The 144179-nt window shown below is 41.9% G+C and overlaps 2 protein-coding genes across 7 annotated transcripts; one reads left to right on the top strand and one right to left on the bottom strand.

The window, feature by feature from the left end:
- The first annotated feature begins 24270 nt into the window (after window positions 1–24270).
- SLC9A2 (solute carrier family 9 member A2) lies at window positions 24271–114212 on the top strand. Its single transcript, XM_070573376.1, has 12 exons — window positions 24271–24833; window positions 56765–57228; window positions 63785–64035; window positions 80547–80764; window positions 81252–81454; window positions 92091–92180; window positions 93131–93201; window positions 99127–99288; window positions 106597–106693; window positions 108604–108735; window positions 109967–110057; window positions 111676–114212. The coding sequence occupies exons 1-12, from the start codon at window positions 24539–24541 to the stop codon at window positions 112044–112046; spliced, it is 2445 nt and encodes an 814-aa protein (XP_070429477.1). The 5' UTR covers window positions 24271–24538; the 3' UTR covers window positions 112047–114212.
- A 5738-nt stretch (window positions 114213–119950) lies between these two features.
- MFSD9 (major facilitator superfamily domain containing 9) lies at window positions 119951–142416 on the bottom strand. 6 transcript variants are annotated; one of them, XM_070573379.1, is made up of 6 exons: window positions 142157–142416; window positions 137599–137686; window positions 136359–136402; window positions 130724–130931; window positions 127745–127897; window positions 119951–124831 (listed from the first exon to the last, which is right to left on the bottom strand). In XM_070573379.1, the coding sequence occupies exons 1-6, from the start codon at window positions 142331–142333 to the stop codon at window positions 124041–124043; spliced, it is 1461 nt and encodes a 486-aa protein (XP_070429480.1). In that variant the 5' UTR covers window positions 142334–142416; the 3' UTR covers window positions 119951–124040. The 6 variants fall into 6 exon arrangements, with proteins under 6 accessions (XP_070429480.1, XP_070429479.1, XP_070429483.1 ...); XM_070573378.1 differs by having other exon boundaries at window positions 127745–127954; window positions 142157–142415; XM_070573382.1 differs by having other exon boundaries at window positions 130724–130853; window positions 142157–142415.
- Between the last annotated feature and the right edge of the window lie 1763 nt (window positions 142417–144179).

The following is a 144179-nucleotide window of genomic DNA, read 5'->3' as shown; positions in this document are numbered from 1 at the left end:
TTTTAAAACTAAATTTTAGATGCTTAGGAAGAAAATGCTGTTATCAAAGCCATTTGATTTCCCTTTTGTTCTAGACGAATTGCTGCTCTCATGGTTAGTTTTCATATCAGGGAAAATAAACACAGCTACTGTAGTCATTTAATAAGTTATTCCATCAGTTTTAGTATGAAATAATTAAACATTGCATTTTCTCAATGCAGGTTCTCAAACACATGGTCAGGATGGGGGACATTTTCCCTTTCCCCACCTTCAACTCGATAAATATTCTTAACAGTAGTTTTAAAAATCTACTTGTAAAATTTTTCATCTATAATCATAAAATTTACTCCCAATACCTTAGAACTCAAAACTAATCCCAGATTTGACATTCAAGAACTTTATCAAATTCACAAAACAAAAATTTGGAATATAAAATTCCTTTCTGTTTACTCATCTGTTGAGAACCCGGTCAGTGGAAGGTGACGGCACTTTCAGGTTGATCGGCACCAAGTTCTTTACAAAGCTACAGGGAAATCAGTTATCAATATGGAGGGAAACAACACAAGTTATTCTGATTAAGTTTGTGTTGAAGCAGGTAGAAAACAAAGCAAGCTAATCTCTCAGGTCAGCAGTACCTCAGACAAGAAGGGAATTAGCAGCCTGATTAGGAGGCTGTAGAGCCCATGAAATTCTTGACCCCCTTTGGCTGGTTCTGATGTCTCAATCAGTTCACTTCTCTGAATCCCAGTTTCCAAATGACTAAGGTGGAGTTTCCTGTTAGTAAACATCAGGTATGCGATAAAATTTAATTTATATAGCTAAGATTATGTGCTTAAAGTTATTATGGATTTTGCAATAATCAATGTCTGCTTAAAGAATTTGACTATTTTTCTCTTACCAATTACTGCAGGTATTTCCTTCAGTAAAAGATAAGATGTTGCATATTCAGCTTACAAACATATGCAATGTAAAATTCCTCTTTTAAAAAAATTTAGTTGAGGGGCCAGCCCGTGGCGGAGTGGTTAAGTTCACACGCTCCACTTCGGCGGCCCAGGGTTTTGCTGGTTCGGATCCTGGGTGCAGACATGGCACTGCTCATTTGGCCACATTGAGGCGGAATCCCACATACCACAACTAGAAGGACCCACAACTAAAATATACAACTATGTACTTGGGGGATTTGGGGAGAAAAAGCAGAAAAAAAATTTAGTTGAAAAAGTAAAACGTATTTATGTTTTAAAAATGCTAAATAGAATTTACAATGAAAGGTCTCTTTCCTACTCTACACCTACAGTTCCCTTTCCAGAAGCAAAAGTGACTGATAGTTTCTTGGGGGTCCTTTAAGAAAATGTCTATGCATGTATATAAGTATTGATGTTATATATGCCTCCCTTTTATCCAATCTTTTGTTTTTAACATTTTTCCTTTAACAAATGTATGCATACTGTGCATGCAGTTTTCCAAGTTGCTTTTTTTTTTTTTTGCTGAGCGTGATTCTCCCTGATCTAACATCTGTTGCCAATCTTCCTCTTTTTGCTTGAGGAAGATTCACCCTGAGCTAACATCTGTGCCAATCCTCCTCTATTTTGCATGTGGGTCACCACCGCAGCATGGCTGCCAATGAGTGGTGTAGGTGCACCCCTGGGAACCGAGCCTGGGCTGCTAAAGTGGAGCATGCTGAACTTAACCACTAGGCCATGGGGCCAACCCCCCAACTTGCTTTTTAAATACTTCAGAAATTCCTTGAAGATCTTTTCATACCTACAAAAGTTTTTAAAAGGTATATATTGTTTTATTGTTTGGAGGTACACATAATTTACTTGACAATGTTTCTGTTGATGAACACAATGTAAATTGTTTCTCCTGCTTTATAAACAATGCTGCTGAGATCACCCTTGCAAATCCGTTTTGGAGGTATGTGTTAGGATAGGCAAAGTCCTAGAAAGTCAATTGTAGGGTCCAAGAGATTACAGTTTTAAGTTTGTCAGAAATTGCCAAATTTCCCCCTAAATAAATTCAATTTACCTGCCAACCCACAGAATAGGAGACTGCTTTCTATCACCCTTAGTAACAATCCTCACTATGGACGTTTTCATCTTTGCCAGTCTTATAGGTAAAAGAAACTACATCTCTGTATTGAATCAATTTGAAATTCATCAGTTAGAAATGAAGCTGTAGTTGACATTGTCCATTTTTGGCTGCCCAGCATCCATCCCCCAATGTCAGTCCTTTCTCACACCTCCCAGTCACCCAAGAATCACCCTGTGCAGGACTGTGCCATCCTGTGTCTTTGGCATAGGAGGTAGAGCCCAAATCTCTCTGTGGAAACTGTGAGGTCCAGATCCCCCTACTCGTCATCCAGCAAAGCAGGGGGTCCCAGGTGGGGGGACTATCCCTGGGACGGTCAGAACCTGTGGTGGATGCTGATTCTTGAGAGAGCGACCCAAGGGCAAGAGCACCAGTTGAAGCCACAGCCATCACAGTGGCAGCTACTGTGTGAGTGTCCGGAGCCTGCACTGTGACTTTGGCTGGGTTCTTCGCTTACATGCTCCTGAGCTCTGTGGCCGTGGTCTGGTTTGGAAAGTAAGCTGTTACTGCTCTGAGTCCCAGATATCTTTCCAATGCATTCACTTCCTCTTTGAGAAAAATCAGTGTATTCCTTCTGCTCACAACCAGGGACGCTGCCACAATTATATAGAGGTTCAGTATAATATTCCTCTAAAGAGTGAATCCTTTAAACACTGTCTTTCCAGTGCATGAAAATGATTTGATAATTGGTTATATTCAACTCCTCAGGAATTCATCTATGGTATCCAGCAAAGTAAATCTAGATTATAAGAGAAGAATTATTAGAGTGAACCCATCTAGAGGACAGTAATATCAGCTCTCATTAAGGACTGGGGAAATATTTTGACAAAAATATTACACTGTAGGGGCTGGCCCCGTGGCCGAGTGGTTAAGTTTGCGCGCTCTGCTGCAGGCGGCCCAGTGTTTCGTTGGTTCGAATCCTGGGCGCGGACATGGCACTGCTCATCAAACCACGCTGAGGCAGCATCCCACATGCCGCAACTAGAAGCACCCACAATGAAGAATATACAACTATGTACCGGGGGTCTTTGGGGAGAAAAAGGAAAAAATAAAATCTTAAAAAAAAAAAAATTACACTGTGGTATAAATTTGGAGGAGGACACACACACACACACACACACACAATGGTGTCCAAGGTTTAGAACATGGAACAGAATGATGAGAACTAAAGTTTGTTGATCTCTGGGTTCCAAGATTGGTAAAAATAAGGACTTGGGCCTCAATATAAATACTTTAATTTCAGTTTATTAACTAGTGTAGAGGTTCAAAATATGCTTTCCCAAAAACCCACTTTGGCATAAGGATTATTTTGAGTACAAGGCAAATGAGAATCAACAAAGGCAGAAAGAGGGCTTCTCAGATCCCCCTTTACCTGACAAAGCAGAAAGTTTTGAAAATGTGAACTGCCGTAAACCCCTCTCCTGGGGAAGTGTTAGAGCCGTGAAGAAGGGGGGAAGTCAGCGCTGAAATGGACTGGCAAACACACCTTGTTAAGACAGCCCTTATCTCCTCTTAGTTTCTCCTGTATATTCACCTACCCACAGTTTGCAGCCCGCAGAAGCCTAAAAACCTCTTTCTTTTTTCTTGTCACTTCCTTACAAATTTATCGGTTTTTGTTAAGATGCTATTTAAGTCCAAGTTCCTTGAGTTGCTCACCACTGAGTTTCTCCCGCATGTGTGCGCACTGTACACGTTAACAAATGCTGTTTTTCTCTTGTTAATCTGTTTTTTGTCAGTCTGATTTTCAGGCCCCAGCTGGAGAACCTAGGAGAGCAGAGGGAAATTATTTTTCCTGCTCTACACTAGCAAGTGAACAAGCAGAGTAAAGACTGTTTCAAGTAAAAATGTCCGCACATGAATCAGTAGATGGGGCTCCCGTGGTCTGGTGTTCTGCCAGGCGCAGCGCCCAGGGGTTTGCCGTTTACTCCTCAGAGCCCTGAAGGCTCGGAGTTGCATGTGTGCAGTGATGGGCGGGGAAGCATCGCGGCAGCCTGGCAGCCTCAAAGCTCGACCTAGCTCCTGCTACCTTGTCCTGCAGGGTCTGCTGTGCCACAATCGTAGTCTTCTGTGTCCTGCATGTGCCTCAGTGTTCTTCTTCGTGCAGCACCAGGTCTTCGGAAGATCTCGCTGTGGCTACCCCAGGACCATTTGTAGCATTCATCCATTTCACAGAGGCCATGTGTGAAAGCACTATTGCTTTTTGTTATTACTTTTTGTGTAGGGAGAGCACCTTCCCTTATCATATGGTTGTGACACAGAGCACTGCACCCCTGAAATATAGTTGGTTTTGGGTTTTTGAGTTTTTTTTTTTTTTTCACTGAGAAAGATTAGTCCTGAGCTAACATCTGTGCCAATCTTCCTCCACTTTATATGTGGGTTGCTGCCACAGCAGGGCCGCCAACGAGTGGTGTAGGTCTGCACCCGGGATCCAAACCTGTGAACCTGGGCTGCCAAAGAGGAGAGCACCAAACTTGACTGCTATACCATGGGACCAGCCCCTGAAATGTAGTTTTGAATTTTGATTCTTTTTTTTCTCTGTGTGTGTGTTTCTCTCTCTCTCTGTCTCCGTCTCTGTCTCTCTCTCATCTCACCCTACCCTCTTTGGCCATAAGGGACCATATTATTGATGTAGACATATAATTTACATACAGTAAAATCATAGATTTTGACTATTTAGTCTGAAGAGTTTTGTCAATTGTATACACCCCTTTAACCACCACCCACAGAAGATAGAAGACATTTCTAAAACCCCAGAAAATCCTCTCAAGCCCCTTTCTAGTCACTTCTGCTCCTCTTCCCCCAAAAACCTCTCTTTAATTTTTCTTACTTTAACTTCTACCATCTAGGTTTGTTTTGCCTATATTGAACTTCATATACATTGAATCATACCATTTGTGCCTTTTTTTTTTTTTTTTGCTTAATATAATGTCTTTGAAATTGACCCACATTGTTGTGTGGCAGTAGTTCCTTTCCTTTTATTGAGAAGAACTCCACTGCCTGAAGATACTACAGTGTGTTTATCCATTCACCTGTTGATGGGCATTTGGGTTGTTTCCAGTTTGAAGCAATTATGAATAAGGCTACTATAAACATTCTTCTCTAAGTCTTTCTTGTGAACACTTGGTCTTTACTTCTCTCGAGTAATACCTAGGAGTGAAATTTCTGTATCATGGGTAAGTTTAACTTTATGAGAAATTGCAAAGGAGTTCTCCAATGCGGTTGGACATTTCTAAACTTCTACCAGCAATAGATGAAAGCTCCAGTGCTTCACGTCCTCATTAACATTTGTTTTGTCAGGTTTCTTAATAATAGCCCCACCAGTGTGCATGAAATGTTATCTCACTGTGGTTTAGTTTGCATTTCCCTGATGGCTATGATGTTGAGTACCTTCTCTGTGCTTATTGGCTATTTGTATACCTTCTTTTGTGAAATGTTTATTCAAGAGTGGAGGGTTTTTTCCCATCTTATATTGGGTTGTTTGTCTTTTCTATTACTGCTTGCTGTGAGTTCTTTATGTATTCTGGATTCAACTCTTTAGTCCGATATATGTATTGTAAATATTTTTTCAAAAATTCCTTATTTTTTAGTGAACAATGGCAAGTATATAACAAAGCCATTCTCTTGTGTACCTACACCCAAACATTCAAGTGCCAGACATACCAAATAGTTATTACCACAAAAATTTGGTATAAAAAACTACCCCAAAACTCAATGGCTTAAAACAATAAGCACTTATATACCAGCCAAGGGTATAGATCAGTTGGCATCAGCTGACCTAGGCTGGGATGAAGCATCTTGGCTGGGGTAGCTCTGCTCCATGAGTCTCTCATTCCACTCCTGGAGTCGGTGGGTTAGCACAGCCAGATTCTTCACATGGTGATGGCTGAGGCCTTGCATGTGAAAGGACCAACATGCAAGGCCTCTTGAGTCTCAGACTGAGAACAACACAGTGCTATTTTCACATCAATCTATTGACTAAATTATGTCTCATGGTTGAGAGCAGAGTTAAGAGGTGGGGAAACATGCTCTGCCCACAATTACAGACCTTTGCAAAATTACTTGAAAAATGGCATAGATACAGGGAAGAGTGAAGAATGGAAATTAATGAAGTTTATTATAAGCATGTAAAAGTCAGAAGTTTGTAAATTCATTTTTAAAGAATTTATGGTAGAAAATAGACATTATGAATAATTTATAGAATATTTTACCCTCATTCATTGCCTTGCTGAGTGTTTGATTTCCCTCTCAACCCAATTTATTTCCATTTAGTCTTAACTAGTCCTAAAACAATTCACTCCTTTATGAAGTTATGAATTTATTTAATAATCAGAATATTTCCTATATGCCAGGTACTGTGTGCTAGGTTCTAGAAACATAGCAGTGAAAAAGACAGGCAGAGTTTCTGAAATTCAGACAGGATACAGGCACCTAAGTAGGAAATTTCAATTCCTTAGGATCCTATAGAAGCCACTGGAAGGGCAGTTTACCTAGGCTTATGGTATGAAGGAAGGTTTTACAAAGAAAATGATATCTAAGCTAAGCTTAATGAATAAATACGAGTTAAAAGGACAAAGGTGGAGAAGAGCTCACTGGCATGTGCAAGAGGTGTTGGAGGGCATGATGACAGAAGGTAAAGTAGTTAGATGTGGCACAGAGCTTGAGTGGGCAGATTACTATAGCACAGAATGGAGAGTGGATCACAGAAGTGGAGAAACAGGAGTCAGACAGGTTATCACAGTATCTAGGCTAGAGGTGATGGGAGAACAAACTGGGGTGGATTCAGTAAGGATGGAGCCATTGGAATGGATTCCAGTGATATTAGCGAGTTACAATGAGAAAAGTCTTGGAGGGGCTGGCCCCGTGGCGGAGTGGTTAAGTTCTCACACTCTGCTTCAGTGGCCCAGGGTTTCACTGGTTCAGATCCTGGGTGCAGACCTAGCACCGCTCATCAAGCCATGCTGAGGTGGTGTCCCAAATAGCAGAGCCAGAAGGACCTACAACTAGAATATATAACTATGTATTGGGGGGATTTGGGAAGAAGAAGAAGAAAAAAAAGAAGATTGGCAACAGATGTTAGCTCAGGTGCAAATAAAATACTTTAAAAAAATCTGTGTGTCTTTAAAAAAGGAGTCTTGGAGTTTGGTTTTCTGTAGGATGTAAGGGAAAGTAGGAAATAAAATATAATGCCAAAGTTTCTTGATCAATCAAATGACTGGTCTATCATTTAATGAAAAAGGATCAAAGGAAAAGGCTACATAGGATTGATAGGAAGAATAGATAATAAATTTTATTCTAAAAGTATTGAGTTAACTGGGGTTAAAAAATAAACCGAGGCATATTAAATATTTTAAGAGTTTGCTTGAGCAGAAATCAACTCAAATCGAGCAGCATCCAATGTAGCAGATAGAAAGGAGCTCCGAGGAGCTGTACAAAATGAAAGATTTCTACAGGCAGAACGGAGCAGGAACAGGGAAGTTACACTATGCATATACTATACTCTGTTAAGGGATGGCAGGAGTCTATCAGGTGGATTTTCTAATTAGTGTTGATCAGGTGATTCCTGATTGACTGGTTTAAGATTTCATTTCTGGGAGAGCCAAAACTGTAATCAAGTTAAGTCTTGGTTTGGTGATGTGGGGCTCACCATAAGCAACTCCATTTTAGGCCTGGCGTTTTTAACACCTGTGAAATATCCAGGAGGCATTGTCTTGCAGGTAGCAGTACCTACGAATCCGAAGTTCAGTAGAGAATTCAGGGCTGGTGGTAGAATTACATACCACAAGCAATGTCAGATTTGAACACCAAGGGAGAGGGTGAAAACACTCACGGAGAATATAAGAAGAGGGCAGGATGATGACGGCTACCAATCAACAGCTCAACAATTAAAGGGTGGACAGCTGAGGAGACCTTGCAGTCAAAGCCACGGGAGGAAGGCGACGGAGGAAGTGTGGATGCCCGCTTGTAGGGCGGGAGGGACTGAGCAGCAAAGAGCAAGGGAATAATCAGCCTAGTTATGTTTTCAGCAAGACCCAAGAGAATGAGAGTTGAAGCTCAGGTGGAAGAACAGCATTTAGATAGGAACTGAGGTCCTTGTCAGTAGGAAAAAAGATGGGGACAGAAGCAAATAAATGGTTCATCTGGTCTATGTGAGAGAGTTCTTGTTGATGGTTTTCCTTTTTTTAAAAAAAAAGGAAGGTAGAGTGTTATGGGGAGGAGGTGAAGTATCACTCTTGAAGAAAGTAGAGAAAGCTGAAAAAATCCGACAAAAACTGGAAAAGAAATCGAATTATTGTCCTGGCAGCATTAAGGGCCCCGGAGGAGTGGGATATTGTGAATTGATCGTGTCCCAAATCTTAACAGCTGTGCTGTTTTCCACCCACTTGTGGGCGCACCTACAGAGAAAGCAGACGTTTGGCTTGATCCAGGTAAGGGTTCTGCCAAGCGTGGTGCCTGCCAGAAGGACAATGGAGCAGGAGATTTGAGGATATTAGATTTATTTTGCTCAAAATCAACTCCTTATATGAAGAAGTTGGGAGCAATCTGAGGGCACTTTCTGACCAGCTGAAAATACAGTAAAGGGCCAGCCCGGTGGGTGACCGAGTAGTTAAGTTCGCGCGCTCTGCTTCAGCAGCCCAGGGTTTAGCAGTTTGGACCCTGGGCGTGGACATGGCACCACTCCTCAGGCCATGCTGAGGCGGCGTCCCACATAGCACAACCAGAGGCACTCACAACTAGAACATACAACTATGTACTGGGGGGCTTTGGAGAGAAGAAGAAGAAAAAAAAGAAGATTAGCAACAGATGTAAATTCAGGTGTTAATCTTTAAAAAAAAAAGAAAATACAGTAAAACCCTGGAGCACATTAGACTTGGATTGGATTATAAAGAAAAGGAAGCTCACCTCCTCGTTGAAAGGTGGAAAAGTTACGGGGATGGAGATAGATAGGTAGGTAGATAGGTAGATAGATAGATAGATAGATAGATAGATAGATAGATAGATGATGGAGTAAGCCAGATATCGATATATTCTCATCAGATAGAATCATTTAATTCTCTATACATGGCTCAGACTGAGGTGTGTGCATGTGTCTGTGTGCATGTGTGTGTGAAAGGAAAGAGAGAGGAGGAGCAAAAGGAAGAGGAAGAGGGAGGGGGAGGAAGATATACACTTACCTTGAGAAAAATCTATGAAAAGCACATAGCGCGGTCCCTACCTACTGTAAAGGATCGTTTTAGTTTCCTCACTCTCTTTTGAAAAACTATAAAGGGGAAGACAGAACACATAAACATACAGAATTGATGAAGAAATGAGTAATGTAAGAACCTGTATTATGCACTTAAATACAATTTGTGATACGGACCATACACAAAACTAGAGTCATCCAGGGGAGTGACTCCCTTTACTGGGGTGACCTTGGAGGTCAGGTCTCCATCAGAAAAACTTAATAGAAAAATGAGCTAATTATACAGGTAATTTAGGGGGGGAAAAGCATGATAATTGGCATACCATTTCTTTCCTTTTACTTGAATTCGTCCAGATGTAATTTTAAATTTTTCCACTTAGTGGACAGGCACCTGAAGTTTAAAAAATAGTAGGGACATCATTAAGTGAGTAAACAGAGAACAGGGGACAAAACTGGGTTGAGATTTCTGTCCGAATTCCGTCTCCTCCTTATCGACAACTGTAAGCTTCCTCTCACAGCTGACCTTTGTTCCTAAGCTCTACCACATGGGAACTGTGGCGCTTGGTCACTGCCGCCGCCTCTGCAGCTGTTTTCCCTCGGAGGGGCGGGCAGGGCTGTGGGAGGCTAGAAGACAGGGCATGAAGGACAGCAGGTGCTGCTGTCAGTAGAGGCCCTGCCTGGCTGCCCTGCTGAGAATCCGGGCCGCGGCTGAGCCAGGGGGGTGTGTGTGTGTGAGCGTGTGTGTGTACGTGTGGCTGTTACAAAATAAAGTTTCTTGGGTTTAGCTAGATTTTATTTCAGCTTCTGGGTGAGTCTATATTTTTGTGGAAAATCAACAAGAACTTTTCAGAAGTCTTTCTTTTCTGTCCATCAGGAGTATAGACCAGGCTGTTCCCGTATTCTTTGGGATGAGAAAAATCATTTGAGTTTCTCTTCTGTCCTTAGCTCTTTCCTCCTAAATCTCGTTTCCCCTGATAAAAATATATCATAATGACATTCCAGGAGTGTGGAATCTCATTATATCTAAACAACATCTGTGATTCTGTTTTATTCATGTAGAGTCTTTATTTAGACCACATATTCATACAGAGAATTTCCCAGTCAATCCCAGACAGACACCTGGAAATGTTTAAGGTACATTAGCCTTTTGCACCATCAAGCTACCAGGATCAGTAAGCTGAATGGGAAGAGACCAAGCTATGAGTCAGGAGGTCAGAATTCTTTACTTGGATATGGCACTGATTTTGATTGTCAGTGCATTTTTTTAGGACCGCATTCTCTTTCAGGTGTTGGAACGGAAAGATTGTGCATGCGTGTGTGTGTGTGTGTGTGTGTGTGTGTGTGTAATTTTCCCCCTGAAGAGGAAGACCCAGCTCTTTCTTTTTCAGTCTCTTCCTTTTCCAGTCAGTTACCCAGAGATTTGCTGATGAAAGCAGAGGACATGAAGATGCTATTCCCTCGGACTGGCATATGGACATTTCACTTCCTTGTTTTCTTACGATTTAGTACAGTGCAGACTGTCAACCCCACTCTTAGTATGACTAAAAAGGCATCTAAGCCCTGTCAGTTTCAGCGACTCATTTGGCTTCAGTTTATAAGCCTGGATCGTCTGGTTCACACTTTGATGTAGTAACTAAACATGAACATCTGGGAAAACAGTGTCCCAGGCCCGGGGGGACTTTCAGCCCCTTTGATGGCTATAGCGCACATATTCCAATAAGTTTTTGTTGAAAGTCCTTGCTGCTAACGTTTAATTGCAAGGACTATACAGGGTTCCTGGAACTCCTCAGCTTAGTAACCGTGTCAGAGTTTTCCAACAGTTGGAAATGAATCTGAGTAGACATGAATTTAATCTAGAACTCAAACCTGAATAGATCTGAATTTAAAACTAAATAGACCTGAAATTAAGTCGCGTAGAACTGAAATTGATTTCGTATTTACGTACTCAATAAGATTTAGCCTTTCTTGATGTCCAATGTTCCTATAGATTCAAAGGAAAATGGTAGATTGAGTACACGGTATAGACCAGTGCTTTGACCAATTGCCCCTCACCACCATTATTTTGATTTCCATCTGATTGCTTCCATAAGTGCCTAAGTAATTAGAAAAATACAAGTAAGATCACAATCACAATTAATTTTGAATGATTGACAATTTAAGTCCCTTGAATCCATAAAGATAAAGCATTCCATTTCCTAATCACACTTGTGAAGGAGTTATGTTTCCACCAGTTCAGACTGGCACCCCCTATGAAAGTGCAATGAGGCCTAGTCTAAATGTGTATTCTTATGGTTCCCTGGGATTCATATGGGACCCAAGTGTTATTGAACAATATCGATGGTCATTAAACAGTGCATTAGGTGATACAGAGAATCTTGGGGCTGGCAGGGACCTCCAGGGACCAAGTATGGGGGACACTTGTACCCTGTGCAGACCTACACTAGGTGCTTAAACACGCATTTTCACAATCAATCCTTGTAGCAGCTCTCTAAAGTAGACATTTTTACTCCGATTTCATAAAGAAATAAAGAAATCAAGGCCTGGGAAGCTGTAGAAATGGGCCCACATAAAGACCCACATAGGAATCAGGCACGTTCATGACAACTACTGTGTTTTCTTTGCCATTCCTTCATTTTTATGTGTGTCACTTTTTTTTCAACTAATTCTAGGATAAAAAAGATATTCACACTTGGAAAGTTAAAGAACAATTCAGACAAAAATATGATAAATATAAGTATAAAATTTATGTTGAATCATCAAAGGAATGGTCAAAGGTCACAATAATAAGCACTGATAAACAACCAAGTCTAATACTTGGTCAATTATTCCAGAAAAGGGACTATTTACAGAAGGATGAATTTATTGCCTCAGTGGAGTTCTCAGGGAGCCTCGCTGTGATGTCAAATTTCATTTCCAGGGCCAGTGAGCATGCATATTTGAGTCATTTATGTTGATGATACCATATTGCTTTTCATAAATGAATCACTCTTTGGGTGTTTATAGCCTGTTTGTGTAGTTTATTGGACACATACTTTTACAATCCACTAGAAAGGCATTATTATTATTGTTATCATTATTTCTAATACAGGAAACCATACATCTGCTACTTGGCCTAAGTTACAGTTATCTCTTCAAGGCTATTATAGTATTTTTCATAAAATTAAATCTATATTCTAACCTAGAAGAACATTAAATATATTAAACGCACATCACAAAATACACATTTGAAGGTGGTTTTAGGGAGTAAAACTTTCTTGACATTTGAAGCATAATTTGTGTGGAAGCCATGTTGTGTATCTTTGCAAACCATGTATCTGAATTACCTCAATTCTCTAAACCCAGAATGAGCAAAATTTCTCTCCCTGAGATTGTGGCATAAACAGGAAATATATGCTGTTTTCTAAAAACGTAAAAATTGAAGATGTAGATAGCATATTAATCAAATTAGAAGTAATGTGGAGTATGGTTTTGCCTTAATTTCCAATTCTCTTTCCAAAAGGGAACACATAGAACCCTTACATGAGATGGCAGGAAACATCCTTGTTCTGGTTTCCTATGGTCCTGATTTTATATTTATGAGGTTCATCCATTTTGTTTCTCCCTTTGACATAATAAATTTGAGATCTAATTTTTATATGTTTAATATTTAAAATCAAGGCTTTGACTCATCTGGAAAGATCTGTGAGGACCTACCCTACCACAGGCACCGTCCTGGCCTCTGAGACCCAGAAGGCACAGTCCTGGAACTCAGGCAGCCGATAAAGAGATGATTGCAATAGCAGATTCATTTTAGAAGGATTGGAGAGGTTGCATTTTGAATTGAAGATGTGTCATTTTCTGAAGGAAGCCTTGCAATAACTCTGTTGGAAAGGATAACATAGAGAGAGGGGCAAAGGTATTCACCTGAATTGTTGTGTGTAATTGCTTTTATACTTTTTGTTGAGGTTTTCTCATAAATTGACCCTTTCATTTCCTTTTAATTTACTCAATTGGCATCTTAAACCTAAACTTTAGTGTTGGCCCTCCTGAGGATAAGAAGAGAGAAGCCACCTGGTCCTTGGGGTGTAAGTGGAGCAGCGCTTGGCCGAGCCCCTGGTCTTGGATCAGCGAAGAGGACAGCTGTGACTGCAGAATCTTTGCTCACCTTCAGCCTCACTCGAGATGGCATTGGTCATTTGCCTCATAGTAGATTTGGACTGTGGGCAAACTCAATGACACACCAAGCAGTGTTGCTTTGAAGAACCTACTCTGTATGACATTGTAAACTCCTATTATTTTACTAATCATATGAAAAAGAACAGAAGGATGTTCTGGAAGACTCGTCATTTGCTTGAAGAAGACTGATCCCACCACTCCAGAAGTAGACCACTATAGTTCTTTGGCATTCCACAAAGTCACTTACACCGAAGGAGGGAAGCCATGACTGGGACAGTTAGAATTTGTGAGGACGTCCCCAGGGCTCCTGAGTAGAAAAAGCCAGTTTCAAGCCAGGAACTGCATATCATATGGCTCAATTTCCCCTTCTCATCTGTATACTTTACAAGGATGAGAAAAACATGTAAGAAAGACTGAAGGAGAGTTTAGACGAAACTGCAAGGAGCAAATATTTGACAGAACAATAAACAATCAAAAGGAATACTTTGAGAATTAAGGAAGAAGTGACCAGAGGGCAAATCAAGGGTTTTCACTGATTCTTTTCACTTGTTCAAACACTGACGGAGCATCCACAATGTGCGACCCTTCCACCAAACCCCACGGCCTCTGCTCTATGGGAGCTCCCACTTTAGAGAGGAGGCCCACACATCGATGGATGGGAATGTGCAAGTGTCATGGAGGAATACAGGAAAGAGAGCCATGGGTTAGCTTGTAAGCAACTAATTAAGGGCTGTATCATGCCTTCTGTAAGGATTTTTCTCTGTATAATATTCCTCAGAATTCCAGAATTGACAAAACTGTCTGTAAGTAATGTCTATGACCCAGAAGGAAGTAGGTTCCTAGAGCAATGTCGGGGTGATATCTTTTTAAACAGACTGGGTGAATTCTAGCTCAGATTAAACATGGGAAATTATTTGGAAATACTTTACTGAATTCAGCACTTTATGGTACTTAAATCTTGCTCTAAATTTGTATAGTTCTTAAAATATAAATGCTTATATTAGGGATAAGTTACTATTCAACACAAATAGCACATTTTACTCAAGTACAGAATTCTTAAGAAATCCCAGGCTGGGTCCCTGTGCAAAAGGCAATTGTGATTTACATCAGTTTATAGATTTGAGTTTCCAGGCCAGTATCTTATAGGCTGTTCATTTCTTTTTAGAGTCAGAAATCTCTTCAAACTTGAATCACCACGTAAGATTTATGCCAACCGATGAGAAAATGAGCTCCGTTAGTTAAAATACTTCATGTTGTACAATCCTGCTGTCTATCACAAAGTTAAAAAAATTCAGTTGAATAATCATTTGTTGAATGAATAAATCAATGGATGGACACATTTGACAAATTAATGACATCAACATTTTGCAGGCCTTTTGTCATAAACCGAAGTATTCATTAAAATAAACAAATTCATAAATAGATAAATTCAAATTTTAAACATTCCACTTTTTAATCCACCTTCTTATCTTTCCAGTTCACTTCCTCTAATGTCCCAACTGCATCACTCTTTGCCTCCACTGGCACCTGCAATCCATTGATCCTACCTGACTTGAATGACGTGACCCACCATTACACCATGCCCTTGCACAAGCACTCAACTTGCTCTTTCCTATATGCCTGATGAACCTACCATGTCGGTTAATCTGATCTCTGCCCACTGCATGCCTGCACCTGTACAAGAGTGGAGATACAGAAAACACACCATGGAGCTGACTTATCCCATTTTATATTCATGGTTATTAACCTCAAGTATGTTCTAATTCTGTTTGGAAGTCATAATTTATATGCCTAGTCATTCTCTCTTCCATTCTTCTTGACAAATATTTCATATTTTCATTTTTCTCCTCATATGTCCAGTGCCTCTTTCCCCATCCTCGCTCTCGCTGAAGAATTGAAGCGATTAGACCAGCATTTCGTAAGCCGCTCTCATCACAAATGCTCGCTGACCTGTATCTGTGCCCTTCTTCTCTTGCTGCTGTGGATAAACTCCTTGCTCCCAGCCAAGCCCAACCGCTGTCCCGGCACACTAGATACCATCCTCTCGTCTCACCAGGACAGTGCTTCAGCATTTCCCTTTTTTTCTGCTAAGTCATTCTTTTCCCATTTCACTGTATCATTCCCATCAATATGCAAATATGTTGTTATTAACCGAATCTTTACAGATTTTTCTTTTTTTGGCCCAGTGTTTCGCTCTGGCTCCTGTCCTATTTATTCCATCCCAATACAGTAAAATCCCTTGAAACAGATGTTGAAACTCACCACCTTCAACTTCTCTCTCTACTTCTCTCTTGAAACTGTCAGGATTTTACATCCACCGCTCTACAAAAATCATTCTTCTCAAGGTCCCTAAACCTCCATATTTATTTTTCAAAGGCCCTGTCCTCGTCCTTATCTTACTTGATGCATCAGTGGCATTTGATACAGTTAATCATGCTCCTGTCATGAAATACTCTCTTCCTTTGCCTTCCAGGATATAGCACCCACCTGGGTTTCCTTGTATTTTCTCAACGTTCATTCCCAATCTTTTTTTTTAACAGGTTCTTCATCAGCTCCCCCACCTCCAAGTGTTAGCGCGTCCTATGGTTCAGTCCTTGGACCTCACTTCTTTTCTCCTTCTACACTCTCTGCATAGGTGGTCTCAGTGCTACCATGGAAGAGGTGACCAGCTAACTGCCAAAGGCTACTGCACCCCTTCCTTAGTGACAGCTGTTGCTTAGGAAAAAACTGCCCAGCTAGAGATCATATTTCCAAGGTCTTCTCAGATCTATTTGTGACCACTAGTCTAGTTCTTGCCAACGGAATATGAGCAGAAATAATCTGTACTCCTCAAAATTTCCCGTGGGCATTATTTCTTTTTCCTCAGTACCAGTGGGGTGATGATACCAGTTGGCAACCTCAATTAGCCTAGGTCCCTGAATGACTTCATGTGAACCCCTCCTCCGAGCTTTCCCCATTCCCGACTGTGGTTTGGGCTTTAAAAGAAGGAGAAAATTCTATTAATTTAAGCCAGTAAGGTTTTAGGTTTGAGTTTCAGCTCTGTCACTTAGGGGCCTCTGTTTTTCTGTAATAACAACCAGTATTACCTTAATTAATACACCCATCTATTGGCTGATGACTCACAGATTTATGTATCTGTTCTAAGCCTCTCCCCTAAATCCTGAACCTAGATGTTCCACTGTCTTTGGCATCTCCACCTGGAGATTTAAGAGGCAGTCGAAGCTTAACATCTCCAAAAGTTCCTGAGAAACACCTCCCTAAACCAGCTCCTCCACAGCCTTCCCTGTCTGTGCTAAAGAAATGGAACTTTCTGAAGGCAAATCCATTCTTCCAGTGGCTCAGAGAAAAAAGCTTAAAGTTAATCTAGATTCTTCTTTTTCTCTGACTCTCCAAATCTGGTCTTTCAGGTAATAATGTTAGCTCTACCTTCAAAATACATCCAGAAGTCAAATATCTTCAGAATCCAACCACTTCTTACCACTCCTACTGCCAATACACTGAGTCAAACTAGCATCATCTGTTGTCCGGATTATTTTAAAAGCCTCCTAACCTGCATATCTGCTTTTGTCCTTGCTCCCCTAAAGTCCATTCTCAAGGCAAGAACTTGAGGAATCCTGCTAAAATGAAAGCCATATCCTCTCATTTGTTTCTGCTTAAACTTTTCAAAGACCTCCCACCCAAGTGTAAAGGCCAATGTCCTTGTCAGGGCCCCCAGAGCCCTCTGTGCAAAGGCACCTCTTTCCTCCCTATTCCCACAGCCACTCATAGATATTTCTCTTGTGGCTTCTATCACATTCGAGGCATGGCTATGTATGCACAGCCTAGAAGAGTGGAAGGGAACTTGTGCTCTAGTTTTAGCTCTGTCAGTTAGAGGCTGAAGAGCTTTTGATTACCTTTCTTAACTTTTCTGAGTTTCACATTTCTTATATCTAAACTGTGGGAAATAACACTCATCACGTAGAATTGTTGGTGACTAGTGAGTAAAAAAGACATACTGAAACCTCTAAATTCACGTTGACATCATAATTAACATCACCATCATCATTACCACCACCACCACCACCACCATCATCATCATCATCATCAGTACCATCATTCTTCACCATCATCATCATTATCACCACCGTCCATCATGATCATCACCATCGTCCATCATGATAATCACCATCGTCATCACCATCACTACCGTCACCATCACCACCATCACCATCATCACCACCACCACAATCATCATCCCCATTATCACCATCACTGTCATCATCATCATCAATGTTCTATAGTATTGTGTTTACGGTGTAGCCTCTGGGGTCAAATTACCTGTATTCAAAGCTTGATCACCTGTGTGACCTTGGGCAAGTTGCGTAACTTTTCTGTCTTTAGCTTCCCCATTTGTGAAATGGGCTGTATTAATAATATCTATAATTTTAAGGTATTATGAGTATTTAATGAGACAATAGATACAGTGTTTGAAAAAGAACCTTGTTCATTCCATGTGCTCAGTAAATGTGACCTATTGTTATTATTCTGTCTATTCTATCACACTATGTAGTTCTCAAGGGCAAGGTTCATATGGTCCATCTCTGTAACTCCTGCAAAAATGAATGCTTAGCACATTCTAGTTTAAACTAATGTTGTCTCTTCAAGATTTTTTCAGGTTTTAAGACTGATAAAAAGAATTATAGAAGCTCAGGACTGTAGGAAGCGTGGAGATTCAGAGGTATATATATTTTGCTCCTCCCCCTTGGGGAAGGCAACCATAGAAACAGTCCCCTGTGAGCAGTCTGGGCCAGAGTTCACACTGAAGCAGCTGATAAGATCTTCTCAGAGTGAACTCTTCTCAAATAAGGTCTCGCAAGCATGCTTTTTAGTCACCTTTGGACAGATAAATGGAAACTCAAAAGCTTTAAGGAATTACTCAAGAGCAAAAAGCAGTAGGTAGTGAATTAAGACGCTTGGAGGAAGACTGGTAGTTTAGACTCTGCTTTCTTTATTTCCAGCTTTGGTCAGATTTCTGTCTATTTCCGGTATTGTAGCAGTTGATTAAATTCAAGAATACTAAACAAAATCTACATTTGCAAAAGTACTCCTTGTTTTAAACTGTTTCTAGAAATGTCTTTGCCATGATCCTGAAGGGTAGCGGAATATGCCACCCCAAAATATGCCACTTTGGTGTATTGATGATTTTGAGCTGTAGGCACTTGAAAAACAGCAAATTCAGGGAGAGGCTGTCTCAGAACTCCCCTTCTCTGCCCAAAGACAGACCCTCCTAAGTACTCGACTCTCATAAATCTTCTCCCTGGAAGTTTCATCACCCGGGAAAGATGGACTCGTCACAGAACAGGAGACCAGAAGTTGGCACCAGACAAGCTGTGTCACAAACTATCATATCTCCCATCTATTCTTCTCAGGGCCCATTCATCTTTCCTAAAAGTCACTTACTCTTCCCTAAGAGGCTACAACCCCTCCCCTTCCCGACAAAGAGGATATTTCATCCTGAATTCTAAGCCGTCCCGGAGAGAGACTCATTTTCCCCTGGATATTTCCGAGGTATACATGAGGAATACATGTTAATAAACCTCTGTTTTCCTCTCGTTAACCTTTTATTACAGGGGTCTCAGCTACAAGGCCAGCCTTGGGGGTCTGGTGGTGAAGATTCAGCGCTCTCACCGCTGCGGCCTGGGTTCCTTTCCAGGTCAGGGAATCACACCACCTGTCTTTGGGTTGTCATACTGTGGTAGCTGCATGTTGCTATGATGTTGAAGGCTATGCCACTGGTATTTCAAACAGCAGCAGGGTCACCCATGGTGGACAGGTTTCAGCGGAACTTCCAGACTAAGACAGACTAGAAAGAAGGATCTGGCCAGCCACTTTCAAAAAGATTTGCCATGAAAATCCTGTGAATAGCAGCGGAGCATTGTCTGACACAGCACCGGAAGGTGAGAGGATGGAGCAAAAAGACCTGGCAGGACTCCGCTCTGCTATCTACAGGGTCCTAGGAGTTGGAACAGACTCGACGGCACTAACAACAACTCAGCTAGAAACTCAGAAGGGTAGAGGGAAAATTATTCTTCCTCCTCTACAATCACTTGAAATACTCTTGTTTATCGGGTCCCCAAAGTTACAAAGAGAATTTTAGTTGCAGGTGCCTACCAACCGTAGAAACTCTACAAACACTTGTTGAATTGCTGAATGAGTGTGCCTTGTATGTACTAAGGAGATACTGTTCAGAAGTTCCTAGGTGTTGTCTCTTTGCTTTCTCACTGTACTGCGCATCAGAATTCAGAGACAATGTGGCAGAGTTTAAAGGACAAGAGTCTCTCCTCCCACACGTGACATCACAATGCCTGAGGAGCGTGATGCAGGTGTGTGATGCAGGTGACCAGGAGAATGTAGGTGTGTGTCCCTTTTACGCAGATGTGTTGGATTCAAATTCTAGCTTCGTGAAGCCTTTTATAAAGAAATACAAAGTTTCTTATTCCAAGTCTCTTACCTTATGGAGGAAAACTGAGGCTCTGAAAAACTCAGTGGCTGAATATCTGAAGACAGTACCTTATTTTAAATATACTAGATTTCAATATTAAAAGTACCACTCTTATTTAGAAGCTTGAATTTGCAGAAAGTAGCTTTGCAGACAGCAAAACACTTCTCTGCTGAGATGAAACAAATATATCTGGCTAAAATGAGAGAAAAGCATTTAATTCCTTGCACGTCAATAAGACCTTCACAGCCTTGCCTGCTCCCTCACAGGGCTGCTCTCTAAGAACAGGGCTCCAGGTTTTTGCTGAGGACTAAATCTTTAAAAAAAAAATGAGGCTTATTTAGACTTTGAGACTTTCCAATATAATAATATAATCACCAAGTCAACAATACTATGAGTGCCGACTTTTCATAGGCAAGGATTTTGAACTGAAATATCATTACTATACAAAACTAAGTGTTAGTGGTTGTACAATGCAGATTTCAAAGAAGGGGGAGTTACAATATGAATATTTTTAAAAATAGTGTGAAATATCAGTTCTAACTATTTTCTATTACTAGGTACTCCCTTGAACATTAACCTAGTAACTAATGATGGAGCCATTTGCCCTCCCTATCTCCTGATCAAGTGCACACAGCCCACTGGATGCTAAGGGAGCCGCCGACGCTTGGAGAGGGTGCTGGCGCCGCCCTGTGGTGCAGGGGAGCCACTGCCACTTACGCACTGATGACTGCTCTCTGTCAGCCTCCAGGCTACATTTGCAAAATAGGGATAATACACTAAGCCTTCTGGAGTTGTTTGCTAGCAGGGTTAGATCCCTGCCTGCTCCTTCGCACACAAGTTCCTGGGGCTTCAACAGTCAACAAGGTCACTAAGATCCAAGCTCTGTGTGGCAAGAGATGCCAAGTCAAATCCCAGGTCGTCCCGAGCCTTCCAGGGCGGGAGGGAGATTTGAGACCAGGCTCGCGCTGGGCAATGATCCTAATCTCCTCTGCAGAGTTCATATTTTTATTTTTTAAGGTGCACTTCCTCTGAAGCTAAATTCCAAAACCTTTTGTGATTTTTAGTGACACCCGAGATCCTGTTCTGCCTGATGACTGGATGATTCAGGAGAGTTACTCCTGTGAGAGGATTCTATTACACACATTAAAATTCTAACAGACCACTTTAGATGAAAGGGAGAAGAGAAGATTTGCCAGTTTCTCTGAGAGGCTTCATGAGTTCCTAGTCAACACTTCTCCACTACTACCTGAAGCTCAGTCTCAAATCAGGCAGTTATTATGCAGGAAAATATTTAGAAATCCTGTCATGTGAATGGATTTCCACATCATTTGGATAGAAAGGAAAAAAGGAGATGTGAGATCTCAAATTTTGACTCAGGGACCATTGGAGGGAAGCATTTTGTGTGGAACTTCTCATAGATATCCTGCAACTGGTGCGACCATGAGAAAGGCCTGCAGCCCAGGTCCCCAAGGCAGGAGAGCTGTTAATCCCTGGTCAAAGCACACAGCCATTCATCCAACACACACTTGGTGCACACTCACTGTGCTCGAGGCTCAGTGCTAGGAATTAAGGATAAAAGAGTGAATCAGATTGTCCTCACCTTTGCGGAGCTTTCGGTGTAGCCAGAGAAAAGCAAAATGATTAAGTGCTAAGAAGAAAGGTATGGGAGACATCAAAGGGCGTAAAAGGGGACCCTAATTAGTCCAGACAGGCAGGGACCAGGTGAGGCTTCCTTGAGTTGGTCACCTTTGACTGAGACCCTAGGAGGAGTTAACAAGGTGAAAGGCGGAGAGGAGAAAAGGCTCCCCTGCACAGGGAACAGAATGTGCGAAGCACCGGAGGTGAGAGGGAGCCTGGAACATTGGTCAGAATAAATGGAGCACTGAGGAGGGGGGCAGGGTGTGTGTGTGTGTCTGTGTGAGTGTGTGTGTGAGTGAGGTAGTGGGTGGGGAAGGCAGAGGTCGTCAGGTAAGTCAGTGTAGGAATTTAGTCTTTCCAAATGGCCCTGAGAAGCCACTCCAGAATTTTAACTTCATAGAGACATGATCTTGCCTCCAGTCATTCCCCGGGACAGTAATGGGCGGTGTTGTCACTTTTAAAGCCTGAGCTCCTAGTCAGCCTGGGGTTTGATTTAACTCTTTCTTGTTTGCTTTAGGGGAAAGATGAAAAGAGTTTTTTAAACTAAGTCCTTCATCTTCCATTTATAAGAATAAACAAAAAAGAATTTTTCCATATCTAAGAAAAAGTTGATAGCCTCTAACTACAACAGCACAGATTTATAAAGTTAAAGTGACACTAGAGTCTGGACTCTCTACAGCCACTTGGGGAGAAAGGACCCAAAAACACAGATCTGTCATTCATCTTCTTGTTTATGATGCACTGTCAGTCTTAAAAGCCTTACATGACTCAAACTCCTAGAAATTACTGTCTGAATGGGCCCTTGTCCTACCATTATTTCACTAAACTTGCAGAACTGGCCTTATTCACTTACTGTAAATAAAACTTTATTCTGCTATGGCTTTGTGGACAATTCCTAAAATATTCTCTACTATTCTATTTAAAAGCACCTGAGAAAATAACCTGCAGTTTTTGGGCAACTAGTCCTGGGGTGGACAGTTGGATGGAACCAGTGTTAGCATGGACAGGCCTGACATGAATTCCTTCTGGACCCTTCTTTGACTTGTAAACGTGGGTACCTCTGTTTGCTGGTTCATTTTGAGGCATTTCTTGTCTATAATTCTTCACTTACGAAATGGGTACAAGAATGTCTGTCGATTTATTTGGATTCTTGTGATGATTAACAGAAAATACAAGTAAAGCGCCTTGCATGGAGCCTCTCATGTAGAAATACGCAATTAAAAAGAGCAGTTATTGTCCGCTGCTTCTTTCTCACAGGGAACGCTGAGCACATGCACATCCCTTTAGTGAACATTTCCAGGGAAGAGAGAAGGGGAGGTGGAGTTTTGGATGGCTCAATGGTTCTTTTTAAGAAGATACAGCACACTTGCATTCAATTCTCTTGCACTTTTGAAACGCTGATGCTGTATAAAATATTACCTGAGAGGCTCTGTGTCATCTCCCGGAATCCTTCTGCCATTTTACCCTGGACTTGTCCCTGCATTACTGTCAAGGTCCAAGATGACTGCTCCTGACGCTTCCATTCAGGTGGAGGATTTTTTTCCTGGACCCTCTGCTGACGTCTCATAGATTCCCTGTATTAGAACTTTGAAAAAAACACCTGCTTTGAATGTTGAACTGCCCGGTGTTTAATAGGGGGAGCCATCTTTTGATACATTAAAAATTTGAGAAAAGAAAAGGATTTTATTTCCGAAATATCGAAAGGAAAACTGTTTCGGTTGAGTGACAGCTGGTCTGCTATCATGTTCGTTTCAGTTTCTGGTGATAAAGATGCTGGGACAACAGGACGGCCACCGGGGAAGTACAGGACGCCCTTGTGAGGAGGCTGCGCTGGGAAGGCGAGGAGGTTGGCGCTGGAAGACCCAGCTTTTAGATCCAGGGAGAATCGCGCTTCCTCCCCTTGCCTCTCCTAACCACAAGCCGTCCTGTAATTAGCGGAGCAAGTCAATCCGAGCTAGGCAAATCACTGGTTTTCCACAAAATAATTATATTTCTGTTGCTGTCGGGCATGTACACCTCTAAGCCTGAAAACGGAGAAAGATGTTTTTCTTTTCCGTGACCGGGGGCAGGGAGAAGTAAAGTGGAAGCGACAGTGAGGACAATGAGCGAAACTGGCACAAGGTGGAAAAGAAAGGGTTCCGCGGGAGCGTGGGAACCCTGAGCTCTGCACAGGGAGTTTCAGCGCGCAGAGAGAATGCCTTGTACGCGATTTGATAACTCGGAGGGGGAACAAAATGAGGCTTTTCTCAATTTCTGTACCATCCACAGAGCTCAGTAGCGTGTCCCGACTGGGCTGGTGGCTCCCCCGCCCCGCGGCCCAGGCTTCTCCTCCCGACCCGAGCCCGCGGCGCCTCCCCGCTCGCCCGCAGACCGGGGTGTCCCCTCGCAGGAGCCTGCGGGGGAAAGGGCGCGACGCGTGGGGCGCGCCGGCCCCTTCACTGGATGGACGCCCGACGCTGCCTCCGGGGCGGGGACAGCTCGGGCCACCTTGCGCCCGGCCCGGCGAGTCCGCCCAGAACTCGCTGGCTCCGGGGGTGGCGGGTCTTGGCGCGCTGTGCTGGCAACAGGGAAGCGCGGCCGCCGCCCCCGCGGCCACCGGGGCTCCGCGCCGCCCGCGGGCCCGGGCAGGTGCGCGGGGCGCCGGCCCCGGCTCGCGCCGGGCCGCCCCGCCCCGGCCCGCCCCCGCCCGCCTGCGGGCCACCCGGGCCGGGCCTGCAGCGCGCCGGCGAGCCGCGCCCCGGGCATGGGCCGGCGGCCGGCGGCGGAGGGTGGCTGAGGGCGGCCGCGCGTCCGCGCAGTGGCCTCGAGTCGCCGTGCGCGCCCGGCCGGGCAGTGTGCCCGCTCGCAGCGCGGCCCGAGCCCCTCGGCTGCAGAGCCCCGGTTCCGCGGCGGCGGCGGGGGGCTGTCGCTGCCCCGCAGGGTGCGGGCCCGAGGGGCGGCGCTGCCCGGGGCGATGCGCTGAGCGCGCGGAGGGCAGAGCGCCCGACTCGTCGTCCGCGCCGGGAGCCGAGCCCATGGAGCCGGCAGGCACCGGGCGGAGCCTGAGGGCGCCACCGCCGCCGCCGCCGCTGCTGCTGCTGCTGCTCCTGCAGGTGGCGGGGCCGGTGGGCACCCTGGCTGAGACCCTGCTGGACGCGCCGAGAGCCATGGGCACCAGCTCCAGCCCGCCCAGCCCCGCGAGCGTGGTGGCTCCCGGAACGACGCCGTTCGAGGAGAGTCGATTACCCGTGTTCACCCTGGATTATCCCCACGTGCAGATCCCCTTCGAGATCACCCTGTGGATCCTGCTGGCCTCCCTGGCCAAGATAGGTGAGCCAGGTGGACCCGCGGGGTGGGGCGGGGGCCATCGGGAGGGGAGGCCCCGGACCATGTCCGGGTGGGCGAGTTGACCTCTGGTCGCGGACCAGGACAGGGGCAACAGATAGAGCAACTTCTTCTGGTCAAAAGGAACCTCTGGAGGATCAGTTTCCTGCTTTCGTTCTTAAGCGGGCATTGGCCTTGAAATTGCCCCTAGGTGTTAGCCCATAGGAACTTAGCGATTTGCTGCTTATTTCTGCCTCAGATGCCAAGTGAGACAGCCCTCTGCCACAGTCGAGGCCTGTTTATTGAGGGAGGAGGCGAGTAGGCTGAAGTTGATTGATCTCACCCACGGGGAGAGAGGCGCAGGCGAGCTCCTAGGCTAAAATGGTCAAAGCCCTGGATGCTGGAGGAGAGAGATGCGCCTTGGCAGTGGCACAGACCCTGGCGCGCCCCTGACTCATGAGGTGCGTGGAAGAGGACCAGGGACACCTGAGTGCCTGCAGCTGCGTCAGGAACGCCCTGTGTCCTCCTTCCTTTGGGCTGAGGCTGTCCCTCTCCAGGAAGCATTTTCTTAGGTGACTGAGGCCAGTGAGGCAAAATGCATTTTAAAAAATAAGTAACCCACTTTCAGTCCACCTTTAATGAGTTAACTCTCCTTTGGAAAGCAGAAGCCTCAGAATGTATTTTCTCATCTTCATTTTTCCCCCCACATAAACTTGTGTTATGATCATAGTGCTTTACATTATTTTTACTTTGTATCTCAAATACTTTTTAATCTTAAAATATGTCAACTACTGTTGTAAGGATTCAAAAAAGATATTAGGTCAAAAGAATTTTTGCATTATTACATACGTTTTATACATTTGCCGAGTGAAAGGCCCTGAGTTCTAAGGTGAGGCAGGTCTCCATAAAGGATGAGAAGACACATTGCCTGTCATCCTCGAGCTTGTTGCTTGGTGGGAGAGAGGGCATCCACGCCAGTGATCCATCATAATACAGGAAAGTGCCCGGTAGGGTGAGCAGTTTGGGAAGGATAATGCAGTAGTGTAGGGAGGCAGGAATCATTTCCTCATGCAGAGGCAGCATTTCAGCTGCGTTTTCAAGGATGACCAGGATATGGTCAGTTGGAGATGAAAGGCAACAACATTCCAGAGAGGAATAAACAGAAGCATAAATTGGGAGGGAAGCACAAAGCAGGTACAGGGATGGTTTAAAGGGTGGAAGTTGTGGGAGCTTCGCCTGAAGCGAACCTTCAATGTCAGATTGAATTAATTAGATTCTGTTAATGGTGACCAAAGGAGGCACATGCTATTTAATGATTTTGCAGTCGGTAATTGCCTGGCTTTGACATGGTTCTTCTCGTTGAGTGTTAAGTCCCCCTGAAAAGTGGAATCAAGGGACTTGGACTTCCCCTTCTACCAAGCAGATGCGCACATTTGCATAAACTCAGGTGCCATCTCCTCCTATGGTCCTCACAACCATCCTGCCACATGGGCACTCCCGCTTGGTAGAGGTGGAAATGGAAACTCAGAGAGTTTACAGGAGTTGCCCAGGGACACACAAAGTGGGGAGCCAAATGCAGGCTCTCTTCACTCCCTTTCTCTCCCGGAGTGAGTGCCTGCTGGTGGGTGCTTTTGTGCCCTGTTTCCATTACTGCTTCTTTATTGCCATTTCTATTCAATTACAACTCTTTCTTCTGTTCTTCACTTCTGATTATTTTAATCTGATTAATTACACTAATAACAGCCGCTGGTAGGCACTTAAGTTCATTATCTCTAATTTTCACAACCATCCCAGGTAGGGATGGTTACCGCGTTTCATATAGGAGGAAACTGAGAGATGGGGAGGCTCGCTTGCTGGGGTGTGGGAGCCAGAATTCCACCCAGGTCTGGCCGATGTCTCATCTTCATGTCTCTCTTGGATGCTTGTTTTGTTGTGAAGATTAAATGAGGGTAGATATGTGTAACATTCTTAGAACAGTGCTGGGCATTACTGATTTGCCCACTGGCAGTTTTCTTACCCAGTTGTATTTATCTTCCCTGGCACTTGCTGTTCTTCCCATCTGTCTGCCTCCCCCAAGTTCTGAACTTCTTTGGCTACTCTTCCCTCTTTCTTTCCTGCATCTAGGGTGGCACAGAGACAGAAACACAGACAGACATCCATGTCCCCTGGCCAGAAGGGTCTGAGCAGAGAGGGGTCTGAGTGGAGACTGCCATGGGTGGGGTGAAGGGTATAGTTCTGAGAGCAGAAAGTGTAGTTTTAAAGACCCAAAACTGGTATTTGGGGTCTTCTAGGTTCTTCCTGAATATAGTCCAACCCTGTCCTGCTGTAGCTCTGTTCCTCAGGAGCCCGGAAATGCCCAGAGATCCCCCACACCCTGGCTCCCAGGCCCTAAACTTTCTATTTGGCTTTGGCAAGACTTTCCTGGTACCATGGGACACTTTTATAGCCCATTAAACAGTCGTCTAGTTATTCAAATTCTATTTTAACTTTTGCACTGGAAAAACTGTTATTTTGGGGTTGCTTGTAGGACTTAATTTGCTCATATTTAAGTAGGATGCTAAATTGAGCTGTGCAGGGGGACGTGAGGCTATGAGGCAGCAGAAGGGTTAACTCCTGCAAAATGCCATGGTTTCTGTTTGGGACACTTTTATGCCGTGTACCTAGTGTACCTGAACTTACCTCCCCCCGGAGAACATGGAGAAACATTGCTAGTGATTAATTTAACAAGGACAGCACATTGCCCCAAATGGAGGTCCCTAATAACATTTCTAGGAGATTTAAATCATGCTTGATGGTGAATTCAGAATGATTTTCTAGATTGAAGCACAATATAATCCTAGAAATATTACAGTCAGAAGTGGGAAAATACATTTTTGGCCAAGTGTTGAATGATTCAACTTAACTTTTCATTCTTTTAGCTGATTATCAAGGAGTATCGACATCCTAATTATTTGGTCAAAAAGAAAGGTCTGAAGTTTTAAATTTTCCTAAAATGATGGTGACAACAACAATGATGTTGTGTATGTGTATGTGAAGTAGGTGAAATAAATAACAGAACGTAGCCAATTTAAATTTGGGCAAGAAAGATCTCCCAATTTGTTTTTCACTGAGATCCTCATACGCGTGAACTCTTGTTCTTTCATTTTGATTCTTTGTATTTTGAGTGACTTGACTTTTTTTGGAGTTGTAAATGCATGCTTTGCTTGGTAAATCCTGTACACAGGGATGGAGTTCTACAGCCTGCAATAATAGGTAGCAGAAGAATTCAGAAGAGAAGAATTTGCTGGAGTGTTCTAAGATGGCCTCTTCTGATTTCCTTGGCCATGAAGCTGGTCAGTGGGATTCGTCCTAAACTGGGTGGACTTGGGCATGCGCTCTGTTTCTGTTCAAGGTTCAGGGACACAGCACCGGTCTCCTGGTGTTTAAAGTGACAGAACTCCCTTCTTTGTCCTGAGTGGCTCCCCAGACCCCCCCCCTCACTTATCTTGTGGTCTTGTGGAGCTGGCCCATGTGCCTTGCCTTCCAGGTGTCAGCGCTCACCCTGCCCTCTTCATTTCCCTTGCCTTCAAACTTGGGGTTGGGATGCAGGATTTTTCACTTCCCTCCATCTGTTGTCTTGAAATTAGATAACTTGTACTATTATTTTAAGGGAAAGACAGAAAGCAATTTTGTTCATGAAGCCTTCTCCTCTGGGCTCCGGGTTATCTTGAATGTGAAATAGGAAACCAGAGAGTTTCTTTGGTTAATATCTTCCTGAATTAGCAAGATATTGATCTCTGGAAAAACCTATCCTTGTCCTTGATCTGTTTCTCTTTGTCATGTTTGGTTTTCCTGGAGCATATTCACCAGCTAGTTAGTCAGTGAATGAGGCTTATGATCTTCCCTGTTGTTTGAACCACATCTCTCTTCAAACACACTTCGAAAGCCAAGTCTTCTTAATGGCGTGTGTTTGTTCCTAATACAGCTAAAAGAGTTCTGATTCCTTCCTGGCTCAAAGCCTCCATCTCTTCCCATTGGGCTAACCATACATTTTCTCTTTTCTGTCTGAAACATGACTTCAACAGCTTTCTCGTATTCTTTCTAAGGACCATTTCGGATGCCTTCTAGAATTTTATCACTGTATCACAGAAATATGTTCGTACCTTTAAAAATAATAGCAGATAATTTTTCACCAAAAAAATGTTACTCTTTGTATCAACTTTACCAATGATAATAATATTTATCTTTAATGGGATGCTTTATTTCTTACCGAGTTCTTTCACAAGTCTTGAAGACCTAAAAAGTATACAAAGAACCTTTTGTATGAGCTTGTTTGTTCCTTGTGGGGTTGTAAAAACTCACCTGTAAAACCAAATGAATTTGATGGTTTGTATGTGGATAGATTTTCACCAATGATTCAATTGCTTTAAAATTTATGGTTCCATTTGGCATATCCATATCTTCTTAGGTCATTTTGGTATTTGTATTTTTGCTATTCTAGAAAGTCATTATTTCATTTGAATTTTTAAACTTATGGGAAGAAAGTTGTTTTTTATGATTTTAAAAATCTCTACTTTGTCTGTATTTATACTCTACTTTTTTATCCTAATATTGTTATTTTTGCCTTTCCTTACCTTGATCAAAATTCTCAGAAATTTATCCATTTTATACTTTTTCAAAGAATTTGATTTTGGTTGGATTCTAATTTATCACTTTCTGCTCTCTATTATTTGCTCAATCCTACTTTATTTGAGTGTATTCTATTATTTTTTAAATTCTTGAATAGAAAGCTTAGCTCATTAATTATTGAATTTACTTGTTTTCTAATATGTTGATTCCCACTTTACAAGGGTCATTAATCCCTGAAAAAACACTTATAGTTGAAAACATAATTAATATTATTTTCAGTTATTTCTGTGGTAAATATTTTTATGAAATCCTGAGCTCCAAAATTGGCATGCTCTTATGCTAAAATAACATTAGTCTTATTAAAATGGACAAAATTATTTCAATAATGTAGTTATCATAACTCCTAATAAGTCATTTTCCTTTCATAAATTTCTCCAAAATATGGTTAGTTACTTGTTCTTGTTGAATTCAAAGCTATGATAAACTGACACTTAAACCTATGTTACAAACAAAACATATTCATGATACTCTAGGTTTATGTAAATTCACATTTATTGCGAATTATAATAATACCAATAAAGAGAAAGGCAAGGACTAAAGACTAAAGAATTCAGGGAGATGATGCAAATGAAATTATACTTTCCTAATAGATTGCGTGAAATCATTTTTGCTATTAACTAGCAAACCATCTGTATTCTGAAAGGAGAATTTAACACAACATATCAGTGATAAACTGGAAAGATGACTGCTTAGTGTATCTCATCAAGGTGCTCAGCCACCAACTTAATGTTTATACCATCCAATTTGGTCTTTATGAAATCAAAGGAATGTCTCATGAGCTGAAATAGGAATATCAAATCAAACTCTTTTTGAAGATGAATTCCCATGATCCAAATGGGTACATCGTAGAGGAATGACAATATATGTATTTAAGGCCAGAAATGTATATTTCTGTTCTCCTTTAGTTGCATTGCATAATTTTGATACATAGAGTTTTCACTGTTCAGTTCTCAGTATTTTTAAATTCCCTTGTGATTTTTTATTCTAGCCCAATAATTATTTAGAATTGTAGTTTTTGGTTAATAAACATATGGAGATGCAGTTACTTTTTAATCTATCCATATTTTATTACATGTTGGTTAGATAGGCCTGATATTGATTTTTTATATTTATTGGGATGTCCTCTGTGGCTTGATATGTGGCCACTTTTTAACTGCATTTTCCATGCTTGCTTGAAAAAGATTGTGTATTCCCTGTTTATAGGGTGCAGGATTTTATGCAGGCACCTGTTCACATATACAGACACACACATACACAGACTAGCTCAAATTTCTAATTATGGTGGTCAAATCTTTAATTGCGTTACCAAATTTTTAGGCTACTTTATCTGTTAGGTTCTGGGGTACATTAAAATCAACCTCTAAGATTGTAAGTTAATAACTGTTATAACTTTGTCAATTTTTGCTTTATATATTTTGATGTTATGTTATTAGGTACAAACTAATTCAATATTGTTATATCTTCTGAGTAAATTCTTCCTTTAATTTATTAAGTTACTAACTTATCTATTTTCAGTAATTTTCTTCTGGCTCAGTCTATTTTTTCTTTTATTACTGTTGCTGTTCAAAATAAAACTGGCTTTTGCACATATGTTTTTTCCTTCTCTATGTCTTTCCACATATGTGTTTTCCAGACGTATCTTTTCTTATACCATTACTATAAAATCAACTGGATACTATTCCTTTAGATGTATCTCATTAAGTCACATATAGCTGGATTTTGTATCTTTAATTTAAATTTTCAAATGTCTGTAGTTTAAAAAGAAGTGTAATTACGTTTATTGTGAGTAACGATGTATTTACATTTACTTTGTTCTCTGTTTACTGTGCTTTGCTTGGTGTCTTTAGTTTTGTTTTCTTGCCGTATGTTGGCTTAGTCAATTGTTTTCTTCATTTATGTTTTCTACATTATTATACAATCTGTTTCTATCCCTTTTGTGGTTACTTTTCAATTTTAATATGATTACCTAATTTAACAGGAGCCAGGACAGACTGCTTTGGCTCACATCCCAGGTACATTTTCCTACATATTTTGCAGTTGTATAATTTTTGGTATGTAACTTAAACTCTCTGGGCTCATTTGCCCTGTTGGTAAAATAGGGATAATAAAAGTACCAAGTCGTAGGTTGTTGTGAAAATTAAATTAGTTAATATATGTAAAATGTTAAAATAATTTCCTGGAACATAGTAAACATAATATTTGTTATTTTTATTATTGTTTTATTTTTTTCCTGAATAATACTTAAACTTTAAAAAAAGTTAACTGCTATCTGCCTGTTTCAGAATTCTAATTTTTGCCTTGTAATTTAGACCTGGTTTATATTTAATTTCCCCCAAATTAGTTTTTAATTTTTGTAAGCAATGTTTACATAGATTTGGAAACGTGCTTACCAGGTCTTTTCATTGTGACTTCTTCTGTCTCTCCTTTTCTTTCAGATTGCCTTCCTTTTACTGAAATATGTCCTTTACTGGGTACTTCAGGGAGGGCCTTTGAATGATAAATTTTCTTGGTCTTTGTCTTAAAATGTCTTTATTTTGATTATTCTATTGAATGATTATATAACAGGTTGGAGTTTCCACTTATAATTTGGGAGATATTATTTCATCACTTTCTGTCCTCTTTTGTGCTAGGGAGAATTATCTCCTTACCCTCATTGTCCTTTGGCATTAACCTAACTTTTCTCTCTGCTTGTATTTAAGATTTTTTATTTGGTTATTTCTGATAGTGTGCTCTTTCCTCATTGTATATGGATTTATTTTATTTTTCTTGCTTGGAACTTGTTATGCTTTCATATTTCTTATCTGCTGGTTCATATTTTTAGCCTCTTTTCCGTTTCCTTATATCTCTTGGTGATTTTAACAGATTTTTTTCCAGCCTACCATATTACTCTCAGTGGGTTTCTAATCTGTGGTTAACCTACTCATTGGACTTTTGATTTTAATTATGTTTAATTATGTCATTTAAGCTTTTTTGGTTCTTTTTCAAGTCTATCTGCATTTTTTTTGTAGTGTTCTACTGTTTAATTATAGTTTTTATTCCTCCTTTCATTCTTTAATTTACTTAAACTATATTCATTTTATAGTCTTTTTTTTTCCAGACTTTTCTTTTGTTTTTAGTTGTTAGGTTGCTACTTCTTATGTTTACCACATTTACTGACTTTCCCTTTCGGATATTTACTTCCTTTATGGATTATATTTTCTCTTGTAAGCTTAGCTTCAGCAAAGGATGTTTACTTGGTAGTGGTCTGTTTTCCTTAAGTTGTGAGAGGTTCTCACAAAATAGTTTTGAGTGTTCTTGCTGAGACCCCGGGTTTCAGTGATTGGGTTTTAGTATTAGCTTGGTTTTAGTTGGTTCTTCGTTTAGGTTTCCCATATGATGCAAGTACTGTAATCGACCTTATACCTGTATGTGATGTAGACCGGGAATTTTTTACTTCACAGGTGAGTTTTCCCTCTGCCCAAGGCCATAAAGAGTTGATAGGTTTCCTTCCATTTTTCTCTGGCTATATGCATCTTTTACTTTTTATTTACTTATGATAAAGTAGCCCTTTGAGGCTCAGGAGTTTATGCATGAGTCCTTCCCTTACTGGTCTGAGGTCAGATTTCTTGTGCTCATGTAAGTGTTCCAATGTCAGGTCCTAGCCCATGAGGCAGGTATCTTGTGTGGTATCACCCTGGTTCACGGTGGCTTGAAATCCTACTGACATCTCTTGCTTTGATTTTTCTCCTTGTTTCTGGCTTCCTAGACATTTTCCTGTATTTTGAACATGGCTACCTGTTAATATTATATGTTTGTAATGAGAGGAGGCTCTATCTGTGTCCACGTTGTTGGATGGCTCCGTGGCCACCTTTTTAAAGAAATGCTTTCTATGTAATGTTTAAACTCCATGACTATGTTCTATGATATTAGTAGAATATTGTAATGGATTCTGTTTAAGGTGAAAATAGTACCTACTTTCCTAGTTTGTCTATCTGCAGGATGTGGAGGTGTGACTATTCTCCCTTTGTTTTATCTTCTACGTTTTCATGCTCCGATAGAAGAGAAATAGGTCAGCAGTTGAAGAATTATTGGACCTAAGTTTTGGAAAAGCTATCCCCAGATTAGAAGTAGGAAGACCCTGTTGCAATTCCAGTTCTGCCATTAACTTTGTCTTGTGACCTGACAAGTCTTCATCTGCTTGGTACCTGCATTTGATTAGTAGAAGCAGGGCTGGATATCAGCTCCATCTGTTTAATATCTCCGTAGGGATAATATGAGATACTCTGTAGTGGAGGAAATCATTTATAACAAAGATTTTACTTTTATAGCAAAAGGAACTTAAGCTAAGAGAAGCATGTGTTTATTATATTAAAGTGATGCGTAGACAGGGGCTTATTGTCATTCTAAATGAGACATGCAAAATTATAGGTTACTCTCTTGCAATTACATCTTTAAATGTAATGAATCATAATTGATGTACTTCCTGCAACAATCCTGCAAATCACTGTCCAAGGCCTTTCTAATCTTGATTTTTAAAGTTCATCCCTTGTTTGAAGATGTGTGTATTCCTCCCTCTCTCCAGTAATACAGGGGAGGGCACGAGAACTCCTCTAAGAGCTCTCCATGCGGCTGTGGCAGAATCATATTTTAAATGTGAGTTTCATGTTATTGCTTAGTGTTGGCATACAGAAACTCACATGTGAAAGACAGAAAAGAAAAATCAAATTCACAATTATATTTAGAAATTTCAACTGAAAATGAACCAGGTTTCCCATGCCCACCCTGCATATGAAAGCACTCTAAAGAAGTTTTGAGGTTTTGTTATCCACAGAAGGTTCCTCATGGAGTCACAAGGCAGCAAAACAATTCTGTTGCCGTATTTCTGCGACTCCGCCACTGGCAATCCTGCTCCTCCCTATTCCTGAGCTTGTTTCCCGGGGATCCACAGGCTGGGAAACCTGAGCAGTGTAATGCAACCGAGTGAAGTCTTGTATTGTGGCCTTGGAGGGTGGAGATGGGTGAGACTGGGTAATCCCTCTATTACGGTTTCTTTAGTAAAATAATAATAGCTAGTAAAGACAGAGCTTTATCCCATACCACGTATTTGGGCCACGTGCTTGACACCCATCGTCTTATTTAGTCCTCGCAGTCACCCTGGGAGGTAGGCACCGTGATTATTCCCAGTTTTAAGAGATACATGAGGAAACAGGTTTAGAGAGCTTAAGTAGCTTGTCCACGGCATCACAGCTGCTAAGTGGTAGAGATGGGGTCCTCGGCTAGTGTCCTTCATCACTCCGCTGTGTCTCACCCTGCCACCCTACCTCTCCTGGAGAGTAAAGTTCTAGCTATCTGTCTGTGGTCTCCAGAGTGCCTGGATGTGCCTGGGTCACCCACTCTTAACCTGGAGCCACAAGCCTGCACTTGAATCTTGTGCTCGACCCTTATGACCTCATTTTGACTGTCTCAGATTTCCATTGTAAAATCAGGCAATAATGATTAGAACACCCTGCCTACTTCGCAGGAGCGCTGTGTGGACCACTGAAATAATATATGAAAGCAAATTGTGACTCTAAAGTTAAGATTTGCAGGACCTCCCAACAACTCTGGAAGCTGGATAGGACAGAAAGAGCTAAGGAAAAGGCAAGGTGGGATAACACCTAAGTGGTATCTGCTGGAACTTGAGTCTAGATGTCTAAATCTCAGTCTAGTCTTTTCCACCATCCACACCTTAGAGAATGTAGAGTTCTAATGCTTTTGAAATATATATATTTGACATGTTAAGAATTCATAGGTTAAAGGTTCAACACATATAACTTGGGCTACCATGTAAATTTTGATAGGCCAAAGTTCAACCCCAACAGATTTACAGAAGGAAAGCTGTTTAATCTGCTTCACTGTTGCACAGCCATACACACATTGAATTGCACACGCACACATGCACTCATAAATGACATTCATCAGGGCGTAACCTCCGTGAGAGAAGGCACTCTTATCTCTTTGGCTTACTGTCTAGAACACATAGATACTCTATGTCCTGACGTGTGGTAGGTACTCAATAAATAATTACTGAGTAAATGAATATTTAGAGACACTTTTTGTTTCATCTCAATTTAATCATATGGTAATTAAGGTAACCATACCTCCTGGTTTGTCCATTATATCCATGGTTTACATTTCTGTCCTAGCAACATATCAATCAATAGTATGCCCTTTCACTCTCAAATATCCTAGTTTGGATGATAATTTATTGGTCACTGTACTTATCGTGCATATGCTATTATTATGTATACTTGGAGTGCTAACTTAAGCTCTGTAGTCCAAAATCCCAGCTCTGACACTTCTTAGCTGTGGATGTTGGGTGAGTTAATAAACTTCTCTAACAGTTATTTCATCTGTAAAATGGGATAATAATAGTAGCTTCCTCATTAGGTTGTTGTGAGGATGAAGTTAATGCACTTAGAAAACTTGCTATCTTATAGGCCTTGCAAATCTGGTCAGCCCTTGGATGAGAACAGACGTCTTGCTTCCTTCCCCAAAGCGTAATAGCATTATACCATGAAAGTCTATTTTGCCCAGTTGCTCCGTAGCAAGTTGTCAGATTGTCTAGTTCCTGTCTCCTGCTGTTGTTGTCATGTGTAGGTTTCTCTCTATGTCATACATATTTGGGTTTCCAGTGTTGCATAAATTTAAAAATCATCTTCCTGCCTTTTTAAGTTAGTTTGCAAGGAAAATGAAAGGTGGTGCAGACTCGTTGCTTTATCCCAGTTCCTGATGGGATGCTGAAGGGCCAGCAGCCGGACCTAATAGGTAGAGGGCAGCAGAGAAGGCTCGGCACGCGGGGCTCCCAGGCAGGGGAGACCCCCCATGGGAGCAGGCCCTCTTCTGGACCGTCCTGCTGATCCCCTGAGCTGCTGGGTCTCTACTCAGTGTCATCAGTCCCCAGACATGTCAACTCACGCACAGGCAGGAGAGATGCGGTTTTCAGCAGATGGTTTCCAAGTCCCCTTGTACTTTTTGTCCAAATGGACTTTTATTAGGAACTAGGTAGGAAAGAAATTTACAGCAAAATGCTGCCAAAAGTAATTATTGCTATTTTAAAACTGTTAACTGGCTTTCTTCATCACCTGTATTCTAAGGCAGAATCACACATTGCTGGGTGTATTTTCTCTAACTAAACACTAAAACAATGACGAGAAATGATAATGAGAAATTGTGGCCTCTGCTTTTCTATCTGGTTGGAATTTCTGGTCCTCAGGGTTGGTAGAGATGTCCTCACTCTGAGTGTCAGTTAGTCCTCTTAGGAGAATGGCATTTTTCTTTGTGTATTCTCTTGTGAGTTGTCTGGAAGAGTGTGAAGATGCTGCCTCTAGCTTGAGGAGCTCACATTTTTAAGGGAATTCGAAAATACGGCTGCCTGCTTGAAATAGCTCCTGCCTCCATCTCTCTGTGCCCTGGTGCCCAGGCTTACTTTCTTCAATGCTTTTATCACTGTCTGACGTGTGATTGTTTCTTTATTGGTCTGCGGGCTGTGTGCTCACGTCCCTCCCTCTTCAAGGAGAGGCTCTGGGGGCAGGGTCTGGTGTTTCTGAGAGGTGTGCCTCTGTGGAGCTGAGAATGCACACAGCTAACGCTACTGATGTCTACAAGCTCAATACTGTGTGATATTTTCAGTTGTAATCTGCATCTGTAATCTATTTTCATTCTCAGAAGAGTCTTTATTTTGTTTTGTTTTACTGTTGGCATTCATTCATGGGCTCACACTCTTAAGCTCAGCTCACAAGCGCTAAGGGTTGATAAGATAGCTAATTTATGTATTTAATGACTTTACTCCCTCTGCGGTGATTTTTTTTTTTTTGTCTTTTTCTTTTCATTTCGTCTTGATGTTGCAGTTTTGTGTTTTGAGGCCACTGAAACCAGGGGAGCTGTTAGTATTCTGACAAATCTCTGAACAAACGCATATAATTGGCAGGACTCCAGTCCGCCATTTTTCCGCTAAATGTATTAGTAGGTTTGACTATTATTTTAATGAAACATAATAAGTATGATAAAGGTAGAACCATAAGAATCTACATAAGAAGCCTTAAGACGTGTGCATCCTCGTACCCGTTGAAACCCCTTTGGTCTTTGCAGTGATGGGGACATGTGGAGGTACAGAGACCACTGAGCTGGTAATCAGAAGCCAGAAAGGAAGCAAAGTGAATGGAAATGTTATGATTCTAGGAAGTTTAGAAAATAAGTGTAATTTACCAAATAGCGTAGTTTTTTAGGTTAGCCCAAGCCACCAGCATGCAAGTAGTTCCCCTCCAAGTAAGTCACTGGTGACTGCAGTTGAGTCTTAGCAACCACTTATTTGAAAAATGAAATTAGGTAGCGATTACTGGCCATTGTGGGTTCCTTTACTACACTTTGATGTATTTATTTTAAGCAAGTGCTAAATTTGTTTAGAAGGCAGGCTCTTAAAAGAATAAAAGCCAAACAGAAAATAAAGCTCCAAGACAAGGTGGTGGGGTGGGTGGGGTCGGCTGCCTGGATAACGTGGTACAGCTTAATGATAGCAGTGGGCAAACAACGAAACTAGAATTGGCATAAATCATTTACTAACACATGGGTTCAAAGACAAATCCCAGGATTTAACATCTAGCCTGGGGCGATGGAGTAAAAATGGCTTTCAACTGTTGGCCTGCGTGGAAAGTTTCGACTCTAGGTGACAGTACGCCAGAGTCCTTATCACCGCTCCCCCAGCCAAGTGCTCCCCGCCTGCCCTTGTCAGCTTGACTGCGCAAAGGGTCTATTCAGAAATAGTCACCTACCACTCCCTGGATCTGTCATTCCTCCTAAATAATGCCTAGTCACTGGAAAGTTCTTACCCTTGGAATGATCTCCTTTCTTGAATGATAATCCTTTCTTGGTCAAAACCTTTCGGTTACTAAAATGGAAAAAGAAGAAAAAGAAAAAGGTGGGGGCTGAGAGGCACGCAGAGATGAAACTCAATAAAGTTAAAGATACTTAGAATCAGATGACGGCCGTTGAATCGGCTCCTTCGCTGGGAAATCTCATCCTGCAGTCCTGACAGGCTCAGAACGAGTTCTGTGACGACTTTACGCTGTGCTTCCCATGAAACATGAGTCGAAGACTTTTCTAAATAAGAATACTCGGTGTGTCCAAGGGCCGCACTCAGCATTTTACAGCATGGATCTTGTTTCCCACCTAGCTGTATTAGAAATTCCCCTGGTATCTGTGGATTACCTTACTGGGCTTGGGGAGGCACATATTTCACACCCAGACGTAATACATGCTGAAATCATGCTTAGAAAACTATCCGATGTCATTATTATTTCCAGGGCAGAGTTGCTGCCTCGGTGGGCAGTGAGGGTGCAGTTATGAGCCAGTTATAATTTCTGGGCTATTTGGACGGTGCAGTGTGTGTATTCCATCTTGGTTGCCCTTGGCTCACGGAGTGTGTTGCAAAAATTCGTGACACAAACCTCACGTTGTTCTTCTGCTGGCTGCCATAGAATCTGAGCGTGTGGATAGCAAGAACTGAACATCTTTGGAATGCATCCTCCCGGCCTGTGCCACCTGTAGCTTCAGAAAGGAGAATGTGACCCTTTAACAGAGTAATCTAAGATGGTCTACTTCAGCAGGAAGTCGCCACGGCAGTAGAGTACATAATTGGTTTGGTTTTTTGAAAGCCGGTTAGTGATAAGGGATCTAATGTAAAGTTCCAAACCATGAAAAACTCTAAATAAAAACTGAGAAATATCGTTTACAGAAAAGTACAGTGTTTATTTATTTTCTATTTCTTCACTGGCTTCCCTCAAACTTATCTTGGAAAGGAAGAAATTGATTTGTTTTTTACAAGAGCAATACGCAAAATAATTATGATGTGTGTGCTTTACATAGGTGCTCATTAGTCAGTCTTTTGCATGTCAATCTCTTTGAAAATTCCTTGAAAAATAGTGAGTTTTGTACTACAGAAGTAGCCATCTAGCAGCCGTAGCCTGTGATTGTCACTTCATTGGAATAGATTTTGCAGAGATGTTGGAGGAATATAGAGATGCTATTAGATCCAAGATGGGAGCAGCATCAGTGGAGTTGTTCATCTCGCACTGTGCCTCGTGTGCTCACCGCTGTAGCTCAGCCTCTTTAAAGCCAGGAGAACTTCTCTTGTGACTGGCCTGCCCAAAGTTGATTCGGACAGCAGAAAACTGAGAGACTCTGGGCCTGTTTGTTCACCCTGCAGGTCGCTGTGAGCCTCAGGATTTGTGCCAGGAGCATCTTCCCAGGCCCCTGATTCCTGCTTAGAGCGTGGTTCCTATAGAACAACTCCAAGTGTGGAACCAAAGAACTCTTTCTATCATTTGATGGGATAGCTTGCTTTTTTTTTCAATATGTGACTTTCCTTGAAATCCAGACAGATATGGTCTTTTTTCTTCATATCAAATTCCTGAGAGCAGCCTCTCCGGCCACCTGTGCCTTTGGCACCAGGAGATGTGTCTGTTTGTATGACAGGAAACTCCCTGTCACCATGGATACAGCATCTTTCTTGAAGCGCCATGAACTAGCAGGGTTTATGGATGACTCTGTGTGTGTGTATTAGTCTGCATGTGTGATGCACACTGCTGCACACACCCACACATACACTTACAACTTTAAGTTGTCATGAGTAATTACAAGGATGCTAGTTAAGATCTAATAGGAAATTTCTACTTATGGATGATTGCAAGTCTTCCCCAGCAAAAATACTTTTCCAGCTCATTAGATGTAGGCTAATTCTTTGGGCCCAACTTCTTGTGGGGAGAAAAATATATACTGAGAATTGATGTTATCTTGCTGATGGCCCTGGAATAGAAATGATGAAGCTGAGATTGAAGAAAGGATTTTAATGCAGGTGGTAATAAGGCAAGGGCATGAGTCAAATCCTGTGCCCAGCCCTGGCTCAGGGATCAGATTAGCATTCACCTGTTTCCAATGAGGAGGAAACGCCCAACCTGGCAGTGTAGCCTCTAAATTCTCTCAGCCTGCAGACGTGAACTCACCAAATCTGTGTGCTGCCTAGGACCTGTCAGAGAACTCGCACCGTTGACAGAACCCAGCCATGGGGCCCAGAAGAGACAGGGAGGCAGCCCCAGCCCCTGAGGAGCTAAGTCCTCATTCATTTACTTAAGTGATGGGAGGCGAGTCCTGTAATTCATGGAATCCCAGTGCCTAAGTTGTGTTCTCATTGCTGTGGTTCAGATTTGAAGTCAGGAGTGTAAAAAGAACAGTGATGAGAAACAGAACGGAAGCTTCCCCCACCCCAGTGTCCACTGCAGTCTCAGTAGCATCTGAAGATTGGCTTTTGGACTTGAGGTCCAGACGGGTAGCAGACAGTATGGGCCTAGCAGTGTGTGTGCGTGCCCCATGAGATGGGGGGAGGGTGGTGGGGGATGGGGAGCAGGAAGCTGGCAGGCGAGCTGCAGAACCAGCACCTGCCCTGACTGGAGGAACCCCTGCCCGGCTGATTGCCACCTTGCACAAATTGGCGTGAGTGGGGACAGAGGGCGCAGTCTGCTGACCTGTCAAGATACACCAGACAGAAGAATGTGAAAACTTTCAGTTTCTGAAGAGTAGCTCAATATTCAGAAACACCAGATAAGCCAAACAAAATAGGTGTATAGGCCGTAATGGCCGGTGGCCTGCCAGTTTGCAGTCTCTGGTCCAGACTTTTTCATGTTGCATGAAATTTTGTTTCCAGTATTTATACCTGGTTATATGTCAGGGAGCTGAGTCTGTGGATCGCGATACTTATGCACTCAGAATCGGTAGGAATTTGTCAAGTTAATATACCGTTCTTAGAATGTGATCCTAGTACAAAAAGAGAAAGAAAGAGGAGCCGGCCCAGTGGCGTAGTGGTTAAGTTTGTGTGCTTGGCTTTAGTGGCCCAGGGTTCACAGGTTCGGATCCTGGATGCAGACCTAGCACCACTCGTCAGGCCACGCTGTGGTGGCATCTCACATAAAATAGGGGAAAATTGGCATACATGTTGGCTCAGGGACAGTCTTCCTCAAGCAAAAGGAGAAGGATTGGCAACAGATGTTAGCTCAGGGCCAATCTTCCTCACAAAAAAAGAAAGAAAGAAAGAAAGAAAAATGGTGACATACTCTTATCGTTGATAAACGTGGGAAGGCTGTCATGGGATGTCTGAGTGGAAGTGTTCATGTTTTACACCTTGAATAAGGAGCACAGGCGTGGGAAGCAGTGTTGGCAGAGACCAGAGGCTGCCTCAGGCATGGAGTTAAGTCGCTCAGCAACTCCATCATCTACGAAAGGTAAACTCTACGAGTAAACCAGTGTCATCCTGACGGTGCTTGATATCCTAATGAAATGTTACTGACCCTCACTAAAATGTCTCTGTTTTGTCAATTTAAATAAGAATATCATATCTGGTCTTAGAGTCTAAGTAGATTCTCAGGTCCCATAAAAGAGGCACTTTTCTTAAAAAAATATATCTATGAATAAAATCAATGAATTTAACAGTTTTTTTTTTTTGAGGAAGATTAGCCCTGAGCTAACATCTGCTGCTGATCCTTCTCTTTTTTGCTGAGGAAGACTGGCCCTGAGCTAACATCCATGCCGATCTTCCTCTACTTTATACGTGGGACACCTGCCACAGCATGGCTTGATAAGTGGTGCCATGTCTGCCCCCGGGATCTGAACCGGCGAACCCTGGGCCACCAAAGTGGAGCGTGCGAACTTAACTGCTGTGCCACTGGGCCAGCCCTGGATTTAACAGTTTTAAATATAATTAAGACACTATTGTGACTGTTCTGGTGCTCATTCACTGAACATTATTTTGAATAAACACTTAAAAGTACTGATATATTAAACATGCTGTGGTAGATTGTTGCACTGTGTTAACATGCTATAATTTGCTCAACTGTTTTCCTCTTGACATTTTTCTATGAGCATATTTGTTAAAATTACTTATTTTACCCTTCGAAGTTCAGAAAATTCTGATTTTTTGCTTTTTATTTGTGAACAGTCCGTGCTTTGCACATTTTGTAAGACCACTCAGAGAGGCCTTTTCGAGGCCCAGTTTGGTGGCCTGGACCAGTTGATGAGTCAGTGTTTTGGGGGATATGCATGGTGACAGTGCCTGGCAGCAGAGATCAGTTTTAGCAACGTCATCTTTTTGTGCTTGTTTAGTAGTATTTATGCAGTTATGTCAATAGTTCATTTTACTTTGTCATAATTAATTTATAAGAATAAGTAGGAGAGTGAAAAATGAAAGTGAAGATTTTTTCCATGGGGGTAAAACAGGCATAACATAAAATTTACCATTTTCACCATTTTGAGTGTACAATTTAGTAGCATTAAGTACATTCACAATGTTGTGCACCCATCACCGCTATCCATTTCAGAACTTTCTCATCTTCCCAAACAGAAACTGTGCCCATTAAGCAATAGCTCCCCCACCCTGCCCCCCGCCCTGCTAACCACCATTCTACTTTCCGTCTCTATGAATTTGACCGCTCGAGCTACTTCATGTAAGTGGGATTGTACAGTATTTGTTCTTTTGTGTTTGGTGAAAGTGGAGATTTTAAGGAGGAACAGTGTACTTTTACAGCCTTAACGAAACTGAGACAAACGTGGAAATTACCAGCAGTGATAAAAGCATAGACCTTTAGCACAATTCGATGCAAACCAGTTGATTGTACATTCCATTGGGAAATAAAAGAGTAAAATTAAAGATTGAAGAAAACAGAAACGTTGGAAGTAGGAATGCGAGGACTGTGATGAAAGGCGAGCACAGATCTTTAGCTTTCAGGTCTCGGAACCCCCAGTGATAATGCGCCCCCCGATGCATTTTCCCCGTGTGTCTCTCCATAGCGTGGAGGATAGCCGGATCAAAGGGAAGGTTAAGAGCTTTTCTCTTTATTGCCATTTTTGTCCACCTGCTACGCACTATATGGGGCAATGGAAGTGCAAAGTGAGTAACACTTGCTACAGCCCTGTGAACGTGTTCTAGTGGGTGAAACAGACCCTCAGGGGGATCTGTGGACTCTAGTGCCATAGGTGCTCTTTATGTACTTAGACACTCATTGAGCTTAGACACTCAGTGTCTGCTAAAGACGTTGGCACAGTGCTACTGAGGGCAGAGAGCCACATGGGTCACTCACTGTCCACTCAACACACTGAGTGAATGTCTTCAATGAAAAACGTTTGTGTTTTCTCATATCCTTGCCCATGTTGGGTGTTATTACTTCCCTCTACCTTCAGATGAATCCAAACTGTGTGTGACAAGGCCCAGGATAAGTTACTTTCACCCTGTCTCTTGGATTTCTTGCAGCACCTCCGATGGGCCACACCTGTGCCCTCTCTAGTGAGTTTTGTATGTGCTGTTCCCTCTGCCTGGAAGAGCCTCATACCCCTCTTGGCTTTGACAATTTCTGATTCTCTTCTCTTCTCTGGTGAAGCATTGTTTCATTCAGGGGCCCCTCCTTCATGGGGCAGACAAGATTAGGGACCCTGTGATGTGGTTCCATCATGACTTTCCCCTCTCTATAATAAGCACTACTTTTGTAATGACCTCCTTGACATCCTTCATCCCCATAGATGGTAAACTTCCTGAGGACAGGGCCATGTCTGTCTTGGTTGTTGCTGTGTCTCTAGTGACTTGCACACTTCCTGATGGTGAGTGCTTGGATATGCTTGTGAGTCAATGAATGAAAGAGTAAGTAATGATATAAGTTATTTATCAGTTTCTAGGAAGGATGAGTATTTTCTTTGCAATGATTTTCCCATAATATATACGATTTTCATCTAATGATTTATAGGCTAGTCAATCATTTTTTCAACATATGTGTCTTGAGCACCAACTTGGGGTTTTAAAAGTGAGCAGGCCACCTTTGTGCCATCTGAGCACTTTTGTGCATGGTAGTTAAAACTTGGCATTTGGAATTGGTCAGGTTTTCGTAGATGATCTTTATCGAGTTCAGGACGTTCCTTTCTGTTGCTAGTTTGCAGAGGCTTTTTATCATGAATGGAGATTGAACTTTTGCCACATGCTTTTTCTGCATTGATTGGTATAATCATGTAATTTTTCTTCTTTAGTACGTTGATAGGATGAATTACATTGATTAGTCTTTGAATATTTAACCAGCCTTGTATCCCTGGAATACACCTCACTTGGTGATAGTGTATAATTTTTTTTATATTTTGCTGAATTCTTTGCTAATATTTCGGTAATGATTTTTGCATCTGCACTGTAATTCTGCACCCAATTCCAAGGTGTGGGTTTATCCCACACACCACTAAGCAATTCTTGGACATCAGCTGGGTTTCCCACACTTCAACTCAATTCTGACACTTTGTACCCGGAGAGAGCATCGGATCCCACAGGTTAAGAGTTTGGTCCCAAAGGACTGCCTTCTATTTCAGATGCCAGCCGCAAGTCCAGGTTGTCACCTGTGTTTCTGACTGACCGGCTATAGATTAGAGGTTCCAACAAACCCCATCCTTGGATTCGATTAATTTACGAGTGGTTTGGAGATCTCAGACAAACATTTTACTTACTAGATTACCCATTTATTATAAAAGGCTGTAACTCAGTAACAGGCAGATGGAAGAGATGCACAGGGCAGGTATGGGGCAAGGGCGCAGAGCTTCCATGCTTCTCCGGGTGTGCCACTCTCCCCGAATCTCCACGTGTTCACCAACCTGGGAGCTCTCCAAACCAAGTCCTTTTGGGTTTTTATGGAGGGTTCATTATGCAGGCGCGATTGCTTAGATCTCTGGCCATTGGTGGGTGATTCAGTCTCCAGCCCCTCCCCCCTCCCTGAGGTCAGGGTGGGTGGGCCTGAAAGTTCCAACCCTCTAATCACATGGCTGGTTCTCCTGGCAACCAGCCCCATCCTTAGGTGACCTAGGGACATTCCAAAGTCACCTCATTAACATAGTAAAGGACATTGGTCTGTTGCTTTCTTTTTTGTACTGTCATTGGTTTTGATATCAGGGTAGTACTAGCTTCATAAAATGAACTGGATGTTCCTCCCTCCTCTGTTTTCTGGAAGAGATTGTGTAGAATTAGTGTTGTTTTGTAGAATTCAGTAGTGAAACCATCTGGGCCTAGAGTTTTCTTTTGTGAGGAGTTTTAAGTTACAGATTAAATTCTTTTTGCTAGTTATTGGGCTATTCAAATTGTCTCCATATGAGGTGAGTTGCGGCCGTTTGTGTTTTTAGAGGAATCAGTCCGTTTCATCTAAGATGTCAAGTATGTGTGTAGAGTACTTTCTAGTATTCCCTTATCATCCCTTTGATGTCACCAGGGTCTGAATGATATCGCTGTTTGACTCCCAATATAAATAATTTGTGTCTTCTCTTTTTTTTAACAGTCTTGCTAGAGGTTTGTCAATTTTAATGGTCTTTTCAAAGATACAGCTTTTTATATCATTGAAGTTTTTTCTAGTTTTCTGGTTTCAATTTCACTGACCTGCTGTTTTCTTTATAATTTCCTTCCTTCTGCTTCCTTTGGGTTTATTTTGCTCTTCTTTGTCTAGATTCTTGAAGTAGAAGGCTAGATTATTGATTTGAGACTTTTCCTCTTCTCTAATAAATGCGTTTAGTGCTATACATTTCTCTCAGCACTACTTTAACCATATCCCACATTTTTTTTGTTCTGTTTTTTGTGAGGAAGCTTCGCCCTGAGCTAACATCCATGACCAATCCTCTTCTTTTTTTGCCTGAGGAAGATTAGCCAAGCTGACATCCGTGCCAGTCTTCTTCTGTTTTGTATGTGGGATGCTTCCACAGCATGGCTGATGAGTGGAGTAGGTCCTCACCCAGGATCTGAACCCGAGAACCCCGGCCCCCAAAGCAGAGTGCACAGAACTTTAACCACTTAGCCATGGGGCTGGCCTCTGGATCCCATATTTTGATATGTTATGTTTTCATTTTTATTCAGTTCAGAGTACTTTTTGGTTTCCCTTGAGACTTCCTCTTTGACCCATGGATTATTTGTTTGTAATAACACTATTAAGTTATAATTTGCATAATATATTTCACCCATTTACAGAATGCGATTTGATGGTCTTTAGTATATTCACAGTTGTGCAACCATCACTACAATAAAATTTAGAATATTTTCATCACCCTCCAAAGAAATCCCATATACTTTAGCTATGACTATGTGATTCCCCCATCCTGCACCAGCCCTAGGAAATCCCTAATCTACTTTCTGTCTTTGTAGTTTTGCCTATTCTGGACATTTCATATAAATAGAATCAAATCATATGTATGTGGTTTTTTGTGACTGGCTTCTTTCACTTAGCACAATGTTTTTGAGGTTCATCCACGTTGTTGCATCTATCAGTGTGTCATTCCTTTTTATGGCCAAATATTCCTTTGTGAGGTTTTGCCACATTTTGTTTATCCATTCATCATTTCATGGGCATTTGGGTTGTTTCCAACCTCTTGGCTATTATGAATAATGCTGTTATGAACATTTTGTCTATAAGTTTTTGCGTGCACAGATTCTCATTTCTTTTGAGTGAAATTTGTAGGCCAAATGATAAGTCTATGTTTAACTTTTTGAGGAACTGCCAGGCTTTTTGCCAGAGTGGCTGTACAATTTATATTCCCACCAGCAGTGTATGAGGGTTCTGATTGCTCCACATCCTTGCGAACATTTGTTATTATCTGTCTTTTTGATTACAGCCATCCTAATGGATGTGAAGACTCATAGATTATTTAGAAGTGTGTTGCTGAGTCTCCAAGTTTAGAGATTCTGCTGCTTTCTGTTTGTTATTGATTTCTAATTTGACTTTGTTGTGGTTAGAGAATATACTCTGTTTGATTTCAGTTCTTTTAAGTTTGTTGAGGTTTGTTTTTATGGCCCAGGATATGTTTTCTTGGTACATGTTCCGTGGAGTCTTGACAAGAATGTGTAATCTGTTGGTGGTTGGCATCTTCTATAGAATTCGATGCTGTTGGTTGATGGTCTAGTTATTCCATCAATTATTGAGAGAGGGGTGTTGAAGTCTTTAGCTGGAGTTGTGTGTTTGTCTATTTCTCCTTTTCATTCTATCAGTTTTTGTTTCATGTATTTTGTAGTTCTGTTGTTTGGTGCATACACATTTAAGCTTGCTCTGTCTCCTTGGTGGACTGACCCTTTAGCCTTATGTAGTGTCTTTCCCTGTCTCTAGTAATTTTCTTTGCTCTGAAGCTTACTTCACTGCATGTTAATGTAGTCACTCCTGCTTTCTTTTGATTAATGTTTTAATGATGTAACTTTTTCCACTCTTTTATTTTCAACATGCCTATGTCATTGTGTTTGAAGTGGGATTTTGGTAGACAGCATAAAGTTGGGTCATATTTTTTGTTAATCCATTCTGCTGACAGCTGTCTTTTAATTGATACATTTCGACTATTTACGTTTTATGTAACGATTGATATGTTGGGGTTTAAATCTGCCCCTTTATTTTTTGTATTGTTTGTTCACTGTTTTTGTTTCTCTGTTTTCTTTTCCTGCCTTCCCATGGGTTACTTGAACACTTTTTAGAACTCCATTTTAATTTATCTATTGTGTTTTGGAGGGTATCTCTTTGTATAGCTTCTTTAGTGGTTCCTCTAGATATTACATTATATATACATAACAATATCAGTTTCCTGCTGTAGTCATTTACCAGTGTGAGGGAACTACAGAAACCTTACCTCCTTTTACATCTTTTTATCCTTGCCCACTCATAATATAATTGTCCTGAACATTTTCTCTATATACCTTGAGAACCATATCAAACGGTGTTAGAATTTTGGCTTCAGCAGTCAAACTTAATTTAGAAAGTAAGTTTAGAGAAGGAAAACTTATTGAATTTGCTCAGATTTTTACTCTTTCTGCCTTTCTTTCTTACTTCCTGATGTTCCAAGATTCCATTGCTTTCCATGAGAATTTCCATTAGCCATTATTTTGGGGCAGGTCGGCTGGTAACAAATGTTCTTAGTTTTCCTTCACCTGAGAATGTCTTGATTTCCTCTGCATTACTGAGGGACGCTTTCTCTGGATATAGAATTCTGGGCTGGCAGTTCCTTTGTCTGCACATAAACAATATTGTGCCACTTCCTTATAGCTCCCCTAATTTCTATTGGGAAATCTGCTAACATTCTGTTTTCCCTCCTGTAGATAAGATGTCCTTTCTCTTTACCTGCTATCAAGGCTTTTTCTTTTTCTATATTTTTGGAACTTTGACTATGATGTGTCTTGATGTGAATTTCTTTGGGTTTATTCTATTTGAGGCTCACTCATCTTGATTCTGTAGCTTAATGTCTTTTGCCGAATTTGGGAAGTTTTAGCTATTATTTCTTTGAGTACTTTTCCAGCCTCTCTCTCTCTCTTTTTTTCTCTATGGGACTCTGATGACATGAATGCTAGATTTTTTGTTATAGTTCCACAGGTCCCTTAGGCCCTAAGTCAGTTTTCTCTCTGTTGTTCACATTGGGTAATTTCTATCATTTTATCTTGCATTTTACTAATTCTTTCCTGTCTACTCCATTCTGCTGTCGAGCCTAGACAATTGAAATTTTTATTTCAATTATTCTATTTTTCAGTTCTAAAATTTCCATAGAGTTCTTCTTTATATCTTTTATTTCTTTGCACAGGTGTTTTATTTCTTTGCTCCAACTTTCTATTTTTTTCTCATTTGTTTCAAGTGTGTTTGTAATTGGTCATGAAACATTTTTATCTTGGCAGTATTAAAATTTTGCCAGATAAATCAAGCATCTCTGTTATCATGACAGTGGCATCTATGGATTGTCTTTTTTCATTAAGTTTGAGATCTTCCTTGTTGCTGATGTGATGAGTGATTTTCTATTGAAGCATGTACATTTCAGGTCTTATATTATGAGACCCTGGATCTTATTCATACCTCCTGTTTTAAATGACCTCCTAGGACACAACTCTGCTGGTGGGGTGGAGGGAGATGCCGTATCATTACTGCCAGCTGGGGGTAGGTTTTCAGACTTCCCACTTTGCTTCCATTGACCACCTGAGGGGGATGCTCCTCCTTGGTGCTGCATGGGGCGGGAGTTCTGGATCCTTACCAGGTCTCCACTGACACCTCCTTGCTGCTCCCTTGTGGCCTCCACTGACACCACAGGGAAGGCCTGGCTTCATTACTGTTGGGTGGAAGTGAAAGTCCTGACTCGCTACTAAGCCTCTGACTTACCAGGGGCAGGGCGTGGTGCCTCATTATTACAGGGTGGTGAAAGTCCAGGTTTCCCACGTAGTCTTCACTGGCAGCAGGAGGGAGAGGGGTGTCATTACCACCCAGTAGTGGAGACAGTCCCACCTCCCTGCTTTTTCTTTTCTGACACCACCCTAATAGGGAGGCTGAGGTGTCCCTTACAGTCTAGACTCCCCACTCAGACTTTGCTGGGGCTGGGGCCTCAGCTTCTTCTGTGGTGTTTTCCTGGAGTGCAGCTGTGATTATCTAAGAGGTTTCTGTCTTGCTAGGCTGGCTTTCTCCTGGTCTTTCTCTAAAGAGAGCAGGCTTTTGTTGTGTGTGCCCATTGGCGTTTCCAGGTTGCTGCCTTCTTCGACTCCAAGTCTGAGATCTTAGAGGCAAAAGGAAAACCTGGGAAATTCCTTGTCATGTCGTTCTCCAGATCTGGAGTCCCTAGCTGGTCTTCCTTCTTCTCTCCGCCTTCCAGGGTCTTCCTAGAGTGGGAATAGAGAAAAATAAATACTCCATCTTCCTAGAAGCAAAAGTCAGTTCTTTTGGTTTCTCTTCATTTTCTTACCTTTTTTTTGTTTTTCTGCACAAACTTTAAAAAGGTGAATTCAGAAGAAGAAACCTGTCTTCTACCTTAATATACTTTATTTTTGGGTCACTGATTCTATCATGTTGTAAGTGAGATGATTACAGCATAAGATTTCCTTCTGTTTTAATAGATTTTTAAAAACTGTTAAACTCTTTGACCTTCACAGAACTTTTCACAGTTGTAAAAGTAAAAAAGAAACACGTAGGTGTGTGATTTTTCTTTATCTCCTCCAATACCACTGATTAAATTTTGCTTTCTTTCCCCGTGGTTATATAGCTTCTTACTTTATATGATATTCTTGTATCACTACATGCCATTGTCTGGACTTACTATTGGGCTTAATGAAAACAAGCAGCAATATTTTTGGCAGTGGCGTAGGGCAAGTCTGACATCATACCCTTTAAGAAGAGACAGCTCTTCTATAATATTCGTTCTGTAGAAACTGTCTGCCATTTCTTCCAGCTAAATCTTGCTATCAATTTGTTAACCTCCATGATATTTTTCAAGGAGATTCTGATTGGCGTTTATAATCTTCATTATCTCCTTTGAGATCTTCTCTTTTCTCATTGTTCTCTATCTCACTGAATAATCCCACTCTACACCCAGTTGTTTGAGCCAAAAACCTTGAATTCATCTTTGATTCCTCTTTCTCACTTCATCCAACGCTGGGTCGCTCAGTGCCTTGTACAGAGAAGCTACTCAACAAGTATCCGATTGAGGGTCTAACTATGTTCCTTTCCAAAATTCTTCATGGCCAGACTGCACTCGTTATGTTTTTCTTTTTCTTTGCAAGTGGTCAAGTCATTTGGAAATATTAAATACCATGTAAGTTCTGCTTTGGAATAATCCCAATAAATTTTTGATGTTTCATTTACATTTTCAATTATTTTATTAAGTCTTTTGCAAACCATATAAGTGGAACACTTTTAAAACCTCTATATTCACAGCTGCACTAGTTTTTGGTGTGGTGAATGTTAAATTATCTTTCAGTCCGCGTATAGGACTAAATGTTGTGAGAAATCTATATTCACACGTTAGTAAGTTATTGACATAGATCAGTTAATTCTACTTTATTGGTTGAATCTTATTCTATTTATTTTATTTATTTGCTTATCTTTATTATTTATTTTTATTATTTTCTCAATTCGATTCTATTTAATTTTGGAATTTAATTCTATCACTGTCTTTGTCCACTAGAGTTATCATGCAGTGATAGCAGCTTATTGATGTATGTGATCAAAACGGTATTTCTTACTATTTTCTCTCTGTTTCTATCTATTGCTCATTAACATTCTATTTTTTAAAATGTATATTTGGTGCTATGTGAATTGGAATACATAAAATCAGCAATTCTAGGCTTGAATGAACTTGTTATTTCTCTTAATACTTCAAAACAAGTTTAATGTATTCCATAAATATTTACCTTTTTGCCCCCAGCCAAATAGGCATGACTTATTTTGGACTACACTTTACTTGAAATCCAGCTTTTCCCAGAGTTGCTTGGAGAATGACCAGCCCAGAAGCTGGTTCTGGGTCAGGTAGCCTGAATGGCTGGCTGTGCTGACATTGCTCCCAAGGGTACTTGTCCTCCACTTAACATGGGCTTGGCAAATATTTATGGATCTAATAAATGTCATTCTTTTTTCTTTAACCTTTATAAAATATGGAGTATCAATTAGAAGGTTTGTGTTTATTTTCACCTAGAGTTAGTGCTCTCTCTCCCGGGGTTTGTCCTTCCTCACCTCTGCTGGGGTCCCTTTTCCTTACTACTTGTGAATTAAAACTGTATTTTTTTTGATTGAGACTTGTTTTGTATGGTTTTTGTTGGTGGTGGTGGTGATGATTTTCTCTGACTCAGATTTTTACATTGTTGCTCTTTTGTGATCCTGCTTATCTGGAAGCTTCCTGTGTTGTTTCTCACTTTGCTCTCTTCCCAGAATTTAACAAATAGCTTATTTTAAGTATAATGAGAAAATGTAGTGAATTAGTTGTATTGCCCTTAGTTATGCATAGATCTACAGATTTTAAGCTCAGTGAATTTCCACAATGTATGCAGAGAGAAATTAAGACAGATTCCCTCTAAAAGGGGAATGTCTTAACTGTATTTTGTACAAGAGACCTCTAGTCCTGCCTGCCTTCCCACTGAGTGAATTTCTATTGCGATTAAAATAAAATAAATTTTAAAGCATCCATTCTCACAGACTTTTATGTGGTAGTAATGAAAAGTGAATGACACAAGTACAATGCCCCAGACACTGTAAATGGAAGTTAGCAGGAAATACAAAGAACAGACTAAGCTGGGGGTAGCCACAGCCTGGGGGCCACATGGGGCCCTTAGCCTCGTTTTGTATGGTCCAGGGGTCGAGAATGATTTTACATTTTTAAATGGTTAGACAAAATCAAAAGAATATATTTCGTGACGTATAAAATTGTATTTTTGTTTCCATGTCCGTAAATAAAATTTTGTTAGAATACAGCCACGCTCGTTCATTTAGGTGTTATCTCGTTATCTCGGGTGACTTTTGTACCACAGCAGACAGTAAAGTATGGTCTGCAAGCCAAGAACGTTTACTGTCTGTCCCTTTGCAGAGAAAAGCTGACTCCTGGACCAAACAGTAGATTGTACCTGCAGTAGCTCATGTTCAGCCGCAGTAGCTCATGTTCAGCCTTGTAAAAATCATCAAAAAGTTCATTTTGGGGCTGGCCCGGTGGCGCAGTGGTTAAGTTTGCACGTTCCACTTCAGCGGCCCAGGGTTTGCAGGTTTGGATCCTGGGTGCGGACCCATGCGCCCACTGCTTATCAAGCCATGCTGTAGCAGGCATCCCACATACAAAACAGAGGAAGATGGGCACGGATGTTAGCTCAGGGCCAGTCTTCCTCAGTAAAAAGAGGAGGATTGGCGGCAGATGTTAACTCAGGGCTAATCTTCCTCCAAAAAAAAAAAGTTCATTTTATTTTTTGCCCAATAACTGACATATTTCTCAATAATATTGGGTGGGATAATGACCCTGGAAAGGCGAAGTCTGTCTATTCAAGTTCATTTCCCCATCAAGAAATCCTTGCTGGTAGGGTAGGGGAGAGGCATAAATGCATGCATATTTGTAAATGTTGATTGATTTGTTTTATTCTGTGAACAATGAATTTTAAGAAGCTTTTTAAAATTTTGTTTTGACTATTTATTTTGCTGATAAGTTTGGCTCTGTCATTCATAAAAGCATAGACACCTATATACAAAACCTTTGATGCCAGCAGAGAATGTGTTATAAAATTCATTGTCTCTCTTTATGTTCACCAAAAAACATTGAACTAAGATCCCTTGTGACCACCCTTAATTTAATCCCTTCTTGCCTGTGGAACAACTGGGCAGATCCAGTAACTGCTCTCCAATTTCAAGCAAGGGTCAGTCAGACCAGTTCTGAATGGCCTAAGCATTCATAAAAGAAAGGAGAACAGCCTTTTCAAAATATGGACACTGTTTTCCATAGTGGTTGCACCAGCTTGCAGTCCCACCAGAAGTGTATGAGGGTTCTCTATTCTCCACATCTTCTCCAATGTTTGTTATTTCTTGTCTTGTTAATTAAGTCAACAATTCAAATAGATTTCTGCACCCCAATGTTCATCACAGCATTATTCACGACAGCCAAGATGTGGAAGCAACCCAAGTGCCCATGAAGGGATGAATATCTAAAGAAGATGTAGTATATATACACAATGGAATACTACTGAGCCATGAAAAAGACAAAATCATGCCTTTTGTGACAACATGGATTGACCTTGAGGGTATTATGCTAAGTGAAATAAGTCAGATGGAGAAAGACAAACACCATATGATTTTACTCTTATGTGGAAGATAAATAAACACATAGAAAAGGAGGACAGATTAATGGGTATCAGAGGAGAAGGGGGTGGGAGGTGGGCAAAAGGGGTAAAGGGGCACGCATATGGTGATGGATAAAAACTAGACTGTTGGTGATGAACACAAGGAAATCTATATACAAACTGACATATAGTAGTGTACACCTGAAATTTACACAATATTATAAGCAAATATGACCTCAATAAAATAATTAAAAGATAAAATATAAGCACATGATTTCTTAAACAAATGACTCAGTCTGTTGCTGTTCTTTTTCTGATATTTGCTACTACCAGATTTTCTCCTCCTCATTTCCACCACGCCTCCTTCAGCCCTCTGTCTTGGTGGCTCTTCCGTCTAACTGCATACTGCATTGATGTTGCTGCATTTCATTGGCTTCTACTGGGTGGATTCCTGCTCGCTTGCCTGGGTTCCTGGTCAGGATCAGTCACACTGCATGAGCAAGGCTGTCATTGGCCTGTATGGTGCATTTAAGCCATCTCTCTTTTATCCTACCTCCCAGATACCTGGTTTCCATCTTCCGTTCTTCGGAAGAAGAATCTCCTTTCAACACAGTGAGAGATGTCTTGCCAATGTGAGAGCATTGGGAACCTGAGACTGGCTGGCAGGAAAAGGAAAGAAAGAGAAAAGAAGAGGAAGTGGGAGTCGCCCTGAACTGGCCTCACCCATTTTCAGTTTGTCTTGCTTCTGTGCATTTCTTTAGAACTCTTTTCTCTTGCTTTTTCATGTAGAATAGGGGGAGAAAACAAAAATTTGGGGGCATCTGTGATGTTGCAGGCACAGTGGTTAGTGCTGTGCAGCCGACAGCTCTGTTATTGTTAAAGTTCTTCATATGGTGGGTGCACCTGTCGCCATTCTGCAGATGAGCAGACTGGGCCTCGGCCTGTTCGTAACCCAAACACCGCCACAGGCAGCGAGTCGGGGAGCTGGATCCGAAGCCAGGGAGCAGTCGCAGACGGCAGCCAAGGAGCTGATTGCGCTCGGAGCCTGGGGGACCAGGGAGGCTGCTGGAGCACATCCTAACGGGAAAGTCACGTGTAGAAGCAGGAGGCAGCGTGAGGAAAGTTACAAAGATACAGTTTTCACTGAGCTTTTTTAACTTCTCTGTTTAACAGAGAGGGTCGCAGGCCAGAGGTTGTGGGTAAAGAGAGGCCCAAAGAGCTGAATACATCTATTCTCCAACAGTGACTGGAGCCTGTTATAATATGAATAATAAAATAACCAAAGCTGGAGTGATGATTTGAATACCGACGTAAAGAAGTCCACTGTATTATTTAGAAATTAGTTCTTTAAATCTCTTCAAATTATCATGCTTACATTTTTTTGGTTCACAAACTATTTCACGCTGCAAGTTTAGTACATTTTATAGACTTCTAAGGATTTACTTATTAAAACTTATGGAATTGTAAGATTCTAAGGACTTATTCTGTCATTTTAATATTATGTTCCTGTAATTCAGATAATTTTTGTATGCTGCTTTAATTCTAAAACGTGTGAAACGCCTTCAGGATGACGCGCCGTTGCCTTGTAAATAAGGGTTGTCCTCAGCAAAGGCCTGTCAAGTGCCTTCGTGTGTGGAGTTGCGTCCCACGTTGCCCTGTGTGCTGGTCAACCCACGTTCCCCTCCTCCTTTCCTGCTACAGCCCTCCCTTCACAGTCTCTGCATTAAAGCTACAGTGGGCTCCACCTCCAAGTAGGAGACAGGGATTTTCCTCCATCTCCTCCCTTTCTAGGGGGTCTTCGTGCCTCCTCTATGTGTTTCATGCCTGTCTGTCCTTTATGAAGCCCTGCCAGATGCTGCCTCCTCCACGGTGTCCTCACCAGGTTTCCTCCTTCTCTAGTCCTGTAGCACTTGACTGGGGCTCTGTCACGCGGTGCCGTGGGTTAGAGTCGGTCCTAACCACAGCTGTTCCTTTGCTTCCATTGGAAGCTCTTCGAGATTGGCGATCATGGCGTGTTTATATCCCTCATGTGGTAGGCCCCCAATGTACCTTTGATGAATTGGTTTGGCTGTCTCTGAAGGAGCAGACATCTGAAAAATTAAACTTAGCCTTCCAAATGAAAGAATCTGAAATTAAGACTATTAAATAAGTTACGAACTCTTCTCAGTATTAGGGGTGACAGCAGTAGTCTGAAAACTGGCATGTGATCTGGCCACCTTGGCAAGACCTTGTACCTCTTTGAGCCTCAGTTTCCACTTAAATTAAAAAGGGGTGAGAGTAATTGCCTTGCCTACTCCTTCAGGTTTTTATGAGGATGAAATGAGATGTTACATTTGAAAATGTGTTGGAAATCACAAAATTGCTTCAAATATAAAATTGCATTCTTATTTAAGAAAAGTTAATGGGAGTTTAGACACAAACCGTACTGTATAAATACTGTGCACTTAGAGCCCTCAACTTCTGATATAGTTACACTTGTGCCTAAGTGTGCTTTGTGGTTAGTTTTGAGGGGATCATCTGACTTTTACGTCGAAGTCTGTAAAGCCATCTACGATCAATTATGCTGAGGGGGAGATTTGGAAATAGGATCCACTGGGTCTGTCGGAGAGAACCAGTTTATCTTCCACATGATTCCTGCATATCCTAAATCTTGTGTCTATTTGTTCCTTAATAGGCTTCCATCTCTATCACAAGTTGCCCACCATCGTGCCTGAGAGCTGCCTTCTTATAATGGTTGGACTTCTGCTAGGCGGGATTATTTTCGGAGTTGATGAAAAGTCCCCCCCTGCCATGAAGACTGATGTGTTCTTCTTATATCTCCTGCCACCCATCGTGCTTGATGCGGGCTACTTCATGCCCACGCGCCCGTTCTTTGAGAACTTCGGCACCATTTTCTGGTATGCTGTGGTGGGGACACTGTGGAATTCCATTGGCATTGGGGTGTCTTTGTTTGGTATCTGCCAGATTGAAGCCTTTGGCCTGAGTGACATCACTTTGCTCCAGAATCTGCTCTTCGGCAGCTTAATCTCCGCTGTGGATCCCGTGGCTGTGCTGGCCGTTTTTGAGAACATTCACGTCAACGAGCAGCTCTACATCCTGGTCTTTGGAGAGTCCCTGCTGAATGATGCAGTGACAGTGGTGAGTAACTCCAACATGGGGGCCGCCCACCGATTTGCATCAGCTTTCTGACAGTACCGCCTTAAGTGAGACCCTGTAGGCAGAGCATGCACCTGTGTGGTCACACAGCCCTGTGTTTAGAAGGGCTCCTTATTTGGTTTAATGCTCTATGGTCACTGTCTTGAAATGCTTAGTAAATTTTTTAATTTATTATATTCAGTTATTTATTTAGTTAGTTTCGTGTGTGTGTGTGAGGAAGATTGGCCCTGAGCTATTGATCTGTGCCAATCTTCCTCTATTTTGTATATGGGATTCCATCACAGCATGGCTTGATGAGCCGTGTGTAAGTCCACACCCGGGATCTGAACCTGCAAGCCCTTGGCTGGCAAAGTGGATTGTGCAAACCCAACCTCTTCACCACCGGGCCGGCCCTACTTATTTATTTATCATTATACAGTGGGCCCTCGTTTTCATTTTGCACTGGATTGCACCAGCTATGTAACTGTTCTTTGCTTGCAAGGCTCTGCTAATGCCAGAGGAGCATGAACCTGATCGTGACCTTTGTGTCTGAGGATTGCTCATTTAGCATTTTCAAAAGTAATGGTCTTTGATAAGAATTTAAAGGACTTCAGGTCCCAGAATTCGTCTTGAGAAATAATTCTGTCGTGTACAATGTCTGTAATACAAGTGAAGTGGTAATACCTACTAGGTGCCATTCTCCATCGGTTTATTTATTATTTTGTGACTTTAGGCAAATTTGTCATCATGCGCTCACTTCCTGTTACTATTCAGCCAGCATCTCTGGTCCTCACTATTTCCCTGTCTGTGGATATTTGTTCAGAAAATGCAAATTATTTTTAATTCTCACTAATTAACACGTAATTAGAGTCAGAGGCTGTTGTGATCTTAATGTTAGCAGAAGTTACCTCCACCCTGACTTCTGAGCTCAGGCAAGGTGTGGAGGGAAGGGGTGAGGCAGTCTCCCCCTCACTCACAGGCCTGCAAAGAGCTCCCCGCACTGTGAAGGACATTCGGGTCACCGGGAGGTTAACCACTATGCGCATCGGTGACGCTGTTTCACATTCGCCAAGATTCTGTGGTGGTGGTGGTGATATAACCATAGCCATTAAGCTTTTGGGAATGCTTACCTTGTGCCCAGGTCTTTATGACAAACTAGGAAGTAGTTATTCTTTCCATTTTGCAGATAAGAAAATTCAGGTAGAGAAAGATTAATCAGAATGTATTTAAGTAACTTTAGTAATTTATATTACCCTCTGCCTTAGTTCCTATCATTGAAATGTTATTCTTGATTCATTTAAAAGTTAACATAGAAACCAACATTATTCTCTGACAGCCTATATTCAGACCCTCGGATGGAATAAAATATCGTCTTTAAGGATGTCGATTAACTCCATATGTAGTTAGGGAAAACTATGTGTAGAAAATAATTTGTTGGTAAGGAAATCCCGTATCTCAGAATAGCTGCTTAGACAACTGTGTTAAGACAACTAAGTCACCTCACTCAAGTAACAAAATCCACTTCATTTATTCCATTATTCATTAGCAGTGGTTAGTCATTAACTCACCAAGATTAAATTTTAACTGGGAAACTGCCATAGCAATGAAGACATTTTATGACTCATTCTAATGTCCGGAGGCAGCAAGTTTTCCATTGGGACTTATGTTTAATATTACATTTTACCCTTGTTGAGGGAGATTGTGGACACTTCAGTGTGGAATTCTCGTAGTGGAAAGCAAACTTGACAATGAAATAATGACACCATGCCGCATTCCTCCCGGGGCAGTGTAGCAGTCAGGTCAGTTTCAGAGTGGGACACCACGCCTCTACCCTGCTGCTGCTTCTCTTGTAAGAGCGCTCATTCGCACACCTCAGTGGTCCATTCTTTGAATTTGTCAAGAGTCGATCTCAGGAAAGGATCTGGCTCAACTCCAGTTTAAAGTGCACAAGGGCCCCAGGCCTCCCAGAGGCACATCCTGTGCTTCCTCTCAAGAGGCACAAAGCCATCAAATGTGGTTTTATGGATGGAGGGAGGGCTGACTCAGAGCGGGCAGTGGGCCAAATTGAGAGCCTGCCATTCCAGTGCAGGAAGGAGGACAAGGACAGAGAAAGGGTATGGCTGCTCTGTAGATGGGGAAGCCCTGGTTACAAGGCCAAAGCCGGTAAGTCAGGACCCTGCAGGGTTTCACATGGACAAGCCTTCCTCCCTAGGTTCTGTACCTGGGCTAAAAGCTGTGGACCCTCCAAGCCACACCCACAAGATACCAGGGCATGCCCAGGGGGTTTGCCCACCTAACAGCAGAAAATAAACCACCCCATATTTCTTTTACTGAATTAGCTGAATAGTGGACTTAATTGACCAGGTGTTAGGCATAATTAGAACAATGGTGTAAAAAATTATAATTTTGCCTCCTAGTCTAGAACCCTCAAAGAACAGAGGTCAAAATGTTTTATGGGAGATTCTTTGATTCAATTATCTGGCCCTATCTCCAGGAGAGGTGTAAGGAACTCATGGGATGCGGAAAGGTATGAAAAATATGGACCACACTGTGTACAATGAAGATGATGAGTCACTAGGAGTTGCAATTAGGAGAGCAGAGATTAAACAGAGACAATTAATGTTAAAAATGTAGTCTGGAGGATGAGTGAAATAGTAGGTCAGTGCAGTTTAAATTCCTTCCCCAAATCATTGTAAATTCAGTATTGAGCTAGAAGAGTTGAAGGGGAGAAAACATACCGTAAAAATGTCTCAAAGCAAAGAGAAATTGATAAGATATAAATTACAGTCAGACTCTTTGTGTTGTGGTCCAGGGCTATGGTAGATTGTGATTAACGGGAGAAATGACAGTTGAAAAAATAAAGGTGAGACTTTTAAATAGGATTATTGTGCCTTCCCTTATAACAAATATTTTAGGAAAATTTTTCAAAATTTCTCCTATTAGGCAAAGCTTGTGTAGCTTCTCAGTTATCTGAGAAGCCCTGCTGTTTCCACGGTAGTCCGTAATCAAATGACACACTCTCATGCTAATTTCCAGCGTCGTTTCTAGAATATGTTAATGCAACCATTGAATATTCTAGTACATTTTCCAAGAGCGCTTAGAGAGTTTCCTCACTCTGTCATGAGAAGTAGGCTTGGTTAAGGAGAGCAGGCTCTGTGGAAAGAGGTTAGGGATGTCCCCTAATGGCCATCACAGGCTGTGCAGTGGAAGTTAAGTTCAGGAGGTTGGAAGGTGAACAGTGACCAGGTGCAACTTAAATTTTGCTCTTGCAAATAGCAGAATAGATTTAAAACTCCTTAGGCAAAAATTATTCTTCTTTGTGTTTAATATCACAAAAAGTGACTTGAAAGCTGTTTTTCTGGAGCAAAGCTATTCTGATAAAGTGTATTGTGTGCATCCTTGTGGTACATGATTTCACTGAATTATTGCATCTTTGAAATCAAAGTTTAAAATAATTTCTAATTTTAATGTATGTTAGTGTTTTAAAAATTAAAATAATGACTAGAGAGATTTAAAGGTACTCAGCTGTCAAATGAGCCCATTACAGAATTTAGCAGTGAGGCATCCCGGCATTTCAGTCTTGCAAAAATACAGTTGTCAAGTTGAGGTCAACTTTGCACAGACCCACTAAAGACATAACTGTAGCCAACATACATAATACATATATATGTACATATGCATATACATATACATATATAAATTATAACTCCACAAGCGCTTTATAGATTCCTTTATGTACAATTAAACAGTTTAACTGGAATGAACAACTATGGGTTATGGCCAGTTGTAACTCAAAGAATTTTACCTTGTGTAGATTACTAGGTATCAGGTTCAGTGTAAAACAGGTGGGAGGTTGTAGAAAGCTCTCTGGTTGTCAAGGTAACGTCTCTCCCTGAGATATTTCCTCAGAATGTTGCCCTGGCATCTGAGGCAGCAGAGCCATCGAGTGGAGCTTCTGATCGGTGCACTGAGAGTCAAGTGCCTGTGACTCAGCTTTGCTTTTGGCAAAACCTAAAGGGGTATTAAACACAGAATGTACCTTTGATAGAATTGATGGATCGAGTTGCCAGGATAATGGCTCTGGAAAGATTATGACTATTTGCTGGTTGTCCCTTAGGCCTGAGTTCCTGAGCTTCCTTCGGAGGCCTCCTCACTGTGCTAGATGGGGCAGGGCTGGGGAGCTAAGCAAGAGGGGAGCAGAAGGAGGCTTAGGTTCTGTGCACGAGGAGTTCCTCATTTTGCTGGAAATGAGGTAGGCGCTCCAGAGGCAGCATCAACAATACAGGGTTGCCTATCAGCAAATGCTGAATGGTTTGGGGGATCCTCTGTGTTGTGGGAGGGTAGAGGAAAGGGCGGTTTGCAAGGGCTGTAGGAATCCGGGAAGGCTCCTGAGAGAAGAGCAGCTTCAGGTGGGCCATGGAAGACAGATAAAGTTTCTTAAGGTTTAGGGGCTGGGTTTCTGCCGAGAGAGACCACAGGAGGGAAATCAGGGGCAGAGATGAATAAATATGGTGTGTTTTGCGGAGCAATGATGAGACCCTCTCTTGGTCTGAAGGGGCTTGGAAAGCAGTGAAAAAAAATGTGCCAGGTGTATTGAATGTTCCCAAAGTCAGGCAGTCAAAGATTTGAAACTTGAGAGTGAAAAATGGAACAGTAGTGTTTAAAGGAAGTAAGTATTGTGGTGGCTGTAGGAGACATTAGAACAACAGAGAGGTGAGATGTGCTCTGCAAGCTGGAGGCAGGGAGAGCAGAAGCTGTGGAATCTGGAGACAGAACTGTGATGCTCAAGTGGCCTGCAGGAGGCTGTCTGTGCAGAGACCAGAGACGGTCGGCCAGGAAATCTGTCTCCTCGCGGAGCAGGTGACTGCCACCTTTTGGCCTTGGCTGTTTGGAGGCAAGGGGTATATATAGCGCATCTCTGATCCCCTCTCAGGAAGCAATTGTGGCATGTTGATGCTATGAAATCCCGCATGTGCAGCAAGCCCCTGGTTGAATGTAGGAAGCAGCTGCTTCTTGAAGCCAGTTTCTTTGCTGGCAAATGATGATACCGTCAAGATATTTAAGTCCTCAGGGGAGCGAGTTGCTTTTGTTGTCTCTTCCTCAAGTCACCTCTTGGTGGTACAGTACCAAATGCTCTTGAGTGTTACCCCAACAATTAGGAGAAAGGAAAAGCTCGCTTGTTTCTAACTAATAATCCACCGCTTTTTTTCAAACCCAGCAGACATTTATTGTCTCTACTAGGCAGCAGGGGAGACGTCAGTCATGATAGGTGTGATCCTTGACCATCAGGAGTTTATGATCCTCTAGAAAAGAGGAAAAAATTACACAAAAGCTGCGATGTAGTGGGCTGTAAGGGACCGTAAGTGAAGGAGAAGTGAGTGAGTGACGTTTCCAGGACACACTCTGGTGAGCGAGCAGAATCTGACTCATTCTCCACGGTGGAACCTTGAACAGCTTACCTGGAAGGTCAGGAGACTGGATTCTGATATCGCCTCTGACATTTTATGTGACTGTGGGCAAATGGGTTCCATGCTGAGTTTCTCAGAACCCAAATAAAGGTGTAGCACAGCCTGCACCCTAAAACACCTTTGTCCCCAACGTCCTGTCAACTGGCCTTCCTGAAGATTCCAGCTGTAAATGTCACAATGAAAAGAAAAGAAGCAGGGCACCTGCTTGGCTTGTATTTTACTTGTTGATTTTGTGAAAAAAGTGGTAGAGCATGAGCCATCACTCCCCGTTTCGGTTGGTACAGTGACCCTTAGACGCCAGTTTGAAAGCGTATCCCCCAGCAGAGTGAAGTGCCTGGCATTTCTGAAGCCTTAATTAAACCAGGACTATGTAAAGGCTGTGCTGATTTTAAAAAACTGGGCAACAAGGTAGGCTCATTACTTTAGAGGGACAAAATATGGATGAAGTTACACCATGTGCGCACACACACGCACACAACACAGGTTCCTGTCTCTTTGCTTTAGGAAGATTCCTTCAGGTCTCATGTTACAGCAGACAGGAGTATATGTCGGTGAGGTAAGGAGGGGAGTGAAGAGTGAGGATCTCAGTGATTTGGGAGGAGGGTATCTTCAGGTGGGGTACCTGTACTGATGGGTGAGTCCCTTTCATGGTGTGACCCCACAATAGGGCCTTGAAAGGTAACGAAATTCACAGCAACACTGACCAGCTTTCTCTGTGACACACGACTTCCCAAGCATCGGTAATGCAAGCAGAGTGTGTTGATGGCAACCAAGTCTTTTAAAATAATCTTTTCGATGGTATCTAAAAATAAGGTTTTAGGAGTAAATCGTATAATAATTTTGAAGTCTCCTCTCCCTCAACCTTAGAAATAGTTTTCTTGACAGCACACTTTTACCTAAGCTTTTTGTTTAAAGGTATTAAAGACAATATAAAATATGAGACAAGTAAATATACAGTTATTGACACTGATCATCACTTTAGTACACAGAAGAAATGTCCTTATTAGAAGGCCAGGTAGATGTTTCTGTGGCCACCATGAACATGGGGAAGTTGGAAGGGGTCTTGACAGTGTGCTGCCTTTCTCCCACAGGTCCTGTACAACTTGTTCAAGTCTTTTTGCCAGATGAAGACCATTGAGACCATTGACGTGTTTGCTGGAATCGCGAACTTCTTTGTTGTGGGAATTGGTGGGGTGTTGATTGGTGTCTTCCTGGGATTTATAGCGGCGTTTACGACTCGGTTCACACACAACATCCGAGTGATCGAGCCGCTCTTTGTCTTCCTGTACAGCTATTTGTCCTATATAACAGCCGAAATGTTTCACCTCTCGGGTATCATGGCGTAAGTATCGAATTCTTTGTTAAGAGCACTTCTTGATGACATTCATTGAATTCACGTATTCTAAGCTAAGATGTCAAAGTTGAATAAGTTATAAAAAAAAGTAGGTTTTCTCAAATTCTTAAAAAAAAATTAAAAGTAAGTTTTCCTTACTCTTTGTTTCAAAGAAATGAAAATATGTATCAGCCAAATTTATACTAAAGTGATCTGGTGCTAAGATGGAAACCTACTTAAAAGTTACCCCTTGGTCTCATGTGAAATATGACGGTAAACTGTTGGGCACCAAGAATTGTCCGAGTTTGGTGCCCATTCAGTGTTGGCCATGTGGGAGGCTATAAACTTGTTCCAATAAGATTGTCACCCAAACTGCACCTGGAGTTCTGGAATTGCTTGTGTGTGTGCCTTTGAATAATGTGAGGACTTATAGAAAACCTTCACTTTGTATGAGAGATTTGGTTTGATATAACAGCTTTAAGTCATTGAAAGCAAAGCTCAGTGAATAAGGCATGTAGTCATGTAATTGTAGTGTAGCTTTTTAAATGAAGAGGTATGATTATGAAGCCAGAAATATCTAAAGCAAGAAATTTGTCATTTATTAAAGGTACGGTTAGTGTATCATTCACTGACTGATTCAGAAGGACATCCTGAGACAGGTCTGCAAGGGGGCTGAGAGCGATGGAGTTTGGTTCCAGGTTTAGCCTCTGGAGGGTCACTCGGAAGGAGGCTGCTTGTTGGGTGTGTTATTTTTGTAGCTTCTCAAAACAAGCCTATTATATTATGGTCGCACCGTCATAGGGATGGTGAGAAATACTGAGTAATGGACTGTCTTTAGAAGTTTTTCTTTTGACAAATATTTATCTATAGCTTAATGCATGCTAGACTCTATACCAGGGTGTGCCATACCTATGTAGAGTTTCGGTGTTGTAAACATAGGCTAGTTCTTCTTGAAGTTTTCTCCTGTAAGCCAGTTTAGGTGGTGCTTTGATTAGGGACTGTTTGTTTTCTGCCTCCCAGAAGCCCTTTCATGTCAGACGCAGGTTAGGTTTGTGGTGGAAGGAGTCAAATGCCTCTCCACGAGGAGACTGGAGCCCATTGTAGTGAACACGTGGGTTAAAGGCAGTGCAGTTTTCGGTTTCACAGAGAACCTAAATAAAGCAACATATTAATCCAGTTTGACCCAGTAATGAAATGTCCTGCATCTTCCTGGTTGCTATTCATATCATTTGTATGACTTCCAGTTTCCTCACTGTTCTGTGACCAGTGTCACCGGAAGTGTGTGATCAGCTACTTACAAGGTCTCTAAAAGGATATAGGGGGCGAGACTGTGTCTAGTTTCCCAGCAGCGTTCTAGCAACAGTGGAAGAATCTTGAATATATTTTAACCGCATGCATGTATACAAGTTCTAGAACACCCACACAGTTATCTAACGTGTTTCTCGATTTGCCTGATGCTCAAGGGCAGGAATTGGGACGAGACGATCCAGAGTAGGGGAGATAGTTGAGGTGTCAGATGAGGTTGGAGTCCTGGTGCAGCTCTGCTTAGAAATGTCCCTGAGGATCAGAGTCCACAGAGGTGGGAAGGCTTGTGCCGCATCAAGTCCCCGACCTGCTGTGAGGACAAGACCATGGGTTTGCTTCTCTGGGAATTAGGAAATCAGGGATAAGTAGGGCCACACATTCCTGGTAAATAGCACAGGTGATTCTCTGCTGTGGTTCGTTGGTGGATGACAAATATCGCCTTTGTTTCCAACTTCAGAGTGAACGTTTATTTTACAGCAAAGTCCTTCATTACATTCAAACTAATATTGTCATTGCGCATAGTGCACTAAAATAATAAAATAACCATGTAACAAGGCAGTACAGGACATTTAAACATTTTTGGACTTGGAATTACCACGCACACCCATTATCCTATGATAGCCAGTGAAGGGACAGGTTGATAGTGGAGTGAGTTTGTTGTCAGAAGTCACACCATTTTCTAACGTGGGGTGATTAGTATGCTATTCAAAGCCTGACCACGTGCGACACCTCATAGATGTGCGTGGCCCTCTTTGAAAAGTGCATTGTATGCGCTTCCACGTTGTAATTACTGTAGTTACCTTGGGATGTTAGTCCAGGGGATCCAGTTAATGATGTAATTAAAATTGCACATCCATGTGCACCTCTTTTATAGAACTAGTAATTACTTTTGCATTTAAATTGTACCGAGTTTAGAAATTCCTGTCATACTTCATTGCTAATTTCACTTTCTTTTGCCATTTAAAACCAGATTTTAAGGTTAATGGGAGTGAAGGCATGTGATGTGCTGAGCATGCTCGGTAGTTTCCCTTGTTTGTTTCAGAGAAATGGGCAGCCATCTAGAAAGCGAAACAGGCAGAGAGGTTAGGCAGCTGGTGAGCTGGGAGGAAGAATGAAACATCTCTCAGAATTTGTACAACACTGTAGACTTGTGAAGCTTGTCCACCTGGGGTTTGCGTGCTGTCTTCCCTCTTTCACCACTACCTTCTTCCATCCATTTCTCCTTCTTCTCCCTTCTTCTGATTGCTTTTTCTTTCTTTCTTTCTTTCTTTTTTTGCTTGAGGAAGGTTATCCCTGAGTTAACATCCGTGCCAATCCTCCTCTCTTTTGTATGTGGGATGCCACCACAGCGTGACTTGATTGCAGTATGTAGATCCACGCCCGGGATCCAAACCCATGAACCGCAGGCTGCCAAAGCAGGGCGCGTGAACTTCACTACGCCACTGGGCCAGCCCCTCTGGTTGCTTTTCAGATCCTGTAACCCTCTGCTTCAACTCTGTCTCGAGTAGACTCTTGGGTAGCCTGTCCTAGAATGAGATCACTTAATGAGCAAGTAGTTCATACAAAAATTAGATTAAAAATGAAACATCCTTCTATATAAGAGAAGACCTGGCTTTGCATTCAAACCACCATCCGTCTTTTAGGCAGGAAAGTACTGGGCGGGATTTCAGCATTGTGATTTCTTTGGAAAGATGTTGGAAGTGGTGTATCTCGGGCATTCACAAAGCCTACCATTGCTGCTGTTTATTTTATGTCATGAAATTGTGGTTTGATACGATTTTCACTGACAAGTAACTTACTCAAAATGAGGTGGAGTTATATCTGTCTTCTCTTCTGTCCTGTTAGCTACTGGGACAGCTGACTTCTGGGCATCCTTAGATTTGGTTTCTCTTTTGTGGTCTCTCTTAATACTTCAAAACCTAATTTCATGTTAAGGACTTATTTACGCTCATGTCTTCCTGTGCGTTCAGGAGGGTTTTATCTTCAGACACTAAGAGAGATGAAATTCCCCGTTTTCTAATATTCTTCTCCTTTCTATCCTGGCATAACTCATTGCAGTAGGCACAGCGTGTGCGTGTGCGTGTGTTTCAGAGTGCATTTCCACAGCACTAGAGCTAAAGGTAAGGGAACAAGAAAGGTCACATCTCCATAGCACCGGACACCTTCAAGGATCACAGCACTGCAGTAGAGGCCATAGAGGTGGCTCGTAGCTAATGATTTTAGAAATTCGTGTCTTGGCTCGTGTGTTTGGGCTTTATGTTCAGAAAGTGCTCAGAGATAAAGCACTAATGGTTCCCCGTTGCCCTCTTTCTGTCCCCAAGGACACTAGTAGATGCCTAAGATGATTCCTAAAGCAGACCCACACAGAACTGAACTGATAGGGGGCTTTGTTGCCCCCTGTGGACATCAGGCACCTTCTGGGCCCCACCTTATGCCACACAGTGCCCCATGCTCCAGTCAGTGGGACGTTGAAAACACACTGTCTCCAAAAGTGGGGTGCTTGGTCTCCACAGCAGCTTGCAGCCTGCCGAGCAGATGCTGTTTCTCTTTGACGTGCTCCAGGAACTTCAAAACCTGGCCAACTCTTGCTTCAGACGGGACAGTTGGCACCCAATGGTTCTTAGTTTTGTTTTCATGGATTAATAATTCCTAGTCTCTCTTCCCTCAAGCGTACTTCAGAATTTTCTGTTTGCTGTGTCAATTATTCTAGCAGCATTATTACAAAGAAAGTAGGAGATGGTCGTTATTAGCCTCATCTCATGAATGAGTAAATTGAGGCCCAGACGGGCAAAAACATGGCCGTAGGGCTACTCTGTGGAAAGTGGGACTTGTACCTGTGTCTCCAGTTGTCAGGCCAGTCCAGGATATGTCTCAATGTCCACATTAGAAATAAAACCGAGCACATTTCAATGAAATTTTTAAAATGAGACTTCCACGGGAATTTCCAGAACAATAGTCTCAGGAATGAAGTCTGGGAGCAGACCAAGCTAGCCGGACTGAGGCAGTCACTGCCGAAGATGTGAAGATCGTGTTCTTTCTTCTGTTTTTCCTTGTATGAGTTGCTAATTCTCATCTATTTAAAACTTTGAGCAAAGTAGCCATGCATGCCTTCGTTTGTCATCTTGTAGCGTCTATCCTGGTTCCCTTTGGTGTGCCCAGCATGTGTAGCATTGAGGAGACCGTCTCTTCAAGATGCAGTCATAGCAATCATAACCCTATGTGCCACAATGGTTAGTCCATGGCTACTAGTCTTCTCAAAAGACTGAGAAAAATGAGCACGTAACAGTGCAGGACATTGATAACACATTACACAAAGCATCATGTTTGGTTGTTTCTTTTGAGCGTAAGACAGGTTTTCTATTAATTTTTGCTAACGTGCTTCTTAGTGTGAGAATGTGACCTGGAGCTTTAACAAAACAATCTGGATAAACAAGCTGGATGAATGCTTGTCTGCATACAAATCATCAGGTATCACACACTCTCTGGCCTGGCCACCTGTAGATCCAGTTGGTCTTAAAACCTGTTTAAACAGAGAGCAAGCAGACCACATCAGCTTATTTCCAGTTTGAACTTTAAACCTCAAATTCACAGCGCCACCCCCCCCCCCCCCCGCCATGCTCCCTGGCACACACACAAAATTTTTAGAGGAAATGGCCATTAAGGACTGAGTCACTTGCATAAGAATTGGCTTAATCCTGCAGGCAGCGCTTCAAAGTAGCTGTTGGCCTCCAGGCAGGCCAGCTGGAACTCTTGAAGTGTGTCAGGTAGAGGATGGATGGAGCATGCTCTAAGCACAGGCCCAAGTCTGGGTACCATGAGGCTTCCATGCTTATGCACCAACTGACATGTCCTTCCACCTTCCTCCTCCCCGAGCAGTGTTTCTCCATAGCACTTTAGAACTTAGAACAGTCTCACATTTTTTAGTGTAGGGATAAACAGAAACTGATTCTAAATAAGCAAAGTATAATCTGATTTCTAACAATATAGGCTGAAATGAACAGAGAGGCACTCTGTTATACAAAATATCAATTATTACAAAGATCCAAAATGTAACCAACAAAGCTTGTAACAATTTCTAAGGCAGGTATCCATCCTGGCTCCCAGTAGGGGCTTCCCTTGGAGTTTCCCAAAGGCCTCACTCCCAAGAAGGCTGTCCTGAGGGCAGTCACCGGGATGCTACGGTTCCTTGTTCATCCTGGACTGAGGAGACTGATGTCGTATCTCTAGGAAGTGACAGAGCTGACAGAGCTACAGCAAAAAAAAAAAAAAAAAGAAGTCAAAGCCTCTGTGAGGAAAGGAAAAATGTCACCCCAAGATCCGCAGTTAGGGATTTTGATGTGAACATCTTCACAGCTTGGCTGAGGGGTGGGACTCTCCCTGAGGAAAAGTTGTCCTCCTACAATAATGAGCCAAGTCCCTTAAAATAGATTCCTGGCTTTGAGTATTTTGTATTTTTCACCAACTAAAATCGTAATATTCAGTGTTCAAACAAGTATAGTTTCATGCCTCATCTTCTTAGAGATAAAGCATTATTTTAACCTGTGTTTTTGTCTGTATTTGCTCTGCAGACTAACTGAAAAAAACCAATAGAGCCTTTATATTGCAGCCTGTATGGGGAATTTAATTTATACAGCCTGTGAATTCTCAATTACGCGAGTCATATATGATTCAGTTAGCTTGTAATTAAGTACTTTAAGGTATGTTAAGAATTAGGAAACAGCATATGGAATATTTCATAGTAGTTCTTAAAAAAGTAGTCTAAAAATTTAAAATAGCTATCATAATAGATGCCACCATGAAGGCGTTTCATTTTGTGGAATGCATTTTACAGATTTCTTTTTAAGAGCAAATGATATAATTTGGGGCCTTCCTCACCAAAGGTTTGTGGTAGCTTCTCAGGTTTGTCATTCCAGGCAGCTTTATTCTAGATAGTCTCAAAGTATACTTGATTTTTTGTTTGTTTGTTTTTTTTTTAAGATTGGCCCTGAGCTAACATCTGTTGCCAATCTTCCTTTTTTTTTTTCCTTCTCCCCAAAGGTCCCCAGTACACAGTTGGATATTCTAGTTGTGACTGCCTCTGGTTGTGGTATGTGGGACCCTGCCTCAGTGTGGCCTGATGAGCGGTGCCATGTCCACGCCCAGGATCCGAACGGGTGGAACCCTGGGCCGCCGAAGCAGAGCGCTCGAACTTAACCACTGGGCCACAGGGCCGGCCTCCAGATACTTGATTTTTGATGGAGGCGAAAAACCAAACCAAACCAAACAGAAACCTCTAAGTAAAATTAGATATTCCATTGTTGAAGATTATCGTGGGTAGATTTTTAAAGCTACTCAGTCTCCGAACGTGTTTCTGAGTCTCTTCTTGGGTTTATCAGCTTGAACTAAAGGAATAATCCTTTTAGTTTAAGTGAAACAGCAAACAGAAAAGTTAATTTTCTAGGAAGCATGGATACAGTGTATAATAAATCTAATAAATGCTGTATTTGACCGGCTTATCAAAATCAATTCATTACATTCTCAGAATGACATTTAGCTAAAAGACAGAGAATATCAGTGTTGTTTTTCTTGTTCTTGAGGACTCCTTGTGGTAGAGATCTTCTCAGTTAGTGTATATAATAGAGTAGATTTTAGGGGTGGGTTGGGAATTCCTGGGCAGGAAAATATTTGGTGTTTGCCTGCTAAATTTAAATTCCACGAAACTTTAATAGTTTGCTCCTGGGTCAAGAACTGATTCCCCGAGATCTGTGTGAAGAATGGAGATTGTGGCATAATTGAATAATACTGGTTCTGTCGTCACTGCTCTTTTGACTGTTTCTTGACTATTCTTTGTGTTTATATAAAACGATTATATCGTTGCTGGCCTATGCTTCAGATATATTGTGGAAGATGACTTGATGATCAAATCGTCAGTAGATTACTCTTGGTCCAGTGCTTACTATTTTAAGTGGCATTTTCCTCTCTTAGACTCTCAGGTATGAGCGAGTTGCAATAGTAAGGCTAAAATTATTTGCTAGTAATGTGTAGGCCTAAATGTCAAACAAGATTATAAATCAGAAATGTCAATATTGTATAATTGCTGAGAAAAAATGACCTTTTCTGTTTTAATGAAATTTTTTTCAGAAAACTGATACTGAAATGAAGTGTATAGTCACCACCTGGCTAGTACTTCTGAGTATGACACCTTTGGACACATGGCTAAAATCCATTTTCCGTTCCTTTCGTGAGGGTGTTCGAACAAGGAATTCACCTGCAGGGGACGAGGCTTGCTCTTCTGAGAACAGGATGGGTGCTCTAAGGCAAACCTGTAACGACTTGGCCTTGATTTAACAGATCTTTGCGTACATCTCAGCAGGTCTCTGTGGAGGAGAGGAGGCCAGCCTCCCATGAACCCAGAGACTTCCGCTGTTGGTTTCCTTGGCAAGAAGAGGCTGTGAGCGGCTCCTCTTGATGCCATAGTGTGTCTCTTAGTGTACTCTCTCTTTCTGCTGCCAGTTTTTCCTTACCTCAGTCAAACCTGAGGTCTGACCTTTTCAGTGTTACCAGGGGAGCTGGCCAAGTGGCCAAGATTCTATTTTCGCATGTGTTCTCACAGTTAATCTCTGATTATTTGAGACAGCTTGAGTCTCCGGGGGTCCTTGTACCCAGGAGCCCAGCTTAAACTGTACAGAGAGGCTCTGTGTTAGTAAGGGAAACCAACATCAAACCACATTACGCCACAAAGGGGAATTTGTTGGCTCATATAAATAAATACTTGTAGATTTGGCCTTGGGGTGATGAGGCCAGGGGCATCCATGTCACCAGGATCATCTTTCTCTCTCAACTTTGTCTTCCTCCATGTGATGACTTCCTTAGGCCAGCCATCTCTAAAACATCAAACAAAGGTCACAGGCAAGTTGGGGTTTATATCTCTGTAACCTTGTTGCTATAAAGAGAAATCCACTCTGCCAGCTGTTGTTGAAAGACGAGTCAAAGGAAGGACTGTGATTGGTCCAGGTATTTGGAAAACTGTGATTGGCTCAGACTGTGTCACATGACCAGCCCTGTTGTATGAGAAGTAGGGTCTGTTACCAGAAGGCAGTGAACTTAGGCTCACTGGAGTGAGACTGCCGTCCCAATCTGTCTTGACTGCAAGTTACCAAGGAAAACTCAGTCCTTTATAGTAAAGTATATGGGGGTGGGACTGGTGAGGCCTGAGTTGAAGCCTCAATGATGAAGACAAGGGCATTCTGGGTAGAAGAAGTGTAGCTCCAAGAAGAAATGCTCTGCTCCATCCAAGGAACTGAGCTCTAGGGTGGTGAGAACGGCAGCTGCCTAGTCTTGACTTGTTTGGTTCTGTAGGCAGTCAGGAGCCTTTGGACACTGTAAGCCGAGAGGTGACACAATTCATTTCTGTTTTGTGGTGAATACGTGATTAGTGTGCTTCTGAAACCTTTTTACACCATCACACATAAAAAGGATGATATTTTAATAGTTTACTCTGGGGTGAAAAATATTTACTCTAGGGTAAAGGCTGGAGGTCCTGGCCCCGGGCTCACTGGACGCCCCAGGGCTGAGGGGTCGCTGTCTGGGCTGGAGGGTAGGGAAGAGCTGCTGGCAGCAGGGACAAGGGGCCTCCGTGGAGACTCGGGCAGGAAAAACGGATGTGTGAAGGCACCTGCATGCTAGTCTAGGCAAGAGGAGATGGGAGCCTACAGCCAGAACTGAGTAATGTCTCAAGAGGGAGAGAAGGGCAGGTGAATAGCCGGCAAAATGTAGTGAAACCCACCAGAGTCCTCAAATTTCACATTAGTCCTTATTTTCACTCTCCAATAAAGTTGTAAATAAAATGATTAAAGTTTCAGCTCTTTTTCTCATTCATTCTTCCTCCTCTGAACCTTCTGCCTGTACTCCCACTTGCTTTCCTCAAACTCGATGTATTTAGGAATCACCTGGAAGGGTTGTCCCATATACAGAATCCCAGGTCCCCACCAGAGATTCTGATTCCATAGGTCTGAGATAGGGTGCAGGCATTTGTGTTTTTCCAAGGATTTCTCATAATTATGTAGTTCACAAGCCTTACCCTTAAAAATACTGCTCTGATATTCGTGCTGGGAGCAGTAAGAACTTCTGGAATGCAGTGACTCTTACTGATGTTGCCTGTGCTCATGTCGAGTCCTGAAAATACGCTGGACATTCATCGGCGTAGTGTTGTCTCATGGCCGTTTCTCATACCCAGGTCCCTCCCGCAGCCCACCCCCAACACAAGGAGTTCTCCAGCTGGAAAACGTTAATTCCATCGTCATGATCTTGGTCTGGTGTTTCTGCCTCTGGGGCCTTTGTCAACACTCCCCAACTAGAGTCAGTGGGCTCCATGGGTCCCTTAGTGCCTTGCATTTCATTGCACTTTTGACAGTGAATTTTGATCCTTTATGTGGTCTCTCCACAAAACCGTGACTGCTTTAGGTGCCAGTACGTGATCTATACAGAGTAGTTGAATTGAATTGAAAGCTTATAAGGAGAACAAACCAAAAGATGTGGAAAATCCATGAATGGGCAAGACCACATGAATAATCAAGCATCTATAATAGTTTGAATTTACTTTATTTCATTTTTGATATCTTAAGAAAAGTTGTTCAGTTTCTATGCTTGGATCCTCCTTTGAAAAACAGTTTTGTTTACATTTTCTCATATGTCAAACTTACTCTTTTGATTGTCAGGTTTCTGGGAAGAGGCAATCCGTTATATGGTAAATTCATCCCCTGGAATAATTAATTTACCTCACATGAATGAGTACTTTATTCTGAGAACACGCAGTGTACCCTGAGTCACCACAAGACCCGGCTTTAATCAGCACAGAGAAAGCTTTTTAATTGTTCTTTGTCCTTGCTAGGGCTTGGCGCTGATTAGTGGAAGATGCTTTCATATTGGGCAAAGTCTTTATTGAGAATATACAACTAGTATTTGGGCTGTATTTTCCTGCAATGAATGAATGAATGAAAGTGAAAGAATTTTACAACATTCTTTCTATCAGTTTAAGTTTAATTCTAAGCAGTTCAGATTACAGAAAAAGTCTCTTAACATGGGATTAGAGATTAAATTGACCACTCTTTAAAAAGATAAAAACACTTGTATTTATAAACTGAATTAATAGAGGCATGGCTTCACATAGGTATGTAAACACGGACAGGATGGATATATTTTTCATCTTCACAACCAGACATCTGCCTTCACCCCTGCCTTCTCTGTGCATACCTCGTCTTTTTGGTTCTAGAGAGCATGACCGTCTGGATGAAGGGCTTTGGGTCTTCATTAATCCAGACTCAGCCAGCATTCGTTCAACATGCTCGGTGCCACTGTATGCAGGGAGCCGTGCTAAGCTTGGATGAATGCTAGCCCCTCTTCTCTCACAGCATACATCCTGATGGAAAGGAAATGAACATCCATAGAAGGCAGGCTTCATTGACAGCCACAACGCAGCCATGGAGTACTCTAGAAAAAAGTATTTGTTGGCATTTTCTATTCACAAAATAGTCAGATGACAGATCATCTAAGTAGAACTGTTTTTCCCCCTTAAGATTCTGTTGAGATAGTATTAGCTGGGCTGAATGTTTTCTGTGCTGAATTTAGGGTAACATAATGATGAAGAAAACATCAAGTGCTGACGAATGTAAAAACCACTAATTATAGTGCTTTAGCTTCTCCATCTCTAAATTGATGATAATCACTATACATTTATGTTAAAATATAACGTGAGGCACGATAATAACAAAGCAGAATGCACCAGTGAATTCTATACGTATGGTACCTCTATGTGGTCCCATGGAATGGAACCTAGCACCTAATATGGACGTGTTTTGGAGTGTTATATGGGTCAGATGCTGCAACGGATTTTGAAAACAAAATGACAAACCATTGCGGGAAACAAATTTACTCCAACCTCTAGGTTCATGTCTCTCCAAATCTATCTACCAGATGTCCTTCAGAGTTTTCTTTCTAAAACACAGATCTGTCTGTACCCACCACATGCCTGTTAACAGTTCACCATGTCATTGATTCGAAACACACTAATGACCTTCCAGACACTATGCTAAGCATTGATGACACTTGTTTTTTTCCTCATGAAGCTTCCAGTCGGGTTGGGGAAATAGATATTAACTATATATGATCAAAGATATAATCTCTCATTTTTCCCTCTAGCCTATAGAATAAAATTTAACCTCCGAAGTATAACATATAACAGTGTCATTTGTCATTATCTGGCCCCTCATTTCTTTTGTCCTCATCTCTTAACATTATCATTCCCTTCTCTCCAGCTAACAGAATCATTCCGCCATTGCCTGAATGTGCCATCCTGTTTATTTCTTTCATGCCTTTGCACATGGCTCTTCTTTTCCTTGACTTACTTCCCTCTTCTTCCTGCATGGTGAGCTCTTCACTTATCCATAAAGATTTTGCTCAAAAGGCCCCTTTTTTTGTGGCAGAAGTAGTGACTCCCTTTCTTGCACTCCCAAAGCATCATTTTCATTCCCCATTTAGAGCACTTGCAGAGTTGTGTTACAATGATCTCTTCGTGACTCTTTCTCCTCTTAGACTGTGAACTCTTGAAATAAGAAGCTGCATTTTATTTGCTTGCATCTTCCTAGATCCTAGCACAGAACTTGACCCAGAGTAGATGCTAAGAAAATGTTGGTTGCTATTAAATTGTTATTCCCAATCATATTAACTGAATATGATGATTAGGGAAGAGAGACATGCATGGAAAGGGAGAAAAAAAGATGATTCAATGACACAAACTAATAAAAGTAAGGTCACACTGAGACTACTAAAGGCTGATAGTTTTATGTTGGAAGGAACTTTAGAATTAAGAAATTCAACTAGAATCTTCTAAAATGTAATGAGTCTATTTAGGTTATTTTCGTTGGGTATTATCATATTGATGTTTAGAATGAGGATGAGAGGCTGTGGACTTCAGGCGTGAAATCTTCATTTGTTTGCATGATGATGGAGGAAGAAAGCTCACCTCTCTGTAATGTGCAGTGCTGCTGTGATGGGATGTGGCCTCGTACCCAAGGACCCTCCTGGCCACATAGTCCAAATCCAGTGAGGCTGAGGACAGTGAGGCACCAGCCTGCACCATTCCCCAGCTCTGTAAGTTTCTTGTGCTTCTTTTAGGAAACTGAAGGAGACTCAAATTTATGGTGATAGTTAAGACCGTCAGATGTAGTCATGATCTACGAAGGGAACAGAGAAGGTTTTATCCTTCTCAATTCCTGACAGGTGTGCACCTCCCTAATTGGAGGGAGACTAGCTCCTTTCTAGTTTTGTGAACTTGTGATGTTGTTGAAGTGAGGTGCCTTGCCTTCAGGTCAGAGTCACACAGCAAAATACCTCTTTGCAATGAAAACACCTCCTGGCTTTTGCTTGAGAGGCCACATGTGTTAAACTGTACAGGACAGATCAGAACGGGACAATGGGACATTTGGAACATCTGTCCCCAGCCCGTAGGGTACATCAATGTCACAGTCATGCTCACACTTCCTAAACGGGGCCCTGCCAGGCACCGGGGCTTCCCGTACCCACTGAGGGCACTCTTACCTCAGGTATCTCACATGTGCTGGTAGGAAATGCCTTCCGTTACAGCGCAGGGCCCGCCCGCAGCTGCGAGCAATCACTCCTGGGGTCGTGTTTCGGATACAAAGCAACAGAAATTGATCCCGTAGACATTCATGTAAAATTCATTTAGTTTTTGTTCCGACACCAAAGCTATATTTTTCAGTCATTTCTGAATAGAAATTTTTGTTAAATGGCTCATGTGGCGAACGGAAGATGGCTTTTTGCCTGTATGCTTTGCGTCTCACCCGGTGACTGAAGTGAACACTGTCTCAGGGGGAAAAGTTTGGCATGTTCACAAAAATGATACTCTCCAGCCTTTTAAAAATCACTTCTTTGGTTGATAAACCAAAAAATCCAAAGCCAAGAGGGAGAGAGGGAAATAGATTCGTATGAGAAATGTAGGGATTTCACCTCTATAGTTGTTTTATTTTAAAAAATAAAAGTGATTGGAAAAAGCTGGGTGGAGGGTACTGTGGTGTTTTCCATTCTCCGCATTTGTCTCAAAGCTTAAATGCTTTATAATAAAAAGATTTTTGAGCATCTTTTCCATAGGATTAGAGAATTTCAGGAAGTAATATGGCTGTTATAAATTGTTTTTGTTACAGATTTTCAACTTGGCACCATTTAAGAAAAGCTCATTAGTTTGTGTTACTGTGTATATGTCTTTTCTTTATAAAACTTATTATAGTTCAGATTCTTAATCAGTTTAATCTGGCTTTTGCCCTCAGTGCTTTGTATTGTGCAAATCTTACTTTGTAAAGACTGGTTAAAGAAAAATTAAACCAAAATATAAAAGATGAAGATGTTCAGAAATGTAGTTAATGAATGGTTTCCATCCAGGTGGGGGCTGGCGAGATGGCCTGTGTGGGCTCGCTCAGAGCAGTGCCACTCTCCACTCTGTTCTCCCCAGCTCTAGTGCCTGCTAGTGGAGATGCCACTATTTCATGTCAAATCAGTGTGACAGAGCTCCCACTAGCTTCTGTCACCAAGCACATGTGAGCAGCTCTGGCCACAATCATTTGGGGACAAGCACTTGGTTGTGGCCACCACACAAGGGAGATCAATGCCAGCACCAGTGTGGTTGGCTGAATAATGGCCCTCAAAGATCCCAATCCCCAGAACCTCCAAATCTGTTCCCTTACATGATAAAAGGGACTTAGCCAGGGTCATTAAGTTAGGGTCTTGAGATGGGGAGGTGGCAGGGTCATCCAGGTGGGCTTGATGAAATCACAAGGATCCTCTGGAGAGGGAGGCAGAGTCAGAGAAGGAGATGTGGCCAGGGAGGCAGAGATTGGCATGATGCGAGCACGAGCCAAGAAATGTAAGCAGCCTCGAGAAACTAGAAAAGGCAAGGAACAGGTTCTCCCCAGAGCCTCCAGAAGGAATACAATCCTATTAGCACCTTGATTTTAGCCCCAAATCAAGATGAAAGTGAAAGTGATTTTGAATTTCTGACATCTGGAAGTGTACGATGATAAATTTGTGTTGTTGTAAACCACTCAGTTCTTGCTAATTTCTTACAGAAGCTGAAGGAAACTCATACAAACAGGCTTGTGCTGGAGAAAGGGCTTGGCAGGGGATTAAGACCTCTCTCTCACCTGAGATAATCGGGTTCACTGAGAGTTTGGGAAGGGCAAGGTTTAAGTCCTCAACTGTGCTGGCTTTGAGTCAGATTGCCTGGGTTAAAATCCTGGCACCATCATTTATGAGCACTGTCATCTTGAGTGAGTGGACCCCTGTCTGCCTTTGTTCTCTCGTCTGTAAAATGGAATGGTAGTAGAGCCTGCCTCAGACGCTTGTTATGAGGTTGAACTGACATAATCCACGTGAAGTGTTTGCACAGTACATGCACAGAGTAGAGGTGCTGTAAACGTTGACTGTTACTGCCTCCGCCCTCAGCTATTCAAAGGCTTTGCTGTGTGCTTGTGGCTGCTGAATTGTATTAACCCATTTAATAAGGCACTCTTTCTTTTGGGAGCCACATGAATTATGCATTCTTATATAAATCTAAAGGAAATACCCGCTCATTCCGGGGACAGTGACATTGTGGCTAAATACATGGTCCTTGGGTTGGTGAGATTTTTATTTTGTTTTAATGGGGACACAAAAATAAATATACACGTTTTCTATGTAAGGAATAGGTCTGTTCCTGGTGGTGACCTGTTTAGATCTTAACTCAGGGAGCCTTTAGGTTGCGTTCTTCTGCCTATCCTTGTGCTCACAGTAGGGGGTTTTCGTGAAACATCAGGAATCTCAGGGTAAGGTAGTCTCCTTTACCCTGAGACTGACTTACCTGCAGCCACCCTTAGTGGTTGGAGGCAGCAGGAGGAGTGCTCTCAGAAACATTGTAGTCCTAGCCTGATGAGAATGTGGAAGAGTTCCTAGATGGTGACCTATACTTGGTTTATGGCATGGTTGTCACTCAGTGGAGGGCATGAGGCTCACTAGCATTCTGTCTTTCTGTGTCATCCTATAGCACCTTCTGATAATGAAGTCCTTTTGGTACCTTACAGTAACTGTGTCTCTTTTGGTGGAACCTAGTATGAGCTATCACCCAGCTCATACTAAATTTCCCTCTGTGGGTGGCATTTGAGTTGGTCAAGGGTAGCATTCCAGACAGAGAGGAGTGTCTGTGTGCAAGGGGGCAGGAAGACAGCAAAGAGCAGGGCACGTTTGGGCCATTACAGACAGTCGAGGCACATGGTGTGTGCGGGCTGAAGAGAGGGGAGGATGTGAAGCTGGATTATCCACTGAGGGAAGAGTGTGAAGAGCTTCAGGTGTCCAACTTCGGAGTGTGGACTTGATCTTAGAGCCCTTCCTTCACAGAGTGTGCAGAGGTGCTGTATTGCAGTAGATCTCATGGGAGGGGAAAGCAAGAGCTCTGTGGTTCCAGAGTTTGGGAAACACTGGGGAAAACGAGCAAGAGAGTTTCTTTCCTTTAGGAGTTCTCAGAGCCTACCAATTCATTTTGAATTTCCCAGAAGCAGATACAGTAGAAAAATAGAAATGATACCCAGAACTAAGGCATTGGGATAAAAAAAGAGTGAGTGGGTCCAAGATATTCGAGGTGAGGGATCAAAAACAATTGGTGACCAATTAGATGGTGATGGAGGGGGGGCACTGAGGAGACGTGGCAGGGAGGAGAAGTCCAGCACCACCACAGTTTGAAGTTTAGGATTTTAGGCAATAGCTTGGCATTTTAGACGATAGAGGAATAGAGAATATGGAAGTGGTTTCATAGGCAGATAATGAGTTTTGAAATTATTATGTATTTGTTTTATTTGTGTTGCTGACAGCATAGCTGATGGTGCCAGTGTCCACAGATTTTTGAGAATGTGGCTCTGCGGTAAGAAGAGCTGAGGGGGACTAAAAAGCTGGGTGGAGCCTGCTCTCTAGTTCTGGGTGGAACTACTTGAATAGTTTAAGCCATGGGTACTGATGAAGAACTCCAGAAATAGTAGGGTTTCTAAGGATGCAAATGACATTCGCTTGTAAAAAATCAATCAATCATGTTGTAATCCTGGGCAGAGGGTAGAGCTGTAATTTAGCTCTTAAGTGCTGACTCTGATATTCTGATTAGGATCATTGTCATGTTTAAATAGAAGCTGTATCCCTTCTTGCAGAATCACTGCATGTGCAATGACTATGAATAAGTACGTGGAAGAAAATGTATCTCAAAAATCCTACACCACCATCAAGTATTTCATGAAGATGCTGAGCAGTGTCAGCGAGACCCTGATCTTCATCTTCATGGGCGTGTCCACCGTTGGGAAGAACCACGAGTGGAACTGGGCCTTCGTCTGCTTCACCCTGGCCTTCTGTCTCATCTGGCGAGCACTGGGTAACGAGCTCTTATTTCCCAAGGAAACATTCAGCACCGCTCAGTAAACGATGCGGCTTGCTTCTCGTCCTTCCCCTTTGCTGCTGCTGCTTCCTCTTCTTCGTCTTCTTTGTTTCTTCTTCTTCCTGATCTCCTTCTTCCTCCTCCTCCTCCTCCTCGTCTTCCTTAACTTGTTCTTCCTCTTCTCCTCTTTCTCCTCCTCTCCCCGACTTCCTGGTGTCTTCTTTCCTTCCCTCAGTATCTTCATGCTTTTGCTACAAATCAAATTAACCTCTCTTGGCTTCTGTGATTCCACATTTTCACCCACTATCTTGGAACAACAAAGGCCCAGGGGCTGGTAGTACTAGTAAGGCAGGGGAGAAGGGAAAAGATCTTGGGGGCTCTTCTTAAAGACTTTGCCCTGTCACAGAGGAACGTCAAACGAGTCTCCGTGTTTTCATGTTCTGGCCTCACAGTCTGTTCTCTTTGGTTTTGTTTTTCTTCTCAGGTGTCTTTGTCTTGACTCAGGTCATTAATTGGTTCCGGACAATTCCCTTGACCTTCAAGGATCAGTTCATCATTGCCTACGGAGGGCTGCGAGGTGCCATCTGCTTTGCGCTGGTGTTTCTCCTTCCTGCTGCCGTGTTTCCTCGTAAAAAGCTGTTCATTACGGCTGCGATTGTAGTCATTTTCTTTACTGTCTTCATCCTGGTGAGTAGAGGTCTTCTGCCAGCAAAGTCTCTCCCTTTCCAGGAGGAAACAAGATCTTTCAGACTATCTCAGTGAATTCCTTTTAAAGGATGCAGCATCGCAAAGGTGTGTTGAAGCTTTGGTAGTTATGATATTAGGGAAAATGGTATTTCCTCATGTCACTAGATTGTGCAGGGGCCTAAGAGGGTCCAATTTGGCCACCTGACCTACATAGAGGAATTATTATTTAAGGAAACTCAGCTAAGTGATCTAAGCTTAGCACCGGAAACTTACAAACTGTGATTGCTAATCCTTGTCATTTGTCCTACTCTCTGACCTAGTGAATGTACTCATTAGATGCTAGTTGTGTGATGACCTTCCAACAGCTCATTGACATGAATGGATGCTTAGCAGTGTGTGCCTTGGCACGGTGGGATGAGTGAATACAAGTTTAATATTGGGAGGCAGAAAGTGTGGTAGGAAGAACGTGGGTCTGTGTCAGGATCCCGACTTTGCAGGTTAATCGATCTCTTTAAGTTAATAAGCCAGCCCTTAGGAGATTCCATTTTGCAGATATTGATTTAGTAAATATGTATTGGACTCCTGCTGTGCGCCAGACAGGGCTCTGGGAGCTTAGGATCCAAAACAGAGAAGTAACCCCGTTCCTGCAAAGCTCACATCTCAGGGGGGAAGGCAGATGCCAGACAGTAAATATAATAAGTAAGTAAATGATAGCATATGGTAGGGGTGAACGGTGCTGTACAGTAAGGGGTAGGGGCTCAGGCATGGTGAGGGTGGAGTAGTGAGAGGGGGTTACAAGTGTAAATAGAGTTGTCATGGAAGACAACAATGAAAAAAATGACATTTGAGCAAAGGCTTGTGGGAGGTGACGGAATTAGCTAAGCCAAAATCCATTCCAGGCAAATAGGAGGAAAGGGCCCAAGTGTGAAGGCAGTGCGTGCTTGGCTGGTGTGGCTGGAGGGGCGGGAGGGGTGAGGTGAGGGATATTCTAGAGTCCTTGGTCCTGTGGGGTATGCAGGCTGGTGGCAGGACTTTGGCTCTTCTCTAAGTGAAATGGAAGCCATCAGAAGGATTGGTGCAGAAGCGTGATGTGTTTTGACTTATTCGTAAAAGGATCACCCTGGCCGCTGTGAGAAGAGTCTGTTAAGAGGAAGGGGGAGAAGTGGAAAGCAGTGTGGGGTCGATGCAGTCATCAGGCAAGACCAGGTGGTGGCAGTAGAGAGGGTGAGAGCCTCGAATACATTCTGAGGGGGAGCCTGTAGGATTCCCCAATGGGCTGCACGTCGGGTGTGAGGGAAGGAGGGGTCACGGAGGACTCCAGGGCTTTTGGTCTGAGCAGCTGGAACGATGGACTTGCCCTCCAGTGAGAAGGGGGAGGCTGTGGGTGGAGGAGATGGGAGCAGGAGATGGGTGGCTCAGTTTGAGCACATTGGGTTAGGGGTGGCTGTTAGACCCACAGCGGGAGGTGATGAAAAGACAGGGTCTGTGAGTCTGGAGGTCGGGAAGGAGCTCAGTCCTCAGCAAACAGCTGGTATTTGAGGCCATGAAACTGGAAGGGATTGCCAAGCAAGTGAAAATACATGTTGAGGAAACCAAAACAGGGGACCAAGAAGTGGGCTCTGGGGCAGCCCAATCTTAAGACATGGGGGAGGAGACGGGAGCAGCCAAGGGGACTGAGAACGAGGGATGACTGAGGAAGGAGGAAAAGCAGGAGATTTTTTTTTTTTTTTTTAACAGTTAGTCACAGAATGCTTGCTCAGTGCCTGACTCAGGTGTGAGCACCTTTCAAGTTAAGTCATTTAATCCTCCTAACAATTCTCTGGCTTGAAACTCTAGGAGGAGTCACTGTTATTGTTCCCATTTCATAGATGAGGAGACTGAGGTTAAGTACTTTTCCCAAGTTTACACAGTCAGTAGAAGGTGGAGCAGGGAGTCAAAACTAGTTTGGTGTTCACTGTAAGTCAAGCGTCTGGTGGAGTGCCTGGTGCATGGTAAGTACTCAGATTTGTAACTCATTGTGCTTCTCCTCACTCCTTCTAGTCAATTCTCCAAAAAGCAGTTCATTCATTTATACTCCCAACACCAGGAACATGGGTGGTCCTGTCCAGGGAATCCTGGAGAAGGATGCTTTGGAGACTTTCTCTAAGTTTAGAAATGACCACTTTCCATCCTCCTCTTTGTCCTCACACCTTTATAATGCCGTTCCCCATGGTGATGGCTTCCAGGTGTCAGCACTCAGACAAGGGCTTTCCTATATGCACGATCTCATGTCATCCTTAAAACAAATCTATGAGAAAGAGACCAGTGTTACCCCAGCTAAGGAAACTGAGGTTTAAAGAGAGAAAGCAGCCTGATGAGAGACATACGTTGGTAATTGATGGAAGCCGAGGTTGACCTGGGACGCTAACTCCATAGACAAGATCGGAACCATTGAGCTCTATTGACCACACCGAAAAAAAAAAAAATTATTTACCAGGTTATGGTTTTAACAGTTTGTTTTAGAATATATATACTAGTTTTGGTTCAACCATCCCATGTTGGTTTGAGTTCCCTTCTTATGCTCAGGGAGATGCCTGGGTGTGAGGAGAAGCAAATTTTCTTGTCTTCATCTTGTTTCTGTAGTGTTTATAGGATCTTGTAACAATTCATCCAGTTTGCTACTATCGCACTTTGCCTGAGGCAAGATTGGGAAGTGAATCGATTTTGCCTTGAGCATTTTAATCTCTCAGGAGCATCCTAGGGCACTGTGCTTAAGAGGGAAAGTCAGGCAGGGGTGAGTGACTCAGCACCTCTTCCTAGGCCGGCTGCCCTGTCCTTACGACCCACAGCAAACCCTGCCAAGGCCTGGTCAGTGCTCTGCACTCCTCTCCATGCTCTCAGAACTTAAGGTGTCACATATGAGTATCAAATACGAAATAGAACCATGTCAATCTAATGCGACTAGGAACTGGGTCACTTGGAGATGACTGTGTCAGCCATTATTATCTACACGAGAGCTTCTCAAATGTCTTCAGTGCAAAACCAAAGCCCCCCGCCCCCACCCCACCGCCAATGTCGTGTACATGTGCATTGGTAAAATACAATAAAAATGGCTTATAAGAAAGATGTAATGCAAGAGAGGATATACCAAATGCAAGCTTAAATTTTTTAGTTGTTAGATTCAACAGACATAAAATTACATTTCTACAATCAGAACAAACATAGCATGGGAGAAAAGAAAAGTATTACAAAAAAGTATACTATTGTTCATTGAATGTTACACTCATAGTATTTTGGTTTTTTAGAACCATAACTCAACCAAAAGATATAAGTGAATTTTTGATTCCCCTCATTCAAAGCCTACACACCGGCTTTGAGTGGACACCATGTATATCAATATTTGACATTAACAAAGTTTTTAATGTAACAAATTAAAAACAGCAAAGGCAACAAATGAAATAGTTTAGCATGGATTGTCTGTATTTTGTATTGTAAAACTATCAAGTTAACTCTTTGGTGATGGAGACTTTGGGGGGTCAGTATTTGGAGTGTGCGAGCAAACCTCGTGAACAGTCCTCCTCTGATTAGGTTGAAGGATCTGCTGGCGGAGCTCACTGTGATGCTTGGGGAGAGGAATTGCTGTAGCTGCACACCTTCTGCCCTCTCCCCTTCATTGTCATCTGCCCCACCCTTTTGTGTGCAGAGTGGAGACTGAGGGATGTTGCTTGGGTCCTTAACTCTGACCCCTTTCTCTCCCTCTCATTCTCTTACCCATCATTGGCTATTAAGAGATTGTGAACACACACATTCACACACATGCAAATACACATATGCTCCCCTCAAAAAGGATCTTTTTTCCAGGACACATCAATAATTTAAAAATTCAGGGGCCAGCCCCGTGGCCGAGTGGTTAAGTTCATGCACTCCACTTTGGCGGCCCAGGGTTTTGCCGGTTTGGATCCTGAGTGCGGACATGGCACCGCTGGTCAGGCCATGCTGAGGCGGTGTCCCACGTGCACCAACTAGCAGGACCCACAATTGAAATATACAACCATGTACTGGAGCGATTTGGGGAGAGCAAGCAGGGTCGGAGGGGTGGGAAGAAGATTGGCAACAGTTGTTAGCTCAGGTGCCAATCTTTAAAAAAAAAATTCAGGGAAGAAAGCCTGGAAGGAGATACCTAATGGGTGACAAACATAGTAGAAATAATTAATTATAATTCAGGTGTAAAATTTTGCCTTCTGATTAAGAGCTATACATTCTTCTTCCAATGACAACTTTTATGTTGATGGGCCTATCATTAAACTTTAAAATGGCTTTCCCCCTTATTTCATTATTTCTTATATGATAAGCTCTCTCACCCTGATCCTGTTGAATTAGCACTATCTTCTGAAATAGAATCCCATGTGACGCATGGTTGATTATCAGATACCAAGATTTATAATGAGAATTTTAACATTCTTTGAATCACGTTGATAATTAGAGAAAGTGGCCTCTTAATGAGGCACGTTAACTGTTCCTAGAATACTGTCTTGCTTGTGGAATATAGAATGAGTAAACAGTTCTGATTCCTTGGACGTGTAAATTCATTTTCTTTTAAATAAGATTGGTGATGTTACGGAAAATATAAGCTGTCTCTCTTATTTTAAAGTAATACTCAAGATTGGGAGCGAGGTAGAGGCCACTAGTAGAGAACTCAGGCATTGGATTGGAGTAAGGCTGTTCTGGGTTGGTATCCCGGTCCAGCTCCCCAATAGCCTCTGTGAGCCTCAGTTTACTGAGCTGTAACATCTGGATAATGGTTCCTCCCTCCCAGGCAGTAGGGAGGAAATAGTGTATGTAAACACAGTACCTGATGCAAGGTTTTAACCTGATGATTTACTGTGTTTTAATGATAACATTAAGTAAAATGGTACTAGAAGAAAAAAAAGCTAACGGCTTTCAATGCGCTTTTCTTTGAGAGGAAGAATGATTAGAATACGTTAGTTATTATTTCATTTATCGCTGTGTCAGATAGCAGATGCTCAGAATTCAGGAAATCCACTCAGTGGTCCTCTAGAAGTCCATCAGGTCCTTTGAGTAGCAAGACTGACTGGATTTCGAGAGCCGGCAGTCGCTCTTTGCCTCCGTGGCACAGTAGTGTTGTATCTGCTCTAGCTCATTCTCCAAAATGGGGAGGCACCTGGGATCTTACCCCACTTGCCAGTTAACAAATCAGCCTGTTAAATTTTCATGGATGCTTTCAGAAGACACCTGACACCTGGGTTGGAGACAAAGGACTTCATCTTTATTACTCATGGCAAAAGCAGTAGCCAGACCTTCCTGTTGGTTTCTGTCAGTTTTCCATACTCCTTGTCCCGTGGGGGTGACATCATGGGCCCATGATGGATGTTTGCATATGCAGTGGGCTGCGTTACAGGAGACAGACCCTGAGCTGGAGGACCTGTCACTCTTTGTCTGGGGCTGATATTGCCTCATCTCTCAAGCTTCTTCATTGCAAACACAGCCCTGAGAAATAGCCTGGGTAAACAGCAGTCAGGGCCTTGCCTTATGGGGTGCCCCTTGTGGGAATGTGTGGGAACACTCAGGACACATGGTGGGGTGGCCTTTCCCAACAATCAAATACACTTTGCTGACTTAGCCTCTCAAACTGAAATGATGATGCCACCTATTTTATAGACATTGTGAGGGCCTTCAAATGTGCTTTAATTTGTTAAATAAATGGTCATTTGTTTTATATATATATATATATAATGAAAAATCTCTATATTTAATTAACATAAACCATTACTAGGTAGCATTCCCTGGAATTCAGAAAAATTTATTTTGTTCCTACAATAAATGGCAAGGATTTTTTTAAGATGGAAAAATGTAGGTAAATAATTTAAGATGTGATAAAAAAACAATAAATGATAGTTCTATGGGGTTTTGACTGAGCAACTAGGTAACAGAAGGTGAAATTTAATTTTGTACCAGGGGAGTGTTGGGTTTGAAGGATGAGAAATCAGGTGTTTGGTTTTGGACATGTACATTTCGGACATGCATATTTGCCTATTTGATGTCAAATGGAGATGTTGAATAGGCAAATGTATATATAGGTCAAGAATTTATGGGAGAAGACAGAGGGGAGATATAAATTTGAATCTTATCAGTATACACAAGTCAGCTCCGGTGGTCTAGTGGTTAAGATTCAGAGCCCACCACAGCCTGGGTTCGTTTCCCCATCAGAGAACCACACCATCCATCTGTCACTTGTCATACAGTGGCAGCTGAGTGTTGCTGTGATGCTGAAAGCTATGCTACCGGTATTTCAAATACCAGCAGGGTCACCCATGGTGGGCAGGTTTCAGTGGACCTTCCAGACTAAGACAGACTCGGAAGAAGGACCACATACCCATTTCCAAAAAAGCTGGCTATGAAAACTCTGTGAAGAGCAGTGGAGCATTGTCTGATAGAGTGCCGGAAGGTGAGAGGATGGCAGAGAAAGACTGAGCAGGGCTCCACTATGCTATACACAGGGGCGCTAGGAGTCAGAATGGACTTGATGGCAATAAGAACAACAGCATATAGATGGTTTTAAAAGCATGAGTCTGGAAGAAACTATTCAGGGAGTGAGTGTAGAAAGAGCATAGTAAAGAGTGCATGCCAATATTTAGAAGTCGAGAAAATGTTGAGGAACTAGCGTTGGAGACTGGAAAAGGTGAAGAATAAAGTGGGAGGAAGATCAGGGGGTCTATGCAGCACTTAAGTGAAGCAAGTGTTAAGGAAGTTGCTAGAAACTGTGACAAATGCGTCGGCAAGGTCAGGTGAGCTAGGGACAGAGAAGGGACTGTGGGATGCAGCACTGGGTGATGAGTGGCCATGTCACCGAGCACTTGCGGCAGATGGTGAGGACGAAACCCCCGTTGATTGGATTCCAGGGAGAAGGATAAGAGAGAAATTGGGGGTGGGAGATCCGGGCAACCCTGTTGAGATCTGATAGAAGAAGGAGGTGGTAGCCAGAGGGAATACGTGCCCAAAAAGGGCTTTTGTTTCTGGTTTTTGCAGATGGGAGCCATAGCAGGGTGTCTGAACACTGGTGGTACAGGAGAGAGAGAGACATTGATGACACAGTAAAAGGAAAGCATGGTTTAGGGGAAGAGACAGACATATGACAGCTGGTGACTGTGCAAGATGATAAGTCCTGAAAGAAAGAGAGACAGAGGGGGCTGAGACCACGGAGTGAGGGGTGTGGGCACCCACAGGGACACTTTTATGATTCTCCTTCCATTCCCCTATTCCAAAACAAATAGTGTACCGCTGGGCTCATGACCTCTGTGACCGGCTTTGTAATGTGAGAAAAGCCTTGTGGAGGATAGCATAGCAATGATAGTGATATTTTTTAATAAAATAGTTTCTTTAGGTTTTCCTGGAAATTGTCTACTAAGTCAGCAAAGAAATATAAGACAGTTCCTCCCACCTCTTTTTTTTTTCTTTTTGCAAAATTTAATGCCAAAGAAAACAAAAGAAGAAATTATTGTCTTCCGAAAGAAGGCTCAGTGTCTGTTCTCATGGCAGTTCTTTGTCCTTCCTCGTGTTACTGAGAGCAGAAGGGTGCAGGGTGGGCAGAAAGTAGAGGTGGAACAAGGTAGAAAAGGAGTCTTCCTGGCTGGCTGTTGCGCGGCGGGGCCGGCTGGTGGCTGAGCCCCTTCCCTCAGGCCTGGCTCCCAGGTGCTCTGTTTATTGTGCCGAAGCGGAATGAATGCTGAAAATTTAACTTGTGTTTTGCAAATATGTTTTTCAGTGGTTTGATGGAAAACTAAGGGGTTTCTTTATATTTTTGACCTATGTAGATGGTTACAAGCTGTTTTCTAAGCCTTATCAGGTTTCTCCCCAGGTGACCTAAATTAGGAATTTTCCAACGTGGTAAAATAAGGTGACTTCTCAAAGGTTTTTTTTTTCTCTCTCTCCCAACCAGACACACAAGCTCCTAGAATATAACATGGAGCTTGGGGAACTTTCTATAATGTACACAGATGCCACGCACTCTACCGCCACTATAGATAGCTTGAAGAACGAAGGAAGGGGAGAAGGGAGGGCGAGGAAGGAAGGCAGAAGCCATCCCCTAGGTCCTACTGAGCATGACATGACGACAGTAAATAACTCAGAGGAAGGGGTGACTATTAAAAGGAACTGTTTAAACAAATACATATTTTTAAAAGACAGTGTCAATCTCCATTGCATATAATCAATATGTTTTATTAATTATAAACTAAAATATGTGGTATTTTTAGAAACTCGATTGATCTGGGCACCAGGCCACACTGGCTTCCATAGTAGATCAGTCTAGTTTTATGTGTGACAGTGTGTTCACTTCTAGATTATCCGTCTAGTGGAAGGAATCCACATAAGGATTAGGGCAGGCCCTATGTCCTTTCCTTATTTTTATCTCCTATATTTACAAATACCAGGCACTCATTATTACTTACTAAATGAATATTGATAGAAACAAAGCATGTGAAACAATACTTAGTGTCCTTAGAACACATTATATAGTATTAAAAATTTTATTGATTTTGTTAATTTTTTTCCTGGAGCTATTATTAAACTGGTGGCGTCATGGAATCTGGAACTCAGTAAAATCACCCATCTCCATAAACCCCATGTTTAGACCCATTTTCATTTACATAAGTGAAAAATTACAGAATATGTGTTGGTTGGAAAACTGTTATTACCTCCTATGTTATTTCAAAGTGGCAGACTGAAATGCAAATAGAACACAAGGTATGTCTTATCCCAAACTGGTCAAAATCAGTTCATACTTCAGAAAGCTAAAGTTAAGCTGAAAAAGGCCCAAAGGTAGATTGATGGAACAAAATGACGATCTCCTGTAAAAAATGTGTGCGTGAGTATCACAGTTAGTTTATATTATCAAAGCATTCTTGAAAACTTGAAGACATGCAGAAAGGTGAGACAGAAATCAAATGCATGGCAGGGAGGGTCTCTCACCTCACCCGCCACAGTCCGGTAACCCCTTTGATACATGGATTCTTCGTACCAAGTGGTGGCAGCCATCTACCAACCAAGCAAGAAACTTGGGGGATCTTCCTTGACCCCACATTCTCACTCATTTTAGTGCCAGTATCATATATCAGTATCATATATTAGCTGATTATTTGTTTTGACATCTAGAAGTTCCGTATCAGTATTCTTTTTCTAAATTTTTCCGATTACATTTACTCTTCCAGACTAATTTAGAACTAACCTCTCAGGTTCTGTTAAAAACACTTTGGAATATGTTACTGGAATTATATTGCATATACATTGAGAGAAAATTTTCATCATAATATTGTTAAGTAATCCCGTCTAGGAACTGTATGTGTCTTCTTAAAACTCAAATCTTTTTAATATCTTAATTTAGTTAAGTTTTATGGTTCTTTTTGTAAAGGGTTTTGCGTTTCATGTAGGATTATGTATATATATACATGTGTAGAGAGAGTGTATAAGTATAAATAGATATTTAGTATCTATCTAGTATACTATTATATATTAGTATTTTATTTTATATATTCTCTATCCAGTTTTCATTGCTATTGTTTAGGTGTTTATTTTGTTTCTTTTTTTAAATTAGTATATGGGATGAATTTGTGCATGTTGATTTTATGTCATTACTTCTCTAAAGTTGTTATTTTTAAATGAAAAAGAATTGTAGATTTTTTAGGACCAAAAATAGGTCATCCCTGAGCCACAAAAATCTTGTCATCTGTTTTCGGTATCTGTGCTCCTGCCTTTGTCTCTTATGTAATTGGCTGGGACGAGCAGAGCTGGGTCAGACCGCAGATCGGGAGTCTCCTTGCGTTGTTCCCAGTTCTAGAGGAAGTAATTTTAATGTTTCACTGTTAAGTCGGATGTTCACTATAGATTTCTGGCAGGTATTTTTTATCCTATTAAGGAATTCTTTTCCTCTTCCTACCTTACTGAAAAGCTTGTTTCTCTCCCCTTTCTAAGTTCACGATGAACATGCCCACACCACTCTGTGCTCTTGTCATCTTTTGCTGGTGTTTGGTCTCTGCTGGGATATGCTTCCGACATCTTTTAAGACTCCTATTCAGTGCTCCCTCTCTACGAAGCCTTTGTGGACCCTCCCTGTGCATCTCTCTCATTCCTCCTTTCCCCACTTGTAGCTGTTTTTGGTTAAGTCCTTCTTCCCATAAGACTGCGAGGTCCTGAAGCTGAGGTCCTTAGCTCTCCAGCTTTGTGTCCCTATCCTCAAGCTGCTGACATGTATGCAGAAGCAGCTCGATTAAAATTGTTCTAATAAATGAAAGAATCATTGAAAAGTTTTCTATGGCTAATGCAACAAGTGGGTGATTCCTCTGACTTGGATAGTACTTTATGATTTTTTAGAATTGCTTTGTTTTTCTATTTTTCAGAATTACTTTTCACTCTCCTGCATATTGTCCATTATTTTGTTTCTAATAGCAGGTGTTGGGACATGGCCCTCTGGAGATATGCCAGCTATTAAAGAGGAAGAAAAAATTAACAAAATGTTGCATATACTGTCTTAAATCTTGGGAGCAGGATATTTTTTGTTGGTTATCAAAGCTTAGGAGAATAAAAGTTATTCTTGAATTTTTAATTTTATTTTTTAAGAAACTTCGCTTTTTTTCCTGTGAAGGGAATAACTATCCGACCACTGGTGGAGTTTCTTGATGTGAAGAGGTCCAATAAGAAACAGCAAGCTGTGAGTGAAGAAATCCATTGTCGGGTAGGTGTTAATGTGGAATAACTATTTAAGTGAGAAAAGAAAAATTGTTGGAATAAGTCAAACAGCTTGGCACCGAGGTCCTCATCTCCTAAAGAAGAGGGAAATGGCCGAGGGTACGAGAGAGGGAGGCTGAGAAAGGCCTGCACTGGGGGAGGAGAGTGGAGGGGGCCCCACACTGGCTTCTCCAGGTTCGCCTGCCCAACTCCCACACGAGCAGAGGGACAAGGAACCCCCTTTTACTGCTTCTTTCCACCTGAAAATGTTTGTACTTGAACATTATTACCATAGTTCATGTTTTCCAAAATTATGAACAAATTGTTATGATGAGAAAAATAATCTAAGAATTGCATAATATTAGTATGAAAAACATCAATTTGTTTGAAGAGAAATTGTTTTTTATTGCTTTCAGTAAAAACAAACAAACAAAAAAACCAAAGAGCAAAAACTATCAGGGTCTTTGAAGTGTCTTTTGTTGTTAGTGCCATCGAGTCAGCAGCGCCCCTGTGGACAGCAGAGCGGACCCCTGCCTGGTTTTTTTGCGCCATCCTCTCTCCTTCCGGCGCTATATCAGACAATGCTGCACTGCTATTCACAGGGTTTTCATGTCCAGTTTTTTTGGAGGTGGGTGGCCAGGTCCTTCTTCCTAGTCTGTCTTCGTCCAGGAGCTCCGCTGAAACCTGCCCACCATGTGTCCCTGCTGGTATTCGAAATCCTGGTGGCAGAGCTTTCAGCTTCACAGCCACAGGCAGCCGCCACAGTGCAACAACCAACAGATGAGTGTTGTGGTTCCCTGACCAGGAAATGAACCCAGGCTGCTGCGGTGAGGGCACCGAATCTTCACCACTAGCCCACCAGGGCTGGCTCTTTGAAATTTAGACATGATATAAATAGAGTGGAAATTACTGATTTCAGGTAAAAATTAATCAATTAGCCTGCTTTTTCTGTTTTAGTTTTTTGATCATGTGAAGACTGGGATTGAAGATGTTTGTGGACATTGGGGTCACAACTTTTGGAGAGACAAGTAAGAAGGCCTTGTGCCATTATATTGTGAAGTGGCTCTGGATCACTCTGGAAGCGAGACTTATTGACTTGTGGTATTTTTCAGAGTTGCAAATCTTTCTTATGTTGTGCCATAGTACCTCCTTCAAGATAAATTTCAGCTATAACACACCTGGAACGATAGTAGCTTTAACAAGATGGCAGCTTATTTCTCTCTTTTGTAATTAGCCAGAGGTGGCACTGTGGGTTAATAGATGCCCTATGTTCCATGGACTCCTCGTGGTGTCAGGACCTTTCTGTCTGCTTGATTCCACCAAGAATCTCCATTTCCCAGGGTTCCTCTTGGAACAAAATGGCTGCTCCAGCATTAGCCATCATGTGCCCATTCCAGGCTGCATGCATGTAGGAGTAAAGATAATGAAGAGGCAAAAAATACGTATTAGCTTCCTCCTAACCAGAGTTCTCAGAAGCTTCCACACAATTCTTGGGGTTATATCTCAGGGCCTGGCTCTATAAGGCCAGGACTCAGTCCGATGGGCATTTTTCCCTGCAGAGGAAGCTGAGGAATGCAGTCTGCTTAAAAACTGGGGGTTTCATTCCTGTTGGTTCTGCCACACGTGTTGAGGGGCTTTGTCAAACGCAGAGCTTCAGAGCACCCGAGGGTGTGAACATACAAAGAGAAATAACAAACGTTCTTAAAGCTACATTCTCTGAAAGATTGTGTGCGTTTATATAAATGTTTCTATCTATCCAGCTATATCTGTCTATATGTATTTTTTTTTTACCTTTAAAGGCTCTGTGGTGAATAAATAAGATTCAGTGTCTCTCTTCAAGGATCTTATAGTTGAAGTGGAAAACGTAGGCTAGCCGGGCAGGATTAGGTCCATGCTTTAATATACACTGAAAAACAGACTTACAGGATCAAGAAGTAAGGGCTAATTCTGACAGCAGGGCTGGGACAGTGGGTCAGGAGCCAGCTCACACTGGCTGGTGGCAGCTGACTGTGCGCCTCTCCCCCTGACTCTATGTTCAGTGCCGTCCACGTTGGTAGTTTGGATCAGCCAAGGCAGAGTGTACCATGGAACTGGCAAATGCCTCAAAAATCAGGGCCTTTTTTTTTTTTTTCCATAAAGCAATTTGTAAACATTTACCAGCACATCACTGGCTAAGAAAGACTTGAAGGAGGCCGCATTTCAGCTGGTCCCTGGAGACAGAGGGACAGGTTCTAAACCATGGATAGTGAATTCCTCTTAGTCCTCTTGCCTTTTCTTTCCTAACTTGCTGACAGATTTTTCCCCTCCTGCTGATTTACTTGAAGTTGCCCAAACTACTAATTTATGTAATTTCACATAAGGGAATCTTCAAGTGCTTACTCTTTGCTCACATGTTCTGACCTGATATTGTCTACAGAAGGCAGATACACTCAGGCCTCTACAATTTTGCAATATAATAAAGGCAACAAAACAGTCACACAGCAAACAGGTGTGCATGTGTGTGTATGTGTGTGTGTGATATCATTAAGTAATAAAATGAGTTATGAAGACTTTTAGGGCTAGAAAAACTTTTACAAGCCCGACCACACTATTTACTAATGTAGAAAGGTCCCTTGGATCTAGCCTTACTTCCTAAGTAAAGGAAAAATATTTTATTTGTATGGAGAGTATCCAATTCGCCGCACGAAGGCAAAAAAGTAAAAAAAATATGGCAAACTAAAATCTCCATTGTAAAACTACACACAAAAAAATGACCATTAATCTTGGGCAGTAGTCGTGTTTTTGGAGGCAGGAGGTAGACCAGAGAACCCTCACCATCTGTCTGCCTCGTGACTTTCTGTGCTACCCAACTTTATGTCCCGGGGACCTTCCTAACAAAGACGGATCCTGGTCTGTGCCCCGCCGGGGATACAGAGCTCTCTGCCCCTGGTTCTCTATTGTTTTCATAGTCATGCCTATTTTCCACCCACCTCCTTACTTTCAACTCAGTCACTGTCTCCTTATCTCTGGCATCCTGTCTGGCCTTCCCTGAAGTGATAAGGGAGAGTAGTAGCCCAGAATGGTTTGTTCCTTTTCAAAAGTGAGGATTGGACTAAAGATTTATACCCGTCCTCTGCCTCCTGAAAAAAAATAGGGATGAGTAGGTGTAGGATTCAGGTCAGCAGGCCCTGGGGCAGCGTTAGCAGAAGGGAGAGATGGACCCTGTGGTCTGGTGGATTTGGTCTGGAACTCAGGCGAAAGAACATCAGAGAAAGTCTGGCTACGTCCTCTGTATCTTAAGCAGAGACAGTCTATCTGTAGGTACGTGAGTCTGTTCCAGGCCAACATCCACAGGCTGCTAGGCTTGTTGCATGATAAATAAAGGCGGCAGAGCCAACTTTGCCCTATCTGAAAGGTAATCTTATTCCATATCTAACATTTTTCCCTGCAGTGTACATACTTCATTTAGTAATTTCATAACCCTTATATATGTCTATTCATGATGTTTTCCGGTTAAATTTGAAATAATGTTCTGAATCGTCAGGTACACTGTATATGGCAGGTAGAGCAGGGAAGTTGGTGTGGAGGGATTTGGTGCTGGCACACGCCATTTATAAAATTAGTTCTGCTCAGATCCCATTTCTGGGGTGTACATAATTGTTGATGTTACTAGAAATGACATAAAATAGAAGTGATTGTTTTAGGTGTGTTTGGTGTCTTTCCCTCTCCTCTGAAATCCTTCTGCTATGGGTTTCTGGTGGTCCTGCCAGAGAAGTCTTGAGGCATTTGATGCTTTGAGAATGAAATGGGAGGGTCATGCTGTAGGGACGTTCCTCGAACTTGGCAAAAGAGTCTAATGATGGAAAAGGAAGCGCCTCTCTGTAACTTGGCGCAGAAATGAAAGGTGTGGCAATAAAGCAAAGAAAGAGGGTGCACAGTTCCTACACTGAATAGATCAGATGTCATTGTCCTTAGTGTTTATTCTTCCTTTTGTTTATCACTTGTGAAAAGTTAAAACAATAATAATAATAAAAGAAGTTTAAAAAGATGTCGTGTTGCTGCCAGAAGTCCTGGCTTAATGGACCTAACATAAAATTTAAAATAAACTTAGAAAGAAGTAGGCCCACTGTTTAGTGTCCTGGCCAGTCAATAGCAAAGCACTTTAAGGGTGACTCTCTTTAATTATTCATAGCCCTCCAGCATTTAGAACAAAGGACTAGCATCAAGAATATGGGTTAGTGCTGTTTTCTTCATAAGACAGGTATGTCTATAAACCTCCTTGGGCTTATGATGATCGCTGTAATACACTTATTTCTTTCTCAACAAATATTTATTGCATGCTGTTTCACTTATATATTGGCACAGTAATGTTACATAACGAGCCACCCCAATCCTTAGCTGTTCAAAGTAGCAGTCACTTATTATAAAAGTACATGAGTTGAGAGGCTGAGAGTCAACTGGTCTGGACTGGGCTTCGTTGATCTGGGCTGGTCTTGCTCATGTTTCAGTGGTTGGCTAGTTGTCAGCTGATCCTGGCTGGCCTTCTCTGATGTGACTGAATATCTTAACTCTGCTTCATGTGACATTCACCTTTGTCCTTGGACTGATGACTCACTCCATGTATATTTTTCTTGTGGTAATTGTGAAAGCACAAGAGGCAAGCTCTAATGAATAGTCCCATTTTAAGCCTCTGCTCCCATCATCATGTCTGCTAGTAGCCCATTGACCAAAGCAAGTAACATTATTGAGCCCAGTGGCAGGAAGCACGACAAGGCAGGTCACCTAGGCCATGGTGGAAGGATGTTGCCAAGTAATATGGCAGAGGGTGTGGATATAGGGAGGGAATTGGGACCGAATGATCCATTCTCCCATATATGCCTACAGTGTGCTAGGCTCAGTTTAGGCACAGGTGACACGGGGAAATAAAAACAAAACCAAACTGCTATGGAGCAAAATATATCTGGGAAGCAGAATAGGAAGTGCTGCAGGGGGTGACATGCAGTTTTAATGGGATGGATAGGAAAGGCTCTTTTGAGAAAATGGCTGTCAAGGAAAGACCTAAAGGAGGTCCGTGAATGGGCCCTGCAGGTGTGTGGGGGGGAAGAGTGTTCCTAGTAGAAAGGATAGGAAGTATGAAGGCCCAGAGATGGAGCATGGCTGCAAGTTTCCAGGACAGGAAGGAGGCCGATGAGCGGGACCTGAGTGAGAGGAGCACAGTACCAAGAGGTGCAGCCCCAAATGGTGGAGGGCCTCCAGGTCATTGTACTTTTTACTCAAGTGAGATGCAGACGAGTGATATAGTGTGAAGACGTTTTAACAGGATCGCTCTGGCTTCTGTATGGAAGATAAGCTGTAGGAATGCACTGGTGGAAGCAAGGAGACCAATTAGGTGCCCACTGGAAGAATCCATTGGGAGCCAATGGTGCACCAGGGTGATGTCAGAGGAATTGTGGGAAACAGCTGGATCCTGTATATATTTTGCTGGTGGAACCAACAGGAATTGCTGATGGAGTAGACATGAGTCTTACTTTGCTAGAGCTGCTATAACAAAGCACCACAGATTGGGCGGCTTAAATAATGGAAATGCATTTTCTCACAGTTCTCGGGGCTAGAAATCCCAAGACCAAAGTGTGAGTAGACTTATTTCCTTCTAAGGGCTGTGAGGGTAGGATCTGTTACAGGTCTCTCGCCTTGGCTTACAAATGGCCTTCTTCTTCCTGCCTGTTCACAGTGTCTTCCCTCTGTACGTGTCTGTGTCCAAATTTCCTCGTATTATATAAAAACCAGTCACACTGGATCCGGGCCCACCCTCATGACCTCATTTAACTTAATAAAGACCCTGTCTCCAAATACAGTCACATTCTGAAGTCCTTCAACATGTGAATTTGGGGGGGGGTGGGGGGAGGGAGGAACATTTCAGGCCATAACATGGAATATGAGAGAAAGAGAAGGATCAAAGGTGAAATTAGCGTTTTTGACCTGGTAACGTTGTCTGAGATGGGGAAAACTGTGGGAGAAGATCAGTTCAGTTTGAGCATGTCAAGCTTGAGATGCCCCTTAGATACCCAAGTGGAGATATTGAGTAGGAAGATGAAGATTCGTTTCTGGGGTTTAGGAAAGAGTTTGGAGCTGGAGATGCAAATGTGGGAGTTATTGGCATAGAGATGCTATTAAAATCCATGGGACTGGGCAAGATGGCCAGGGGCATGAGTGGAGGTAGAGAAGAGGACCAGGAACTGAACCCCAGGGCACTCCTACATTAAGAGACCAGAAAGAAGAAAAAGACCCAAAAAAGAGGCTGAGAAGGAAGTGGCAGGGAACCCAGGGCAATGTGGTGTCCTGAAAGACGATGCTTTAAGCAGGAGAGGTCAGGAAAGGTGAAGACTAATAGTTGGCTGTTGGATTTGTATGGTGGGGGTCACTGATGACCACCATATGCTAGCCTCAGTGGAGTATTAGAGGCAAAGGTCTGGTTTGTGGATGTTCAAGAGAGAATCTGAGGAGAAGAATTGCACATAGGGAGTATTAACAACACTTTTGAGTCATTTTACTGAAAGGGGAAGCAGAGAAATAGGAAATATAGAAATATATGTATTTTAATCTATAATTAGGGAATTTTAGACGTATGTATGTCATGGCTATATACAAAGTTGTACCAATATGTGCCATATGTATGTGGTGTGTGTATATCTGTATGTGTGTGTGTGTCTGTGTGTGTGTGTATACTTATTTTATATATACACATATATTCTGGTATGCAAACATATATATATATATACATATATGTGTGTGTGTGTGTGTGTGTGTGTGTGTGTGTGTGTATATATATATATGTATAATGATTGGAATAACTAAACAGTGCTACTAAATTTTTTCCCTGGGAATAGTGGAAATGATTTTATTGGTAAAGACAGGTTTTTTTCTTAGTCAGTTTAGCATTAATTCATTGAAGCTTTGATTATCTTTATTTCCAGGTTTAAGAAGTTTGATGACAAATACCTGCGTAAGCTTTTGATTCGGGAAAACCAACCCAAGTCAAGCATTGTGTCCTTATATAAAAAGCTTGAAATAAAACATGCCATTGAGATGGCAGAGACTGGGATGATAAGTACTGTCCCGTCTTACGCATCTCTAAAGTAAGTACTGTTTTGTAAATAAAAGTTAGTATCACTAAGTATGTCCTTATAATCTTTCAAAATCAGTAATAATAACAAACTTGACCTATGTCCAAGAGAGATACCTGATGACCTCACAGCAGAATGAGATTCTGGTTAAAATGTGAAAGCCTAGAAATGTGGACATTATATTATGTTATGTCATGTCACTTCGTGTCACATTACATTATGTTATTTTAGAATTGATTAGTCAGAAAATACTTTGTCATGTTTAGGATAATTATGCGTTTATTATATTTGCTTTGGGTAATTCCATGCTTTTTGAAAGTAAATTAAAGCCTTTTTAGCAGGCATTTTGAAAGGGAATATTTTAAGATGTGTTATATTTGTTATTTCAAATATGCATGTAATTATATAGCTATTTCCTCATAGATTATTCACAGAATCATAGTTTAAGGCTTGGAAAGAACATTAGTGATCATCTGTTGCAGTGGTTCTCAGCCCAGGCTGAACATCAGAAACACCTTGAGAGCATTTAAATAATACAGATGCCTGGGCTCCAGCCAGACCAATAAAATCAGGATCTTTTGGTGTTGAGGCCCAGGAATAGGCATATTTATAAGTTCTTCAGATGTTTCTAATTCACAGCCAGGATTGAGACTCTAAGACTATATGGCTTCATTTGTGAATTCTACCAAAAATTTAAGAAAGAAACAATACCATCTTACACAAACTCTTTCAGAAAGTAGAAAAAGAAGGAAAGCTTCCCAAATAGCCTTATTAGACCACCATAATTTTGATAGGGAACCTGACAAAGACACTTATAAGAAAGAAAAATTGCAGATATAATATGTCTGTAAAAATTCTAAACAAAATATTAGCAAACCAAATCCAGAGATAGATTAAAAAGGATATGAATCACAATAATTTTCAGTTTATTACAGAAATACAAAGATGGCTTAATGGTAGAAAATCAAAGTTATTCACCACTTTTATAGCATAAAGAAGAAAAATCATAGGTTATCATTTATCTGAAATAGAGGCAGAAAAATTGTTTGATGAAATTCAATATCGTCTTAGTTATTTTAAAAAATGTCTAAACAAAGAATAAAAGAAACTCTTTCTTAAGGTGATAAAGTTTATTCACAAAACACAATCTTAGCAAATATAGTTTTTAATGTTGAAAGATTTAACCTGAGATCTGGAAGAAGGATGACTATTATTACTATTTCTATAAATATTTTACCAATGCTAGGCGGGAAAAAGAATAAAAAGATTAAGGACAGGAAACAAATAAGTAAAGCTATCGTTATTCACAAATAGCTTGATCGTTTTTACGGAAAATCCAAAAGAACCTGCAGATAAATAATTAGACATAATACGCAAATGTATCCAAGTTTCTGAATACATGGCAAGAAAGCAAATCAGGGGTAGTTTTATGAGTATCAACAAACAGAAGATGGCATTAAAAAAATGCTTAATGTAGAATAACATCATGAAACATCATGTATATCAGCATCAAACAATCATCAAAAAACACCAAACAGCAACATGAAATTTAGAGAATATTTGCAAAACCTCTCACAGAAAGGCCAAAAAAGATAAGTTAAAGATTAAGAGAAAGCCTCAATATTGTAAAATTTTCCATTCTCTTCAAGTTGACCTATGAATTCAAAGCACTTCCATTCAGAATCCCAGGGTTTGTGTGTGTGTGTGTGTGAGATTAGACAATCTTGTCCTAAAATTTCTCTGTAAATGTAAAGGGCCAAAGTTAATCAAGATAATTTTGAAGAACAAATTTGGAAGATTTACTCTATTAAGTAACAAGACTTACTACAGAGCTACCATGATTGAGACAATGTGATACTGGGCCAAGACAAAAGGACATACAGATCAGATCAAAATAAGAGTTTGGAAGAGACCCACCTGTATGTGGCCACTTAATTAATGACAAAGTCTACAGTACAAAGCAGTGGAGAAAAGATGGCTTTAAAAAAAATCGTCCTGGGTCATTTGATAATTAGGAAGTAAAATGACATTGAACAGTATTTCACATCGTATCAAGTCAAGGGATATTGTATATCTCAATGTGAGGAGTGAAACAATAAAGTGAAGATTATATAGAGAATGTCCTCTTAATGTTGTGATAGGGGAAGATTTCATTAAAGGAATGAAAAAGCAAACCACAAAGTGGGAAAAGATACTTGCCTCACAGAAAACTGACAAAGGTCTAAAAAAAAAGACAATCCTAAAAAAAAAATGGACAAGAGACTTGTTCAGGCATTTTACAAAATAGGATATTCAAATGTTCAATAATCATATGTGTTCCAAAATATATATATGAGATATCTTCATCGAAGCATTGTTTTTAATATCTGAAAATTGGAAATAAGCTAAATACCCATCAACAGTAAAATGGATAAATTTGGTATATCCGTGTATTGGAATATTATACAATGATTAAAATGAATTAACTACAGCTACGTGCGATAAGACAGATGAATCTCCAACATAGTGCTAAACAAAAGAAGGTAAATTTAAAAGACCACATATTGTATTTAAAAGACTCCATTTATATAGAATTCAAATTCAGACACATCTATGAAATTAGATGTTAGGAGAATGGTTATCTTTGGCAAAGAGGGAGTAGTGATTGGTTAGGGGACCACGAGTGGTTTCTGGGATTCTAGTTAATGTTCTGTTTTTTGGCTTGAGCAGTAGTTGCATAAGTACATTCACTTTGTGACAATTCATTGAGGTGTACATGTAAGATTCATGCACTTTTCTTTCTTTGTATTTTATTCTAATAAAAAGGTGTTAAGTATAAACAAGGGAAGTACTTGTGCACTTATCAGTAGAGTTATGCAAACATATGCTTGCAAAGACCTGATGGGAACATTGTACAAAAGAATCAGATGCCAAAAAGATTGTTATGTACTAACCTTATTTGTTTCTTCCAACTCTAAAATTCTGTGAATTAAATTTGCTAATCAAAAAACCTTACTAGAAAGCCGGAAAGCTGTCTAAACAACAATGTCTCAATCTAAAAATAAGCTTTTTAAAAATCATCTGAGCAATTGAGGTTGAGGCAAAAATGAATGATCTATATCTAGATAAGTCTGTCCTGCTGAAGCCAGAAATTTCTGTGTCCATTCCTTTGTGTGTATCCATTACCCATTGTGCATAGGTGCTTGCACCTAAGTAATTAGTTTTATAGTTGGTACACAGTAATAGCAAGTTTGCACTTAAAAAAATGTAAGAGAACTATGCTCCTTAATTTGTGTGTCCTTGGCCCATCTTCTGTAAGATCTGCATTTATATATATTAACCTTCCTAACTTTAATTTATTTTCCTAATTTATCTTCTTATCTATTTATTTTATTTTTATCTATTTATATATTTTTGGAGGCCCCCTCAAAGCCTTTTTGAAGGAGTTAAACTATATAAATACAGTTGAATATCATTGGGTTTTTTACAGTCGTTATATTCTACAAAGTTTCTGTCAACACTGATTTGTGACCATTGAGTGATTGCTCCTAGGGGGAATACAGAAAATCCTGTGAGTCTCTAGTCACAATGTTTTCATCAGCTGATTAATACATAATCTTGTTTTATATATATTTCTGTTTAAAGACACCTTATTTAATAGATACTGTTGATTCATTATCATTGCACTCATGGCCAACAGCACCATAACTCATGCTTTAACAAAGCTTACCTAACACACATTTTCTCCAGAAGGCACATCACAGCCTTCTTTCACTTAGGAACATTAGACAGCACTTCAGAACTATGCTTAGGACCTAAAGCTCTAAAGGGAGAAATAGAGAGCAATACAGTGATAGTAGGGGATTTTAATACGCCACTTACATCAGTGGATAGAGCATCCAGACAGCAAATCATTAAGGAAACATTGGCCTTAAATGACATATTAGCCAGATAGACTTAAATACAGAATGTTCCATCCAAAAACAGCACAATATGCATTCTTGTCAAGTGCACATGGAACATTTTCCACGATAGACCATGTGTTAGGCCACAAAACAAGTCTTAATAAATTTAAGAGGATTGAAATATCAAGCATCTTTTCCCAACCACAATGATGTGAAACTAAAAATTAATTACGTGAAGAAAACTGGAAAATTCACAAATATATGGAGGTTAAAAAACATACAGTTTGTTTGCATGAACAGCCAATTGGTCAAAGAAGAAATTAAAAAATACTTTGAGACAAACAAAAATGGAAATATAACATACCAAAATTTGTGGGATGCAGCAAGAGCAGTTCTAAGAGAGAAGTTCATAGCAATAAATGCCTACCTCAAGACACAAGAAAAGTCTCAAATTAAAAAACCTAACTTTACACCTCAAAGAACTAGAAGAAGAAAAACCAACAAAGTCTGAAGTTAGCAGAAGGACAAAGGTTAGAAAGAATAGCAAAGATTAGCAGAATAACAAAGATTAGAACAGAGAAATAAATGAAATAGAGCCTAAAAAGACAATAGAGAGGATCAATGAAACTAAGAGCTGGTACTTTGAAAAGATAAACAAAATTGACAAGCCTTTAGCGAGACTCACCAGAAAAAAAAGAGAGAGGACTCAAATAAATAAAATCAGAAATGAAAGAGGAGGTGTTACAGTTGATACCACAGAAATACAAAGGATCATAAGAGAATGCTATGAACAATTATACACCAACAAGTTGGACAACCTGGAAAAAATAGATACATTCCTAGAAATATACAACCTACCAAGACTGAATCATGATGAAATAGAAAATCCAAACAAACAGTTACTAGTAAGGAGATTGAATCTGTAATCAAAAACCTCCCAATAAACAAAAGTCCAGAACCAGACAGCTCATTGGTAAATTCTACTAAACATTCTAGGAAGAATAAACCCCAATCCTTCTCAAACTTTTCTAAAAAATAGAAGAGGAAGGAATTCTTCCAAACTCATTTTATGAGGCCAGCATTATTCTGATATCAAAACCAGACGAGGAAACCACAACAAAAGAAAATTGCAAGCTTGCTTCGTTTTATTGTGCTTTGCTTGATTTGCTTCACAGATATTGCATTTTTTACAAGATTCCCCACCAGCAAATAGATTGTGACTCACTGAAGGCTCAGATAATGGTTAGCATGTTTTAGCAATAAAGTATTTTTAATTGAGATATGTGCATTGTTTTTTTAGACATAATGCTATTGCACACTTAGACTACAGTGTAGTGTAGACATAACTTTTATATGCACTAGGAAACCAAAGAATTTGTGTGACTCACTTTATTGTGATGTTGGTTTTACTGCAGTGTTCTGGAACTGAACCTGCAATATATCCAAGGTCTGCCTGTACAGGCCAATATCCTTGATGAATAAAGATGCAAAATCTCGCAAGAAAATATTAGGGAATTCAACAGTATATTTAAAAGGTCATACACCATGATCAAGTGGGATTTATTCCAGGGATGCAAAGATGGTTTAACGTCAGCAAGTCAGTCAATGTGATATACCACATTAACAAAATGAAGGATAAAAATAACATGATCATTTTAAGAGGTAATAATTTTAATAGTTAATAATTAATGATAATAATAATAATAAAAACTCCCACGTAGCCAAAGCATTCTTGAGAAAGAAGAACAAAGCTGGAGGCATCATACTCCCTGATTTCAAACTATATTACAAAGCTATAGTGATTAAATCAGTATGGTATCAGCATAAAAACAGACACATAGATCAACGGGACAGAATAGAGAGCCCAGAAATAAACCTGAGCATATAGGGGCAATTAATTCACAACAAAGGAGCCAAGAATATACAATGGGGAAAGGACAGTCTCTTCAATAAATGATGTTGCGAAAACTGGACAGCCACATGTAAAAGAATAAAATTCAGCCACTGTCTTATACCATACACAAAAATTAACTCAAAATGGATTAAAAATGAACATAAGACCTGAAGCCATAAAGCTCGTAGAAGAAAACCTTGGCAGTAAGCTCTTTGACATAGGTCTTGGTGACAGTTTTTTGAATCTGACGTGAAAAGCAAGAGCCACAAAAGCAATAATAAACAAGTGGGCCTACATCAGACTAAAAAGCTTCTGCACAGCAAAGGAAACCATCAACAAAACGGAAAGGCAGCCTACTGAATGGTGTAAAATATTTGCAAATCATATCCAAAAGACATGCAAAACTCATACAACTCAATAGCAGAAACGCAATCCAATTAAAAAATGAGCAGAAGATCTGAATAGACATTTTTCCAAAGAAGAAATACAAATGGCTATCAGGCACATGAAAAGATGCTCAACATCGTTAATCATCAGGGAAATGCAAATAAAAACTACAATGAGATGTTACCTCACCCCTGTTAAAATGGCTATTAACAAAAAGAAAAAGAAATACAGGTGTTGATGAGGATGTGGAGAAAAGGGAACCCTTGTGCACTGTTGGTGGAAAGTAAATTTGTGCAGCCACTATGGAAAATAGTAAGGAGGTTCCTCATTAAATTAAAAATATGATTCAGCAATTCCACTTCTGGGTATTTATTGGAAGAAATGAAAACACTAACAAAAAAGTATACACACCTCCATGTTTGCTGCAGTATTATTTACAATAGCCAAGGTATAGAAACAACCTGTGTCCATTGATAGATGAATGGATAAAGAAATTGTGGTGTGTGTGTGTATACACACACACACACACATATATATATATATGTATGTATGTATATATACAATGGAATATTATTCAGCCATAAAAAAAGAATGCAATCTTGCAACAACATGGATGAAACTTGAGGGCATTATGCTGAGTGAAATAGATCAGACAGAGAAAGACAAATACCGTATGATCTCTCTTATATGTGGAATCTAAAAAAAAAAAACAAAAACCAGGGCCAGCCATGTGGCCCAGTGCTTAAGTTCAGCATGTTCTGCTCCTGCGGCCTGGGTTCATGGGTTCAGATCCTGGGTGCAGACCTATACCACTCATCAGCCATGCTGTGGTGGACACCCACATGTAAAGTAGAGGAAGATTGGCATAGATGTTCACTCAGGGCCAATCTTCCTCACCAAAAAAGAAAGAAAGAAAGAAAAAAAAAGTTGCATAAATAGACTCTGAAAACTTGTCCATGATTAAACCTATCGTGAATAATTGTGGCACTCAAATAAAAATTTCAGAATTTTGAATTATTTTAAAATATTGAATAATTCCTATGTTATTCTTTAAACTGATTCTTTTTCTTAAATAATATTATATCTCTAAGAAAGAAAACTGATGATTCCAATATTTGTGGAATAGTAAAATATTCTTCTTCTAAACTTTCACAGTGACTGTCGTGAAGAAAAAATAAGGAAGCTGACACCTGGTGAAATGGATGAAATTCGAGAGATATTATCAAGAAATCTTTATCAAATCCGTCAGCGAGTGAGAATATTTTATTTAGCGAAATGTTTACTGAACTTTGGCTGAAAATCTGTCTTCTGATTTCATACTATCCAATTTTAGTGGATATTGCCCAACCATTATGCCATCCTCTGCAGGCCCCTCACCAGGCATCTTCTCTTCTATCAGACTCCGCTTCACAGTGTCTTGTCTCGTCAGGGTACCATTCTCCTCCCAGACTCCAGGGGTAAAACCTGGAGTTGCCTTGAAGTTCTGCTACTATTGGCTTAGAGATACAAAAAAAAATGTGTTAACCAATGGCGAAGAAAGTAATTGATTGCTCTTTTTATTTTTTTTTAATGATATAATAGCTTTATAGCTTGGAAGACTTTTAAAAATGTATTTAATCTTCTTTGTTATTTGTATGATGCTATAGTTTCTTCCTTTAATGTATCTTCTGAGTCACTTTTTTCCCTGCATTTCCATTGTTAACACCTCATTCTAATAATTTGCTAGTAATCTAGCTAACACGTAGAGAGTGGTGGGTTTTTTTTTTTTCTTTTGCTAAGCCCCGTTTCTTGCATTGCGTCTATTAACTCGTTTAATCCTTAACAAGTGGTATTTCTATTGTCTCCTTTTTATGGATGAAGAAATTGGGGTACAGAGACATTCAGTGGCACAAGGGCCACATCACCTGTCAGGAGTCCTCCTCACTCCTTTCGGGGTCATTTCTGTAGCTTCTTATCTGATCTCCCCAAAGGCTGTCCCCATTCCATCCTACATTACTGTTGCTCCACCCTTTTCCTAAAGCACCTTTTAATGGCAGCATTCTCCTGCTTAAAATGAAACAGGACAACAGTTGTGGCTTCCAGGCTAGATATTCTTTCAGAGTTTGGGATCTCTATTTCCAGGTTCCACTTTATGCAACCTTATTTGCACGTCTCCCTCACCCACCCACCCCAAACCCCGTGGAGGGTGCTGTCTTCATTCCTTGGCCTGTGTTGCTCTCTTTTCTGTCTCCACTTGGAATGTCCCACTGCTTCCTGTCAGCCGATCCATATTCTCCAATTGTTAAGCTTTCCCGAACACCCTCATATCGCTGCCAGCCTTGGGGAATAAATGCGATAGCACTTGGAGCTTGTGGTGTATCACATAATTTTAGTGCTCAATTTCAGGAGTTCATACTATTTTGTTAGCTTTAGATGCCCAACTAGATAGTCAATTTTTCAAGGCAGGAATTGAGTATTGTTCTATATTACTTTCGGGTATCTCTACTAGGCCTAAGATAGTTCTGGACACGTGGATATTTCCAAGAAGTAGACATTAATTCTATCAGAAAATGAACTTAGTTACTAATTATAACGTATTATAGGAAAGAGATTTCTATATAGCTTATAAAACAAAAGGCATGCTATGGACAGCCCTAGTTTATACATTTTGCTGCTTCAAATACTAGGACGTGGTCATTGCTGGTGGTGGCAGCGGCCTTTTCAATTTGACAACCCCGTTGAGAAGAGGAAATGTTCTTAGAAGTTAATCAAAGGGACATGGCTCCACCAAGTGGTTCAAAGTGGTTTGTTTTTATGCCAGTAATTACTATTCAACAGAGAATGTATGAAGATCGCTTGTATCATTTTTCCCCAGATGCTAATGATGGGTCAATACATATAAAGTACTTCCGGGTAGACAGAAGTGCTTGATGAGTTCAACTGCTTTTCTCATTTATAAAGATCATACTTTTCAATGAAAAACAAACTTATTCACTGACTTTTATTAGAAGATGAATGCTTTCAAAATTTGAAAGAATGTGAACTTTCATACTTTTTCTTTGCTCTGCACGTGAGTTGTTAAGTGGCTAGCTGAGGGGCAAGTCCACAGAAACATAGTGGATTCTGGAATTTCTGGAGCAGTGATCAGTTCTTTGTAACATTTCGCTTGTGTTTTCATTTCAGACTTTGTCCTACAACAGACACAATCTGACGGCCGACACGAGTGAGAGACAAGCCAAGGAGATTCTGATCCGCCGAAGGCACAGTTTGCGAGAGAGCATTAGGAAAGACAGCAGCTTGAACCGGCAGCACAGGGTAACTGGAGCTTGTGCCTCTGGGGTGGAGACGGCGTCCAAGAGCAGAGCCCGCAGCTGTGCCAGAGGCTGTGTGGGCAGAATGGCTGCTGAGGGTTGATTCACAGGAGTTCCGGAATGGGGTTAATGATAAAGTCTGTTCAGACATTTCTTGAACACTGACTGTGTTCCAGGCACTGGCCCAGGCACTTGGAATACTTGGTGAACAAAACTGACAAAGATCCCTTACCTTGTAGGATTCATATTCTAATGGGGAGAAAGCGATCAGCAATAGACAGGATAAATAAATTATCTGTTGTGTTAGAAGGCGGTAAGTGCTCTGGAGAAAAACAAACCAAAAAGAGCTGAGGAAGGAAGTTGGGAGCGCAGGGAAGTTACAGTTTTAAACAGACAGGCTGGGCCAAGCTTCATTTGGGAAGTGATATTTGTGCTTTCCAGGGCGAGGTCCAGCCCGAGGCGGGGCAGCCGGCGTGCATGTGGTGGGATTCCAGGAGGGCCCCAGGGCCTGGGGGAGCACTGTTCCCAGTGCAGTTTGCTCAGCATTTCATGTGGTCCAGGGCATCGTCAATAGATGAGGAAAGCCCTTTCAAAATGATACTATGATTGACTGATGTAACATAGCAGGCATTGCATCTCCTTTTTAATAATATTCTGTATTGGGTCATCACAGATGAAAGAGGTTATGTGTCAACAAGATTATCCTCTTTTTATGTGTGAAATGTGGTAGCATCCATTAAAAATTAATTTCTGGAGACTGTGGTATTAGAAATGTGAGCGAGTTAGCTATAGAAATACTTTTTGTTTGATTTTCAAGAGAACAAAATAAATAAAACTTAACTATGCTACATTTTTCATATATCTTCTTCCCCATACATACAGGTTCGGAGTCTTTTTTAGTAATACTCCTGTAAACAGGTGTTTCCGTAGCTTTTCTTGAAGAAAACCCAGTGGTTTTCACACCTTGTTTCTAATGGTCCCATTTTATTTCCCTTTTCCTTAGGACTGATCTTCATTATATTTTAGAAGAGATTTAGTTATTTTAAATAAAATAGCTATTGCTGAAAACTTTATTCCTCATCCTACAGCCCCTCACAAAATAATTCTGGAATCAGAACTAAAATTTTAGTTTTTAACAACGTTTGCCATAAAATTTTAAATAATAAATTAACAATAAAATTAAATGATAAATGACATCTGCATGGTCTAAATAAGGTTTTCTATTTCTTTTACAGGCTTCCACTTCGACCTCCCGGTATTTATCCTTACCAAAAAATACAAAGCTTCCAGAAAAGCTACAGAAGAAAAAGAACGTTTCTAATGCAGGTAATGAATACAGTCAGAGTAGACTTTAAACTTCTTTACTAATGTTTATAAAATAAAAAAATTTCCCCCTTCTTCTTCATTAAGGACAATGACTTCAGTAGTTTGCAAATCTGAAATAATAATATGCTGACCTTTTATTAGCATTACATGATTTTTGAGTGGAGTTCTGTGCACATGATAAATAGTTCAGTTGTTTATTTTCCATGATGATTCTATCTGATAGAGCAAAAGCAAATATTGTCACCATGTGGTTAGTGAACAGGTAGATAGAAAGTTTTAAATCTTCAACGGTTTAAATTTAATTCAATAATTCTTACAATATTTCTAATGTAAATGTTTACAATAATTCTAACGTATTTTCCTAAAGGCAACCATAAATTTTACTTCTGGCTATAATGATTAAAGCTTTGACATGATTGCTAAGACCTCTTTCTTTGATGGTAATCTTTATGTGGACTCCAACCCATTTTATGTGAGCCCCAGAAGACATGTTAGGGTATCATGTTATTAAAATGTGGGATGTAAGAATAATAGCCCTCCCCTCTTTTTTTTACTTGTTTATTTAATTAACCAAGAAGAGAAAAGTCTAATGATGGCTAGTGGTATTGGAGGGTGAGATGACAAATGAGAAGGGAGGAAAAGGGAGCACTGACTATTTGAACAGTGGGTCATGTTACCACCGTGTGTCTATCAAAAATGCTCTCAGGGCCGGCCCCTTGGCCGAGTGGTTAAGTTTGTGCGCTCTGCTGCAGGCGGCTCAGTGTTTCGTTGGTTTGAATCCTGGGCACGGACATGGCACTGCTCATCAAACCACGCTGAGGCAGCGTCCCACATGCCACAAGTAGAAGGACCCAAAATGAAGAATATACAACTATGTACTAATAGTTTTGGGGAGAAAAAGGAAAAAAATAAAATCTCTAAAATAAAAAATGCTCTCGGTTCCCAAGAATCTCAGGTCCCGGGCCAGCACCCATCGCTCTCCTACCCACAGGACTCGAGGACTTCAATTTTGACGATCACCTGGTTCTCAGCATGCCTCGCCTCCTTCCATATTTGGAAGGTGCACCTTGTTGTGTTGACCCTTTTATGAAAACATAAAGGAAATAAACAAGGCTGTGTATGAGATTCCAGATCAAGACAAGAATCTTCATAAGAGCAGCTGATTATTGGCCTGCTTCCTGTGTGCCAGACACTAAGCTCAGCCCTTCTGGGGTCCTGCCTGTGGGGCGGGGAGAGCACAGCTGCTGCCGCACATAGTTGTAGTTTGATATGCGGTTCCACCACGTGCTACTGTCTCTTGAACCTCAGTTACTTCATCGGTAAAATGGGTGATTGTGAGGATTAAATAGGTTAATACATTTGAAGTGCTTTTACAGTGTCTGGCACATAGTAAGTGCCTCAAAATTAGTATGAACACACTCTGTGGACAAAATGCTCAGGGAGATTATTCTCAGCTAGAGTTCTGGTGGGCCCTCTGACCGCTGCCCCCTCACGCCCAACCCCAGAGCCCGAGGGCACAGCTGTTGCAGGACCCATTGATGTGTTGCTTAGTCAGTCTCTTGTAGCACCATCTCCCTAAAATGCTAGCCTATGTCGTCCTTCTTTTGCTCTGTGGCAGATGGCAACAGCAGCGACTCCGACACGGATGCCGGGACCACCGTCCTCAACCTGCAGCCCCGAGCGAGGCGCTTCTTGCCAGAACAGTTCTCCAAGAAAGCGCCCCAGTCCTACAAAATGGAGTGGAAGAACGAGGTGGACGCGGATGCCGGCCGCCGGCAGCCCGGCACTCCCCCCGCTGCCCGCAGCAGAGACGACGGCACGCAGACCCCCGCCGTGCTCCGGCAGCCCCTCCTCTCCGATGGCGACATCGGCCCGGCGGGGGAGGACAGTGAGGCTGAAGGCCTCCCCCCCAAGCCGCCACCCAGGCTGGTCCGAAGGGCGTCGGAGCCTGGAAACCGGAAAGCCCGATTCGGGAGTGAGAAGCCTTAATGGAAATGGCCAGCGCAGCCCGGGCGGGGTGACCGAGCGGCGCCTGTGCTTGGTCCCTCGGCAGCCTGATACAGCAGTGGACTCCACGTAGAACCCTCTAGGCATCGAAATACTTTGGGTAGTAGAGTCATGCCGTTGATTAAGGGACGAATGCTTATTCCAAGAAGAAGAAAATTCAAAGAAAGTGTCTTATGATTTGTTGCTAGAAATTGTATTCTTTGCAAGCCTAAAGAAAAAAAAATGTGTGCCTTTATTGAACTTGAATGACAGAACTTGAAATTTTTAACACACCCTTGTTGGTGAAAATTTTAATATATACATATATGTCAAATTTTATTTATGAAAAAATATGTATATGTAATATAAAAACTATAAATTAGTTTTTAAGTGAATGGCACTAAAAATTCTCAGAACATCTTTCCAAGGTGTAAAGGGCGGCTCCTGGGGGGCTGGTGGGCCACCAGCTCAGAGTCAGGCATTTTCCTCTCCTGAGCTGATGACCAGTTGGTAAAGGAAGGCACAGCAAGGAGCCGAGACTCAGACTGGGAGACAGTCGGAACATGGAGGCAGGTGAGGTGGCCTGGCTCCCAGAGTGCAGATTCCTGTGAAAAGATTCAGCTGCTTTTTAATTTGTTCCTCATTCTACCATGTGTTTGGGGGTGACAGATAGATTCCATCTTCCTTTTGTGTTTAAATGGGGCAGATAGAAAGGCTGGGTGAAACCAGCTTAAGGTGTGTAACAGACTTGGTGGCAGCTTTTGATGAAGTTCCACCTGGGGAGAGGTAGGGCAGAGCCTGCTTACAACTTGTTGGCAGGTTTTATATTGTGCAATACTGGGAGGAGGATGCAGGAGATTCCCTTTCATGCTTACCTACGACCACCTACTTTAGAATTTTTCTGTAGAACATTCTAGAACTTTGAACCCAGGTCAGAGGCTTTAAGCAGACAAGGATGAACCTTTATATAAGCAGTATTCCAATGTGTAACAAATTGATGAGATTTCAGGTTTTGGATTTTGTTCAGGAAGCACTTTGGAAAATGTGGGAGGTTTATTTTTTTGCACTAGTCTCTGATTTGTTACCTCACCCCCTCAATAAAGTAGTAACTCAGATTCGTCCTGTAAAAATGGATTCTACTCATCTGAGCACTTTTTAAAAGTACAACAGAAAGACAAGATGTGGAACATAATCCTTCAAGGTTAGTATTTGAATCTCTGTCTCTTAAACTGTAGATTTCATTGGCCTGTCATTCTTTCTGAAAACCCTTCTTTAAAACTTGACTAGAACAAGACTAAATTTCTGAGTTTAGATATGAAATGAAGCCACTCATGTAGTCCCTTGAATTCACATTGGGGATACAGCAAAGGACACAAGTGACCACAGTACTATTGGTGGGAAAACATGAAATAATTAAACAAAACGATACAGGACTTCGAGATTCCTGTCACTGGCTCTCTATCCCCACTTCTACCCCACAATGTGGAGAAGTAAATTTTCTAGCCTTTTTTCTCAAGTTCTAAAATCTTGGAATACTGCTGGATTGTTGGGCATGGGACTGAAGGATGGATAAACACAAGGCACAAATTTGTAAAGAACACCGTTTCTTTCCCAAACTCTCCCAAGCTGATTAGTGGAAAGCAGTGTAGGCACAATTTGAAAACAACAAGCTTAGAACTCTGTGCCAAAAATCTTAATTTTAAATAAAAATATGTAAAGATATATATTTCATCTGCTGAAAAGAAACTGACTTTTAATTTAGAATTTTATTATAGGAATATGATTCATCAAGAGATATGATGTATATTTTTGAGAATGCCAAAACTAAATTTTCAGAAGTTGTAGTTTATGAAATCTAAAAAGGAAGGTTGAAATGGAAAATGACCTTAAAGATAAATTTTCTGATTTTTCCTGGTGTCCTATATTAATAAATACTATGAGTCTGACTTTCTGAAACTGAAGGAGAAAACATGAAAATTTTTTCTAACACTTCTTCTTGTTAAGCAGATAAACGAAATTCAGCTTTTGCTAATTAAAAGTTAGATAAAGAATTTGGATGACGTGTAAATTTCTAAAAAGGAGCACTTCTGTCATTTTATCTTTATTATCAGTTTAAATTTTTCTTTGTTGAATGACAAAAGCAATGAAAAATAAATTTGACTTCATTTAGCTTTTTCTCTATACTTTCTTCTTTTTTATAAAATCATCAAATTCTAGACACTGTGGACGCTGGAGCTGAAACCCTTTACTAACTATCATGACAATTTAAATTTCTGTAGCACAGAAACATCCCCAACCCTTTGTAAATGGCTCCCTTCATTCAAACAACACTTGACCCACCCCAAGTTCCCGTGTGAATATAGAGTTCTGATGGGTCTTTGGTGTTTGTTGTAACAAATTTGATTTGAACGACCTATAAGTGCAAAGCTAGGGCTTATTTCTTTATATTTAATGCTCAGGACCGACTGTTGGGAACAGTTACGTCAGTTAGCCAACGACTAGAAATTGGCCCCAAAGTCTGATACTTTTTAAAAACGTGTTTTGGGGGCCAGCCCAGTGGTGTAGCGGTTAAATTTGAGTGCTCTGCTTCGGTAGCCCAGGGTTCACAGGTTTGAATCCCGGACGTGCATATAGACCAGGCTGTGCTGGCGTCCCATGTAAAATAGAGGAAGACTGGCATAGATATTAGCTCAGTGACAATCTGCCTCAAGCAAAAAGAGGCAACATTTATTTATATAAAAAGCATAGAGAAGCACAGTTATTTATTACATGTCTCAGCATGTTTTGCATTTGTTGCACTGCCCAAATCATGTTTATGTTAAAACCGGCATTTCATAAACAATTATGAGAACTGTAATATTTTGTTAGTTCAAAGTTCACACTTGACTTTATTCTTTTTTTTCCAGTTTTATTGAGAAATAATTGATATACATCACATACACCATAAACTTATACATGTCTAAGTTTAAGGCATACAGCATGATGGTTTATTTACATATATTGTGAAATGATTATCATGATAGGTTCAGCTAACATCCATTTTCTTATACACAGTAAAAAGAGAAGAAAGATGTACAAAGGAAAAAAAAATTCTCCTTGTGATGAGAACTCTTAGGACTTACTCTCTTAACGACTTTCCTGTATATGACACAGCGTTAGCTATAGTCATCATGTTGTACATTACATCCCTAGCACTTATTTATCGTTTAACTGGAAGTATGTACCTTTTGACCATCTTTCTCCAACTGTCTCTACTCCCAGCTCCCACTTCTGGCAACCCCAATCTGTTTTTTTATCTATGGGCTCATTTTATTTTTAGTTTTATATTCCACATATAAGTGAGATCATTCTGTAACTGTCTTTCTCTGTCTGACATTTCACTTAGCATAATGCTCTCAAGGTCCACCCATGTTGTCACAAATGGTAGGATTTCCTCATGTTTTATGGCTGAATAATATTCCATTGTGTGTGTGTGTGCATATACACACGTATGTATATACTATGACATCTTTATCCATTCATCCATCGATGGACACTTCGGTGGTTTCCATTTCTTGGCTTTTGTATATAATGCTGCTAGGAACAGTGGGCTACAGATATCTCTTTGAGTTAGTGTTTTCATTACCTTTGGATATATTCCCGGAAGTAGGATTGCTGGATCATAAGGTACTTCTATTTTAAAATTTTGAGGATCCTCCATACTGTTTTCCATAATAGCTGGACCAGCTTACAGTCCCACCAACAGTGCACAAGGGTTGCTTTTCTCCACATCCACACTAGCGTTTGTGATCTCTTGTCTTTTTGATGATGGTCATTCTAATAGGAGTGAGATGACATCTCATTGTGGTTTTAATTTGCATTTCCCTAATGACTAGTGATGTTGAGCATCTTTTCATGTACCTGGTGGCCTTTTGTATATCTTCTATGGAGAAATGTCTATTCAAGACCTTTACCCATTTTTTAATTGGGTTATTTGATTTTTGCTGTTGAGTTGTATGAGTTCTTTATATGTTTTGGATATTAACCCCTTATCAGATACATGGTTTACAAATATTTTTTCCCATTCTGTAGGTTGTCTTTTCACTTTATTGATGGTTTCTTTTGCTGTGCAGAAGATTTCTAGTTTGATATAGTCCCACTTGTTTACTTTTTATTTTGTTGCTTGTACTTTAGGTGTCATATCCAAAAAATCATTATGAAGAGTCATGTTAAGGAGTTTGTTCTTATGTTTTCTTCTAGGAGTTTCATGGTTTCAGGTCTTACATTTAAGTCTTTAATCCATTTCAAGTTAGTTTTTGTGAATGGTGTAAGATATGGATGGGTCGTTTCATTCGTTTGCATGTGACTATCCGAGTACCCCAGCACCATTTATTGAAGAGACTATCTTTTCTCCATTGAGAAATTCTTGGCTATTGGTATTCTTGGCTCCCTTGTCCAGTATTAGTTGACCAAATATGCTTGGATTTATCTCTGGGCTCTCGATGCTGTTTTATTGGTCTACTTGCATGTTTTTATGCCAGTACTTTACTGTTTTGATGACTGTAGCTTTATAGTATAGCTTAAAATCAGGAAGTGTGATACCTTCTGCTTTGTTCTTCTTTCCCATGACTTCATAGGCTATGCAGGGTTTTTTCTGATTCCATATAAATGTTAGGAGTGTTTTTACTTCTGTAAAAAATGCCATTGGAATTTTGATAGGGATTGCATTGAATCTATGGATGGCTTTTGGTAGTATTGACATTTTAACAATGTTAATTTTTCCAATCCATGAACACAAGATACCTTTCCATTTTTTGTGTCTTCTTCTGTTTCTTTCATCAATGCCTTGTAGTTTTCAGCATAGAGATCTTCCACTTCCTTAGTTAAATTTATTTCTAAGTATTTTATTGGTTTTGATGCTATTGTAAATGGAATCAATTTCTTTATTTCTTTTCCAGAAATGTTGTTGTGTATAGAAATGCTACTGATTTTTGTGTTAATTTTGTATCCAACTTTACTGAATTCATTGATTAGATCTAAGTTTTTTGGTTGAGTCTTTCTTTGGGATTTTCTACATAGAAAATCGTCATCTGCGAATAGAGATGATTTTCCTTCTTCCTTTCCAATTCTGATAACTTGTATTTCTTTTACTTGCCTGATTGCTCTAGCTAGAACTTTAGTACTATGTTGATTAGGAGTGATGAGAGTATACAGACTTGTCTCGTTCCTGATCTTAGAGGAAAAAACTTTATTTTCTAAAGAGTGAGATTCAAGAGATTTCTTTGTCCAGTTGAGTTGTTAGCATCATCTGTTGAGACCTGAGTACTGTATGTTGATTCCCTTCATCAACCTGAACAAGAAAGCCTCATGAGTCAGGACTGTCTGGCGATCAGGAGTTTTTCTGTTCATTTTTTCACTATTAGAGCAAACACGTAGCTTGCTGGTACTTTATAGTCCTCATTTTAACCAGGCCCTTTCTTCAACCCACTTGTCAGGCAAGCAAGAGCTCTGTTTGGGTAACTGCTGCCCAGCAGTCACCACAGCTTTGTCCAAGAGAAATCGCACTTCCCTTTAGAATTCTTTCCAATGTCATTCTGGCACCACAGAGATGTGATGAAACACCCACATGGCTTTTGAAAATCTTTAGTGTTGTGCTGGCACATAGTTTTTCAATCCCTTTTGTTTTGTTTTCTAATTTTTTCAAATAGAATTTTACTGCCTCTAAGAATAAACTGTGGGTCAGTTCTCTTACCTGTACCGTCAGGGAATGAGTTTTTTGCATATAGTTAACATACCTAATGCAAAGAGATTATCAACTTTTCAGTATAGACAGCATATGATTTTGAATGGTTCAGAACCGACTTGTGGGTACTTCTGTATGTTACAGTAGTTTTATGGGGTTCTGTTATCCTTGTAGGGTATAGAAATGTCCCTCGATGAGATGCCCACTAGACAGAATGACAGACACCAGAATGACAGACACACTGATGGTGTTTTTTTTTTTATTTTCACTACTATGACAGAATTTTTTCAATTAGTCAAATGTTTTTCTTTTTTCTTTCATTGGATCCTGTTGAGTCATAAGTACAAGTGGTAACTAAATGTCTAATTTAAATGCGGCTCTCTGCATCCAGTTATGGTAACTCTGCTTGCCAAACAGAAATTTGATATATGTACACTGATGAAGGAGAATTTTTCCTGGTCTCAGTGACATGTCATACAAAACTTTAAATATTGAATCATATGGAAATATTTGATTAAACAATTACGGAGAAAATTAATACATCACATGAAACCAGGACATCTCGAGAAATTCCAATTTTTATATTTATATATCAAAACCATTCACACGAGGTCACAATAGCTGAAATTTGTGAGAGGTAAGAATTTAAGTTTTAAAAATTTCAATTCTATTAGTTTCGGATACATACAGTATCTCAAACTAGGCTAACACTGTTACTGTGTTAGAGAACCTGATTGATTAGAGAAATAAAGATTGTAATTGGTCCATCAACTTTCTATATGTAAATAGGCTCTTGCAGAGGGCTCAAAAATAACATATGCTCTGAAATATGAAATGCTGCCTTTTCGAGCCAATCCAAACAGAAAAGTCAGGTTAATGCCAACCATTGTCTTAGCAAATGGTTTTCAAAGATTATGCAATGTTATCAACTCACCAAATTTTAGGTTTTCACTAACACAGTTTTTGGCACCTGATCAAAACTGTTTACTATATTTGCTACCATGATTACCTCTTACTGTTGGGCATCTAGTCTAAGTTCTTACCTTTAGCTAGAAAGTTATTTTGAATGGCAGTTGCAACTTGGCATGTTTTAGTGTGTTGTTTATTCCAAAGAGATGGCACGGTGAATGTGTGTTGAAGGGGACCAGAGGAAAATGCTCACCCCTGTCAGGGGCATCACTGCCTGGCACTGTCAGAAGCTGGACTTCGTGATGCACAGGCCTGTGCTTCAGCCAAAGGACAGACTACAGCACACACAGAGCACACACCCATCCGTGTGCACACAGACCCACACGGCCAGGCCCATAGTCAGCTCAGAACACATTACATTCGGTTCATGTTGGATATTTCACATGGTTTCAATTTCATTAAGCAAACTAAGGATAGGTTTAGGTAGGCAAGCTACCACAAACAAAAGTAATTCTCAGTCTGGATAAGAACCTGGGTCCCAGCCATTCCAAAGGGAATATAGATTCTTTGATAAGCCCCAAGAAAGGTCATCTCCTGTCCCACGTTGTGAATTGCAACTATTAATAGGTATTTTAACTACTATTTTCCCTCCAGTGTATGCTTTGGAAAAAGGATTTTTATTTATCAAGACGTAGTATAGTTTAAATTGAGTGATCAAAATACTATTCTTTGTTTAACAAGATCCTTACAGTCCACTTTTATGCTATATAAGTTAGTAATTAACACTCCGTCCTTAATGTTTATAATTATCTTTCCCCTCCAGGACCAACAGCAGCTGTTTGAGAGTATCCATTTTCAAAATAAGAATCAGCACTCTTATTCACAATATATTGAGTCAGGAAAACAGTAGAAATTTTATTTTTATTGTTTTCCCAGTCAACTATTTGTAAAATGGTCAGTTTAGACAATCTGGATAAAACGAGAGATCTAAAGTAAAATGTTTTAAAAATAAGTTAGTATTTGTGCACTTGATGAGAAATAAATTGGACCATGATGAGATGTTATCTTGAAACTATTTGCTTGACATCAGTGTAGAATAAATTTCAGATTATGTCTATATTTGGTATTAGCATATGGTTTTACATGCCAAAGGCTTGTTGTGTTTACTATTAAGATACATTTTAGCACAAAGGAGGTTAAAATTTTCAAGCACTTCAGGACCCTGAATTAAAATAAACATCAGGACACAACAATGACTTCTAAAAATTACAACTTATTAGAAGAAATCATAACACTTTATTACAATTTTAAAGAGATTTTACTATTAAAGAAAATTGTTATATAACTGGCAAGTTCTTCAGGAAAAAAAATTTGAGGCTGAAAAATAGTTTTGTAAGTCCATCACCGTTCCGAGAAGAGCTGCATGATACATCAGCCTGGCTAGATCTGTGGTCACCTTCTTTCAGAGACTTCGTAAAGGCTGAGGTTAGCTTCTAGGCGAACAGGGCATGGAGAATCCCACATCGGCTCTCACTGTGTATTCCAAATCAAGAGCTATTCTCCCACAGCAGCTGCCCAAATGCCTGAAATTTTCCCTATAGTGGACTGACTCTCACTCCCAACAGATTTTTACATATCTGACAGAAGTGTCCAGGAAAAGACGCCTTCTTGATGTTCTGAATGTTCGGGGAATGAACTCCCACAAATGCCCACACATTCTCCGCCAGCTAACACAGGACGGGGCTAGAATGTGCTCAACACTCATTACCAGACTTTCTTACCCTGCCTGAGCTCTGCTAGACCAGACACCTGGGTGTCACCACAGGCCCCCGGGAATCTCTCTGGAGGCCACAACCTGCGAGTCACCAGGCCTCTCGGATTTTGTCCCCTCCCTCCTCTCCGACCCGCTTCCCTGAATCCCAGGGACAAGCTCTCCCTCATGCCCCTCTGGATTACTGACCCCAAAGTCCAGACTCTCTCGGCCTCCAATCACTCCTCCTTGCTGTGGCCAAAGGGCTCTTTCTCAAGCATGAAGGTCCTTAGAGCACTCTCCGGCAGGAATTTTTGGGGCTCCCCACCTGTCAGAATGAAAGCTCACCAGAGTGTGGTCGATGAGGCCCTTCATGGCCTGTCCCAGTGATTCTCAATTCTGGGTGCACATTAGAAACACCTGGGGCACTTCAGAGTCTGGCTCCCGAGCTCTAGGGCAGGCTCTGGACATCGGGGGACCCTAATATGGCAGCCAGGGTAGAGAACCACTGTTTCTAGCCCTTTTCGTTTGCTCCAGGCATAACTCTTGCCAGACTTCACTGCTCCAGGAGGCCCACGGCCTGGGATTTGGAGCCCTGCACTGTTACTCCCACCGCCAGTCATTCCCTGCTCCCCTTCTGAATCTTGCTCATCCCTCTGGACACGAGGGCAGAGATGCACTTTCTCTTTGTGGAAAAGGACCATTTCCTTTATAAACTTCTCAGGCAAGTTCAATGCCTCTAAAATAAGATTCCATATAATATTGAAGCACATTAAACTGCAGACATTTGTAACCTATAAAAAGAGCAATTTCACGTGGCTCAGGCTAATACATTAGGAAGAATTACACAAGTTTTGTTGTTAGTGCTGTTGAGTGGATTCCGACTCCCAGTGCCCCTGTGGACAGCAGAACGGAACCCTGCTCAGTCCCCTTCCAGCGCTGTATCAGACAATGCTCCACTGCTATTCATGAGGTTTTCAGTGCCAATTTTCCTGGAAGTGGATGGCCAGGTCCTTCTTCCTAGTCTGTCTAGTCTGGAAGCTCTGCTGAAACCTGTCCACCACGGGTGACCCTGCTGGTATTTGAAGTCCTGGTGGCAGAGTTTTCAGCATCACAGCAACACGCAGCCATTATGACAGTATGACAACGGACAGACAGGTGGTGTGGTTCCCTGACTGGGGCACAAACCCAGGCCATAGTGGTGAGAACATCGAATGGTAACCACTAGGCCACCAGGGCTGGCCCCTTACAGAAATTACTCTAGAGAATTTCAAAAACAAAACAACGCAAACTTTAATTGAGCAGATTTAATTTCCCTGAGATCATATTCCATAAACTATACAAACACTGTCCATTAGACCAGTGGGCTTCAAACTTTACCATGCACACAAAGCAGCTAGGAACCTTGTGACAACAGTCCCCGCAGGTCTGAGGGGGACCTGTCTGCATGTCTGACAAGCCCCAGGGAAGCTGACGCTCTGGTCCCAGACCACACTTTAAGGAGCAACACATCAGGCTGTTTAAGAGGAACCATAAGAAAATATTTATCTAAAAAAATCACAGGAACAAAATACTAACATCAGGAGTGGAAAATAACAAAAACGTTTCCCTACTTATACTAAGATCAATCTTCAGCTCTTAGTATTTCCATGTGTATGATTAATTATAGAGCCTCACTAAGTTTATAGGCTTTTTTTAACTTCACAAAGTGCTGTGATTTTAAAAATAAAAACATGGTTATATTTAAGATCATCTAAGAAACTTGCCTATTTCTGAAAATGAAAAAAAGACAAATTTTGGAGAAAATTCTTCTGAAGTTCTACTTTGCTGCATAAACTCTTATTTACTGTCCTTTTGAGTCTAACTTCCACCACAATTTGATATGCTCCTTAAGGGCAAGGCCATTTTACATCATATTTCGGTCACTTTAAAAGCACTTAGCACTTGTATAAAAGTCCACAATTACAATATTTAATAAAAAGTTAATACTTTTCTTGTAGCTAGACAGGAAAAGGAGAACTTTCAAACCTCCAATTAATTCTCTATCACAAATATTTGAGTTTACCCCATATACAACTTCTAAAACTATGGAAATATTTTTTCTGCTTTACATACAGTATTAAAGTTATAACAAATTAGCATATTAAAATACCATTTACAATTATATCCGTGTTAGGTTGGAAACAGGAATGATATCCCAGTGGACTCATTAGAGGACTGAAAGAATCTGGGCATTGGTCATCTGCGTGGGGAAAAGAGAGGGAGCCCCTAAATAATTTTTATTAGTAATTGTCATCCAAACAGCCAGCAAGTACCCTGCACGTCCTCCCTGCGAGCCGGTGCTGCCCTCGGCTGGCCCCTCGGGGCTGCTTCTGGAGTGGCAATTCAGGCCCAGGACAAGGCCCAAAACACTTCCCTGTAGATGACATGGCTCTTCTGTTTGCAGGTGTGACAGTGAAGTGAGATAAAGGAAACGATTTTCAACACACGACACTGTCGAATAAGTTGCCACTGATATCGTATGACCCCTGACTCTCCTCCTTACTCTGCATGAAATGTTCGTCTTAAAAGCATTCCTGCGCTTTGGCTTCTCCACTGGGTCCCATCACCCCCAGGCTGCTGCCGCCCGAAGGAGCGCCGGCTTCTGGGAGCAGATCGTCAGGCCCAACACCCCGGCAGATGGGCTCAGACTGACAAGCTCAGCTCCTCGCAGCGTGTGGCCTCAGAGCGAATGGACACAGGGAGCAGGCCCCAGGAACCTGCTTCTCCTGTTACGAGGTATAACTGCTAAGAGCTGGGGAAAATGTAACACACTGTGCATAATTTTAACAGACAGTTCAAACTGAGTTAGCTATCAACAAAAACAATCAAGTCTCTGGCTTTTGCTTTAATCAAAACTAGTACGTCTCAGAATCTCCCTTTTTCTACCTCCATGGAAGTGGCGCTTACGAAATACACTAGATTTCTGGCCTCACGGAGGCCCACGGACTCAGGCTCAGGCGTGAGGCCGCGCATCTGATTTTTAACCAGCTGCCCAGGTGGAACCATTCATAACCTTGTTAGGACTTGTGAAAGCAACAGGCTGGGTTTAATAAGGCAGCTTCTTCAAGCTCTAGGATTCTGACAGCAGAAAAGCTCCCTCTTAGCTTATGGAATTGAACAGGAAACCCGTGTCCCAGCTGGTTGACATTTTATTAACTGTTACCCTATCCTTACCTAGTTGGGAAATCCTTGTGGTCTCCTCTTGCATATATATCACGTTCTGTCATCCCACCACTGTTTCCCTACCCTGCAGCTGGCAGCTTTTTCCCCTTGAAAATTTTAACCTCAGCGGCCCAGGTGGGAAGAGGAGACTCTCAGGTAGACATAAAATACCTTCCCCTTTGGCGAAGCTTTGCTGCAATCCTAATCTTCCTCCGGGCCATTGTGACTTCCTGATCATCGCACAGGCCTAAATGCAGAGCTGAGGGCTGACCTGGACGTGACCAACAAAGGACACCCACCCGGAAGGAAGTGATTTCACTGACACCACCTGCCCTCCCCAAAGCACGCTCTCACCACAGCCTCTGTCCCTCACCAACACTCAGATTGATGCCTTGTGTTGTCCAAATCCAGTCTACTCACTTTTTAATTTATCACTCCCATCACCACCACAGCGAGGTCTGCTTACTGACATTACGATAATAGCCACCAAGGCTAAGGCAGCCCCCAGGCTGGGAGGGCCACAAGGGCTAACCTCCTGGGCCACTCCCGAGAGGAGGGGGGCGATGACCCGGCCCACGGCCGTCACAGACTGCCCCATGCCGATGAGGGTGCCACTGGCCTGGGCCCCGCCCACGGTCAGCTGGAGGTCCGTGATGCAAGTCCTGCCAATGGCAGTGGAGAAGGACAGGAGCGTGGAGGAGAAGACGACAATGCCCATGGTGTGGGCCGTTGAGTAGAGCAACAGCAGCGTGAAGGTGAGCACGCTGGAGTGCAGCAGGACTGCGTGGGAATTGTGCTTGTACAGACGCAGGATGGGCCCCAGGGTGAAGCCAGCCAGGGCCCCCAGGGCGCTGCTGTAACTGATGAGGTAGCCCGTCGTCTTGGGCCTCACCCCAAAGCGCTCCTCGAGGGCCAAGACAAAGTTACTGTAGTACAGCATGACCGCCACCCCCATCAGCAAGCGCACAAGAAATATGTCCCACATTTCAGAAACAATCAGGCTCTTCATGTCCCGCAACGTTGACACGACTTCCATCCAGGGCAGCCGGGCAGGCTTCCCACTCACTGTGGTCCCACGGCGGGTGGCTGCTTCCTGCACCTCACGGTCCGTCTTGCCCAAAAGTGCATGGCTCTTACCCAGTCGCAGGCCATGCTTCGTACTGTTGAGTTTTACTTCACTCCATGGAAATAGCCAAACGAGACCTGTTAAAATGGCATCAGATGTGTTACAGTAGGCTAATGCACTGAATTCATCTCCATGGGGGATAAGCAATTATTTGTATTAGATTACTGTTCTATATTTTCGTATTAGTAAATTTACTAATCTGTATTTTTGAATCCAGTTTTTAACCATTCCCACAGCTACTTATGCTCCATTTCGATGTAAGAATTCTGCTATTCATCTTAAGGAAAAACCCATACTACAGAAGACTCACTTTGTTGCCCAGCTCAAGTGCCTACGATGGTTTCCTCTAGCCCATCATTTCACATCTAAATTCTTACACTTTACATTTAAATCCGTTGCTTCGTTACCTTTCTAATTCTCTTCCTATCTGCCACCTGCCTACCCTTTCATTCACCATCCATCCTTCATCCATCCAAACAGTGATTACTTATGCTTTCTAAATGCTAAATCCTATGCTAAACACTAGAAATATATTAAAAAACAAGACAAGGCCCAATAAATCTGTGCCTGCAAGGAACTGACATCTAAAAGGGGGTTTGGACAAGAGGACAAATTAGATTACAAGGTGAGTGCTATGCTGAGGGCGGCACCCCCAGAGGTTGTGAGGCGGGGCATGCACAAGTCAGTAGCTCCGATCCTATTCAGATAATCCTACCCCCACCCTCATGTGACCAGCACGTTCCTGCCTCAGGTATTTTATCTGCCATCCAAGCAGAATGACCTCTTGCCAATCCATGCCCCCAAATTTTCTTAAAACTAAATTCAAGCTTGCCATTCTCGGACATCTTCCAAACTTATCCCCACTTTTTTTTCGGGTTTTCAGTCCTTCAGCTCTTAAGTCCAACCTGGACCCGTGGCTGTTCAGTGCTGCTTCGTGATGTTTTCAGCAACTACAGTTGTGGACGTGCTTTCTTCAAATATAGTGTAGCTGGACTATTAGCCAGGGAGCAGTTTATGATGGAAAACTGCACGAGAATGCAGGCCTTATTTTTCATCTGTTCTTATCTTTAAAAGGGCCCTTCGACATTTCACAGAATCTTGATAAAATGTGAAAGAACTGTCACTGATAGACTAAACAAAGAGTGTAATTAAAATAATAGTAAAAATGATAATGTGACAGCAACTAACATTTATTGAGTGCTTACCATATGTAAGGCAGTGGGGTCAAGTGCTTATACGCCAAACTCTCCTAGTCACCGTTACAGGTCTATGAGTGGTGGTACCCCGTTTTATAGATGAGGAAAGTGAGGCAACTCACCCAAGGCCTGCACTGAAAAGTGGCAGAGCAGGGATTTGAACCCAAGCCTGTTGCACTCCAGAGTCTGAACTGTTAATCACGAAAAGAGAAATCATGGACAAAAGACATGAAAGGCCTTTCTCAGGCAAAGCGGCAGATCAGAAGGAGGACCTGAGACGCTGAAGGGGGAGAAGGGCTGTGGAAACAGCGCCGTTGTTGAGGAGGCCAGCACAGCAGAATGGGAGTACGGAGCAGTCCCTGTGCTCACTGCACTGGGAGGCGGCGGCCCGCCGGGAGGCGCTGCTGGGTCCAATCCCATCGCTCTCCTCCTCCTCCTCTGCTCTTCCCTGCATCAGCCTCGGCCTGCCTACCCCGCTGTTTTCCAGACGGGGAAATTAAGCCATTGTACTTGGGAACACTTGCAGCAGAATGTCTTCCTAACTGACTCAGTCATTCACAGGCTTAGTTTAGGGCAAAATACTAAACAGCACTAAAGTTAGGGAATCCAAAACACAACTCCATAATATGAGAACTCCATAATATGAGAACTCCATAATATGAGAACTCCATAATATGAGAACTCCATAATATGGGAATATAGAACTCCATAGCTTCCGACTTCTAGTGATATGACGTTCATGCGCCTTCCATTATGTGGGAAGGTACCTGGCCACGCCAACTGGCCATGTGCTTGAAGGCATTTTATCTAGATTTATACTACTCCATCAGACCTCACCTCCTGGCTGATGTTACAGGTTAAAGTTGGGCAGAAAATCATAAAGCATTCCTGTAAGGATTGAGATTAAACTCACGAACTTTGCTTTCTGAGTCTGATATCCTAACCCAGCAGGGAATTCATCACTCAACGTGGAGCCTTGAATACGAAGATTCAACAAGTTGCAGTATAGTAGAATATCATCAAATTTAACAAAAACTGAACAGCATCAATCCTCTTGTTTACCAAGTTGTTTTTCTAAGGGTCAGCCATGTACCAGTCTGTGGGCACAGGTTCATCCTCTTCGCTTTGAGAAACTAGTCTTGTAACCGAGGAATTCACAGTCCCACATGTATTCTTTTAGTCATCAAATACTTTTGAACATGGGCTGTAGGACTGGTTCTGGGCAGGGGTGACAGCAGCGAGCAAATCCGTACCCTTGTGGAGTTGACTTTCTAATTGTGTGGGGTTTTTCAGGGGGAGGGGTTGGGACAGACAGAACATAAACAAGAAAACAAATTAAAAATCAATTTCAGAAGTGTTATGAAGAAAACTGAGTTATTTTAGACAAAAAATAACCTCAGGGGAGGTCTAAGAAAGCAAATATTTGCGATTTGAACGATAAGAAGAGCCAGTACAGATGTGTGGGAAGAATGTTGCATGCGGAGGAAAGAGCAAAGGACCATGCCCCCGGGGGAACAAGCCTGGCATGCCCGGGACTGACCAGGACGCCAGAGCGGCTGAGCACACAGACGGGACAGCGGGGCGGGGGCGCCCACCACCATGCTGGCTGCACCTCAGCGTGATGGAAGTCACGAGGGGTCAGCAGCAAGAGCGGCATGGGCTGACGTGCAATTCAAATAATAGTGTGCCTATTCTAAGACAAACAAATCGTAAGGAGCTAAGAGAAAAGTAGGTAGATTGGTCAGCATGAACATATAAACCAAACAATCTTGTCATGATTAAATGTCAACTTACCAGCATTGAGAATGAAGACAGAAAAACAGATGAAGGCTGTTAGATAAAATCCATCATCTAATTCAGTGAGATATCCACCGACCATGGGGCCCAAGATGAAGCCCACACTGGATGCTGTATTGAATCGTCCAATTACTAGTGGCCGTTCCTTCTCTGCAACCAGATCAGAAAGCAGAGCCCTTGAAATGGAGAGAGTGTGTTTAAAAATACCTGCAAGAGGACAAGAAACGTGCTCTGTAACATTTTCCACATCAAAAGTGTCTCGCTTGTGATCTTGCACTCCATTTCTACCCATGATGGAGTTCTGACCTCCATTTTCTTTGAACCTCTACAGCCTGCAGGTTCCAGCCCACGGTGACTGGACTCCTCGTCTAGCCCCATGACCCTAGGTCATCAGCTTCTCTCTGGTAACCAAGCTCCTGAACCCTCAGCTTGCACAACTCCCATCATGACATCCCCGTATCTCCAGTCCTCCCTGTTATCCAAGTGCAATTCATGCTGCTTTCTATGTAGAGACTTATCTTTCTTTGTCCATTCAATCAGCGAATAAACATTTACTGATGCCTACTACATGTCCAGCACTAACCCTGACCCTGACCCTGAGCATAAGGCAAGGAATAGAGGGCAAAAAATAAGACAAATATCCCTGTGCTCAAGAGCCTGTAAATGTCGGCGTGTATACACATGTAAAGGTGGTAAGTACAATGGAGAGCATTAGAGCAGGCAAGGATAGGGAGCAAAAACATAAAGACATGAGGACATGCTCATCTAACCAATACAACTGACTTTCTATTGACAAGAGGCTTGTGAATGTGTTGACTAAACAAGCTGAAAGCTGTGACATGACTTAATAAGAGAGTAAAGTGTATGAACAGCTTTATATCCCTCATACTTCCGATGTATCTGACTTGTATGCACCCCTCCACCCATATGCTGGATGAACACGCTCACAGACCAATGGATTCTGGTGACAGAGACTGTCCATTATTTTGATCAATACACAATAGGAACTCAATAAACGCTGTTGGTGTGTCTGCCTGAATTGCTCCTAACGGTGATGTGACACAATGGTTTCCGGTGATCTCCTGGAAGGGAGTACCACTCTGTACATCACTAGGCGCCTGTGTGCTTGAGCACAGGAATTCTGGGTTCTACACCCAGCTCTGCCTCAAGATGAGACTGGGCAGTGCCTGATAACCAGCCTCTTTGAGAAGCAAACTTCTAAGTCCCTTTTGGACTTAGGTAGACTGACTCTTTAGATCCATTTCCTTAAATGTGAGAAAGGAATGGGCTGGAAGATGATTCCTAAAAGATCTTACAGGAATTCTGTGATTATTTTTGAAATGATATTGATATTGGGTTCACCTTACACACCTGAGGGAAGAGGACTGTGGTAAGCATCCTGTGAGCAACCCAGACTAGCCTCCTCTTGCCCTTCAGAGGTTGGGATGGTGGACAGAGAGAGGAGGGGAAAAGCACGTGTCTCATTCTGGTACTTCAACCTCAGGCTCACTTTCAGGATACAGGACAGTGTGCAGCAGAACCCTGGCAAAGCTCTCCAGGGCTCCCTCAATTTCAGGGACCACCAAACACTATAGGGATGCCAACGGCAAGAAAGAATTTTTATGTACAGCTCTCCTGTTGGCAAAGAGCATGATGTTCATATAACAGAACTATCACTACTTAAACCAGGCTCATTTCATATTATGTAAAATCATTTTAATCCTCCCCATAAATCTCTACCTATTCTGTAACAAATGTAGGTTCTACTCCTCTCAGCTGTTTCTTTAGAGTTATGAACAGCCTCACCACTCAATGGTGGAGTGTATTATACTGTAGAAATGCACACTGCTGCTCAAACAAAGAGCAAACAATAACTTGGACACCAGATGCACACGGAACGGCCATCAGCTGGATTGTGCGTGTGGTAGTGGGGCTTGTTAGGACGACCGATCACATTTAAAGCAAAGTCCTTCAAGAGCATTTTCTTAAGTCAACAACAACGCACAGCATGAAGTTTGGAGGATGAACCCAAAAGACTTTCAGAGTAAGCATGCATGTTACAGAAACGGGGCAGAAATCCCAAATACGCTGATCAGCGTGACTGTATGTTAAAACAACTTGTGTTATGCTCTGTTCCTTTGAGGTGTTAGTTAAAGACGAGCAGCTTAACTGAATGTGGGCAGAGGTCCAGTGCTGCGAACTTGTCCACCAGGCAGCAGAGTCTGTCAGCGCTCTAATGAGGAAGGTGAGAAAGAAACACTGAAACTTCAGGGCTCTACTCACTAAGAAAGGTGAAGAGAGAAGGAACAGCGTCCCCAGCACCCGCCTACCCAGAACACTGACAGCGTGCACAGGTGGTGTCTCAAAGAATAGACAAAATGTTTCAATGAACGGACAAAATAAAAGCTATTTCAAAACGGCAGAAACATTCAAGACCAGTCTGGAAACAGAAAACTAACCCAGGATCCACCACATCATAGTCCTAGCATCCCCAGCAGCAATAGCCAGATTTACAGACAGCTGCAGGAGACCTATGGCGGTAAATCTCAATTTCAAGTCAGGAAGCCCAGTGTCAAAATTCTAAGCTCACCGAGGAAGAGAAGAGAAACCACAGTGCTGGCCAAAGACACTTAACAAATTCTTACTGACTGAACGTAGAGAGAGAGCGACAGGAAGGAGACAGGCCCCGCCGCAGGAGCACAGCTGTTCCCACTGACAGGCGCCGAGGGCTCCAGGCCCTGCTGTGTACAAGGTTCGTAGCTCAGGACTAGTCAGCAGAGCCTGACTGAGGCGAAGTGCTGAATCAACACAGCTGCTGGGGTTCCGGCCACAACTGCTATTGTTATTACGCTCTCTTTACACAAACTCTAATCAAAGAGGCACTGGCACGCAGGGACAGGTTCCCTCAACATATACATATACATATAATTGATTTATTTTGAATGAAAACACACACACACAGGGGCAAGAACTCACCCACAGGAACTCTAGCAAGGGCAAACAGGAACACACTGGTAGATGCTCCAAGAATAAGATAACCCAAGGCACTGAGCAGAATGCATGCCAGCAAAGACGACCGCCTTCCGACCACATCGCTCCAGCAGCCCTGAGGAAAGCAAGGAACAGCCAAGGTCTGACTCACTGCAAAATCACCACCACCATGGAAATGCCCCCAAATGTGACCCTGTGGAAAACATCAGGAAACTTGGTTTAAGATCCTTAGATGCTCAATTCCGTTATGTTATTTTTACCCAGAAAAAGCCTAAGATACCAAAGAAAGCATCTACGATGATCTGGTAGCTAAGAATGGCTGGAGAAATGAAGTATAATTTATAAAGCTTCATTTTTGTCTTATTTCTTGTCACTTTCTACAGCTCAAATCCTTAGTAACCATATTCACTGTTCAGAAATATAGAAATTACTGAAAAACAAAATGAATATAAAAATACTTCATAATCCTGAAATACTTTTTGTTTTTTTTGGTGAGGAAGATTGGCCCTGAGCTAACATCTGTGCCAATTTCCCTCTATTATTTTTGTATGTGGGACATGACCACAGTGTAGGTCAGCACCAGGGATCTGAACCCATGAATCACAGGCTGCGGAAGTGGAGCACATGAACTTAACCACTATGCTACTGGGCCCATGCTACATGATATATTTTTAACAAAATGGTCATACAGTACACTGTATTTTGTAACTTGCCTTTCCACTTAACAATACACCTGAACATTATCCCATGTCATTAAAAATTTGCCTTTTTTTTGCTTAAGTGTCTCTTCCCCACCATCACTGACAACTGTGAATTTTAACACTAATTCTGTCAATCTGACAGATTAAAATGACTTCTCATTGCTCTAATTTGAATTTCTTTGATTACCATTGAGATGTAATGTTGCCCAGATTACTTTTTTGTTTTATTGAGATAGAATTGACATAAAAGCACTGTGTAAGTTTAAGGTGTACAGCATAATCATTTGACTTACATACATTTTGAAATGATTACCACAGTAAAATCCATGATCTCATATAGATACTAAAAAAGAAAAAAATGCTGTTTTTTCCTTGGGATGAGAACTTTTAGCATCTACTCTCTCAGCAACTTTCAAACGTACCCTACAGCAGCCTTAGCTATAGCCATCACGTTGTACGTCACGTCCCTAGTCCTTGTTTATCGTGTAACTGAAGTTTGTACCTTTGACCACCTTCCTCTGTTTCCCCCACCCCCTCCTGCTGCCTTTGGTAACCACAAATCTGATCTCTTTTTCCATGAGTTTGGTGGGGTTTTTCTTTTTAGATTCCACATGTTAGTGAGAACCTTCAGTATTTGTTTTCCTCTACCTGACTTACATCTTTAGCACAATGCCCTCAAGGTCCATCCATGTTGTCACGAATGGCAGGATTTCCTTCTTTTTATGGCTGAATGGTATTCCACATAATACACCACATTTTCTTCATCCATTCATCTGTTGACGGACACTTAGCTTGCTTCCAGGTCTTGCCTATTGTGAATAATGCTGCAATGAACATGGGGGTACAGAGACCTCTTCGAGATAGTGCTTTCTTTCTTTTGATATATACCCAGCAGTGGGATTGCTGGATCATATAGTAACTCTATTTTTAATTTTTTAAGGAACCTCCATGTGTTGTCCATACTGGCTGCACCAATTCACATTTCCACCAACAGTGTATAAGGGTTCCCTTTTCTCCACATCCTCACCAGCATTTGGTATCTCTTGTCTTTCGATGACAGTCATTCCAACAGGTTTGAGTTGATACTCATAGTGGTTTTGATTTGCATTTCCCTAATGATTAGTGATGTGGAGCATCTTTTCATGTACCTGTTGGCCACTTGAATATCTTCTTTGAAAAAATGTCTATTCAATGCCTTTGCCCATTTTTTTAATTGGATTGTTTTTCTGCTACTGAGTTGTATGAGTTATTTATATACTCTAGATATTAAACCTCTTATCAGATATATCATTTGCAAATTTTTTCTCCCATTGTGTAGGTTGCCTTTTCATTTTGTTGGTGTCCTTTGCTGTGCACAAGCTTTTTATTTTGATGTAGTCTCACTTGTTTATTTTTGATTTTGTTGCCGGTACTCTGTCATATCCAAAAAATTGTTTTCTTCTATGAGTTCTATGGTTTCGGACTTACATTTAAGTCTGCCAGTTACAATGCCCACTTCTGGGAAGCCTCAGAGTCCTGCCAGGCAGGGGCTCCCTTCTGAATCTTTCTTGTTCCGAGTAAGAAAGTTTGGCAACACTGCGGAGGCAGCCCAGGCTGCAGCTGGCCCAGAGAGTGACTAGCTGAGCCCCTCGGTGCCTCTCTGAGAGTTGGAATGCGAGGCGCACACAGTACGGTGGGACCCACGGGGAGCAAAAGCTGAGAGGCACGCAAGCGAAGACCTAAGCAGAAGCCAGTGGGGAAGAAAAGCACAGAGAAAGGTGGTGTGCCGCATGGAGTCCCCGGGGAGGATCACAGAGACATCCCTCAGGGGATAAAGGGCAGCAAAGAGAGCAGAGCTCCAGGGCCACCTTTCTAGATCATTCTTTACTTGCATATTTTTCAGTACTGCAGAGCAACACACTTAGCCAAAACAAACCACCCTTACAGGTTGAAAGTGCTGGCCCACAAAGATGCATCCAGAAGTCACGGTTGAGGCTTCTTGGAAAGTTCTTTAGAGGTGGGGGAAGGGAGAGGCAAACAGCCTTTCCCTCTTCATCCTTCCCTCTTCCTGCTGGGAGCATTCTCACGGCGCTGTGGGCTGGGCGGCCATCCAGCTAAGGAGGGCTGAGCAGGAAGACGGTGGGAACTGGGTCTCCAGCAGCACCTCAGACACGTGGGGAGCCCTGGGCAGTGGGCTTCACTCCGTCTCCTTATGCTCTGGAAGTGCTCTGATCTACGCAGATGGGCAGATGGACACGAGCCTAACTGACAAGCCCAGCTTAACGACAGCATCTCCACGTTGACTCATTTTATATATTTTTGGTTCTGGGTGAGGCTGTTGCATAAAAAAGTAACTGGCTTAAAATAAAAAATGCTATAACATATAATATTACATTCTTCACTATAATAGTGATAGAGTGTTGTCTGACAAGGGTCAAAAACAGGGTCCCTGGTGCTGGGTGACATCCTGGATGACCCCTACTTCCATCACCTGGCTGGAAGGTGGGCAATACACTGCATCAGCCTCCCTCATTCCTCAGCGATGCTCCACAACTCTTCTCCTCCCTCCCCAATGCACCATGTCATCTGCGCCTGCCTCTCTTCCTCGCCAAAGGCCAGCTATACTTGTTCATGCCCTTTCCCCATTTTTATTGATGTGTTATCTTTCTCGTAAGGACCCAAAAGATCTCCTTACATAAGGATATAAGCCGTTATAAAACTCCACATTTGAGGGTAAATCCTCCAAAACAGTGTTATCCTTCTACAAATGTCATCAATCCTTTTCCTCGATTTTCATTTCCATGGATTTTTGAAATTCTGTACACTCTCAATCTGGGTAAGAGGTCACTGGCCTCCTAGCGTTCATAGGGCAGTGACAGAACCTGGTCGTTACACCCCGGGCCCTGGGCCAGGCTGTCTGGGTTCAACTCTGAACTCCTATCATTCCACAGACCGCAGAGATAATACTAGCTAATGTAATTACATACAGAGGCAGGGCTCAATGCTTCAGTTTCCCTATCTGTAAAACAGGAGTAACAGCAGTATCTGCTCTGACTCTGTTCCATCCTCAACACTGGCTATGTGCTTTACATAAAATGAGTCATTAAAGACCCATAACCACCAGACTAGTGGTTGAGACTAGTTATTATGAGGATGAAATGTAATAAGGTGCTCAGGACAGGGCCTGACACATAAGTAATGAATAAATGGTAGTCATTTTTATTAAAATATATATATTTAAAAATATTAGCCAAATCTGACATGGTACAGCTTTTGTTCATAAAGATTTGTTTTTCAAATTAACAAGTTTTCGTGAAACTTATAATTAAAATATGTATTTATAAAAGTATCGGTTAAAAAGAAAATTTTAACTAGGAATTCCTCTCTCTGAAGAATTTCTAAGGAAGGTTCTCATTAAATTACAGCCACAAGATATATGAAATATGCTTCGTCAGCACAAGCATAATAAAGCAAAGGATCAATCTGAAAAAGAGGGGTGGGCCAAAGCCGACAATAAAAATTCCCATTCATAAAATGCTGCTCTGTGCCAGGTGCTCTGATAACTCCTAAACAGACATAAAGAAAGAACTCAAGCCTGGTCTTTACTGTCAGGGAGGTCAGAGTCCAGTAGGAGAAAGGCGCCTGAATGATTAAAATACACTGTGAATTAACTGGTCTAGCATAAACACATATATCAAGTATTCTGGTAGTGAATTTCCAAATAAAACAGAGAAGACGTTTACTAAGATGTGGTCCAAATTCTTCTCTCACAGAGAGAATGTGAAATATGACACGCTGCCTACAAGCAAGTGCGTCAGTCTCCCGTACAATCTGATACTCAGTATCTATTTGCTTTTTTAGATCATTAAGGCAATGACAGATGACTTTTAGGAAAAAAATACGGGCTTAGAGTCTAGATACTGAGACTAGGTGACTTCACCAAATTATTTAAACTTTGTGAGTCTTAATTTCCTCCTATATAATTTCCTTCCAGCAAACTACTTTGCTGGGTCATTGTAAAGGTTACCTGAGAATAAAACTATCATTGTTACGCAAATTTAGTAAATGAAAGACTTTAAAAAAGATAAATGTGGGAGTAGCTATTTTTATTTAAGAATTCATTATGGAATCTGACAAAACTTCTTTTATATTATAAAATATATTTTATAAGCAAACCACTTTAGGGAAACCGAGGACCCCAGGTCCTGTTCACAAGCCGTGCGACCACTAGCCAGCTCTTCAGACCGAGGTCGCAGCTGATCAATCGGTGGGACTAAAGTGACCGTTCTGTTGGAACGCCTGAACACTGGATGCACAGGTCTCCGGTCCAGAGTGGCCAGAATGGAGCGCACAGCGGAGTGCTCAGAGAGGGCAGGGACAGACCAGTCAAGAATTCTGAATTCCAAAGACTGAGTGGTCAGAAGCAGGAGTGACAAGAAGCTCTGGGTCTTTCTACTCCATGTTGTCCATATACAAACAACCACTTCGAATGGCTCCTCTGTCTATACACTTAAGTTTTACAATTAATAAGCCACATAGTTCAAAATGAACAACTTCAAATTGAACCCTAGAAGTCCAAATGGATTTGATTCTTGTCAACTAATTGAAAAAAACAAAATTGGTAATAACTTTTGGTTACATTCTTTTCTCCTAGTAAAAAGTTTACAGGGAATCATGGGGAGAACATGTTAAAATTTGGAAAGTGGGTTCTCATTCGGACTCAGTGTGTTCTTTCCAGAATAAGCTATCTAACCCTTTCAGGCCTACATCTTCTAAGATATCAAATAAGGATGAGAGACGCCTGCAGGACCCTTCTTGATCTAACGCCACCATGTATCTTAATCGCCCACACCTCAAGCCCTGGCTTTAACTCCGCCATGATGGTGGCCTTCAGAAGTGGATGCTTACGCTTTCAAGAAGCCAGATGGAGGGTTACTCACCACCACTGCGCTGGAGAAGAGCTGCAAAATGCCATAGGAGGAGCCTGCAGAAAACATCAACGGTGTCAAGAAAGTCTGCTAGAGCCATCACAAAAAGGGATTAATGTGGTAACGATCATATAGAAATTAACAGGAAAACATGAGCGAAAGAAGACCTTTTTTAAGAAGGAAATTACCCCATATTTTTTTCTCAGTTGAAAGAGTCTAAGTAATACAGTTTTTAATAAAAGGCCTTCAAAATAAAACTGAGGGTAAGCAGGAGAGAGATTGAAGGCCAGGGCCGCCTTTGGGGCCTTGCGGGAGAGTCCTTCCACTGTGAGGAGCCCGTAGCTCTGAGAGGACTGCAGAGTCCTCAGGGGAGGGGACATCTGAATCCTAGAGCAATTCTAATGAGTCAAAGTGTTAACATTATCTCCTATGCCTCTAACATTTCACAGCTTTATACAAGGCTTTAGTTTTATAAAGAACCCAGAGTTTTCTGGACCGCATTACCTCCTTTCTAACACGTCCCTTCTGCTCTCATAAATCCCTTCACGCTGCAGGCTGGTCCAGGATAATTCCAAGGATACTTTTCGAGGGAAATACAAATCATGGCGAGGACCAGGACTGACCAAATATTATGTACCAAACTGTCCCAAAACATCTGCTTATCCAGCTTGTGAATGATTGAGGGCTGCTGGCCTTAACAATTTCTCATTAATTAGCACAGTCCTAACCCCTGCTATTTCGTGCCTCTTTGGTAAATCAATGACTTCTGGGTGGAGACTCGACACTGCACAGGTGGAGAAACCCTGCAGCCTCTAAGAAGTAGATGGTGGTGCAGGAAGTCTGCAACCGATTTACCAAGGCTCTCCCCAAATCCCCTTCCTGCCGGGTATCACGTCCAGAGATGACAGGTCTCCGGTCTCTCTCACTTGGTGACAGGCTCCTGTAGGCAGAGTCCATACCCACGCTTACACAGCCAGCCGGCTCCTCGCAGAGGCTCAGTAAGCGTCCTACCGTCCCTGGTGGCACGGGGAAAATGCTAAACCTCGAAACCTCTCTGAACATAGGTCGTCTAGAAAAAGACGAATTACATTCGCTCCAGGGCAATATTTTTCAATATTCTGGAAATCCATTTTATCCCATTTTCCATTTGCCTTTGGCTAACATTTACCTGTAAGTCTGATTTGTTTTCAGGTAGGTAGTTCGGGGGGTTTAAGATTCAGTGCTCTGAAAATGTGCAGTATCAACCACTCACCTACTACGCCAGCAACTGTTGGACTTGCTCCAAGAGACTTGACATGAAGACTCAATAAAGGGACAACCATGCTGACACCAAACAAGTCCTAAACAATACAACACCAATTAGCTCCAATTAGAAACTGAAGCCTAGGCATTCTTAAAGTGGTGATCCTAATCATAAACTGATTTTGAAAATAAAACCAATATCTAAAATTTTGAGCAAACAAGAAATAATAATTGTATTCTATTGTATGCTATACTCATCAGGTTAAAGTTATCAAGGACTCTAAACACGTGTTATAACAGCTGCCACCTGGAAACGCCTGCATCGCCCTCACTTAGAAGCCATCTTAACTTCAGCTTCTTCAGAATTGCTCCTTAACAGTCAAGGAGGAGGTGCTACAGAAGTTCCTCAAACAAAAACCAAAAATCTTTTTGTGGGTAATGAAGTAAGAAAGGAGGTGAGGATACTGCATATCTCTTGGGAAAGTGGCACTTGCTTAGTAAGATGAATTTCCTCCTAGAGTTAGGGAAGGCAGCTAATCCATGGTTTTGACCTTGCAAGGTAATAACACTTGAAAGTCTCAGTAAAGCAGGAAGGAGAGAGAAGGCTGGTGGAGTGAGGCAAGGCCAGGTTCTGCAGGAAAGTCACAGCAAGTGCATGGGCTCTGGCTCAGACAGTTCTCAATTCCAGCTCCATCACTTCCCAACCACGCGTCCTTGGAAAGGGTTTTAATGTTACCAGGCATCAGTGCTGTCATCTGTAAAAAATGGGGATAATATCTGCCTGGTAAAAAAATGATGAACATTAAGAAACATAATGGCTGAGAAAGGTCTGCCACATGATAGAAGCCCAAATATATTTTCTCTTTTCTTCAGCTCTGGGGATAAGGACTGATCCTTTTTGCTAATAATCTGAGTTACCAGAAAGACTTAATTTTTCCTTTAAGTTTTGTTCTCATTTCTACTCCACTTGGTTACCCACTATGACTGGTTTAGAAGAAAAACACATCGCATATCGACAGTTTTCTTTAGATTCGACCTGAATTCCTTTTCCTATAATCCTAGTCAAATAGAAAAAAAGAATATGCATGAAAAGCATACTTTCTTTGGGCGCATAATTAATCTTTAGCTTCCCCCTTCTCCTCGTGGCTATACATTCACCTAATTGCAGAAATGTGAACTTCCAAATATACTCTTCAGTGGCCCTTTTCCATGGTGACATATTTAGATGGTCATATATATAATATCCAGTAATCTTAAACAGCTTATAAATTTACACTACCTGAATTACGGTTTATTAGTTTGACTTTAACATTATTTAAAATTTCTTTTGGGTCTGAGTTAATTTCTTTTGGGCTTAACTGTCAGCTTTGTCCCATCAGCCTACTGATGTTCTATTTAACTTAAAAGACTCAAAATACATCAGCTACCTGTTGAGTTTTCTGGATCTTTCAGAAAAGGAAACTCAATTGTCCAACAAAGATTTTTTTTTCTAAAACAATTTCTAGTATCACATGTCATTTAATATTCAAACAGTTATTCTGAATAAAAGACAGGAAATAAATATTTAAGTAGGTAGGCTGAAATTTACGGGATATAAATATGAACATATAGGCTAAGCTATTTAAGACCATCATCTGAAAACTGATGGTCAGCATTATTTTAGCACTTTGTGAGCTTGAAAAATATGTTTTTCCAAAGATGCCAGCTACTAGTTCCTTCCTCTCGGGAAGTTCTGTTCTAAAGCTGTCTTCTCCTGTACTATAAAAGGCAACTCCTCTCTTCTTCTGAATCCAGTATCTTCTTCAAAACTGCTCTCTTTGAGCACTTTGAATTTCACAACTGGTCACCTGTTTGTAACCATTTATAAGGAAATCAGGCCAGAGGGGTCCACTTAAACCTTTCAGGGAACATCTACATCTCTCAATGAGAACTGATGAATACATTCAAAAGTTTCAGAACCTTTTACAGGGTAGGAACCCAAATTTTTCTTGATTAGTGGATTACCTAAAAAAAAAAATTATCACCTGACTAAAGCTGATGAAATGGAATTCAAATCACACCAGGAAACTGGAGGAAAAAAGGGATCAAAATCACAGATCTTAGCAGCATCTTAGTATGCCAGCTAAAAAGGGCCTAAAGGGTCATCTTTGTCTTCCTTCCTAAATAAACTAAAACCTGGAAGCACAGGCAAGAGCTAAAAACAGAATATTTTGGCAAATGACTTCTTTAATCTTGTTCCCTTCCTCTCCCAATCAGAAACCATTTTCCCAAAAGTCTTAGGGGTCTTTACAGCTCTAAATATATTAAATATTATAACTAGTTACATATAATATTCCTTAGATGTTACCTAACAAAGAGCCATTAGACGCTTCAGGATATCCAAAGTTGCACATATTTTATTTGTTTACAGCATTTTCCATTACAAAAAATCCCTACTTTCTTTTAACTTTTGGGAAATCTTATTTTTCCCCTTAAGATATTAGAGACCTGGGGGCCAGCCAGGTCACGTAGCAGTCAAGGTCGTGTGCTCTGCTTTGGCGGCCTGGGGTTCACAGGTTTGGATCCCAGGCGCAGATCTACACACTGCTCATCAAGCTATGTTGTGGTGTTGTTCCACATACAAAATAGAGGAAGACAGGCACAGATGTTAGCTCAGGGCCAATCTTCCTCACCCAAAAAAAAAAAAAAAACTTAGAGACCTAACGATTCTCTTGAATAATTAAAATTTTACATCAGGCTTGCTAGATTAGACTCACCATGTACACAGCACACAGAAGACACAAGAGAAGCTCTGAATATTCAAATCTGCATTGGAAGGCTGACTATAATGAATGATCTGTGAATTTCTTTACTGTAAAACTCAAATTAACTATTTTGAATTCTAGGTCATGTTGGGTTCCAAAAGTCTAGGAACTCTAGTCTGGACTTTCCAGGTGAGGACCTGAATCGTTTTCATCTGGCAGAACCACACAGTAGTACCACCTGAGGGAGGGCAGCAGTAGCTGGGGTCTGCATCTCCTTCCAGAGGGGGCATGGCAGTCAACACCCTTTCCAAATTTGAAGAGCCACCCCCACTCACTCGTACTAAATTCTGGGTGACTGGACCGGAGAGTGGAAGGGCACCTGCATCCTGAGACTGAACAAAGGAAAAGATGAAAGGAACAGAGGTCAGGAGTGCCAGACTCTCAACTCCAAGGCACTGAGCCTGGGGGTGGGGTCTGCAATGTTAACTGGAGGGAGAGAGCCTACAGCAATGTGGCAAACAGGCTTTCATCACTGTCTTAAGAACTATTATTAAACCTTTACAGACAGCTGAAAGTCCTGCACTGAGGAGCCGAAAGGGAGACTGCCTCCCCTTCCTCTCCTAGCTAAGCATGGCTCAGGATCCAGACTCTAGTGAGGCATGAGACCGGGAAGAAGTGGTGGTCTGACCCTGCATCTGAGGAGAAAACAGTAATTCCTCTTTGCGGTGCCACTGGGGACTCTCTTCACAGGGTCAAGAGACAGTCTCCTCCCACTGACACTGAACCTGACCAGGTCCTTTTGTTCTCAAGATGCAGTCTCATGCTCAGCTAAGAGGAAATCCTACTGGGCACTTTCCCAATTCTGTCCTAACCTAGTTTAGCTCACAACCAGGGCAAGTGAACCAGCCTAGACTTGGACAGAGGAGTGAAGAGGTGATCGAGGGTTCGCACAAATAGTGGCCCACAAATTACCAGCATAAGCTTACTAGTAAGGCTGTAAATTCTTCTGGGCAGGGCTGTGTATTAGTGATTGGAGCTCCACAGCACCTACCACGTAGCAGGTTTTCAAAAATTCTAGGAGTAATAATTCTAGGATGGATGGATGGATGACTACCCTACCATACACTCAGCTTTCTAAGCTTTCCACTCTATGTGCAAAAGCAATAATAATTGTCCTTATTAAATCAGGACACACACACAAACCAGGACCAAACCAAACCTGCATCGTGCAATACACCAACAATCTGTCGAAAGGCAGGTGTGTATAATCCACTGTAATTTGCATTTTTTAATGTTCCAGTCTACCAGGAGCCATAATGAAAAGACGCTTAATTCTGTCCAAGTGGGGTCATCGATAGCGCCTTCCCCTGCCTGGCCGGCCTGGTAACAAGGCCTGCGGGTTGCGACCACACAGCAGCCACCCGAGAACTGGCCTTGCCCCAGCTCGTCCAGAAGCCCGACTCTCCGCCCCGCAGGCGTTGCACCTGCCCCACCTCTCACATCTGGGGTCACAGGTGAGGCTGCGCTGGAGCGTCACAAACCGCAGGGGGGGCAGGCCGCCGCCGGCCGGGCCAAGGGACGGCGGGAGGGGCAACAAGGCCGTGTGGCCAAGTAGCCAAGTGCAGAGGGAAGGGCGTCACGGGGCAAGAGGAGGCGTGACAGGTAGGAGGCACCACAGGCGGATCGCAGGTTCCCAGCCCCGGCTGAGACTTACAACCGGCCCCCCTTCCACCTCCTCACCCCAGAGCTTCAAGAAAAAACCACCCTTCCTGGGGCTCGAGGTCTCCGCTGGGGTCGGCACTCCGCCTCCAGCCCAGTACTCACCAAGAAGCCCACCAGGTAGAGACAGAGCACGAAGCGGCGGGCTCGGACAGCCCCAGGAGCCCCCGCCCCCGCCCCCGCCCCCGCCCCGGCCCCTGGCCTCGGCTCCTGCCCCGGCTTTGCGGGGGCCGGGGCCAGCCCGAGGGCCGAGCCCAGGTCGCGGCGACGCCCGAGCTCCATGCGGACGCAGGCGGGAGCACCGAGGCCAGCAGTCGCCGCCAGGACGTCCCGGCGCCCCAGCCCCGCCCCGCGCGGGAGAGGGCCGCGCGCGCCTGCGTAGAGGGAGCGCCGCGGGAGGGGCGGGGCGGAGCGGGGCGCGGGGCGGCCGGGAGGGCGCGTGCGTCCCCGGCGCGTGGAGGACGCGCGGGTGATGGGAGGGGCGTGATGATGGTTTGCGTCGTCTTGGGTTCCTGCTGTCCCTGCCGTCGGAGAGCGGGGGGGACCTGTGATGAGCTTCACCGCAGAGTTTGGGGTCGTCCTTGGTGGGACCACCTCCAGCGGGAAGACTCGCGGACTGAGGGTAGTGATTGCCTGTGACTGACGGGGAATAAGTTCATTTGGCCCCTCCAAGCTTCGGTTTGCCAACTTGAAAAACAGGAGGAAATAATGTGGGCTAACCTTACAGAGTTGTGAGACTTCTTCAGATGCTTACGGAGCACTCTGATGCTGTGCAGTGTGAACAGGACCGAGATCGTTTCTGCCTGAGTTGAGGGGACAGTTTCCTGGAGTAATCATAATAAGCACACAATAAAGACACGCGATAGATAAAAAATAATAAACTTACAATAAGTAAAAGAATAAATAAAAATGTCCTGACAAGTGACGTAAGCATGGTCTCGATATGGAGACCCAGCGCTGTGCCTGACGCGTGGTAAGTACTTAATGAATATTATCTATGGTTACTAGTCCCTCTTTCGTTCAGGAACTTATCTCTTCTCATCACTTCTCTCTCACTCTGGTATAAAGAAAAGTCAGATTTTACTAAGATTTTGATGAAAATCTGCATTTAATTGTGCAGGTTGCTGAATTACAACGTCTGTTGAATTCAGTCTTGCCAAGTTTCTCATGTGAAAAGTAGGGTACTGTTTAGGAAAGAATGAGATACTGAAATTTAGAATGGAGACATGTGGTTGGGTCCAGATGAAACTGACAATCTTGAACTCCCAAGTCACACTCAGCCTCCTTTGCTACTAGAAGTAGTTTGCCCTCCTGTATCTGAGGATACTAGCCTTCCTGTGCTTGAAAATTTTGTGATTACCCACCTGGGGTAGATGCCTTGAAGGGGGATACTCGTGTTCCTCCAGACCTATCAACACCATAGACTGTGGCCACTAGATAAATAGGGTGAAATCTTAGCATGCTCTCGGGGGCAAGTAGACACTATGACCTTGGAGGAAATTTCTTATACACCAAAAGAATTGAAAGATTCTGCTAATATATAATCAGTGGAGACCTTGGAGGTCTCTTGGCCTCTTGGGAAGTTCCTTACCACCAGCTGACTGAGGAAGAAAAAACTTGAGGCTGGCTTACAAATAGATCTGCATGATATTCTCATACCTTCTGAAAGTAGACAGCTGTAGCGCTACAGTACTACAAAGGGGTGACTCTGAAGGATAATGGTGAAGGACAATGACTATTGGTTGTAACTTAAAGTGGCACTTTGGCTGTTCACTTTGCCTGGAGTAAGTGGTGGCCAAAAATAAAGTACACTGTTCGTGAGGTTTCAGAATACAAGGTCTATACAAATAACAGTTTTATTCATATATGCTAGCAATAAACAATTAGAAATTGGAGTTTAAAAAGAAACCCATTTTGAAGACATTAAATATGAAATAAAGATACATTTGAGCAAAAAAAATGTGCAAAGAAACTATCCTCTTTGGACTTATTGAACTCTTATGCTTCTCAGTGAGTATGCCAAGATGGTAGGCCTCTAACCATTCTTTTATTTGTGCCATTTTCTGAGGACTGATTATATAACTGGTAACCTGGCAAGCTGAGGTAACGTGTCCTCACTGGTCAAAGA

Source organism: Equus przewalskii, chromosome 14 (assembly GCF_037783145.1).
Source record: "Equus przewalskii isolate Varuska chromosome 14, EquPr2, whole genome shotgun sequence".
Classification (NCBI taxonomy): Eukaryota; Metazoa; Chordata; class Mammalia; order Perissodactyla; family Equidae; genus Equus; species Equus przewalskii.
The sequence above is the reverse complement of the archived record's forward strand: the minus strand, read 5'-3'. Positions and strand labels throughout refer to the sequence as shown.

Excerpts from the sequence above, each read along its gene's own strand:
- SLC9A2 (XM_070573376.1), top strand. The coding sequence starts at position 24,539 with ATGGAGCCGGCAGGCACCGGGCGGAGCCTGAGGGCGCCACCGCCGCCG. Across the intron at positions 24,834-56,764 it reads GGCCTCCCTGGCCAAGATAG|GCTTCCATCTCTATCACAAG; the intron begins GTGAGCCAGGTG and ends GTTCCTTAATAG. Across the intron at positions 108,736-109,966 it reads GCTTGAACCGGCAGCACAGG|GCTTCCACTTCGACCTCCCG; the intron begins GTAACTGGAGCT and ends TTTCTTTTACAG.
- MFSD9 (XM_070573378.1), bottom strand. The coding sequence starts at position 142,333 with ATGGAGCTCGGGCGTCGCCGCGACCTGGGCTCGGCCCTCGGGCTGGCC. Across the intron at positions 136,403-137,598 it reads AACAGTTGCTGGCGTAGTAG|GCTCCTCCTATGGCATTTTG; the intron begins GTGAGTGGTTGA and ends TGTTTTCTGCAG. Across the intron at positions 127,955-130,723 it reads CCTTGCTAGAGTTCCTGTGG|GTATTTTTAAACACACTCTC; the intron begins GTGAGTTCTTGC and ends GTCCTCTTGCAG.